Genomic DNA, 119,812 nt, shown 5'->3' with positions numbered 1-119,812 from the left:
GTCTGTGGATTATTTTTCTGATATGCAAAATGGGTTTAACAACATGAATTTGCTAAGAATGAGAAAGGTTTATATACTTTTCGTAGCACTGTAAGTGGAAACATCCATCCATCTATTATCTATACCGCTTATCCATTAAGGGTCGTGGGGAGCTGGAATCTATCCCAGCTGTCACTGGCGAGAGGCAGGGTACATCCTGTACAGATCGCCAGTCCATCACAGGGCCAACACATACAGGCAAACAACCATTCACACCTACAGCCTTTAGAGTCATCAGTTAACCTAACATGTTATGTCTTTGGACTGTGGGAGGAAGCTGGAGTACCCAGAGAGAACCCACACAGGCACAGGGAGAACATGCAGACTCCTAAGTGGAAACAGTTTGACCAAAAAAAAAGTACATACAGAGAGGATTCAGTTTACTGTATCTGGCAGTCTCTTAGGTATGACCCTCATTCATAATGATGAGAAAGGAAAAGAGTGTGGGGGACATTAAAAAAACAACAAGTATGGGTTTCAGAGAGAGAAATGGCACACCATCAAAGCAGTCAACGTCTGTGAAGCCTCACATTTCATCAGAATCTCATTGCTGATGCATTTTGGTCAGAGGCTTTCCTCAAAGACTGAGTCCTGTTAATGTGGAAGACATGAAAGACCCAGGATCAGACTCCCCATCTAATTTGTTGATTTTATTTTGATAAAAAACCCTCAACTCTGTGCTATTCTCTCAACAGAGGTGTTGAGAATGTAACTAGGAGTCAAACTTTGGCAAATTCAATTGTTTGGACGTTGTTTAGAAAGGCACACACCTGTGTGCATATACAGTTTCAAAATTCATACTGCATGTCAGGACAAAAACCAGGCCATGAAGCCCAGGGAACTCTCTGTAGAAGAAAGAAAATTGTGGTGAGGCGTAGATCAGGGAAAAGGGTATAAAACCATTTCTAAAGCTCTGAGTGTTCCCAGGAGCACAGTGGCCTCAATAATTGTGAAATGGAACTTTCAGTTTGTTTGGAACCATCAGGACTCTTCCCTGAGTTGACTGTCTGACCAAACTGTGTAAGTCTTAAGGAGCAGTCCAAAATGCTTTATACTATGAGTCACATTCACCCATTCACACACACATTCATACACTCATACCACTGTATATACCGCACAACACTAACGCACACATACAGTGACGATACACTGGGGCAATGTGGGGTTCAATAATAATCAGAATAATTTGCTAATTAGTACTACACACAGTAGCTGAAGCTGATGGGAATATCATTAGCTTAGCAGGCATTTCATAAACCAAAGTAGAAGTAAAATCTTGAGCTAATGGTGGCACAAATAGAAAAGTCAAGGGATATTAGGTTGGGCCATTAGAATGAATCCTCTGGGGAACATGATTGTAGAAAAAATGTAATGCTACATAGAAATGAATTTTCCACTCATCACCCAAAACAGGAAACAAACCACACAAAAACATGATTTTATTCCTGAGCACAGCTAATGAAAGTAATAAAAAATATAAATGAGCATTAATAAGAAAAAGAAAACGGCAGATTAGTGATTATAGAACATGAAGTTCTATTGGATTCAATGGAGTAATGGGAACATTTTTCTCTGTAGTTGTTGTAGTAGTCCAAACTCCAAAGGCTTTTATTCAGCAAGGCAACTTAGTGACTGTTTGTAACCTGTTTTGTGTGTCCATTTGTATCTGACCACTCTACAATCTGACATGATTTTTATTCATTTCTCATTTAATTGAACTACTTGCTGTTACTTTTAGTAGAAAGTGGGATTTCTAAATAAATGTGACCTTGACCAGACTCTGCCCCACCCCACACAGTCAAACACACAAACCTCAGAATGCATGAAACCTGACTGCAGCTCTGTGCTGAGGAAGCAGAGTGTGACAGTTGAATGGATTGGTGTGGTACACTGCGTGACGAGTCCAACCAGCTGGCATGTTGTCAATGATGCTGTTGAAAAGACCACACTATGTCCTCGCTGGTTTGGGTCTCAGCACCCAGCAGGACGGCAGACTGTTGAACACACCCTGCTGCCATCTGCTACAGAGTTCTGATTCATCATGATAGGATGTAGGCTCATTACTTTACTGTACATACCGTGTGTATTTTTTGTGCAACTGCAGTGATCCCTGTGGAAATAAATGGGTCATGGCAGCAATTAGTTATTTAAAAGAAAAAAGGTCAAACATAACAAAACAGGCAAGGAATAAAAGAATTAGCTGAGATTATGTCTGTATGCAAAATATGAAGCTGATGCTAAGTATGAAGCTAACTTAATGCTAAGCTAACTAGTGGTTAGCATAAAGGCTTATTTCTGCTCTGCTATGGATGCTGAGATCAGGGTAAAGAGGTGTTGTTCATATTCTGTAGTAGCAAAGAGGATATATAATGAGCCTAAATCCCCCTATATGCCTGGAAATAGCTTTCAGTGATGGTAGCTGTGTCTTGAGTGTCTGAGGGTGTGGGGAGGTCAAAACAATCAAGTCGTCATTTAAAGTCTCCACAGTTGGCTGATTGGTCATTTTACAGGTGCTTCCAGGCGTAGTCCACTCTCTGAAGATGTTTTACAGGCTAATACCATGTAGTTAAAAATGAGACTGTGGGATTTAGTTTGGCTCTGTGTCACATTTTCAGTCATATTGTCCTGTGTTTGTCCTCTGAAGTGGGTAAATATTGTTGAAATGGATTTACCCACTGGGATTTCAGTCCTTTGTCCAAAAACAACAACAGCAGCAGTTATAGAGGTCCAACTTAGTTGTAAGAGCTTTAGACCATGAAGCAAAAAACACAATAAATACAACTGTTCATCCTTCAAACAGGTTTATTCTTTTTCTGGGTCAAAGGGGCTGAAGTCTCTGTTGAATGTTCAGCCCAAGTGTCAGCCAGAATGTTCTTCTAGTGGGCTCAACCATACCTCTGCATGCCAGGGTTAACACAATTAACTGCATGGGTCAGGCGCTAAAAGGTGTGTAACTGAGTTGATGTTTAAATTTAAAATGTTAGGTGTGATTTTTTTACTTTCATACACTTCACTTACACTATGTATGACAATGGAAAACAGAAGCAATAAGAAGGTGCAGAAATGAAATAATATTATACAGAAGAATTGACAGGCATCAAATGAATAGTCAAACAATTTAATCCAGTCTTAAGCATCAGAAACATGTGACACAGACAAAACATGAGTTTTGCTCACTTGTTTTCACACACATTGAATACTTAAGTGTCTTCATCAAACTTGTGTTTTTGTGCAGGAGCCTCACGGATCCTCATTATTTCAGAAGACATGTTCAAGCTGCCACCAACACTTACTACCATACTGACGGTGGGTAATACATATGCAGTGCAATGGCTCCCTCTAGTGTATTTGAGATGGTAAGTACTCTATAGTGCTCTCCTAGTATTTTGGTTTTAGTAACTGTAAATCCATCCATCCATCATCTATACCGCTTATCCGTTAAGGTCATCAGGGGGCTGGAGCCGATCCCAGCTGACATTGGGTGAGAAGTGGGGTACACCCTGTACGCATCACCAGTCCATCACAGGGCCAACACATACAGACAAACAACCATTCACACCTACGGGCAATTTAGAGTTATCAATTAACCTAACATGTCATGTCTTTGTACTGCGGGATGAAGCCGGAGTACCCGGAGAGAACCCACACAGAACATGCAAACTCCACATACAAAGGCCCGGGCGCAAACCGGCGGTTGAACCCAGAACCTTCTTGCTGTGAGGCGACAGTGTTAACCACTGCACCACCGTAAATGTGTTTGCAAATTTGTATATACAAATACAAATGGTTGACAATTTCTCTGCTGAAAAAGTCTGACTCCAGTATTTCAGACTCACTGTATTTAAATTCTAGGTCAACAAAAATAGATAGAAGAAGCACAATTTGAAACACAATTTAGACCTCTTTATATAAATGCTTCACAAAATACTGTCATATAATATATAATATTATATAATAATATAAAATAACAATAGCAATATAGTAGTTATATTGTATTATTATATAGTGATAGAAGTAATGTAATACAACATAATACATGTTACTTCTTATATTACCACTCTCTTAGTGATAATACTGGCCAACAGACCCCAGACTCTGAGACTTGGCGCCCACCTTTCCTCCACCCGCACACTGAGCATCGGTTCACCACAGGGCTGCGTGCTGAGCCCCCTCCTGTACTGTCTCTGCACCTGCGATTACAGTCCAGCCCACAGAAACAACATCATCATGAAATACGCTGATGACACCACAGTGGTAGGAATGATCTCAAAGGGAGACGAGACAGCCTACAGAGAGGAGGTCCAGAAACTAACGACCTGGTGTACAGACAACAACCTGGCACTGAACACCACAAAAACAAAGGAGATCATCATAGACTTCAGGAGGAACAGAACTGACCTGCCCCCCCCCCCCCTCTACATCAACAGCATGTGTGGAGAGGGTCCACACATTCAGGTTCCTGGGAGTCTAGATCTCTGATGACCTCTCCTGGACGCACAACATCTCAGCGGTCATAAAGAAGGCAGAGCAGCATCTACACTTCCTGAGAGTCCTCAGGAAGAACAACCTAGACAGGAAGCTGCTGCTGGCCTTCTACCGCTCATCCGTCGAGAGCCTGCTGACGTACTGTGTTTCCATCTGGTACGATAGTTGCACTGAGGCAGACAGAGCAAGGCTTCAGAGGACGGTCAAAGCAGCACAGAGGATCGTTGGCTGCCCACTCCCCTTCCTGACGGACATCTACACCACCCGGTGCCTCAGCAGAGCTCAGAGCATCGTCAAAGACAGCACACATCCCGGCTCCCAGCTATTTGACCTGTTGCCCTCTGGCAGGCGCTATAGGTGCATCAAAGCCAAGACAAACAGAGTGAAAAACAGTTTCTTCCCGAGAGCCATCACCACCCTGAACTCTCACACACAGCGACCCCCACCATCAACATAACATAGACTGCGCAATATACGTCACTCTGTGCACTTTAATATTTAACAATTTAACTGTACAGCCGTCCTGTGCAATTCAACACCCCTGTGCAATACATTCACATTCACACCTATACCTCATTGTATATAGAGTTGTAATGTTGTTTATATCTTTTCTATAGATATTTTTTGTTTCTGTATATTTTGTATGTTTGCTCTGTAAAGGAGAAGCTCTCCAATCTCGTTGTACTTTTAGTATAATGACTATTCTATTCTAATATTCTAATTCTAACCAGGGACAAATAAATGTGCCAAATACTGTGTCTAGGTAGGTGTGTGTGTGTGTGTGTGTGATTATGGTTGATGCTTGATTCTTAATGAGAACAGTGTTGTTGTCAATTACACATCACAAAAGGCAAAAATATTTATATATTTTTTTTAATTTAATATTTTTTTTATGGGTTGGTTTGTTTGTTGTTGTTGTTATTGTTGTTGTTTGTGTTCCCAGACCTTCATCCATGGTTTCCTTTGTGCATTGTGCTGTGGCCCAATAGTGTTCTGTTCATCTCTAGCACACTCAGAAATCAAGCATTTCTCAGTCTGTTTGCTGAGGTTTTGGGGTAAACTTTATTTTGGCACTTTTGCTGTCTGAACAGGGTGCACATCTGAAGTCCTGCTAACATTAATATGTAATGTGGAACTGGGACACAGGAAAAGAGCACACAGCTAGGAGTGTGTTTGGATATTCTTTGGATTTACCTGCCTCAGTCCAACCACATAGCAAACACAGATGAAATCCTACAAACACTTCAAACACTGAACAGATGTGCGGGGGGGGGGGTTCTATAAACCATTTAAAATCCAGTAGCACGCAGCAGATGCAGATTAGCAGCACTGAGGAAATGTATTTAAAGCCTTCTGTAGATGGGTTTAAATGGCGTTCCTGCAATATGCACAAACCATCAAACAGATGTGCAGTCCTCAGCATACAAACCCTCGGTTCATCTGTCATTAAAATACATTTTCATTGAATCTGTGCATTCATCAGATTTACAGCATAAGAGTTGAAACATGCTGATCCAGATGGGAAAAAGTAGTAGAAATGTCATGTCAGTGAGCTCTCTGAATATTTTCCTTGTGTATAATCTGAAGTATACCTCACTTGCCTGGCTGCACCAAATAACAATAGCCTGTGCAAATATACTTTAGAAGGATTACATGGAAAGGAATGATAGGTTCACCAATGACGCAACAGTGTGAAAATGTCACCTGGAAACTGGGTCCAGCTGACTGTGATACTGCAGCCCAGTGAAAGCAGGTTAAAGATAAGGCTCCCCCCTCCAGGGCTGAGCGTGTCAACAGGGAGACAGCAGGTCTTGTAACAAGTGAGATAAGCTGATAAGGGCCCGTTTAAAATGATGACCTGACTCTGGCTAAGGTTACACAAAGGTTGAATTACAGCCTACAAAGTTTTCTGATGCAGATCCATTGTGTGAAGTGCTACTGAAAAGAGAATGACCAGGTTTGGGTGCTGGCTTAAAAGGGAAACTGTTGAGAGGAAGACGTGACTATGTAACAGAGCTCTGAGGTGATCAAAAATAATCGACCACCTAAAAATGGTCAAAGTGGAAATATGGGCTGAATCAATGGGTTATTTTATATCACTTGAAAAACAAAATTTTGCTGAGCATACGCACTCTTTTGGTCCAAGATGCATTTTGGAGCTGTTCAGCACAACCACACTTTCTATTTGTGGCTGGTGCTGAGTGTTCAGGCGAGAGCCAGGGAGTGAAGACCACCCCCCTCCCCAGAACTGATATTTCTGTTACAGTCTAGAGACTTGAACTGGCCACCCTCTGCCTACTTTATCACAGGTATGGGTTTATTCACAGATATGAATTACATGTAGTCTTTCTGGTAAAAGGCAGTGACACACAGGCCAGCTTTTGGGAAACCTGGCAGCAGTGCTAAAGCAGTGGTTTCTGTGTTGCTGCTTCAGAGTGTGGTGTTGTTTCCAGGAGAGTGTCCAGGCAACCTGACCTGCATGTCTTTGGCCTGAAAGAGGAAACCGGAGCATCCAGAGGGAACACTGGATATTCACCACCTTTCCCTTTCATTCAGACAGATGTAAGTGTGAGAGCATGCCAGTCTGGTTGGCACATCACTGACGCAGTACATGTCTTTTTGATTTAGACTAGCCACATCTGCTCTTTTTTCCCTTTATACTCAACATCAATATTTTAACCCTGTACCTGGCAATTTCTCTTTCAGTATGTTTTTATCCAGTACACTGTGTGTTATACGTTATGGGAATGAAGACTGAAACCTAATTCAGTATTTGCAGATCAGACACAAATACTGAAATTACTGGACAGAGCTTTCAACCTTAAGTTACAGTGGATTAGAAAATACTGAAGTGCTTTCTTTGGAAAATACATAGTTAATATCTGCTCAAAATGCTGTGTATTAAGGTATTTAATCACACCATATGTGGCTATATAAAACAACACTATATTTGGAGAGCATCCAATGATAGAATGGCAGTCGTAGCCAAATCCTCTGCAGATTGATTGTTGTGTTTCTTGGCTGTTTGTCCATCAGGGATGGCCAAGTCTTATTTTGTGGAGTTCCCCAAGAAATCCAGCGCTGTGTCTCCTGTCAGCGTGAAGCCCAGTCTGGAGATGACATCACAGAAGCTTCAACTTGTTTTTTTCCTACAGTCTGCTGTAGCTAGCTACCATTTACATAATTTCACCCAATGACCACAGCCCACTTCCTCATGGCCAGCTAAACAAGGTTATCCAACAGGCTGTTTGTCCAAATACACTGTGCCACAGAGACTGGGAGTACTATCAAAATCCACAACAGTATATTTATCACTCTATATCTGATACATGTCATAAATTTAGACTCTGGTTCAGGGGGTACTCAAATATGAGTCTTAAATTCCCACTTGCCAAATGTCTCTACTCTTCCAGGTCCAGGAAGGATGGAAAACACAGTGGGAGAAGTGCCTCCTACATTGTGTTACAGACAGGCCTCGTTTGCATCAGCTTGTTTTGAACAAGTCTTTTTTAATTTAAGCTTTGAACTCTTATTAACTCTGGCTACCGGCAGCAATAAGATGTGTGTGTGTGTGTGTGTGTGTGAGAGAGAGATGACATGATAGCAGTCTGTCACTTGTAAGTGATCTGAGACCAAATGCACTGAAATTTTGCTTCAGGTCCAAATTAAATTGTATTTCAGTCATGATTTGGACCAGAGCTCGCCCCTCGAGTCCGTGGGCTTGTTAAAAGTCAGACACAAGTATTGTGTTTCAGCTTTTCAGACCGATGAGGGAAACGATTATGAGAAAGAGGATGGCGCGGAAAGAACACTGGCTTCGTAAAAGCTTTAGCCCCGGTGAGACCAGGCTTCATCTGCATCTGCTCCACAGTCATTAATGATATAATGCAATTTTAATTAGATACAGACACCTTTAAACCCCCTCATGCACCATGAAAACACATCATGTCAGTAGCATATACTGTATAACATAATAAATCCATACCAGTGCACTTCAACAAAGAAGTTTCTCTGAGTGTCTGAGGAAGCAGCAGCTCCTGCTGACAGTGTACAGAAGAGGCATTTTGCTCTGCTGTGAGAGAACGGAGTGAAAGGAGCATTCATGTCACAGAGACTGATCTCAGTGCTGCCATCACAAAAGCAAAAGTATGGATTTTGTTTTTATTTGCAACAATCTTTATTATCTCTTCCAGTTTTGGATGTGAAAAGAGGCATTAATTTTCTTTAATTAAATATCTTTTTAATAAAGAAAAGCAAAAAAGTATTTACAAATTTTCAATTAAATGGTAATCAATGACTTGGGGTGGATAATTACAAGCACCTTCTGCCAGCTGAGGAGAGAAAATATAAATACAGGGGAAAACTGCCACTTTGTTTCAGAGGTGGGGAAAATTACATTAGCATTTTTTTCTTTGAAAAACAAAACAAAACAAAACAAAAAAACTAAAGAAAAAAACAAAAAAAATCCATCATATATTTACAGAACTCTCCTGAAATGCATTTCCACTCATGGAAGCAGAAAAGGCCTTAGGATTCGTACTGTTAAACTCTACTTTTTTAAAGTCCTTTTTCATTAAAGTGGATTTTTGATGTATACTTTTTCAAGTTTCAATAATGATATTTTGTCTTTTTAAAATCCAACAACAGGCTTTGTTAGAGGGTGCAGCCGTGAGCCCTCGCTCTTGCGCTCCCTTTCAGTCCACAGTTTATTTTTTGAAGCGAGGGAAACAAGTAAAACAGACACATGGGAGGGAGGGAGGACAGGTAGGGGTTTGGGGGGGATTGGGTTGAGGGGCGTCAGGGAAGCATCGTCGCCCCCCAGCAGCAAAACGGTTAATGTTCATTGCCCCTCTCCTCAGTGACACCATCCTGTGTGTGAAATTCTTAAGAGTCCACAACCGTTACTTTAATTCCTGTCTGAAATGTCCATTAGACAGCTCTCGCCACTTTTCTTTGTAGTTTTCTATTTTATTATAAAACACACACTCCAATCATCCAACACCGGAAAAAAGGAACAAAATGCTAGCCGTCTACATAAGCGCGTCATGTAGATCAAACACCGTACATGTGATATGACAATGTTTCTGTGTCATGTCCACATGATAAAGGATGAAGTCATCAAAAATATAGATGTGAACAGCCTTTTAAAGTTTTTTTTTTATATCTGTCTTAAGCAAAGTGTCTTGAATAGTGTTGCCGTGGCGAGGAAAAGCCATTTGAAAACAGGAGATAAACCTCAAAAAAAAGGAAAAAAAAAAAAAATACTGAAGGAAACAGCATCATCTCCCACGGCTTGTAACTTCTCAGCATTCTCTCTCATAACTATTCTCTCTATTTAATCTTGTATTCTCAATTATTTCAAAAAAAGACATTCGGTTGCGCAAAGAAAAACAAAAAAACCTAAAACAAAACAAAAAAAAAATAACATGATCGAATGTTCGATCCATAATACAATCTCTCCCAGTTGAAGAATTTTTTTCTTGCTTTTTTCTGTTTATGCAGAAGGATTTTGCTGATTCAGATTCTTCTGAATCATCCACAGAACATTCACTCTCCTCAAGGATCCTCTCTCAACTCCCACCAGTTCTCCCAGTGGGGGTGGGGCGGGGGTGGGGCCTAGCTGTTGTCGGACTCGTCCTCAGCCTCGCGGAGCCAAGTAAAGAAGGCAGTGACAGACTTGAGGGCCACACCCTTGCCCTGCTGCTCGGCAGGGTCTTTGCTAGACTCCCACTTGTAGAAGGCCTCCTCTTTGATCACGTCCTCATCGTACAGAGTGTCAAAGAACATCCGCAGCAGATCTGATGGAAGGAAGAGGGAGTCAGGAAATGTTCAGTTGTTCAACAGTTATACATCAAAAAGCTTCATGAGAACCTATTTATCAAGATTTACATCTGTTGTTATAACTTTTGTGGTGGTAAAATACAGACATTCAGCAGAGAAACAGATATTTAGGACATCTGAAAATGGTAGCAAACATCAGATATCACTGGTGACAAAGTATTTGAATGAGCCACTCACTGGCAGGTTGCTCCATCTGCACCATCAGGGCCTGCAGGGCGTAGAGAGCCTGCAGCTCCTTCTGCTCATCCTTCAGGTATTTCTGCAGCAGTTTGGCCCTCTGCTTGATCTGCTCACCATCCACCTTGTATGGGTTCTCACCTGCACCAGTACAAATTAGGGAAACTCCATTTTACAGGACTGTTGTACTGTCTGTGAGTTATAACTGACTTGACATTTCCAAAGTGTTAAACTGGTCTATATCTGCTACCTCACTGGAATACTCTCGTACACCTTTTTGTCTTATCTTCAGCTACTGATAGTCTTTAATGAGGAATGTGAAGAATGTGAAGAGGGTAAGCTGACTCACAGATGATTGCTGACTGGCAGACGCAGGTCATCAGAGCTCTGACAAACATGTTGGAAGAGGTCTGCTGCTCATCTAGGTTGGCCTACACAGAGACATATCTATTACCACACATGCACAAAACTGGAGGCAATGTGAACAGCTTCCCACACAGAAAAAAAGAAAATCGGCAACAACAACATCCTATTGGAATCTGCAACTTCAAAAGACGGAGGAAGAGGATAACATAGCAGCAGGAATACAAACCTCAACCCAGTCAAAGATCCTCTGGTTGTCGGCCTTGTCCTGGATCAGTCGGTCTAGCTGTTTGATCAGCTCGGCGGAGCTCAGCTCCTTCTTTTTGCTCTTCTCTGACTCGTCACCCAGTGTGAACTCCACATTCTGCAGACAGACAGAGGCATCGTGATTATCTTTTCAACTTTACTGTTACCTCTACCCACTCAAGCTCTCACTGAGTACATGAAGCAAAAACTCACATTACATGACCTTTATCTGACCTCAAGAAAATGGCACAGTCTACAATCCTGCACTTTAAGATGCACTCCTACTATAAAAAAAGTGCTATATATAAGCACTACAAAATGTAAAACTAGATGATAAGAATTTTTCAGACCATCATCTTGATGTTAAAGATGGTGAGTGACCTCTCACCTTTTCTGTCACAAACTTGTTGACATCTACATCCTCAGGTAGGAAGTCTTTCCACCGGAGGCCGGCCTCTCTCCACATTGTGCCTGCCTTTTTATGGCTCTGATGGGAAGACACAAATAGTTGCAGACTGATGGACACACACATGACTACTGATCACTTGTGTAAAAACTGGGTGAGCATCTGGTGTTTACATAAAAATGTCAGTTTTCAAAAACCTTTACAGGCCTTTAGCAGCTGGAGGAATGCACTATTACATGTGAAACAATATAGATGATGGAGTGTTTAGTGGTGTCTCACCATTCCTTTGCAGAGTAAAGTGAGGATATGGACCAGCAGGTCTCCAGCTTTTTCCAGAGGGATCAAAGGCTTTGAAATCTCCCTGGAAACCAAACAAATTAACAAATTAAAAGTAACCCCAAACTTATTTTCTCTGACAGATTTCCCTCCCTAACACACAGAGGGCTGAAGAGGTTCCAGGCACCAACCTGAAAAGTTCTCCCATGGGGATACCTCCCTCGTGGAGCATCGGCGTGATCAGCTCTGCCAGGTACAGCCAGATGTGGGGGATGTCTATTGCCATATCTTCAGCCACCTCTAGGATTTCCTGAAGCCTGAAGAAACAGTGCACAAGTTTCAATATTTATTCAAAGATTCAGGAGTATAGAACAAGTTCAACATTATCAAACAGATGGGGATTTTCTGGACTAACTACACTGGTTTAAAGATTTCTCAGTTCCTGTAGCTGCTTAAAAAGTATTACTTATCAGAGACTAGTTCATAAGCTATAGCCATCGTTTCTCCTGAGGTTTCCTTAATTTTAAATCCTGCTGTTATAAACACTGTAACACTTAAAGCTCTGAAAAAAATGTATCTCACAGAAGAATTTAGGTCTTACTGAATTTCCTCTTAGCTTTATTTGTATTTTGTGAAACCACCGTCTCTGAGGCAGCATACTGACCCTTTATAGTACTGCTGTGTTGGCAGGATGCCGTTCTTAATAAGCTGGTGCAGCAGCAGGCCCATGTGCTCCCTGGCGATGGTGCTGCGCTCCAGCGTCGACTCCAGCCCATTTCGTACAAACACAAAGAGCAGCTGAGTGCTGTTCATCTCCTGCACACACTGCAGCGCCTCCTGTTGGGACAGAGCCCGACATATAGGCAATAGTAAGTGTAAGGTGCTACATGACTCTCATCTCCTTCTGCTGCAGCTTCACATTAAAAGCTGCTCAACTGACAAACCAAGGGGTGACTTTTATTGTGAAGCAGCCAGAGGAAAAGAAGAAAGAAATTATCACAGCTATCAGTGCGTTTCAGGTTTCATTTCATTTTTAAACAATTCTGTGTCAGTGCGAACCTTCATGTCATTAATATGGAGGTACTCCTCAATGATGGCTGTGGACTTCTTGTCCAACTCCTCCTCGGTCAAGGCAGGCTTGGTGGGGGTCTGGGATGGTGGAGGGGTGGCAGTTGTCTCCCGCTTCACTGTTCACACACAAAACACAGAGGAAATAAAAATAATTATTAACTAATGAACTAATTTGGAAATCTGATTTTATGCTAAATTTTCCCAGGAAAAGTTTTGATTTCCAGTTTTCCTTTTGTAAAGCCTTTTTCTGGGGGGTATAGTATGTAGTTGAGAGTTAATAGATACAGTACCTGAAGAAATTACATCAAGATTGTTTAGAGAGAGATTTCTAGAGAGAAATATTAGATATATATCCAGGTATATTAGAGATTTCTATCCCCAATATGGAAGACATTTTCAGATTTCAAGTTTCTACATCTACATCATGCCATGTACCATTCTCTTTGCTCCTGGTCCTCTCTCTGCTGCCTCGGTCTCGGTCGTCTGTCATACTTGCTACTCGGCGGACAGGATCGGCAGAACCGCGCTGCTCTCTCTCGCGGCTCCGCTCCTCGTTCTCCCGACTGAAGCTGCGTTTGGTGACCTGCAGCCGGTTGCGATCACGGTCGTCTCGTCTGTCATCTCGACGGTCAAAGCGGTCGCTGCCACGATCAGAGCGGTCGAAGCGGTCACTGCGCTCTCGACTCGAGCTGTTTCTATAGAGGGACAGACGGAGAGCAGAGTCAAGGAAAGATGACACGGATACTGAGTGCTTGTTGTAATACATACACCACAGGAAACATTTTGAATGATATCTGTGTTTTGTCAGGTGTAGAAGCTGCCTGTTGCATGTCCCGTCCCTCACCTCTGAGGAACTCGTCTGTCTGAGTCCAGTGAAGAGCCTGAAGAGGATGGAGGCTGCTGCAGGGCTGAGAACCTGTTCAGAGTACTGGTGGTTGGACGGCTGCCTGACTCTGAGCCTGGGGATGAAGATACACACATAGCACATGTTGAGTTTCAGCTTTAAAGTGTCCAACTAGATACTTTTAATGTATAACCACATCAGTCTGGGAAACCTACCAGAATCTGCAGGTTTGGCACTGGTGCCACCGCTGCTGCCCTTACCCCAGCTCCCCCATGTGCCTTTACCTCCTGGGGCAAGCAACTGATTGTTGAAGTCAAGAACAGGAGTCTGAAAGAAAAGACTGATGGTTAGAAACAAGCTATCTGCTGAAGTTACAGACAGGAAATACCAATAATGGAATTTTAACAGATGTCTCATGTCCTATTTGAAATATCCTGATGACAGTGTGTTTGTGTGCAGTGATTACTTGTGATGCGCTTTTTGGCCATGTGAAAAGCAGCACTCTCCTCCTACCTTAGTGATTTTGCTAAGGCGAGAGGTGTCAATAGGTCGGTTCTTGGAGATGGGCACTGTGTTCCAGCCCTCGTCCTGGGGAGGAGCTCCACGGCCCGGAGTGTGAGGGCCCCCACGTCCGCTAGGACCTCCTCCACCCATCCTGCCTCCTGGGCCTCCACCCAACTCCTTCTTGGAGATGAGGGCTTGCTGCACCTTCATCTGCTCCCTGTGCTCCTCCAGCTCAGCCTCCTTGTGGATCTGGTCGATGGTCTTGGGACCCTGGTCGCCTCGCCGGGGCACCCAGTTGTTCTGGGATGGGGTAGGGAGAGAGATGGAGAGACATGATTTGCCTTCAAAAAATGTTGGATGTTGAAAAATACATATTTTTTGAAAATAAAAGAAATAAACAAATCCATCCATCCATCCATTATCTATAACGCTTATCCTTTAAGGGTCGCAGGGGGCTGGAGCCTATCCCAGCTGACACTGGGTGAGAGGCGGGGTACACCCTGGACAGACTGCCAGTCCATTGCAGGGCAAAATAAACCAATACAATATACAAAATGTAAAATAAAATAAAATAAAACAAAGGCTAATTAGATTATTTGTCTCTTTAAACTGATGACACCAGCTTCCCTTTATGACCGTGATGTTCCTGAGAGTGACCGGATATAAGGGATCAAGATAATGACATCCTAGTGACTCTTAACTCTTCTCTTCAGTTTCTGCCATGAAAGGAAATAACACAGGGTACAGTGTGTGTTTCACAGTTAAACTGGGCCAATGTGCTGACTTGGAGCAGCTGATTTTGGCTTGTAAAAACACTGAAGGCAGCAGGTTTTGTAAAATTGAGTGGGCAGTACTGGAAGCCTAACTACAGGACTGCAGCATTCCTTCAGAGAAATAAACTGATGCAACTAGACCCAACTGGCTGTACTGACTGAAATAAGGAAACTACCACAAGACACAAACAAGTGACAGTACTACATACTCTTTTTAATGAATTAGTGAAAAACACATAGAAGTAAGAGTAGGCTAATTAACATGCTACTAGAGGAGATGGTTTTGTTTTGGCTGAAAAGCCTGTTGTCTCAGCCTATGGCACAGAGAAGCTCTGTATTTAGGAGCTGCCCTGCATTAAAGAGCTGAGGAAGACATTTCTTTCTTAGCCCATTTATGAGACTCACACAGGCCAGGGCTGAAGGACCAGTGTGGACATCTCTGGGGCTGTAAGTAGGAAACCTGCACAGTCTCAGACAATAAGGAGTGTGACATGTCCAACCAGAAATGCCAAAACAAAAGTGAAAGGCAGTAGTTGAGAGGAAAAGACGAATCCTAAAATTTAGCCGCCTTAGTGTAGATGTCATCTTAAACACAAGACTCACAGTCACAAAACCAGAAACTATCACATTTATCCTAGAATTCAAACATAAAAAGCAAGAATGAGTACTATGAGACATGACAAATATTGTGATGAACATGCCCATGCAATAAAAAAAGACTCAATTACACCCTGGGAGAAACTGATCCTTCAGTAAAAAGGAAAGTGTTAAGCAAACTGTGACATCATATTTCCAAGTAATACGGTGCAACGCCTTGTTGAATTCTGTTCTGAACTAGTACGTTTATTGTCACATTCTGCAGATATTTGTCTACCTTGGATATGGAGTTAAATAGTAATAATGTTTTGATAATTTCTATATTGAATGTATTGTGACAGAAAGGATTAGCAGTGACAGACCATCACCAGTCATTCCATGTGGTCTGGTTGGTTCTGCTTCCAACCAAGTAGCTCATTGTGTGTGTTTGTGTGGCACCTATAACTTACCCGTCGAAGGTCCAAAACATCCTGCAACATGAAGCGGATCCTAGAGGTGGTCTTTCTCTCCTTTATTATTTTCTCCATCTGATTGAAGTACTGGTCCATACGGGGCTGAACACAACCACAACAGTTTGGTGAGTGTATCTTCTACATTTTAATTACAACTTCAAATTAAAACCTGATCAAACTACACATGGATATGTACATTATGTGCAAGCTTATGAATGCTATTTCCACCATATTGTACCTTGGCCTTCTCAAAGTCTAGGTCCTTGCCGATGGTGGATAATAGTCTACACAGGCACTCTAGGGACTCCTCGTCATGGTTTTTGAGCAGCTTTACAATGCAGTCGTGCATGATGACCTCTGTGAGCATTTTAAGCTTGAACAGCTCACCGATGAACTTAATGTTACCCAGTGAGCGCCTCCTGGCCTTGTCTTTAGCATCTTCTAGCTCCTCAATGAGCCGCTGCTTCTCCTCCTCCTGCCAGGGAAAGATGTTGCATGTATTAAGGATGAAAAAATGGAAACTGCAGAGGGAGGGTGGATTCTTTATATCAAAAACTTTTCAGATATTTAACACAAAACAACACAATTCAGAATATAAATATGAAGTTGTCGAATTTTAGCTTTAGTTTAACTATCAAATTAACTTCCTTAGTGCATAAATTAAGAACCCAACCCATATTTCATAAGGCATTAGTATACCCCTGACGCAGCCTCCAGCTCCTTCTGTTTCCTCTCAAAGATTTCATCGTCATCTTTATCCTTTTCGAACTCCTTCTGGCATCGATTTAGTAGCAGCTTGCGGAAATTCACAGTGACTCCCGGCTTATCTGTGGTTTGGACTTTAAGCTGCAAAGACCAGAGCAGGGATATTAGCAAAGAGCGAGAAAAGACAGGGTGTAGGGTTATGTAGCACAAGTGGCTCCTCAGTTCCTCAATCCCATCACTTAGATCAGTGGCCCAGACACGTGGCACTAAGTTTAGGTCATCACTGGAGCCTGGCAGAGGTATGTGTAAACTAGGACTGCCATGGTGAACATCACTGCAAGAGCACAGTTCTGTTTGTTACCCACAGTACCAAGGAACAAAAACACCACCAGCTATGGTTATCATACTATCATTGCCCAGTTATTTCCGAGGAGTTATTGTTATTAAGTGTAGGCTTTATAAATGAATTGAAAGGAAGGAACACTTCAACTTTGTATTCTTTAACTGAGCCATTTTCCCCCATTTAAGAGGTTTCTGGTCAACATCTAAGCTCAAATGCTGATGCTGGAAGCATATCTGTAATAGGTCTATATGCAGTAAATTGATTCTTTTATCACAAACCTAGCTTTTATTAGCCTGTGTTAAAGAACCCTGGGGGTGATAAGATGCAGTGCCCCAGTACTGATTATCCATCAGCCTCACAGCAATACGACAGAGAGCAGGCTGATCAATCCAGTCATTATTTTGAGTGGTTGTCTTTTTTTCAATTTTGTTATTTTTTAATATCAGCCATAGGATTTACAGAAAGACAGTTACAAATGCTCTTCATATTTTAGCCCCATTTCGACAATTATGTGTTCAACAAAAATAAAAACATGAATTCATTTTAAAAGGAGAACAAGAAAAAGAAGAAAAGCAAAACTAATCTAAAAAATGTCTCCAATATATATTCTCTCGACTCAAAACATCCCCATGTAGGCATATGCCTTTTGTGTGAGAAATGCAAATTACTCAGTTTATCATTTACCACATCATGGCTTTGATCACTGTGTACACCTGCACCACAGGTAAACACCTTAACCACAAAAAGTCTTAAAGTAAACATTGAAGCTTATTCAATACATAGTTTCATTTCGTGTGTGGCAGCACTTACCCCCATAAGGCAGCGGCACATGTTGGCATAGGCCACCGAAAAGTCTGGCTCAGAGATGGCCTTTTCGAAGGTGAGATCTATGACTCCTTTCAACCTCTCCTCAGTGTCAATGGTCAGTTCTGTCACCTGTTTCATTAGCTGTTGAAACTTTTGGGGAGTCAGTTTGTTGAGGATGCTGCGGACCCGTTTAAACAGCTCCTGGGTCTTGATCTGCTCTGAATCGTTCTCCTCTGTCTCCTCTCCTCCTCGGCTGCGAACAGTTTTCTTCATTGAGGGTTTCCAAGCCTTCTCTGCCTTGTTCAGCTGCACGTCGTCACTGAGTGACATGCTAGTGATGATTTTCCTCGGCTCCTTCCTCTGGATCTGCTGAGAGCGTCGTGGACCACCGACTCCGATTCCCATACCTGGAGGCTGGAAAGAGAGAGGGGAGAGGGGAGAGGGGAGGGGAAGACGTCATTTCATCTCTGGTCTATGATCTTCATGACCATCACAGGCCTGGAATGTGATGTGAAGATTAAATTTAAAAAATGTTAACTTACTGGTCCTCTGCTTCCTCCTCCCATGCCAGGCCTGCCAAGATTGGCAAAGGAGGGTGTGAAGTCAGGACCGCAGTTCATTCCTGGTAGACGGCTTGGGTCAAGTTGACGCAGAGGGGTCTTATTAGCCTGAACAGAGAAAACAAATAGATAACAAAACGTGAGTGAAACAAGGTGAAACTCAAAATAAATATTCTCCAAGATCCTTAATCACATCCTATCAATGTTTCTTTCATGTTCAAAAATATAACAAAAATAAAATACCTCATGACTCATAAGATGCCATTTTCTTTACATACAAGGGGTCAATTGTCAAAAGCAAGGCAAACCAAACAAACAGAATTATTAAGATAAATCATTGAAGTGTGAGTGGTTGCACCTTGTCTAGGACAACATCACTGATGGCTGGTAGACCCTCTGGTTTGTTCATGCTGGCTGAGATGAACTGGAAGCCCAGAAGGAACTCCCTGTCATATTTCTTTTTCTCCTCTGGGTTAATTGGCTTCCATTGTTCTGAAACAGGGACATAAAACAGAACATAACCACAATATTCTTCAATTGAAGACACTTGAGAACCTCTTTCAAGTTGGTTTTCCCCTCAGCATCAAACCAGAATCAAACAGGCGCACTGTGTCATAGATTATAATCTCCCCACAGAGCCAAGTAGCACTGCAGAGGGGGGGAGAGTAAAAGATCCTGGGTCAGTAAACTGTAGAAGCTGTCATCCCCCATGATGTCCACAAGGGGGCAGACAGACTAGCAAATGAATGAATGAATGACTGAATGAATGAATGAATAGGCATAGGACAATACATTTGTATTTTGAGTAATACAAAGTACATCTACAGATACATTTAAATATTTTGTGAGTGATAAACTTACTCTCTTAAGCTTTGGCTGTGAATACACATGTACCATTTACTGATTTTTGTGGCAGGTATATGAAAAAAAAAGTTTCATGACCTACAAATCATCTGAGCGGTCAAAAATCACAGCTTTTCGCGGCTTATTGTTCAAATATACAATTTAATCATATAACTATCGTTTTCCACTGAACTCTTGTATCAGCAGGAGCACAAGCAGGTAAAATGCCACTCCCTCATTTTCAATGAAGCAAACATGAATGTAGTAAACTGACACACAGCAAACTCATGAATATAAGTGAGATAAGATCAATGTTCAAACTGAATGGCCAGTGTGGGGCATTGAAAGGAATGAAGGTTCAGAGACCCACCCTCTTTGTATTGGTACTTCTTGTCAGTGGCGGTTGGCTTGGGAGCATCTGGCTGAATATTCTCAGCATCCAGCTTGTCCTCCTTATCCTCCCAGGTCAGGTCCGCCTCCTCTGGAACAGGAGGGGAGGCAGCAGGGGGCTGAGGCTCTGGTGTTGGGGCAGGCTCAGGCTCTGGTGGGGTTACTACCTGCTCCTGGGTCATAGAGGGGAGAGGGATTAGGACAGTCAGACTGCAGGCTGGTAAAAATGTGTAAAATAAATCAACCCTGGGAGGTTTCTTTAAAATCCAGCAATAGTGACATTTAGGGGTTGATCTGAATTATACGCTGAGTCAGGAGTTTAAATCACTGTCTTCAAATGAGCAACTGTAGACTCTTTAAAAACAGGTAGTAGAAGCACGGAAATGAATGAAAAGAATAAATGCATTATTGCACACACACCTCTTTAAAGGCATCCAGGAGGTCTCCCACTGCCTCCTTTTTATTCAGATCCTTCATCTTTCTCTTTTTCTTTGGCACAGACACAGCAGCTACAGGGAGGAAGACAAACACCATCAGCCTCAGATCAGTGTAAACATATCTGACAGTCTTGCAGAAGTAGAATATTCTCTATAGATGATGGAAAACGGAGACTATCATATTTGATAAAGTATTTGTGACAACTTGCAGAAAACAGAGAGGGAACAGAAATCAAATACACAAATATGGGGAAGTGACTGACCTTGCATAGTAGTTTCTACAAGGGCAGGGGTAACTGTCTGGGGAGGAGGGATTTCCTCCCTCTCCTCTGCTGTGGAAGGGGGAGGAGTGGGCACTGTTTCTGGTGTGCTGTCAGCTATGGAAACCGTCTCTGCAGGAGATGGCGTCTCTTCCTTGGCAGTGGACTGGGGCACTGCGGTATCTTCCTTAACATCCAGGGCAACCGCAGGGGCTGTGTCTTCTTCCTCAGCCTGTACGGGTGCTGCCTGGATGACTGGTTCAGCTGGAATCTCCTGGACAGCGGGTGCAGGTGCAGGCTTGTCAACAGGTGGAGTTGTGGCTTGGACAGTGGTTGTAGGCGCTGCCTGACTTATGGCTGTGGAGGTCTGTATGACTGGCTGCTGAATAACATCAGGCTCAGCGATGGGGCTGTCGTCACGCTCGGCCGCACTGATGGCAGGGGCCTCGGGGTCTTGAGGGGCTGGCAGCGGCAGGCCGTTAGGAAGGCACAGCTCCTCAGGTTGTGCAATGGGAGACTCCAGAGGAGTCTCCAGGTGAGTGGGTGGCAACATGACCGACAGTCTTTCTGGCTCGACCAAGGCAACACCGTTAGTTGTGGAGGGAGGGGCAGGAGGTGTGTCCAAAGAGGCAGCTGCCTCTTCTGCTTTATTCTCTAACTCTTTCTCCACCTCCTCCTCCTCCTCCGCTGCTGCTTTCTTGTCCATTTTGTCCTGTGCAGTAGAGATGGACACAGGGTCAGGAAGGGGTGCAGGATAGGCCGGCACCTCAGGTGCTGATTGAGGAGTTGGAGTGGGTTCCCTTGGAGGTTGGGGAGCGTCCATCATATCTGCAGCGGGAGCACTGGGTGCAAGTGTGGAAATAGTGTTGAGAGGGGCGTCCTCTGATTCTGATAGTAGAGGGGGCGCAGGGGGCTTAGTGTTCGTGTCAGAGGACGTAGCCTCTGTGGGGATGGGGTCACCCTTAGAAAGTTCAGGGGTCTTTGACAGAGGAGGAGGCGTAGGTTTACCTCTGTCATCTGAAGGTTCAAAAGTCAGATAAGCAATGTTAATAAGACTGCTGACAATATGTTACATATAATACTCCATTTTATGAGTTCATTTATATTTTCATAATCTACACATATTGGGACAATGACAGTAAATTATTTCTTTTCACTTTACAGACTTAGAATCATATTGATAAAAAACCAAAAGAGAAAAAAGGAGAAATGAAATATTAGGTCTGTGTCAATCCTAATTGTTAAGGTGCTAGTATACTCATCAAATGCTTGTTGAACAGTTAAAACACTTCAGAAACCCATCTTACATTACTTAGACTACTACTTATTGCCACATTTAAACACCGATTGCATTCTGCCTGTCTTTATGAAAACTTGCTTCCCACCCGTTCAGAACAGCTCTAAACACTTCTAATGTGTCTGGACAAGAAGTTGTACAAACCAGTCTTTTTCTAGCATGACCAGCTCCTTCTACATTCCCTGGCTTATTGTCTGTGGGTAAAATAAAATGCTACTATACTACACATTTTCTTTAGTCGTCTGACAATTCAATGAGATTTTCATCAAGACACTAAGAAAACAAGCTGCCTTCATGGACATCATTTGATTACCTGGTTTGTTGTTCCTACAAATGAGAAACAAACATGCACAATATACTTGATATTGTCCAGGTTCAACTCACAAGTCCTTACTGTCCAGCTGCTGTGCGATATTGTTTGGTGCCAGTGTCTGTCCCTGCAGGCTTTGATTCATAATGCCCTGATATCCAAAGATATAACCATTCCAACAAGGAAGCTCACAAAATGTCGACTTGTTTTCGTAATTGGGTATATTCCCCTATAAACCAGTTGCTGTAGTAAGCTCATTCGTGAAACATGAGGTCATACATAGCAACAAGGTCAAACCCTCACTCCCTCTTAGCTTAAAGGTCTATTTCTCAGTAAAACATGCTCTCAACAGTAAATCCATCTAAAGAGGAAACGATTAGGTCGGAACCTTAAAGTGTCATTTTTAACCAGTGAGATAATTCATGTTGAGGATTCTCGTGCTTAAGTTTAATTTAAGACCTGTTAAACAGCTGAATGGAAGCTGATGACAGTTTTGACAATGAGAAAGTAAGAACATGTATTATTTTTTTATCTATTTTGAAGTATTTATGCAGCACAAAATAAACTGCAAAAATAAGATCCCAGATACTTATACAAATAAAACAAAAGGAAAAATAAAACAACATGTTATAAGCAGTATTAGCAGCTGAGGTAAAATATGAATAACACTGAAACGATCATTAGGAGATTATATTTATATCTCTGTGTAACTGTGTTCAGGGTTCTGTGTATGTGGCACTCACCTGGTCTAACCAGTGCTGGTGTAGCGGCAGCTGTGACGCTCTCACCGTTGGCCTGTGCCACTGCTGTACTTTCTGATCCAGATATGGCTGTCTGTTGGAAGACACACACACACACACACAGCAAATAATGAGTTATGGCAACACCAATTTTCCCACTTGAGTGGGAAAAACATGGTCTATATTTTTTGTTAGTGTTGTTACTTAACTTACATTTTTCCCCACATTTGAAAAAATTAATATGATGGATTCTGAAAGAGTAGGGAGTGTCTATGTAGCTGCAGTGATAACTGTGGGATAATGGTGCTGTAGCTCACCTGTGGTGGGGTTGGGGTAGAGCCACTGCGGCCCCCTGACATAATCTCCTCTGTAATGTCTCGACCTCCTTGGTTAGGGTCTCTTATTCTGATCTATGGAAGAAAGGGAGGAGACCAGCTGTCAAGGAGTGAACAGAACTAGGTAAAACAAGAGATGACCGAAAGTAGAGAAGTAATAAATCTGCAAGGTAGGAAGAGCTCTTAAGTAATTTCTCTTCAAATGAAGATGAGTAAGCAGAAGAAGGAGGAAAGGGTGAGAAGTAACATGTAAAATAAAAGTGGCCCTCCCATGATACGCCTATAATCGTCAGCCTTTTCTGCGTCCTCCCTTTCACTATGACTCTCTAGCTGCCTCTCATTCAATGAAAGCTACGTTTCTCACATTCTGAATACTGAGGCACACCAAATCCAAACACCAGCCGCCATGCAAATTCCTCTGCTGCACAACTGAACGTGCTTCAGCCTCTTAGTCACCAGTAAAACTGTCCGACTGAGCAAGAATCGAGAGTTCACCACCTTCAAGCCAAATTGTCAAACAAATTCCTCCACTCGTTTAAGTTGTTGTGAAAATGCCTGACTAATGAAGGCAAAACACAATCAGGCTTGACAACAGACAGCTTTCCTGTGTACACACACAGCACTCAGGCAAAGGGGGAAAAAAATAGAGTGAAAATCTGATCACTCACTCATAAGGAGTGCCCATACATTGCAAACACGTGTTTTCTAGTCAGCACTCTTTTTCTCCCACCCACACTCTACGTACTTACTTTTGGAAGTCAGAGCTGTCATGAAACTGGTACAAGCCAGAAAGCCACTAAATCAAACAACGCACACAGTCTCTGTTCAAGTTAACAGTGAGCTGGTTCAACGCTTCTCGCTCTCGGGCCTATGTTTGATTTAAAGAACAACAATAATTGCTTGTTGCTACTGACCTTTACCTGGTTCAGTTTGTCAGCAACTCCTCTCCCAGAGCATTACAAACTCTAGTAGGCCTCTCTCATCCTGGGGCTGGAGTAGCTGCTCCAGTAGGCTCAGGGTTGGAGTTTAAACCCCACAAAGCAGGATGGCGGGTGGATGTAACCAGCGTAGTTTTATCTCGGCTTACAGCTCACACACATCCAGGGTGAGCTACACGCCAGCAGAACAGGACAGAGCTGGACCTGACTGTCAGCAAACTAGCTAGCAACTTGACTCACTCCCTCCCTCTCTCATACGCTGAACAGAACAGGGAGGGGGAAAAAAAAGGATAAAGCGACTGGCCTTGTAAAGCTATGGTATTGGAATGCGCACCCCCCGCCCACAGAGACTAACAGACAGTTAAAGGGGCCGAGTGAAGGAGGGGCCGGCTATGGGGGAATGGGAGGGTTTCCAGGAAAAAAAGTTGTTGTTATCAAATGAGCTGCAGTTAGCACCAGAAACTCCCCCTGTTCCTCATTCTCTTTCTCTGCTCTGTCATCCTGTACACTCAAGTTTCTCCACAGATTTTTTCTGGCTCACCCCTTCTGAGAGAAGAGGAAACCAGTACAGAAGGAGAGGGAGGAGGAGGAGGAGGAGGAGGAGGGGGAGGGGGGTGCCACAGCAGCAGAGGAAGACTGGTTGGTTAGCTCTTCCGGCTCAGGAGGGGGAGGAGACCCATGGCCACGTGGAGCTGAGCTATGTGCTGACATGTCCTTCACCCCCCTCCCCTCTGGATTTTCTCTTTGACACAAAGTAAGAGGGAGAGGAGAGAGTAGAAAAGTAGGAAAAAAGGCAATTTGCAACGTTACAGCTTTTGCATGTCACCAGGTTTTAAAGAGAGCAAAAACTGCACAGATAGTGGCAGTTAAAAACATGGCTGCCATGGACTAGACTAGACTTAGAAACTTACTTTAAAATCCAGAAAGTTCAAACACATACTTCCTCTTCTTCTCTGACTTATATGCAACAATGTAAAGGTTGTGTAACTCTGAGCAGGAAAATAGCCATAACGCACTGCTACAACAGAGCCCTGTGTCCTGTTGATGTGTCTTTACAAGACAAGACTGCTCTCTCCAAGTGCATCACCCTCAAAAACAAGTATGCAAAGCTTGTGGTGTATACTTCTACACACCTTTATGGCTGAAGTATGAATATCACTCACTCAAGCAGATTTCTGCTACAGTTCTTCCGACAACACTTCTTGAAATCACTGTGGGAGTTTTACATTTTGTGTGGATGTATGTAACAGAGACTGGGAGTGTGCATAGAACCTTGAGACCAGTGTTGTAGCACAGCCTGGGCCCATGGGAATGGGCCAAAGTCCACCCCAGGCGACCACAGTCGCTGATAAGCAGCCAAGTTCCCCGGCGAGAAGAACCCAGACATCATGCAAGTCTTGCAACAAAAGACCCTTTTCCAGCTAAAACTCGTAACAGATTACAGGATTCACACTGTACCAAGCCTTAATATATGAAGGATTCTACATAGAAATAAAGACTACAGATAAGGTCATTGTATTTCTTTCAACGATTTGAGAAATTTTATCAGATGAAGACAAATAAAGATTTAAGTTCCAGCCTCCATAAGGTAAAACAAACTTCAGTCAGTCAGGCTAAAAATCAAACACAAACCCACACAAAATGTGGCAAAAGCTCAGAACTAGCCAAAACCAGTTTCAAGACACAGCTGATGAGCAAAGCAATGAAGGAAAAGCCATGCAAATACAGACACAGACTGTTTGCATAGCACAGGTTTGTGCATCCTGTAATTTTACAAAGACTCTCTCATATGTATGTATTTAATGTATGAATAAAAAAAGTGCTACACGTAGTGATCAAGGAGATATGTCACTGTGCCCAAACAAAATAAGCTGCATCTTGTGAAACAGACAAATATCAGTGTAGAAAACAGAATATTTGTCATTCTGACTGGATAGAACTGGATTTCTCTGAATCAGGAAATGTCTCTGGGAAAACCAGTGGCTTTTATTTGTGACTTGCCTGTAACCATCAGCGCAGAAGCCTCAAATGTAAAAACGATGATTACATGAGAGGCACAAACTGGGGCTTCAGTTCACAGAGAGCTACCACATACCAGGCGAGGGCCATCTTAGAGAGCAGAGGAAACACTAGACATACTGTAGAACTGGGGAATATGTCGTACAGCAGCTTAGTCTTACAGAGCACCAAGTTAAGGTCGACTTCACCACTATCTATTTCAAACGGTGAACTGAACCCTATGTCCAAACTCAAGAATGATTCTAGAATTATCTTCAGAGAGATTGCAACACAACAGTTTATCTCAATACCATCAGGTCACTAGGTTATTGTGGGGAAACAGTATTACTTCTTAATATTACTGCAAAGGACTTATTAAATTAAAGTCTTTTACACTCATAAGGTACATTCAAAACATTAATTTGCCATATTCCTCATTCACATTCCTACAGTGACTCTAATGTAAAGTTAGCATTCAGAAAAATAACATTGTATACTGACTGGTAACTTGGACATAACTTTTATAATATCTGCTTCTTAAATTAAGTTCTATAATGCAGAAAAACTACTCCACTGATTTCACATTGCCTCACCAGACTCACCATGAACAGTTGAAAAAATAAAGTAGACACCACCTTCCTTGTCAAAAATGTGATGCCTACATTACCCATAATGCCACATAAAAATGTCTTAAACTATCTGCAGTGGAGCCAGAGGACGGATAGTGGATAGGATGTTTGCTCCAAAAGCTCTAAAAGTGCTAAATCTGAACCGGAGATATTTTCGGTTTAGCATATGGTTACTTAACTAGATAAGCAAAGTGCCAAACTAAACTAGAACAATAGAAGTAGGCAGATGTGAATTGTTTAAAGCTCTAATTAAGATGTTAAAATGTCAAATTTAAATTTAAATGCCAAACCATTTAAATTCACTCAAAACAGCTTGCAAAGTAATATATACAGGACCTGAAGCCAAACTATTATACTGAGCCCTTGTGAGTCCAATTATTTACTTTTTGAGACTATTTCCACATGCAAAACTATGGTTGTTTTAAAATGACCTTCCTACCTCTCAGATGGAAACTTATACATGTGTCCCATATTTCAGTATATTTTTTGTTTTGAAATTGATATTGGCTGTTCTACATTATTCAACAGACATTATTTACAGCATGATCACATGATCACGCATGCTGTAGCAAACAGAGAAAGCCATTACATTATCACAACATACAGTATAAAATGGTGATCAAACTTTTTTCTATTATCCAAGATCCAAAAATATTGTTTGGCTTTTAGGCTGCAAAAACTCTAGGATATGCTGCACATGTAGATGTCTGTACAGACTGATCAAAATTATCAGAAGAACTTTGAGTTTATCTCACAGTAGGTGTTTGGGGCTGGGATTTTCTCATGGCTGGAAAATACAGATATGATGTATTCACGTGGAATTAATATAAAAGACTAGTTTGGGTATCTGACTCCGATAAACAGTTGCTGACCAAACAGAGCTGATAACATTTTCCATTTTAGGGGAACTGTTCTTTAAAGTCTGAGTTCCTATTAACACTTCCACCATGTTTAACAATATAAAAGCCTATTCTATTCTAGGTTCACTAATGGTTCATTCTGCTAACAAAATATCTAATTACTTGATATATAAGGAAACTATAAGTCGATAGCATGGAAATGTGAACTGCATTTGTGTTCTCAAAGTTAAAATATTATGGTACAAGGGGTGTAACATGTTTTGTGTTGTGGAATAGTGACTGTACCTGTTTGCGTTCCCGTTTGGTGGGGATGTGTTGGGGAGGCTGAGGTGGTGGTTGCTGCTGCTGAGGGGCAGGGTTCATGATGACGGGTGCCGCCTGCACAGAGGGGGTGAACTGAGGCTGGGCGGGGTAGTAGGCCCCTGTTGTGGATCAGATAGAGAGAAGAATGTAAACCAACATATACTGGCTTAATCCTATACCCATAACTTGAAACAAATACTAAGACAACACATAAGCTGTGTTAACACAATGAAAGCCCACATCACTAATGTTCTGAAAGTCATGTTAGGCTAATTTGAGGCAGTTAGACAAGCTGCATCTAAAATGTGAAGGTTTGATTTCTTGGGGATTTGCAGCCCAACAGCTGCAGTTTTATATCCACTGCAAAGTTATAATGTCATTACAGTGAGGTAACTGCACTTTTTTAAGTACAAAAGTCTTTTCACAGCCAACTGAAAATGTGTTGGGCTTAGATTTACATTTTAGGCATCTATCTAATGCTCCAGTAAAGAACAGCTTACAATCTGTGTAAACACACTTCAATTAAACTTCTATTCCTAGACTACAAAAACAAACAATATTTCAGTTTGTGCTTAGATTCAAGATAATATTCCTGTGAACACTGTAGAGAAAAGTGAGAGAAGGCTTGGAAAATATTTAAAAACCCTATCACAGCAGCATTTCATGGTTACTGTCACAACAAAATTGGGCAGAGTAATCTCAAAGTATGAAGTTATGGTTAATTAGTGGATAAACACGTGAATAAATAAATAAATGAATGAATAAAGGTTTGGAGACTTAAAGGGACAAATACAGTCAAACCCTGTAATGACATTCTGACCAACTCATCAAGAAGACTGTGGAACAATGTGATTAAATGTCAGGTCCAAAAGGTTTATGTAAACCATGCTAGTATGTTCTTTACCTGTATATTGTTAACAGTTTGAAATATGTGGTTTTTCATGTTCTGTCATATAGCCAGACTGTTCCAGCAAAACAAGGCCATGCACTGGGAACCCACAACTGAAAAGCTGCTTTCTTGACAGTACCTGCTGTTTCTCTTGTCATCTTGCTTAATTTGAGCAAATTAGACCACTAATGAAGGGCTCCAGCTAACAGTCATGTCCACTATTTTCCCATTTAATCTATAAATGTGAAAAATAGTAAAAAAAAAAATAATAATAATAATAATAAAAAAAAGGTTAAGAAAAAAACTGTTTTATCCAACCAACAGCCCCAAAAACCAAGAATATTCAGTTTACTATCATTCATGACAAAAAAAAAAGGTAATAAAAATCATCAAAGTTTCACATTTGGGGCTCTGTAAGCAGCAAGTTCTTGCCATATTTGCCTAAAAAATGAAACAATTTACTCATTATCAAAACAGCTGCTGATTAATTTTGAAGCAATCTTGTCATCTCAGCTCTGCACTTGTGCAATTTTGCAGGCAATGTTTTCATGCAGCCCAAGTAACAAGTGACTGAAATCAAGTATCAGGTGATTATAATTAAACATTTTCTAAAAATACGTCAAACTGCAATTGCCTCATTTCTGCCGAGCCCTTTTCTTATTGCTGCTCTAAATATTGCTGAGGTGAAGTAATGAGTTTTAAGATTCCTGTAACTATTTGCTTATCCTCAATTACTGTAGCACCAATTAGAAATCAACTTGAACTGACAGCATTACCTCAGAGTAAAATCAGTTTCTAATAGTGTTTTTTCACTGACTTTGTATGCTCTTGTTCCATCTCAAAATCTCCCTTCGTCTTGTATCTGAATACAGAAGTTAACCACAGCAGACATGGCACCTGGAAAGCACCACAGGTAGGCCATCAGACCATGACACAGCAGTCTCTCCCTCTGCCCAGCCATGAATTGGTTTCTCTTATTTTCAAAGGCTATAGATATTTATCACCCTCACATTTATCAGTACAGCTGCTGCCAACAAGACTGAGAAAGAAAAGGAGGAAAAAAAAGTCACAAGTTCAAAGAACTCCTATTCGCCTACCCAGTCAATAATGTCAACAAGACATCCAACCATTCAGTGATATTACCTGGCCTTGTAACTGGCCTCAGCTATAGTTCAGAACCAGTTGTAGCCCAATTTCAAAGAACTGGGGTATTAAGGTCGTCGGATTGAAGAGGCCTCTCTCTCAGCCTGGCAGTAGCTAGCTCCTGCTCTGCCTCTCTCCCTCTCTGCATGCATTTCTGTCTAACTCACATTACTGAGTCTGCATTGTTGACCAGGAGCAGCACAGCCTAAATATAGTCAAAAACCCACACCGTCTGGGGGGAAGAGAGCACGCAAGAGGGAAAGGGAGGGAAGACTGACAGAGAGAGGTAGAAGGGGAGCATGCTCAAAACCAGTAAGCCAAAAAGCAGAATGAGACTTTTCTTGGACAGCGTCCCGACACTGTAAATCAGAGGTTTGAGATATGACTCACAAAGTGCAGGAGATTGAGAGAGCAATGGGAGAAGGGGGCTGCAAAAAGACACACTGTCTAGACGACACCTACCCTCAGGGTCCTGCTGCTCTTGAGACCCACGATTCCCCATGCTGAATGCCTGCTGAAGGCAAAACTGCGCACAGACAGAAAAAGGAGAGGGGGTTTCTGTTCAAACCCCCTCTCTGACTTCTTCCTGTCCTCTCTACAGGTGCCCTCTCAGAATGACTTCTTTTAATGCTCAGCCCTCCCTCTTCCAGCGTGTCTCTAGTTTGCTCCTCCCTCTGACCTTCCTGATTCCTCCCTGCCTTTCACTTTTTTTTTTTTTTTTTTACCTTCCTCTCTCCCTCCCTTTCCCCCTCCAGAGTGTACTGGCAGGCAAGTTAAACTGTTCAGTTGTGTCATTTAGACTGGCTTTGATTTGGCTTGAGACTTCTCTATCTCTCCACCCTGGGTAAGTGATCTGATCCATGCTGGTAAAGACTTGATAGTTTACTACTAAGGAGGTGGACTGTGTGTATATACATGGGATAAGTTCAGCAAATCACTCAGCATAGGGGGAGGGAGTCTTAAAAATAGTCTTCAAATTCCGTCAGCACTATGTATGTGTGTGTTTACCTGACTGCTAGAAAAGGACTCAGTGGTCAAAGAGACTGTAAAACTTAAAGGACTGGAGGGTCTGGGGAGGATTAAATATTGATATTGTGGGATTCTTACTATCCCGTTACAAAAACATACTAATGAGCATTGTTAGTGCTAAGGGCAAAAAGCTTCATCATGTCCAGATATATAGCATATCTGTACCACTTTCTTGCCTCTGCAACATATCATGTGCCTCTGCACAAAGCAAATATTGGCAAAGCCTGTCAGAGACCAGAATTTGAGAGCCAAGTCTCATTGTCACATGACCACTTGTTTAGGGTCATATGCCATCCTGATGTCATGACACATGACTCACAGAATGACCAATGTGATACACAACTTCCTACACAAACACATGGGACGTTATGTCCCGTACAGTCACAGAAATAAGCAGCATAAATAGCCACACGGCTCTCGCATACCTCCGACAGCCTGTTGTTGTGAGAATAACCTATGTGGGCAACAAATAGAAAGCCACTAAATTAACATTAAATCTGGCAGAACCACACCAATACACATAACAGACATATGAGACATTCTCTGCAAAAAGAAAAGGGCAGGAAGTATTTCAGGGGTGATCAATTTTTGTTTACGTGAGGCATATCTGATTTCAGCAGACAGGCTTAGTACAGGAACAAAAAGTACAAAGAAGTGTTTCCATGAGGGTTAAATTGATGGGGGTTTTCAATAGTAGCTCTTTACAATTAAATAAAATATAATAAATAAATATAACAAGATCATAAACTGACACTAAGGATGTTGCGACTTCGTACTTCCACTTTAGTTGAAGGCTATAGTGGTTGTTAATTTCCACTTGTTTGGGCAAATAAGAATGACACTTTTCAAACTGACCAACTGCTTTGGGAACATGGAACCCTGAGGTGCATGATTGGTGAGAAGAGAATATAGATCAACAACAGAAAAAGGTTTGGGATCCCACCTGTTATCTAAAATCTATTAATCAGTCTTACTAACATAATACAACATCAGTGTAATATTTAAAAAACAGGAGTGACAAGATCAATAAAAAGTGAGAATGCAGAAAAAGATAGTTGTCCTTTTGATATTTCTAAAGTTACTGACTGCTGGGGGGGATCTAATGTGATTCCAATGTGAAAACACCTGTGAGAGATGTTTACTTCATACAACAGATGAAATGGATGTAATGTCAGCTCAGACTAAAAAATCTGGTCAGACACAAACTGCCATTAAATGGAGATAGGGTGAAATTTAACTCAAAATATCCTGTTACACAGACTGTGACTGCTAGCCACACATAACACAACCCCATTCAAGACAACAGCTTATGAGTTTTGTTTTTCATTTCTGGTAACAGTTTTGGAAAACATGCACACACAGGTGCAGACTGTGCAGAGGTATTGTTCAAGTACCATGCAGATGATACAGTGCACACACTGTACAGTGCAAAGAGCATGACATGGACAGCCTAATAGGAAGAATTGTGTTTTTACAGTCGGGCATTCGGGCCTGTGCATTCTATTGCTGATGAGCTACAGTTTAAACAAAGACAACACATAGTTCAGATGCCTGCTGGTGGGGGGTCAGCAAGTTTGTTTTCAGGGCATCATCAGTTCTTGTGTTGTATTGACACTCGGCCACCTCTAGAGGGTGTGACAACCCATGGGATCAACAGCAAACATGTCTATAGTTTTACTGTGTTTAGTAGATGTGAAGTAATGCAAGTTTATGTCAACAGAATATGAAAGAATGAATAAAAACAAAGTAAAAAGGAGAAATCCCCATATGTATTAATTACGAATGACAGCCTCATTTTGTGTGTGTATTATGGAGACATTAAAATGAAATGCTAAATAAGAATGATATTTACACTGACATGCTTCAGTTCGTTTTTCTGGTGAACCCTTTTCACTCACTGTGCTTTGACTATGACAGTCAGCAACCTCTAACATTTTCCAGAATACAGTCACACCCATCACTAAGAAAACAATATGTCTTGTAGCTGCATTTCATTATGGCCATATGGTCTATGTTGGCTGAGAGAAGTCATCTCTGCTGATTTCTCCCTGTGTGATGTCATTACACAACTGACAATCTAGAAGGATGTTGCTACTCTTTAGTTCTGAGGAACTTAACCCCAACCTTGTTCAAAAAAGACAAAAAACAAAGAAAAACGTTCTGCCACGTCATCCTCTTAAAAACAGAACAGCTTTGTGTTTGCATGTTGCATGCAGAGTGTCAGTGGGTACAGTGAGTTAAATTCCTGCCTCTAAACTTGCTGGTCTATTAATGCTTATTTCATATTAACCAAAAGTGTCCTAAGTAACAAGATGAGTCAGAAGCACTGACAAGGCTTTTGAGGTTGACTTAAGATAAAGACACCATTAATTCATAGCAACATCATAAGCCTGTGATTTATTAAAGGTTTTCTGTAAACACTGATATGAAAAGACAAACAGAAGCTTAGGTGTATGCCAGAATAGGGTGGCAGATGGACAAAGCCCAGATTTTTTCCAAAGCAACTGAGACTGTCGCAAACAACCTGAAAAACACAAAGACTACAGAGACTACAGAAAATGCAGCCAAGAACTGAAATGATAATGGAAATCTACCTGTTGAAATCAGTAACTGACTTGGTTGGGGTAATATGCAAGACATCAGTAACCACTACTGATAACCATGGTCGATTTTTTTTTACATTTGGCTATCTTTGTTAGCTTGCCATTATACCTTCCTTTTGTCAAAAACATTGTCCTTATATTCCATTAAGGAGTATTACACCATGTATTTTATGTTGTGTACATAGTAAATTATAGTTTGCTTGGCTCTCTAACTGATTAAATTAAGTGTAAAAGCCCTGTGTAAAAGTGTCTTTTGGTGTGTGAGTGGCTCAGGTGAGGCCCCAGGTAGAGCCTCTTACCGTAAGTACCATATTCAGCGGGACTGGTGCCTGGGTAGAAGCCTGGGGTGCCTGTTGGGACTGGATATTGCTGGGGTGTGGCCACGTAGGTAGCTGACCGGTACTAAGGAAACAAACAGAAGGGAATGTGGAGGATGAGACAGAGAAGACAGGAACAAGGAGAGGGAGGAGAGAAAAAGAAAAATAGAAAAATAGAATCATGAGACAGAGTGATAAAAGCTGTATAAAAAGAAGTGTAAAATAGACATGCACAACTAGATACTTTCCCCTCTTTTCACAATAAAGGGCTTGGTCATCATATTTTGTGGATACAATGTATAAAGAATTTATTCCAACAGAGAATAAGAAATAAATCTCAATATTCAAAAAGGCATAAGAAATAAAACAGAGCATGGAAATTTGTGTATGTAGTGGTGGTGTGCCATGTCAGCTCAATTATTTGTACCATCTGGTTTGTGTATAAAGAAAATCTGCCAGTGCCACAAGATGAAAACATCCCAGTTTGTGCCCCCTACCTGTCCCTGTATGAAGTAGGCAGGTCCCTGTGGTGAGCTGGGGAAGGGCAACTGTTGCCCAGGGATCATCATCATTTGGGAGCCCGGCTGGTAGACATGGGTGGGTGTCACAGGGCGAGGGGCACTGCTGGGAGGGACACCTCGAGGCCCACTGCCAGGAGGCAGGCTGGCCCTGTTGGTATAGTAGGGCTACACAGCAGGCAGGTGAGCAAACCAAGGAGGGAGACGACAGAGAAGTGCGGAAGGTGAGAAAGGGCAGAAGGAGAAAGGTGAGGATGAACAGAGATTGATGACGGAACAAATGTGGATGATAGAGGGAAAGAAAAAAGAAAAGGGAAAATATGGGAAGAAGAATTGGATGGAAATGGGGGGAGAGACACAGACAAACGACGGATTTATTAGTTACCTTTCTGAAACTTCTGACCTAAAAAATATCCCCCATGCCCATTCATGATTTTATCTCTTGGACCAAGTGGAGCTAGCTTGTCCAGCCTAATAGCAAGGCTCATAGTTTGTCCATGAATCTGTGGCTAGACTCCAACTGGAAACATATTGTCCCTGCCTGCCAGAAGAGATAAAGCAGCTAATGCTGGTTCATTCAGAGCCTCCTCATTGACATTCTGTTGCTGGCCTGGGAGCTAACCACCATAGCCAGCAAAATGACACCAAGCCAACAGAGCACAACACTGCCAAATATTAGTCACACACATATGTGCTCCTCAAGAGGATGAGGGAAAAAAAGGAGGGAAAAACTGGAAGAAAGAGGAAATTGAGTTACCTGGAGCGACCTGAAGCTTCCCTTCAGCAGTGCAAACACAGATCACACACAGAGACACATCAAATGGAGGCAACAAGAGGGTGGGAAGAGAAGGATTGAGAAAAAGAGAGCACCACAATCAGTTAGAGAAGGCCCAGGAACCATCCGTTCTGAGCCAGGCAAGTGAATTAACATGCAGCATGCAGAGAACAGGCAGAACAGTGAATCCCAATATCCAGACTAAAAGTCAACAACTTTAACTGGAAGATGGACATTAATCACCTAGAAATTTTCTTGCCTCAACAAAGAGAGAGTCTGGCATTGACTTCTTTTTTAAATCAAACTAATCACTTTCTCCTCAAACTTTTGTTGTAAAACACGTGTTTTTGGGTAAACCTTTACATAGGATTTTTCTATGCTCACATTTACATTATGCTTACAGCTATAATTCACTTAACTACAATTTAATACTTAAATACATTCCCACATGTGCAGTAGGTGAAATATTAAATGACAGCATGACATATTGTTAAATATCAATTGTTGGTCATTAATATTCTCTGCCATCAAGCTAATTTTATACTCTTGGGGACTACCATAATTTTTGGTACATTGTTTACTTAACTAATTTTCCTTTTTAATTTTTTTTGTATTGAGCTGCACTAAGAATCTTGCATGTTTGAGGTAGCTGCCATTACTCCTACTCTTGTAAGTTTCCAAAAATTTCATGTATAAATATACAAGGTTATCAACATCAAGGTATTAGGTCAAACCACCCACCCAACCCCTCTGATGTTAGTCAGTTGTGCTGTTAGTACCTGTTGGTGTATAGGTCGGGGCCCTGGGGCAAACTGGAGGAGGAGAGGCAGACAGGACAGAGGTTAAAGATAAAAGCACAAAATCCATGCTTCACTCTCCACTGACAGGCGCCTTCCAGTTCTGCATCTTTAAAACTACAGTTAAAGGCCATGACAAAACTCATTTGGACAGTCATACAGTAAGGTTCTGACCACTTTCCATAGTGACTACTTTTTCTTGATTTGTTTGGCCTGGCATTTTCTAATTTATAATTCTTCAAAATAATCAATAACTATAAATAAGACTGTTAACAAGTCTAAAACAAAATATATTGCTGTTTGAGCTCTGAGGCATTCAGCAGCATTAATGAGTAAAAGAGAGAAAGGGGTTTAAATCATGTAGATCAGGCCACTATGAGCATGTAGCACACTAAGCTGTTATACTTTGTGAGGCAGAGCACAAAGGACAGGCTGACACTGATGGCTAAAATGGTGCAGAACTGGTGAGAAGTAGGCAAACAGACATGTAGGCATTCTAAGAAATTCACACATAGATTCAGTAGACTATACACTATGTTCTCCACTGGGAGGATTTCAGATAGCAACAGTGAGCAGCAGTTATGCCAAACTCGCACACAAGGACATTTGCAGCATGAAGAGAAGACCTTGACACTCTCTATCCCAGCTTTTTATCCAGATTGGTTTGTCTGTCACTCCTCTGACAAAAGTGAGGGTCAGGAATTAAAATAAACAAAACTTAAGATTTACAATGCACCAGACTTGTGTGGAGGGGGATGAAACAGGGATGAATTGGAAAGGTGCAGTTTAGCTGACTGATTTAATAATTTGAGAATTACTGTCTCTGATATGTGATATAAGTACTCTTTTTTTTGGTTGGGGGGGGTGAAAGTCCACCACTGTGCTGCAGTGCGTAGTGGGCAGGCCTACCTGTCGGGGCTGTGGTGTTGGGTTCATTTGTGGAGGCGGTGGGGTGGCAAACACAACAGAAGGGGGCTGCCCAGAGGAGAATGAGGGCTGCAAGAGACAGGAAGTGATATCAACAGCAGAAGAGTGGAACACAGGAGGAACAGGGAGTGGTCAACAGGTGAACATATACTGAGGCCAATATTTGTGTTCAGGTTATTTACTTTTTCCCTATTACCAGCATCTTTTCATATTTAAGTTACTTGAGAGAAGACAAAGGGCATAAAAGTAAGTTCTTTGGAATATACACTGTATCTTAAGTAGGAGGGGTGGCTTTCTTAATTGATTATAAAGAATACAACAACTATGTCGTGGCACCTTCTGAGACATGGTTGAAAGTCTCCACCAAAGAAAGCACATTGTTGTGTGATCTGCTTTTCATTATGTGCACAAAAATGCTGCTACAACAGCCCATTTTCTATGAGGAACAAAGCAGGATAGAGCAACATGCCCTTAAGGAGCCAATACAGACAGTGAAGTATCAGGGATCATTACCTGTGACAGGCCAGGGGAGGGGGCAGGGTGGGGGGTGGAGGGGGGTCCCGTTATAGGCTGCGGTGCTTTATTCATTTCATGGAGTTCTGCATGGGGAGGCAGATGTGGACCTGTGTACAAATCTGTACAAAGAGAGAATAAGAGGTTTAATAATAGGAAAATCCAAACCATTTCAGAAATTATTGTCACGGCCTACACCACTGTGATGAGGCCTGATGGGTGACAGTGGGTGACAATGTAACACTATGTGCAGCAGAGGGATAGAGTGGGATGTGGTACATTTTATTATTAGAGAATGAGGTTTACTTGCATACCTCTTCAAGAATAAAATCAACATAACTCAGCCTCCTCCTCCTTAAACAGGAGGGTAAACCCAAACTTAATATTTCCTGTTAACAGTCTCAGCTCATCAGAATACTTACATTTATGAATCCTTTTAGGTCCTAAGTCTGGTTACACTGAGGAACGGTTTGTCCTACAAGACAGGCAGAGGGAGAAGCCTTGTTACCAAGGAGCATGTGTTGGCCAATAGCACATTTCAGGTTACTTTTTACAGTGTTTACAGCAACTGCAACAACCTGATGTTTTTATTTTATTTTTTTAACTTAAGAGGATCCTAAGTGGCATACCGAAACAGGTGTTTCTGAGAACAGGTGTTTCTGATTACACAAGTACCAAATTTTACAGTCCAACATGTTATGATGACATTAAGATTATCCTAAGAGCAGAAAATTTATCATATACTCATTTCTGATGAATACCAGTTTGAGATGGCCCACTAACCAGAGCATTATCACAGTACAGAACAAAACTAGTGACGCCTGGTTAATATTGCTAAAATGTTACAAATCCTCTCCATTTAATACAATTTTGTTTTTAACCAAAGAAATATTTCACAATAATGAAAGGTCCAGAACTAATAAACAACTGCACACTTTTCATTAGTGAGATTTTTTTATTTTTTAAATATTTTTAATATTTAATTTATATTCTATATGTCTGTCTTTATTTTTGATGACAGGTTCAAACCAGTCTTGCACAGATCTGTGGTGAGATATTCATCATCTTCATTTGCTTGAGGGGGCTTGTTGCTCTACCATGTACTCCAAATTTGCTCTGTTGGGTTCAAGTAAGGGACATACTTGTTGTCCAGGTCATGATTTTCACTTTTTACTTCTTTAAAACCCCTTGTGTAGTTTCTGCATTATGTTTGGGATCAAACACAATACACTGTCACATTGGAAAATTCCTCTCCTGCCAAGCTCCTCGAGACTGGAGTTGTCTTTTCATTCAGTATTTGGGTATAAAACTTGCATTCATAGTGCCATAAATAGATGTTATCTCCCCTATGCCTCTTGCGCTCATGCAGCCCTGTACCAGCACACTTCCACCTCTATGTTTCACAGGGAGTACCATGCAGTGACTGTGATAGTCCTGGCCAGGTCTACACCAAACACACTGGACCCGATCTGACCCAAACCAATTTATTTTGATCTGACCAAAGAGTGTGCTTCCAATATTCATAATTCATGCTTTTTGGCAAAGTTTAATCTTGCAGTTTTGTGAGCAATTGATTTCTTCTTCGATGCCATACGTAGAAGTAATGTCCTTCGCACTGTCAGCAGATGCTGAGACACCACTGTCTGCAGATAATCCTTGTGTCAAGTCAAACACACCTACCCATCTGTTTTTCAATGCCAGCTTGTATAAGTACTGTACTGTGCGTGGCATCAGTCTCTGAGGCGGACACTGTGCCTTCTGTTATTGGTAGTATGACTCTCCCTATACCTACCTAACCCCTGTTGCAACTGTGTTTCAGCTCATGTCCATAAGTCTACTGATGCCCTTGTACCCTGTGATGTCTTTATGAGGTCTCACAGTCTGGTTTCTTCAGTCAATTCCTTACCATGTAGAGCCATGGTGCATTAGACACAACCCGGACCGGAGGTGTTCACAGGTTATTTTATTACCTTTTTAATGCAATTAACCCTAACTGAGCAGCACAGGTGTACAGGTTCCATCTATATGGTGAGCCAAAAAGCTTTTCAGTTCTACTCTTATACCCAGAAAGCATCATGTTAAAATACAGTCTGCTCAGAATAGATCTTGATTATTGGTGAACCAGTCAGACATTATTTGTGCCTATAATAAATATCTACAAAGAGAGGGTAAACTTAAACATCATCTCCGAACAGAACTGAAATGAACAAAGAGAATGCGTGTGTTAAAATCATCTTGGTCTTTGCGGCAAATTTAATTCCTTAATTATAAACTGTAGTATACAGTATACTTACCATAATGCTTGATAAAGTATTGTTAATTACCAGAACAAATCTTCAGAGCAAGTTACTGATAATCTGAATTTTTTTGCATGTTCACTTATTCACAAAATACTTGAAATTACCTGCTATGACTTTGTCACAGAACTTTCATTCTTACAGTTCTGCAAAATGTATTTGAAACCAGAGGCCAAACTGAAGTGAGTTTTGTTAACTGTCTGCAAAAGAAACTGCAGCATCATAACTGGATGCTGGATATATGGAGAAGGAAATTTAATGTTTAACTTTGTTGAGTGGTGAAAAGGGCACAACTGGTACATTTCCTTAACTGAAAAAGAGAAAGGAAATACTAGCTTGTCAGGAAAATAAAGGAAATTGGCAAAGAAGTGCATTTACGTCAAAATGTCTCCTTTAACACTTAAATGACCTCCACCAGTGCACCCAGAGGACTGGTGATTGACAAAGTGACATGCATGAAAGTTTTCTCATTTAATCCAATCACATTATCACATTTACATTATAATCAATGACCAAAATCAACTGTATGACAATGTCTGTGACATTAAAAAAGGTTCTGTGTCACATATAGGGTCACACTTGGTGTTAAACCTGTCAGCTCTGCATTATTTATTGCAGTTACCATTTTGACCATCTTCATATAAGTGGAAGATTCCACACTGTGAAAACAGAGTATCTGTTTTCTAAGTCAAGAGATGTGATCAGCAACATACAGACTGATACCAATGCTCTTTAATCTATCTCTAGTTAAAAATGTGTTTACCTCATTGATTTAAACTGACTTTATTCATTAATTCATTTGAATTATATTGTGGGTTTGTCACAGATTTACAGACTTGCACTGTTAAAATTTTATGATAACACTGACAAACAAACAGTGTTTAATGTGGGGCATGCCTGGCCAATTCACAATCCATTTACAGTAATTAGGCCACTATTGCCGACACCAATCTAACGTATCACATCAGTTTGTCTAACCAAACCTGACTTGATTTCAACTGCACCTCCAAGAATATTTTTTTGTTTTCCCACTGGCATACTTCCTTTGAATGTTTTTGCTACTGTACCACCTCTATATAATGCAGTTTTTCTCAGAATAGCTAAAACTATTTAGACCATTTTTACATAAAAACCGCCACCCCACTGATTCAAGGGTCATTTCCTGATTCCAGTGTGGTAATCCTCCTTAGGTTATGGTCTTTGCAATAGTGACACATTTGGTATTTATAGCAGAAGCTTACATTATCTCTGCCACTGACACACACATACTCCCCCATTCCCTGACACACACACACACACACACACACAGAAGCAGCAGTGTAAAAAGCCTGAGTCATGATGAATCAGGGTGTTTTTTCTTTTTTCAGAGAAGAGGAAATCACGCTGCAGTAATGGTTGTAATCACCACTGTTACCATGACTTTCAACACACAAACAAAAGAGGACGAAAAGATAATGGATTTTAACTAAGTGAGGGTTCCCATGCTGCCAGATGAAATCTCTGGCTTAGAAAAACACTGAGTTACATCGACGATAGACTCATCCCCAGCGTGCTGGAACCTTAGGGCTTGGAGAACAGCAGCAATATAAGAGAGGATGTAGATTTAAGTATGTGTAATGTAAATTCCATCACTGTATGTGTAACTTTATCATTCAAATCTTACTTGTGAAAAACTAATTTAAGATGGGTTTAAAAAAAGAGGGGTGACAAACAGCACTTCAAAGGCTCATCCACAGACAGAAAGACTGTCAGACTGAGCGGGGCTAGCTGGGCGATGAAATGCTGAGTAAACACTCTCAGGGCTAAAATAGGGTCTCAGACTAACAACCTACACTGCCTTAGAGGCTTTACTCCTCTCACTGGTGAACACACTACTTTAAAACCTTTAGGTATTTGGGGAAATGCTTTGCCCTGAAGTACTGAGATGTGGTCGGAATCTTTAAACAACCATTGTGCCAGCGACGCACACCATCAACACCACACACGTTAGTCTGCAGAACTTATGAAAATGAGTAATGAGCACAAATCCTGGGTACAGTCTGCAGCATTGCAGAACTAACAAAGAGGGGTACTGCATAGGCCCTCATTTTTGCAGGAATCTGTATTTTAGGGGAGTTATGTGAGCTAATGCAAGACACCCCCACCCCACAACTAAATCATACACAGTCCAGTCATTCGAGCTGGTCTGACATGCAGCACCGTGGAGATCCAGCCACCAGCAACACCGCTGGTGAAACATGCTCATTCAACTGTTGCATAAGCCTCTGCATGCACTCGCATGACCTACTAAGGAGTAGAGGGGAGGAAAAGTTTGTTGAAGAAGTTGGCTGTCATGTCACCTACAGTATAGAGGGTGTAACCACTGTGAGTTTGTCACTGTGCAGCCATGATTTAGCCTAACTGTACCCAGTGCAACTTTGTTGTTAAATAAAGTGTTTACTGCTTTCCCAAATATTACCTATGCTGAAAGTTAAGCAAACTTTACTTCCTGGTGACATCAGTAAAAAAATACATGAGTCACTGGCTTTGGGAGTTCATGGCCTACTGTAGATTTCAAGATACTTTATAATGTCATAATACACAATGCACAAACTGTTTCCTCTGCCATTGCTAAAAGCTTATTGCGTCTCACTTATACTTTCAGTAACTCCTCTGTTATACATGGCTCACTGGCCTGCAGGCTGAAATAGCAATCTGTACCTGCCACAGAGCCACAGTGTTGGCTGTGGTAGTAACACAGTGACACAAAACACTCCAGTGGTGGCAGGCTTTACTTCACTCAGCTGGATCAATTTAACTGTAAATCTATAGCTGGAATTTAGGCTGCAGAAAAGGGGAAGTAGCATGTCTGTTAGGTAAAACAGAACAGTGTTTTGGTGAACCCTTTATAGGTGGAACCAATACATTTAGAGCAAATTAGGCCTATACAGAGTTTGATGACCTAAAGAGAGTTATGAACACTAGCTGATGGATTTCCACGGTGCCATAGTCTGGGTTAAATTCCAAAGACACTGAATAATACACTCCCATGATGCAAACACATAGCACCTGACATTAGACAATCCCTGTCTGGTAAATACCCACATCTTTTAAACTCAACACTCCCGCTTTATAATGGAAGATTTCGGCTACAAATTTAAAGTCTCAAACCTAACCTGAGAGAACCCTGACAACATCATCAGGGTTTTTATCTGTCTTTAAAATGATCCCTCCAGAGCCACAGAGGACATGGCACCACTGTTTTCACAGGTTGTCTACTACTCCTCATGACAAGTAATCTTCATATTTAAAACAAACAAACAAACACTAACACAAAGTCATAGCAGCTTAAAAACTAAACAACACTGAGTGACACAGATTTAACAGAACAAATAGTCAATACAATACTGCTCTTTACCACTGCAAATTGGTCTATACTTAAAACAAAACTGCTTTGCCATTATCATATTTCCAACCATTAAGTGTCAGTGACAAGCACTTAAACACAAATGTGGCTTCGGTCAGACATTTCAAGCTGAGAAGGATGCAAAGACAGTGAAAGTTTAGCTCCAGTGACACAGCATCACACCAGCACAGACTGTTCTTCCCCCATTCCTCTGGTTAAATAACATTCTGCCAAAACCCACACATGCCCAGACTCTAGCCTTTCGATTTTCACAACAGGAAGCTCAGTAGTGTCCTTATGTCAGGCAAACTGTGACAGCCTGGTTCTGACACATCATGCATTTATCCTGTGAGTGCTCTTACTGCTACTAGCTTCATTCATTCCCCGTGGCTAAAGCTTGTCTAAGACCACTGCATAGTATTGGACTGATGAGTGGTATACAAAGATTTTGTAGATAGACAAAGACATCGGACAAACATCTGTCCACATCAGCTCTGTTATCCAAGTGTCATGCATAAGACACAAGATCCATTTTGGACCCACAATCTCAGCTAAGGTCACATGTCTGCACTCCTCAACACCTGCCTCGTGCCAGCCGGAGCACACAGGGTGAAGTGATCATCAAAACGGTTTAAATGTGAACATACCAGGGATGCCGCCCCTAAATAAGCAGCCAGACACAATGTTAGCGTCGGAAGACAACTGCGACGTTCATTCCAGGCTTGGTATCCAGTGGTAACAGACCGGTATAGGTATAGTAAATCTGTAGGACACTTCTGCTGTGACACAGGGGCGTGTCTGCCAGTCTACTCAGGCACACAACGCACGACAAACACAGCTATTTGCATGGGATCATAGTACACACGCAAGTCTTGCCAAAAGACCTATAAATATGTGTGCAATACGTGATGCTGTATGTTGTGCTGTTAGCCATGTTGCTAACTTTCATAGGCCCAATCTGGATTTACCACGTGGTTTCTCCTGCTATTGGCGCGATGCACATCACAGCTGCCGGCTTCATGCCAGCCACACCTCAGCCGACATCAGCCTTGACAACCGTCTATTTCATGAAAGACACAAACCGTACCTAACAAACGATGTTTCAGGGAGTCAGCGACGAGGACAGACGTGTCGGCAGCCGTGACAATGAATGGGAATACTAACCTAGATAACTGTCAAGCTAAGGAGGTCGCTACTGGTTGTTAGCTCGTACGATCGTATTCAATATCTCAACATGCTACAGACATTCAGTCGCTAACTATGCTGGAAAGCTTTAGCTAACTAGTTATGAACACAGTAATAGCGCTGTCAACGGTGTCGTGACAAAGATGAGTACTGTAACTAGCCAGACTGAGTCAGCCACCTCCGTTTCACTTCGCAGCCAAACATCGCCCAGTTTAACAGCAACATCACCACTGCGACAGAATACGTTTACACTGCATTAAGATGCATTAAAAAGGGATGCTGGTTGTTGGGAGATGCTGATAGGAAATCTCATATTTGCCAACTTCTCGTGTGGCACAACTCCCATGGCGGCTAATGTGAGGGCACAGCTACCTGTCACCTCACTCAGCAAGGCCCTAATAAAGGTGCCACAGGCTTCAAGGTTCAAAACAACTGTTCTGTCAAATCAGTCTCCAATCACCCTGCGTATCCTCCACCAGCAGTCTCGTACTTCTTGCATGCATGTTACAGCTGCCACTAAATATTTGACAACATTTAGTGTCAGGTATTTTTGGTTGTCTGGATAACTGGAGGAATTGTGATCTTTTAACCACCTTTCCATACTTTACCGCCTAACGCAAATGGTTTCAGATTGCTGGCATCTAAATCTACATCATCATCACATGGTTTCAGGTATCAAGTTATCAGTATGCATGATATTCACAATCACAACTGTCAACAGACATATCTTTATATGAAGCCATGCTGGCACATGAGTACACAAGCTCCAAAACCTAATGTTAGGAGGCGGACAACAACCAAAAACACGACATCAACACAACCAGAGTGATTTAACCTACTGTTACCTATAAAGCCTTCTGTGTAGCTAGCTAGCAAGTAGTTGGGTAGCTAATAGCATACATTGCGCTAACCGGCAAAAGCATCAACACTGCGATGCGACAGTCTATTTGTCGCGTGTCATATACAACATATACAGAAATGATATAACGTGTTTCTAAACACAGAAGTAAGGACTCAACTTGGCTGTCTATACCAATGTTAACTTGCTAGCTGAACTAGCTAAAGTGAAGAAAGAACACCCACGTCGTCTTCGCATGGAATGCTAGCAACGAGCTAGCTAGCTAATCCCTGAAAACACAGCAGGAACACCAGTCAGCAGAAACCACCTAAGAAAGTCACCACAGATAAGTGCATCTCCACATTAAAGGTGAAACGTACAGCCGAATGCCCTTAGAGTGTCTCTATGTGGCAGCGACTTGACATTCATCTGAAAAAATAGGCGTTTTAATGAAGAATACAGCTTAGGACCGTAGCGTTACCTTTCTCTCCTTGAGTCCGCAGAGCCGGACGGACGGAAAATCTTCCCGGAAGCCGGTAGCAAGGTAATTCCGGCAAAATCCCATCACGTGAAACTTTCCCAGTAATCGTGTTCTCGGCTGGGAAATACTCTATTGTCGTATCTTTATTGTATTTGCTTGTGACTAATATGTTTGGACACGTTTTCATATTAACATATTATTTAAGACATGTAATCATTGTTCCTAAAATAAACCCAAGTTCCCATTTCCCATCATAGAAAACATCAGCATCAACTAGGTTCCAATCATTTATAACAATGACTCTTGTAATGAAATTATTATAGTACAGTTTCTGTTAGTGTATATTTAAAAATGGTCTGCATAGAGCAATTAGACAAGCATTGTCTTGTATTTTGGATTGGAGGTCCTCTATAGGCTGAAGCAATAACTAATCAGCCACTGTTTAGGAAACATGCATATAATGATCAAAGCAAAAATGATCAAGGCATTTGTTTCTTCCAGGGGATTATTTCTTCAGACAATTAACAGGCTCACTTACATAATCTACTATCTGGGAAACCTTAGTTTTAAATGTGGTTCATAGATATTCACAAAAAAACATTTAATGGACTGATTTCAAAAGCTAACATTTTGTGTCTAACAGCCACAAGCATAATTGCAGTTATGAGTATTAAATATCCACTGCAGGTTACAGCGCTGGTATATTCTATTAATTCACTTCTGCTAACAAGTATATTATGATCTCAAACACGCACAAAAATAAACCCCCTTCATTAGAAAAAAGCAAATAAAACATCACATTTAACTGTGAAACATAATGCACCACTGTTAAAATGATGCATCAATCTATTCTATTAATGGCATTCTCCAGGTCAAGAGTTACATACAGTTGATATAAATAAGCAATTCAAAACTACTGCTGCCATTACTCTCCTCTATAAATATATACATAAGTGTATATATTTGTATGTGTATTCTGTATCCAAGACTTTGCTTCTTCTTGTAGAAAACCTGCAACAAGCTGAAATTGAATGACCACTTCTGAGTTTGAGTAAATAATAACCAAGTTTCATGACATACTTTGAACCTAAATCAAAACAACACACAGCCATCACATTTCCACTATGTGGATGAGTTTTTATTTTTGATTCAACCTTGTACAGTACTCTAACAAACCCCGCCCAACCCCCAAACAAAAAAACATGGTGAAGAATACATACTTTTAAATGTTGTAATTACAAAAAAATGACTTAAGATGCAAGTAGTGGGGAAAAAAACTTATCTTTAGCACTGATATGGACTGAGCAGTTGTTATTTGTTTACTGATGGCTGAAACATACGGTAGGGTGGTGAACAGTCCCCACTTTTGAGGAGGCCCCCGATCAGTCAAACAGCTGATTCAGTACATGTGGGAGAGGTGGATCAGACTTAGAGTAATGAGGTAACCATCTATGAAGAGTGGATAAGGTCCCAGTTTAACCCTCTCTGTGTCATACCAGTCCAATTAACCAGACCCCAACCATCAATTTCTACTGAGTGCTGGAGCTGGGCCACAGATGACTAGAAGACAAAGCAAGGAAGAAGGACTGGCCTGCCTCACTGTTTTCAACTATTCAGTAAACAACAAAATATAGCAACTGCCAAGATCCATGGAGGGCTACCTTACAAACAGAGGGAGAAACCAGCCAGAATGTTTTTTTGGGTGCTGTCTAGGTTTCGTAGTTGGGGTTCTTGCGGAGGATAACAAAGCCCTCTAGGATAGGGGTAACAGGGAGGTACTCCTCTGTAGCCAGCTCAGCCCTCTCTCCATGGGCCAGCAACACTGGTGTGGTGTGAGTCTGGAAACCTGTGATGGCCTTTGGCTTGCCTGCCTGGCCCACGACATCCACAGCCTGGACACAGATCATACAAACAAATTCATTAGATGAAGAGATCTTTTCCTTTTTGAAAGTCTGTAAACTTCATTTTCATAAATGTTTACATTTTTTAGTCTTAACATTTCTCAGAGTAATTATCCTTGACTTTACCTGTCCAACTCTGACAGACACAGGCAGTGGTCGGAGCTCCTCATCAAACGTGACCAGCATACGTGGCTGCATGGCTGCTACCAGGCCGTACAGAATATAGTGAGATTTTCCCAGGATTACTGTAATGCACACAATGAACACCAGGGGGAATATTAACACAGGAAAATCACTAACGAATACTACCTTCAAATTGTATAACCATAATGGACAATGTTAAGTGTGCGGAAACAGAGAGCTGAGGCAAGCAGGAGGAAAATAAACTGACTGTTCTTGACATCGAGGAAGGAAACGAGCACGGTGAGCAGTCCAGCGACGGCAACCTGGCTCATCAGCTGCCTGTCGCTATGGTAGGGACAGAGTGTCAGTGTGCCTTTGCCCAAATGAGTCAGACCCTGTGGAGGCACAAACAGCAGAGAGTCAATAGTCACTCAAACACACTGTCTGGTACAGAGTGCCTTTTGTGTAGCCACCCACCTGAGCCAGCCGGACCATGAAGAGATTGTTAGGGTCTTTGGCGTGATACTGTGCCAGCTGCCGCAGCATGGCGGCCAGACGGGCGTTATTTGTGCCTGAGGAAATGGAAAAAATGAGGAGCCTGTTAAACGTGTTAAGGAAGTTGACACTTGAGGCTCTCCCAGAGGAGGCGGCACTGTGCATCACTGAAAATGGCAAGTATGTAAAATACACCTTCAATATTCAGTGCTCAGTGGGGTCAGCTGTTAATGTAAGGAATAAATACATTTTTATGAGGACAGATACTTTTTGTAAAGTTTTCAATTTGTTGAGTTTCAAAGCTTGAGCATAATAAGCCACTATGTAAAATAAGTAACAATAGTGAACTGGAAACACTCACAGTAACTGTAACATAATCAAACCCACTTTAAGCGCATTTTATATATGTTATTTCATTACTGAATGGTATAGGTTTTACATGTTCCATTATTGTAACACATAACAAAAATTAGCAATTTATTTGTATTAAAAAATAGGCTATGGCTTATGAAAGCCCTCAGGTTAAACATTTCGAGACATGAATTCATACAGGGTTTGATATTGTGGCAGCCATTACAACACAGTTAACATTATTCCATGTAATAGCCAGAATCCTACGTACCACTGCCCACCATGCCCATGGCAAAGATGGAGTTGTGAGAGACCTCGGGGTCAGCGTCATGGGAAAACTTGCTGAGGGTGTCCAAGATATTGAGACGAGGGTTAGACACGGATATGAGAGCCAGGGCGAGGGGCACTGCTCGCCTCAGGGTGGGCTCACCATAGCGCAGCTGATGGAATAAATACAGAGAAAATAAAGAGTGTTAACTCATCGCTGAGATGCAAATGTGGCTTTAATTATTTTTTATTACCCACTTATGCTGTCACACCCCAGTATACATAGCTGACAGATGACAGAAAGGAATTCTCAAGCTATGTTCCTAGTCTGATTTCATTAAGAACTTTAGGTTGAGTAAAAACAGAGCAATAAATGACAGATCACAACAGAGAAAACTGTAGGGAGAGGATCAAACGAGGGATGATGCAATGAGGATCAAAAGACAAAAAGGGTGCGATAGGGTGTGAAAATATGAAAGCACAGTTTTGTCGAGATAGCCAGGCAAAAAGGCCTCTCCTCCTCAAACAGAAATAGTAGAAGGAACAACATGAAGTAGATCAAAGCAATAGGAAAGGTTTAGAGGATATGATATGGGGGAACAATAATGCATTTAGTTAAGGTAAATAATAATAATAATAATAAAAAAATAATAATAGAAAACTGACAGTAAGCAGTGATACTGACCAGATGTCCAAATGTTCGCAGTGCCATTTCAGAGCCGATCTCCTCCCCCATGGCAATCAAGGCAATACCAAGGACGGCTACACCCTGATAGGAAATCATAAATAAACTGTTATCTCCTTTTTACAAATAGGAAACATCCACACATCTAAAATATAGCTGATAAAGGAACAACTAAATGCCATGTAATGTAGGTAAATAAGTGATCCGTGTGGATAATTGTGGTAATAAATTAGTCCTTACCTGGTGGGAGCCCATGTCAGCAGCGGTATCCTTTTTGTCTTTGTCTTTCTTGTCCTTCTTGTCCTTGTCCTCCTCTTTTTCTTTCTCCTTGGCTTCATAGTGCTCACTGCAGATATGGAGAAGCTGCTGCACCTTCAGCACATTACCAGAACCTGAGATGGAGGGGAAAACAAATTATTAGAGTGAGTTATGGCAGCCCTGGAAAATCAGTAGATATAGGTCTGTATATGGTTGACCTATAAGGAAGTGAATCTGCATGTGTGCAAATAACTAAATCACTATAAAGTACTGAGAGACTGACCTGCATATGCACAGATATCGACTAGTGTGTTGGCAAAGCTGCGGAAAGGTTCAGGCACAACCTGTAGGGCTGCCAGGGTTGTCTCAATTGCTTCTCCTTTACCTAGGGACAGTGCATGACACAAATACAACAGATAGAGAAACATTAAGGTAAAGGGGAAAAGATGCAGTAGTAGTGGGACTAACCTCTACAACAGATTTTAACCTACACAAACTGATTCAGAAAAAGCAGTCACATCATCTATTAGTGTATTTTTTCTTCTGTGGCCCCTAAGCCAATACAGCTCACAGTTCTGAACAATCTGAAGGTATTTAATACAGTTATGTTGAAGCCTGTGGCTCCCTTTACCTACCCAGGTGGTTGAGACCCAGGCCTAGAGGCAGCCAGCGGGCATATGTGTCCTTCAGCTCCTGTTCGTTCTTCTCCATGATGGTCTGGACAATGGTGGAGGTCACGTCGCCATTACATGACCCTACTGCGATCATACCGCATGCCAGTGCTGTCACTCCAACCACCTGGATATTAAACAAACACACCTGAATGTTGCTAAACTGAACATATACAGAATGAGAAGAGTCCTTAACACAAAACACATATTCATACCTCCATGCTGGATTTGGAGTCTCCCATGACTGGGAGAAGCAGTGAAAGGACATCCTCCCTGTTGGAGCCAGCATAGGCCAGGCCCAGTCTGAAAAACACACACAAGTCACAATCTGCCATCATAAGATAATACTCTACTGATGCCCAGAGAAGAGACTCAAGTTTTAACAACAGGACAACAAACGGACTAGAGAGATACATACAGATAAGTAGCGAAAACTTAACAAAAAATAGAATTTAAAAGCTATATGCAGCACTAAAATGGCCTTGTATAATTTAGAAGAGAAGAAGAAAATTGTACTGACCCAAAGATGGCTCCTATCCTCATGACATTGCTGTTGTGGAGGACATAGTCAGAAAGCAAGGCAAGAGCTGGGTCACATTCGTTCCTTACACCCGAGTTTACAATGCCACAGGCTAGGAGGGCACCAGACTGCACAGAGGGAGACACCATGAGTGCTTCATTTTTATTGGTAATAAGCCTGAGAATAACTTTTGTTGTTCAGAAAGTGAAATTCACAGGTAAATAAAGACACAGTTGTAATCCAGTCAATTCAATGAATTCGGCTGACTGAAGGCATATAGAGTAGCTCATTAAAAACTGACAACATATTAAAATCAGAGGTGCAGAACAATTAATAGAGTTGAAATGGGACACTGATTATTTTAACAGCTCAGCGTAAAAAGATTGTGCTGTTCCCACCATATCATTATCTGAATTCTGAAAGTTTCCTGTACTTCCTGGCCTAATGTTTACCTTGATGTAGTCCTCAGAAGAGTAGAGGTATTTGTCAATCTGGGTCAGACCACCATCCACATCCCACAGGAGGATCATACCCAGAGAGGCTGCAGCGCTCAACATGCCTGAAGACATTTATATTATTGTTGGTCACGGACAACAAAAATCACCATGAATATTCACGTGTCAGTATAGCAGATAATTCAAGAAAGTGAAGTCCAGTTTAGTTATATGGCTAGAAGGCCTTCTACTACAACTGCTACTGTATTTGTGTGCGTTTTCTTTTACCATGGTCCTTGTTCTTGTATAGCCACTTGTTGCCATCATCTGTGAGCAGCTTGTCCTGTCCAAAAGCTGCATTGACAAAGCCGTTCACAAAGGAGGACGCCAGGTTCATACGAGCAGAGTCCACCTGGGAGCCACTGCCTCCAAACCCTGTCACATACAGCATAAGGGTCATTCAAGATGGCTAAATTGTACATTTTCACCATTAATGTTCAAAAATAACTTTCAGTTCACTTCACAGTGGTTACTAAACCACATAACGTTCACACGTAGCATTCTATCTAACCACATGGACTCACTGTTGTTTTCCAGGTGTGTTTTGTAGATATCATCTGGGACTTTGGGTTCCATGATGTCCAACTGGGGAAGACAAGATGAGTGTGCCATTAATAAGAAGGTGAAATGTGTTGAGTCATATTGAGAAACTAAAAGCTATTAGAAAGTAATGAGCTGATATTCTAATCCCAAACTTGCTGCTGTGAATCGTGCATTATCATCCTTTCAGTTATCCCTCTAAAATTTCCTTTCCCCATTTCAAGTTGCGATCAACCTTTCATTCATTATACCGCTTATCTCCCCCACATACTATTTATCTAAATCTTCCTTCCTGAAAATATCCCCAAAACTCTTTTTTCACAACTATCCAACACACAATGCACTCTTGCTTTTCAGCTCATTCTAATTTTAATCCTTGGCACCTGTAAATCCCTTATGCTCTGTCTTCTTTTTTTTTTTTAACAAAAGAACACTATGCCAGTTTTCCTTGACCATATGGATATAACACTGATATGTTGGATTGTATGATTGCCAATACTGACCTTAATAACACACACACAGGTGTTTTGTCAGTGTTATTAAAGAAGTCAGTGTTTCTACTGTTTGTTAGAGTCATTTGGTCACAAAGGGAATCTGATGAAGTCTTCTTTGCCAGCCCTCTGACTTCATGTTACCTTACATCATAATGACTCCAAGGAGCTCCACAAAGTGATATTTACAGATTTTTAATTTGGGAAAAGGAAAGCACTGAGCACAGTACTCAATATCAGAGGATATCCTGACGTAAGGCACAGGAATCAGTACTGGGAGAGAAAAAGTTAAATCGATGCATCCCTTTATCACATACAGTGCAATTATTATGACAACCACATCTGCTTTTCTATGTAAAAATTAAGTATAAGTTCCCTCTTACTTTCAATTACAATACTGCTGATCAATAACAACGATACTTTGTATATCTTATATAAGTTAGCATTCTATGGCATTCTATGCCTGCAGTTGTTTCACTGTACAGGCGTTCCAGGACCATTCACTTGACTTATGCCATATTTGCTAAGTTGCCCACTGAATGTCAACTCCTTGCTCAGTGTCTAAATTTAGATGTTCATTTTTCCTCTATGCTTTTAGTGACAGCTTTTCTTTTTGTTAACAGTCTGATATTTCAGACCCGTGATATGCAGCCCTAGATGTGACTCATCAGCACAAACATGTATCCAGCTTCAAGTGTCTATAAATAAATATCCGGCGCATTTTGAAAACTCTGTAAGAGTATTTTTAAGGGCCTGATAAAGAACTTTCAATTCTAGAAAATTCATCATATTTACTATGACTGTGGAATTAATGTCTTTACAAGTGCACAATTAAAAGCTTAGTGAGTGAAACTTAAAATACACAAACAAACACAGCACAGGTGAAATGTAACATAGTACAATGTTTTTTTTTTTTTGTTTGTTTTTTTTTCAACCAAACCTCAGTGCATTTCTTCCCCTCCTCTGTCCTACCTCTCTGGCCAGGGCCAAGAAGTTGCTGTTGAGCTGCACATTAGACATGATCTCTGTCAGGTCCTCATAGTCCTCTACGTCCTCATTAAGCTCCAGGAACATGCCATGGCGACCCAGCATGAAGGCCATCTGCTTCTGGATGACACTGTAAGGGACAAAAAATGCAGGAGGTTTGTCTTTCATATACACCATGCACACGACACACTGAGACTCAGAATCTAAAAAACAGTTGAAGTACTGTCTAAAATTACATAAAATGTGAAATGGGATAGCACAGTGTTAATGTAAGCAATATCCATTTATAGCCTTTAATATTGCTCATCCACCTTTTATCATTATCATAACCACCATTATCCTTACATGTCTTTGCAGGATGTGAAGATGTTTTCTACCAGCTCCACATCATTGAGCATTAGGGCCAGTCGCAGGGCCTCTGGATAGCGGCTGAACTTGCGGAAGATGTTCAGGGCACATCTGAGCAGTGCTGAGTTTTCCGGCTCAGGAACATAACTCACACAACTAGAGGAATGATGAAGAAAATTAAGAGATGAAATTACTATATTTCACTGAAAAATTCAAGTTGTTTTATTCATATGCTTAAAAACTGGGTTATATTCTCAGAGCACTGTAAAACCTGGATGTACCTGGTGAGGTAAAGGCAGACTTTGCCATATGCGTTTTCATCAATATAGTCCTCCAGCATGTCCAGCCTCTCAATCTCCATTAGCAAGTCGCAGGCCTCGTGCTCAGCATTGTGGGCCATGTTGTAGGGCACAATCTCCTTGACTAGTTTCAGCAGCGTCTCCTGCTGTGTCTTATCATTCTCCTCCACCTCCTGCCACTCTTTAGCCACTTCTCCAGCCAGGTGCCTGACAGATGAAGAAAAAATATTTGTCACAGAGAAATTAAGCAAACAAAAAATGCTACAAACATTTCTTCACCACCACTCCCAGCTTTCTTATATAGTGTGTGACACACTGAACCACAGCACTGAAAAAATAAAGCATCAAAGAGTTGTATTTTCTCTAAGTTACAGCTTCTTCAATAATCAGTGGACTTCTACATATACTGTTGGTAGTTAGTTGTCTTACCTTACATATTCATGTCCCCATGAGGCCAGCTCTTCCTGTGAGCCCACCAGACGGTACTTCAGACACTCCCTCTCACCGCTCATTGTCATGGCCAGTACTGACACCACATCAGCACAGAAACGCTGCAAATACAAGCAGCCATCATTCATTTGTGGATTGCTTTCAGTGTCAGTGTTCTGAAAAGTGAGATAACTTAACCATTTATAATGATACTTTTGCCAAATCATGATGCCATTTCTGGGATTAGACATTTGCCTTAGATGCACAGTTTTAAATTAATTCTAATGTTGGGTTTTCATCAAATTCCACACAAACATGTAACAATATCATTTTTTTTTTATTCTGGAGAAAAAACTTAGCACTTCCATTTCTTGTCGGAGGAAAAAAGAGCTTGCTGTAGTTTCAATCCCATGCACTTGTGTGGAGACTGTACCATTTTTTTCCATGTGATCCTACTGAAAAGTCTTAAAGTGCTCTATTTTCTGGCAGTAGTAGAACTTTACCTTGTTCTCTCCAGGGGCCATGCCTTCATAGATCTCTTTGAGCTTGCCATAGTGTGGGCGCAGGAATTTCAGGGGTTTGGGTACTGAGGTCATGGAGGTGGTCGAAGAGCGAATTTGTCTGCGCAGTTCTTCCAATGCAGGACGGTACAGCGCTGTGTTCTTCTCCTGCCAAAGTGTAGAAAATTGTGAAGGTTTTTGCCTTTTACACCCTGACACGTGGATGGAAAAAAATCTAATTTTCTACTCACACTCAGTCTCTCCACCATCATCTCCAGGTCCTCTTGTAACTGCTTATCTTCCTCTGACTTAAGTAGTGAAAGAAGAGAATAACATTACAAAAGATCTAAACACAACACACAAAACAAAAAAATTAAAGCAATGATTCATCTGTCACTATTACGTCAGGCATCAAAAGGGAGGGGGTTTTTAGTTGATATGCTGTTGGTAGGGAAAGTGTTTCTTTTCTTGTAGTACCTTGCTGAAAGTATGCATCAGCACGTCACAGTGCCAACTACCTGAGTATTGCTGCTGTAGGACAATATGCACTGTTGTTTTGGATACCCTAAGCACCCACAGGGACAAATAATAATGAAAAAATAACTTGGGGACTTAATGACCTTGTAGTTACATGAGGTTAGGGTTAGGGGCAAGCACCTGTGCCATCTGGCGTCAGCAATTAGGAGGAGAACTTGCCATCAGCCACCACTAATGAATGCAGTTTAACTTTGACAGTAAACGATTTCTGTGGTACAATTACACTTTTAATGTGGCTGTCCAACTGAACACCGAATGCCTGGCTGGTACAGTTAGAGCCAACGAAGCCTATGACTGATAATATTAATTTCAATCCAATGTAATGACAACAATTCTACGTTTCCATGTTTGCATCAAGGTCTACATGACGCTTACCGTTAGCTAAGTCCTGAAGACGGCTACATGTTAAAGTGTCAAATCAGTCTGTTGTTACAATTAACGATAAGTTAATTGTTATTGTGTGGTCTAGACGTTTATTTTACTCCACGTTAGCTGCTGTGTCATACAGTGCGTCGGCAGTTGCTAATCCTAGCTAGCACGATACGCTTGCACTTCACGGTGCAAAGCTAACACGGATGACAGCAAAGACAGCGGCGATAACAGGCAAGCTAACGTTAGCTTACCGGCTGAGTTAGGCTAGGCTAAAGTGAGCTAACGGGGTGAGTTTATCTGCAGGTTTTAAAGGACCATAATACATAAATAAGTGGGAGCGGCGACATTTCATAGGAGAAACAATCACAAAGTAAATGAAAGTTCATTTGTAGCCTATCTTAAAACGTACTGACTTCGGCCTGTTCAACCATGTTGTCAAAGCGGCAGTGACTAAGGCAAAATAACACTGCTGGCTCCAGTGACGTTACTTAGCACAGATTTGAATGAGAAAAATGCCCCCACTTACCAGTTCTTGCTCCTCTTTTTTGTCCTTATCTTTATCCTTGGGCTGCTGGCCCTTTTCCTTGTCCTTAGCCTTCTCATCAGTCTTTTCGGGATGCTTATTCTCTTTCTGTTTTGCCTCCTCCATAGTTGCGGTTCTATGAACGATAAGCTAACAAACGGAACTGAGGAGGACTGGTAAGGGACCACTTCTTCTTCTCGAGTACGGAAAATGTGTTGTATATTTTCTTTACCGCCCCTGCTGTTGGTAAAATGCTATGATTGTTTGTGTGTACTTCAAGAGCTTCAGCGGGGACAGTTAGTTGACCGACCCCAGGTGACCTGTGATTTCCTACAGTTTGGCACATTACCAGTTTTCACATAGTCGATACATTTAACACGAATCACTTGTTTTAGTCATTTAGTCTATTTTAACAACATAGAGTAGTGTCACATTTAACAAAACATTCAACGAAAGTTGTGTCTTTGAGTAGATTTCTAAGTATTTTGAGGTAATACACAGCTATAATAAAAAAATACATACTATTTTTTGCTTTACTTAAAGACTATATGTGAATTTTCTGCAAGTGAACTTCACATAACTGTATTTGAAGTAGGAAACTCGTATCTCCCACGCTTGGCGAGTCATTTAAAGTACCAGAAGAACTTGTCATATGACCATATGAAACTGAGTCACATGCTCTTAACTGTTTCCCTCTTTATACGAACATGGCTTTTCAAACGTGTGGGTTACCTATGTGCAAGGTAACCATATATTTCCTGTTGTCTCTCTTTGCTGTTGGAGAGGGACAGTATAAGGGGTTCAGGAGGTTTCATCAAGTGCAGGATACCCAGCAGAGAGCTGTGTTTGAGGAGCAATGGTTCACTCAGAAACTGGATCACTTCAATGGTGCAGACAGCAGAGAGTGGAAGCAAGTAAGTCTGTCAATGTTTATCCTTTCAAGGGTTGAAACAGATTTTGAAAAATTATCAAAGGGATCAGATTAAGCCAGTATTTAGTATAGTGGAAGATAAAGAAGGAATGTAGTGAATTGAAGATTTCATCAAGGACAGTTAAGTGTTTCAGTGTCTGTTTGCACACACCTACTTCACCATAAAGACTACAGTCTATAAGTATTATATAGTATTGCCAAATCTGAACAACCCTCTCTCCCTTTTTTGCCCCAGAGATACTTTGTAAATGAGGCCTTCTACAGGCCAGGTGGTCCAGTGTTTCTGATGATAGGTGGAGAGGGTCCAGCCAATCCAGCATGGATGGAGAGTGGAACCTGGCTCACCTACGCCGAGAAACTGGGAGCACTTTGCTTGATGCTGGAACATCGCTTCTATGGAAGGAGTCACCCAACAGTGTACAGTTCACTTTGCTGGTGTTCTTGATCTTCTTTAAGGGTGTTTTTCTGTTTTGGTTAGAGCAGTTTATTCTGTCACTACAGCTTTTACTCCTTCTGTGCTTTTGGGCAGATTGCAACAATGTACTGTGTGTGTGAACACCAAAAAAGGCCAGTTATGGCAGTACAGACAAAGAAATTAATCTTTCTTGCAAGAACTCCAGTCAGATTTTAAAAGATTTTCCAAAATCTTTAACACATCAGTTTTGTGTTAAACTTTGAGATTTGCACAGTAATTGTGAGTTTATAGGTTCCCTTCAATTTTGGTTCATGAGGGGTTAGTTTGAGCTAAAATAAGCAAAATACAGATATGCAACGACCAAAGAAAACAAGCTATTTGTGTGAAACTGAAACTTGCCTTTAAATAGCAAGTTTCCTGTTTGGTGTCATATTATCTACATGTGATGTCTGTCAACCAGCTAACGTGGGTCTAAGCACTTTACAAGCTTTAAAAAAAGAACCATTTGTTGAGTCAGATAAATCCAGTCTGTTACCATGGAAGAAGATAAAAGTGGATCTTAATGAATCTTGGTTTTGAATTCTGCTCCTCCAACACTGTCAGCAGGTTGGTGCAGATTTCAGCTTTTTTGCTCTGTGGTGTCGTGTTGCGTACTGTGGAATGAACAAAGAGTTTCCCTGTGGAGATTGGGGGAGTATCTTTTTATAGAATGATGAAAGGTAGCTATTACATCACCCTCATTGTGTTTTTACAATAGTTTGAAAAAGTTTTAGTGACTCTGGTTGAGCAATACTCAACAAACGGACAAAATGCATCAGACCACCAGATTCACAAGCTAAGTAAATTCAGTAACTGATGCAGGTGAAGCTGTTGTACCACCAGATGGCAGTCCTGCATTCGGATCAGGACAGTCCTGCTCACTGCCCATGTAGTACTGTATAGGCAGAAAGATGGATACACAGTCTAGATGGTCACTCACTACTATTTAAACTTAGCTTCCTTCTTCTCTCCATCCAGTGACCTCAGCACAGACAACCTGCGTTTCCTCAGCAGTCGTCAGGCTTTAGCCGACCTGGCTCACTTCCGCACCGTGATCGCAGAGGCCCGAGGGCTGACCAACAGAAAGTGGGTGGCGTTCGGGGGGTCGTACCCAGGTTCCCTCGCCGCTTGGTTCAGGCTGAAGTACCCTCACCTGGTGCACGCCTCCGTGGCCACGAGTGCACCTGTTCATGCTACTGTCAACTTCCCAGGTATGAAGAGACACTGACACGTGACCAGACATGCACACACATGCACATTTTTCTCACCCCATAATGTAAAACCCTGATTCATGCCATTCATGTTTCACATAATCAGTGTTTTATTAAAAAAAAAAAAAAAATAGGGAATTTAAGTACAACTTACTATCAGAAAATAAACTAAGACCACATCATAGAATACTCCTTCAAATTGTTAGAAGAGAATGTTTCACTATTACATTATGCATTAAACCAGGCTCAGATGAACATTGGATATTGAATGAGTCATGCTCCAGCACCAACATCTGTCAAGACCAACAACAATTTTCTAGTTTTGTTCAGTGTCTTGGAAGTAAGAGCCCCAGACAGATCAAAAATGAGGAAGGGTTTATTCTCTATCTCTGTCTGTGTTGTGTTTGGCTTAGCCCATTGTTTTCCTCCGGAAGGCTCCAGGCTGGAATCAAGGTCAGAGAAGCTTTGAACACGAGGCTGAGCTGTTCCACCCACACACACATGCTATCTTAAAGACACTATCACCCACTTTCAACCCACATTCTCTCAGACTTGAGGAAAAGATCCAAAACACAAAGACAAAACACTCAGAGAATAGTGTGCATGGTGTACTGATGTCAGGTATATTTCCACTCTTAGTCCTAAATTTACTATTTCCCAAAACAACGCTGCAGTTAGTCAGCATTACTACCAGTAAGAGATTGGCTTTCGTTCCAGATTTTGTAATGTGGAGTTTCTCCTCTGAGAGCCTGCTTTTAGAGTTTCATTAACCGTGAAATCCACTCATCATTTCACTTTCAACCTCACTGAAACCTGTTCAAACAAATACATTCTCTAGCACTTGAATAGAACTTGATTCACATGCTGTTTTGAAGATGAATTGGTGATTTTGCAGTGCCTCAAAATAGTTATTTTTTTAAGTGTTTGATTGAGGTTTTTGTGTATTATTGTGGTCCTTTTTATAGCAGCCCAGGTTTAAGTCTACTTCTCCCTCTGTCTTTATGTTTTGCCAGAGTACTTGGAGGTTGTGTGGCGTTCACTGGCCTCAGAGAATGCAGACTGTCCCCTACAGGTGAAACAGGCCTCAGATACCCTTGTGGAACGCCTGAAAGATCCTGAGAGCTATGACAACATCACTAAAGACTTCAAGTATGTTCATTTACTTTCTGTTACCACTCCTTCTCTATCCTGTTGTGTACTGCAAAATTTAACCTGACCAAGGCTAGAGATGATGCATTCATTCAGTATTTGATTCAATTTGTTGCTCTTTTAATTAGAGTTTGATTTACAGAGGGAGATTATATGAAGTAACCTGAAGGTTTTTTACTAGACTTGCCAGTGCCTGGGATGATTAAACCCCACTCACCACACTGCACAGGTGTTTCCACTTTACCTGATCAGAGCTCCTCTCAGGGCTGTGTGGACATGTACATTCCCTCACTCTCTTGTTTGCTTTAAAGTAGTTCTTGGCACAAGGCAAATTAGTCCTCTATTACTATCCTTAGTCAAGGAAATTTGGTGACCTCGAGCAAACTCCCAGCACAGCTTGATTCAGTGGAGTGAGCAGAGGTCTAATCAGATAGGATGCTGAAAATGCCTGTGTGGTGTGTAGGGTGTGGAGAGCAGTTATGGACTCTTTTTCCCTCAGAAAACGTTGACTTTGACAATGTAGGAAAAACACAGATTTAGTTTATAACATTAATAATGGTTGTGATGTTCCATGGAGGTGTACTGGTAAACCATACATTCATCACAATACCAGGGATCTGGAACTGGTGTCCAAAAAAATGCAGCACGATTAATGTTACTCATTACATTGTTATTGTTATGACATAGCCAAAATGTCTGCTGTGAAAATAACACATAGCATGTTCAACAGAATGTTTAACAGTTCAACAGGATTGCTAAAAGTCAAAGCTGTCCACAATCACAAGAATATGTACATAAGGTATAATCCTTATATTACAGGATTTACAGTAGTATGCCTGTTCACTTTCTTGCCAAGAGTAAGATGAGAAGATGAATTCCACTTATTTCTGTCTGTTAAATAGAAGGCTACAGCCAGCAGCTTACTATTTTACATTAGCAAAAAGACTGGAGACACAGGAAACAGCTACTCTGGCTACTTTCAAATGACTAGTACCTCTAAAGCTCACTGTGGCTCATTTGTTTAAGTATTCGCACCCATGCGAAAACCAGACTATTTCTTGGCTAGCCACAGTGGCTCCCTGGACTCTCCGACAGTTGCAAAGCAACCTCACAGTGATAACAGGATGCAAAACCGCAATTTGAGATTTTACACTTTGGTTTTGGTACAGAGCCAGATTAGCTGTTTTCCCATTAGTCTTTATGCCAAGCTAAGCTAACCAATGTCTGTCTCTAGGGAGGAAGAAGATGTCCTTATTAAGACTTGGTGATAGAAACAGATAACTGTTGGATGATAGCTAACTTACTTTTCTGGCCAGTGAACTTCACCACCCATTTATCTTGGTTCTAACTGCAAGTGTTATCAGCAAAAAAACAAACGAAAAAAAACCCCTGATAAACCCACTGTCCACCCAACACCAAACTTCAGACAGACAAAGCCTGCAGCCATTAGCCTGGTAGACATACAGTAGTGGAGCATTTACCAGCTCAAGAGCCAGATATTTCCTTCAGGAGTTCCAGCTGAACCATGGCTGCCAATGAAGGTTTACGCTGTTCATGTGTAAATGGGAAACTGTTAACTGCTAACATGCTAGCTGTAGCAATTTTGTGATGTGAAAAGCCTGTCAAAGCATTGTGTGACAGATTGTTGCAGGAGCTTTTCTCCTACTGGCTAAAAAATCAATGTAGGCATCTTAATAGTTGATGATGATGAATTTTCTTCTATTCCTCTTTTAGCTCTTGCTCCTAATTTGGGTGGAACCAACCCTTTAAAAGGGCTGCTGGCCTCTGCTTCAACAGAAGTGACTCTACCTTGCATCTATTTTTTTAAAAACATTTTCTCACTCCCTTGTGACATTATTTTCTTTTTCAGTGTCTTTTGTTATTTGCTGTCCCTGGTGTTATTCTAAATGTGTGTATCTTAGGTTGTTATAGTGACAGTAAGGTCAGTCAGCATGATGAATAAGTAGACTTAAATTACTTTTATATTGGTGTGGTTAGTCTCACAGAACTAATACTGTGATGGAGCCTCATCTCTGTGTCTGCACTGGCCTGACCACATTGGATGTCTTTTATTTTAGCTTGTTGCAGATGATGCAGGCTGTAGACGCAGACATGTCCTCATACAGGCACAAACACACAGAGGTCACACAAAGATGGTTTGGAGGCTTGTCCAGCTTCCAAACCACAATGCCCCAGAGAATACAGTACTTGCGTCATGATTTCATCAGCATGTTACTGAAATTTACCATAGCAAAGGACATTTGACAGACACTTGAGGAAGCTGTAATTTTATTACCTCAGACTTTTTCGCAGACGTGTGTCTATGTATGTCCAAGTCTATACACAACTACACTTCTGCAAAGGATAACAAACATGGTCATTTCCACCTTGACTCTGCACCTTATTACTGTCAACTTGACTGATGACTTTAATCAACATACGTGTATTGACTTTGAATGAATCACTGTTCCGCTAAGAAATGGTGAAATCAGCTATTCACACAAAAAAAAAATGGTTTTCACATTTTATTGAGAGACAATTTGAAACTTTCTTTTTGTTTTGGATCACAGATTGCTCCACCACTCATCCATGGTGGTCACTGCTCTTTAGTTCTTTTTTTCTAGATGTTATCATGATGTTAGAGACATTTCTAAACACTTGCTGGTGGCTAGTTATGTACTTTAGGGAAATGGCCTGAGGTTATCCCTGAGAGCACAGGAAAAGAGAAAATGTGCCAAGATGCTCTGTGCAGATGCCAAAACATGCAAAACATGGTCTAATTTTCCTCCTATTTCTCTCTCTGTCTCCCCCACGTTCCCCATTTTTTCCCTTTTCCTTTGTCTCCCAATTTCTTCTTCTTCTGCTCCTCCTTCTCCACCACTTCTTCATCTCCCTCCATATTCCCTTGCCTCCTCTCTTCTCTCTTCCTCCTTCCTCTCTCTCTCCCTCCAGCTTGTGTTCAAAACTGCAGATCCAGACAATGAACGACTTTTCCTACTTCCTGGAAATGCTGGCTGGCAACTTCATGGATGTGGTCCAGTACAATGAAGACAACAGGGGGTTTGAGGTCAGAGAGACACATGCTAAACAACATCACTAAAACATCATAAATATGGATTTTTGGAGCAGATGGTAATTATTTGGATTAAGGCAACTGTTAGCTACCGTATTGTGCCAAAAGTTGGTGTCTCACAAGTGTTACAAACAAAATTTAGAAATTTATGAGATGCTGAAAAAAATACTTATTATTGATTAATTATTAGTTGCCTGAAGGACAATATGCCATATTTGCCATTGTGCTGATTTTTCCTAAACAAAACAAACAAATGGCTCATAGTACAGGTTACACACATACAGTCCTATTGTCCTATTATCAAAAAATGAATCTCTAAAACCACCAAAACATATGGTTTTAAAATCATTTGATGTGATTTGAAATTACTGGACAATTCCAGGAGACACAGACAAACACCTGATATAGAAACCAAGTATTAGATCCGACATGTTTCATGCATGTTGACTTTGTGGAGAGGCTTTGTAGGTCGGGGGTTGACCTAGTATCTAGTCTTGGTTGAGTGGAAAACAGCTATGAGGTGTAGGAGGGTTAGAGATAGCCCAAGCAGTTTACTGAAACATAATAAACCCTGCATTGTACCACAGTGAGAGGCCCAGCAATGCCGCCTTGTAAGAGGGTCTCCAGGGTTGGTCCTGGGGCTGCTTGCTTGCTCACTTTATCTATATCTCAATATGAGCAGTGGACCTGCATAACATTATAGGTGGCCTGTGACTTAGAAAAGAAGGGACTGGCTGAGAAAGATAACACTGGAAGATGGGAATCAGGTTTTTACTTTTAGATAAACCCAATCTAGTTGGGTTTATGCTGCTCCTCTTGTATTCTATTGGAGCAGTTCCTGAAAGACAGTATGAAAAAGTAAACCCCCCCCCCCAATGAAGCCCAGGGTCATGAATACAGATTGTAATGATAATATGTGATATGCAAAAATGTTGCATAATGGTGTCTTCATAGACAACCATTGTAGTGAGAATCATTTCTGCTGTACATCAACCTGCATTACACCATTCAGTACTGAGCGTGGACACAGACTGTCTGATGTCTCATTATTTACAGTGCAGATGTTGTATGGACAATCAGATATATCTGTGGTAAGCTCGTGAGAAGGAAGGAGTCCAGAATAAGACTGGGTGATGGAAACAGATAACTGTTGGATGGTTCAGTCTGTCGTGTGCTCAGTTGTAGTTTAAGTGTATTTTTGTGACATGTCTATTTCTGTGCAGCTGTTCCTTTAATACAAGACACTTGTATTAAATTTTTCAAGAGAGAAAAAAGCAACTCTGAGTTGTGAAAACTGACTATCACAGTTCACATTGGAAAAAAATCCTCTAATGCAGTTATATATACAATAAATGATATTGCTTAGCTTTTGTGGAGTACATATAATATTTATTTCTTTTTTCTTTTCTTATTACCTGTTACTGTACATCCGTCCCCGTTCTCTTTCCCTCTAGATGTCCTTTTTTTTTTTTTTTTTTTACCAGTTACCCCTCTTTTCCCCTCCCCTTTTTTCATCCTATCCCCTCTCTGTCCCCCTGGTGCCTTGAGGAGACGTGAGTCCGGTTACCAATAAGCTAATGTGAAAAAGTAACAAAAGACTCTTTGGTCTCTCTGGTTTCCTGTCGCCCCAAGCTAAAGAGACGCTTATAAAAGACCCGAGAAGAGCGGTGGGCCACAGAGTCCACAGCACTAGCGGACAAACCCAGCCAACAGCTGCCTCTCTGACAGGAAGGGCTGGGTGTAGAGCAAACTACCAGGTTTTAGGTACCATTGAGGAATTTGGGTAAGAACTAGGAGTGAGATGTAACTTAATCAGAGGAGTCAGAGCAGTGGCTTCACAGTCGAGGGGTTATCAATGGGGTGCTTTATAAAATACGGAAGGACATTATGTAAGACTACAGCTTGAAGAACAAGTACTAACAGTTCTTCTTTTTACACAGAAGATGCAGATAGGATAGTAGTCACAGGTCATTTATAGTTAACAAGGCTTTCCTTTCACATGTAAGACCTGTAACCACTGCCAAATGTTTACTCATCCAGCAGTCATTCCAGAAACACATACACTCACTAATGGGAAAACCTGTACACCTTCTTATGTGCCCAATAATCAAATCAGCCAATCGTGGCAGCAGTGCAGTGCATAAAATCCTGTAGATACAGGCCAGAAACTTCAGTTAATGTTCATATGAAACATTAGAAGTGACTTTGACCGTGGCATGATTGTTGGTGCCAGACAGGCTGGTTTAAGTATTTACTGCTGCTGATATCCTGGGATTTTCACGCCTAAGAGTTTACTCAGAATGCTGCGAAATCTAGAATTACCACCTCACAGTTGTATGTCTCCGCCAGCCAGTCCAGTTGAAGTTAATTAGCGTGTAAATTCTTGAGTTATGGTGTTTTGTGAGATCACAGTGACCTTGACCTTTGACCAGAATCTAATCAGTTCATCTTTGAGTCCAAGTGAATGTTTGTGTCAGTGTTCACAAGAATAGGACAGAAAAGATGAAAACTTGCTTTGATTATCACCCCATGCAGTCTTAAGTCTCTAAGACTTAAAGTACTGCATGGGGAGATGCCATCATTAAGTAATTTTAATTTTTATCATATTATGTGGCAGTACATCGTTACACTTGGTTTTTGTTAGAGCCCATCCTCTCTTATTTTGTCAATGCATCACTTGTTATCAATGGAGATCATCAGAATTCTGGGACAAATCTGCTTCAATCTACAAGTAATGAAAGAAGTTCAGTATTTGCTTTTCTATCAATGCAGGGCGTGACAGGTGGTAACATCACCATCAAGGTGCTGTGTGGTATAATGGGCGACACCTCACTAGGGGAGCCATATGCCCGCTATGCTGCTGTGGCCCGCCTCATGATGGAAACCTTCTCTATGAAATGCCTGGATGTCAGCTTCAACACCTACCTCAGAGACATGACTAACACATCCTGGGAGGGGCCAGCTGCAGGGGGAGGTGGGTATGAGCATAATTGTGGAAGGTGGCTTTCTGTTTGTGTAATTAAGGTTTTTGTCCAGTTTGTTTTCAGGTTGTCAGATGGAATGTTTTTTTTCCAACGTGATGTCTCATTGAAATTTTCCACTGTTTCTCACTAATAATACAAGAGCAATCAGGTCCAGTGGAGGGAAAAACACCAATGTCTCCTCCATCAGTAGCATCAGGAGACCAGAATATAACACACCCACAAGACAGGTTATCTTCTGAGTAAGGGATGTGGCTATTGTCATAATGTAGAAAACACATTTTTGGGTGTTGCTGAAAGGCATTTTTGGGAAAAGTAGGTTGTTACTTACTTAAATAACAGCAGACTGGGCTGGCTCTGGCAGACAAAGTACACCAAAAATGTAATTACATCACTTCACTCTTAAAAAGAAAAACTCCTGGAATGATGCAAGCATCCTAAAAATAATGTTTTTTTTCTTTTGGGGTGAAGTTATATGAAGAACAATAAAACCAACACTGTTTTTACATCAATGTTTAAAAATACAGGGTATACTTATTTTGAAATTATCCACTGGAAAGTAGCTATTCTAAGACAGTGTATGCTATTTTGTCTCTGTTGTCTCTTATTGGGGCACAGAGTGTTGAATAACAACTTTGCATGTTTAATCAAAAACGGTTTCTCTATATTCCTTGTTGCACTCTTGCCCCAGGCTGTGGTTCATTTTCCCAGATTTGGTTTCATGAGTGGGAGGACTGGAGTGGGATCACTGGAACAGGAAGTGGTCTTTTAAAAAGCCACCGGGATGCGTTTGCGTAAACTTTCCCAACTACCCTCCTTGTTTTGTGGGTTTCACTTAAACTCTTTCCTCTCTTAAAGGACCTTATTTTCCCGTGTTTTTAGATGATAGTGTACCCAGCTACTGCAAACAGTGGGCAATCTAATCTAATGGACAATTATCCACCTCTGTGGAAGTGCTTAGTTTTGCTACTGACAAGCTCAGATTGTTATAATAAGTGTGACAACATTATGGATATTATTTCTACAGAGATTTAAATGTTTTATTCAAGAGTAAGATCCTTTTTGTTTAACTAGAAGCATGACTATATATCACTACCAGACTCCATTAACAAAAACAGTGATTTTATGGGAGTGGGAGTTGCTGGATGACTGCTGCCTGGATCTGTTAGTTTGTTTGTGTTATTGTCTGGTACTTTTACTGAATACTTTTCCCACCACTGAAAGTCACACAATAACACAAACACACTAACTGATTAAGGCAGCAGTATTCCAGCAACTCCCAGTTGGGATTAAATTGCAGCATCTGTTCATTGTTGCTGGGTACGCCGTTATTGCTCAATAATGGACTGATTCCAAAGATTTTTGTGTGTTTCGTCTTACCTGCCCTGTGTTGAAAGCTTGATTTACTTTCTATTAAGCAAATGAATATTTTGGCCATGAGTAAAATGTGTGTGTGTGTGTGTGTGTGTTGTCAGGGAGACAGTGGGTCTACCAGACCTGCACTGAATTTGGATTCTACCAGAGCACCAGTTCACCCAATCAACCATTCACTGGCCTCCCTCTTCTGTGAGTACACCAAACACTGCCTCTCCACCTTATACTCATGATTATGCTTTTACCTCTGCACCTGCTCCCCCTTTCTCCAACTATTATTTCAACATTAAACACTGGCCAATTTTGAACCTTTGCTTCCAGTTTTATCACATGTTGCAGAGTTAATATGTGTTTTCTCATCTAGGTATTATGTGAAACAGTGTGCAGACTTCTATAATGTCAGTGCTGAGCAGCTGGCGGAGGCCGTGGCCCAGACCAATGAGTATTACGGCGGCTATGACATCCGCTCCAGCAGAATAGTTTTCCCCAACGGGTCCATTGACCCCTGGCACGCCTTGGGAATCACACAGGACATCACATCTAGCCTCCCTGCTGTTTTCATCAAAGGTGAGAAAAAATGTGCACAGTAGGGTGATGCTCTATGTCCTTGTGTTTGGGCTTCAAGTATTTGATGCTATAACCTTCACAGTAATGGTATACATGTACCATTTCCACTGTAACATTTTTGCAACATCCTGCAATTGTGGTTTCTGTAAAGTATGATTTAGAACATAACTGAAGACAAAGCCCAAGTAAAAAATACACATTACATGAGTTATGTGTGCTCTTGCTTATGTATTGCAGGTGCCTTGTGCATGATAGGTACATGTCTTCATTATCCAGTTCATCATTATGCTTTTTAACAGCTCTTTGAATTTGTCTGTGTTCAGGTCTAAAATCTGTTGCAGGTTCACTGAACACTGCCTTTCTTTTTTGGTTGCTTTACATTATAAGTACCAAGCAACTCTTTCAGTAGAACAATGGCTTGCTTGTTCAACTTTAATTTTACTAGGTGGATAATTGTTCTTGTAACTCTCAGTTTTACCACTTTTCCCTGCCATATCCTTCATACATAAATATCTTTCTGATCCAGGAACAGCCCACTGTGCCAACATGTACCCTGCCAGGAGCGAGGATCTCCCCCAGCTGGCTCTGGCCCGTGACCACATCTTCTTACTCCTCCAGCAGTGGTTGAAGCAATGACTGACAGCTGAGTAGGCCAATCAGTGGCTTTCCAAAGCAAACTAATTATTCTTTTGTGCAGATCATTGACATTGGAAGTGAATTGTTTATTATACTGCCACATTTATGACTGCTTGAGAACGCACTTTACACAAGCATCAGTAAAAGTTCATGTATTTTAAATGAGTGAGACAATTTTGAGCAGATGAATAAAGTTTTTTTTTATATGATTCTCTGCATTTTCTGAGTTAACATTGCAACATTATGCATAGGTAGAACCACATAAGTAGCTGGTTTCCAGGGCAGGGTATGAATGTACATTAAACTAGGAGGAGGCCTATGTTTAGTTAATCCTGGCCTTTTAAATCAGATAAGCATGTATGCTGTCTCAGAGATAGTTTAGAATAGTCCTAGATAGTCTTAGTTAATCCTTCTGTGGGGTGACTATTTCATTGAAGACCAACAAGAACATTTTCTTGTGTATGAAAAAAATGTGTGCAAGCATGTGAAACTGAAAATTTCCCAGTATATTTACTTTTGAATTGACCAATCCTATCTGCATACAGGACACTTTGTGTGGCCAGCTCTTGACAAATACATTTAATATTGAGAAACTGCATCTTTCACAGCAGCTTTTAGAAAATTCAGAAGCTTTCAAAACAAAGGTTATCAGTAAGTTCATTAACACCATGACTGCACGAATGAGCCTTTCTCTGTATTTGGTAGTTCCACAGCACACTGAAGATGGTATTTAAACTGACAACAATGAAACTAAAACAAAACTTTTCAACATAGAATTTATCTAGAGATGACTTTAGCTCGTTTTCAAGGGTTGTTGCACAAACATACACACATCTGGTCTTGTTCAGCACAAGTTGAGTCTTGTTTGATGATAAACTCAGAACACACACACACACACACAATGACCCTCCCCACTCTGCTTAACAATGTTTATTTTCACAACAAGTCCCATCTCTGCATCCCAGCTGGACATGCAAGACCCCCATCCCAGCACAAACCACACATCCACAAAGACCACAGACCAAAATCTGACCTGAATCTAGCCCCACTATGTATGTCCCATGCTGTGGCATTAAATCTAAAGCCTCCACCTGGGTATTTAGTTAGATACTGTGTGAAACCAATCTATTAAAGCAGAGGTTCAGCACATAGAATACTCAGGTGAAATATATATCATCATGACAGCCCACACAGCCTGTCTTTGTTAAAGAAAACATTTATGATCGATTCTGTCATAATTTGCCTGTAGACTCTCATTTAATCCCCTGTAATTCTAACCCTCAAGCATTTACTCATAATCCTCTCTTTGGCAGCAGCAGGGATGTAACTGAGCCTCAGCCTCTTTACAGGTGTGTATGTGTGTGTTTGTGTTGCCACCCAACCGAATCATCTCATAGAGAAGCATCAGGTGGTCCTTTGAGAACGGGCGAGGTAAACCCATTTTCTACTGAATATCACCCAAAGTGACCAAGATGACCGCTCCTGCACAGTGTAAATGTTCCCCTTGATTGCATCTTCCTGTTATAAACAACTTCCAAGTTGTTAGTTGCGTCAAGTTAGCCAGAGTTGGCTAAAAGTTTACCGGAAGTAGTTACATGAACTTAAACGTGACACTAAGCTTTTTGTTCGTTTAGAAAAATATAAGCGACAATTCAGTTAAGTACAGCAACAAAATTATACCAGAATATTCTGTGAAATTATGTGTATTATATCATAAAAGGCAGGGAAATGGACAACAATGTTTTATTTTGAAAGTTTACCGGAAAATAGTGTTCTGTAAGTGTATCGTTGATACTAACGGAGTTACTCCCTTGTTGCTCGGCTGTTTGGTTGGAAGGCGGAGTTCACTCCAATAAAGTCCTCTCTTAAAGCTCGGTGGAGTCAGTGGTGGCCTTCGCTTTCACTGGAATAAAGAGTTTAAATTCTTTCTCAATTACCTCGCGGACGAACCTTCGCTTCTGATTTGGACGGCAGAGGAAAGTGGACTGATACAATTTCACCTGCGGTATAAGTCGAAATAACGTCACGTCCTGATCGGTAGGACCGTCGTTTTTTAACGTTAATTGTTAGTGCAGACTCAATAAATGTCGCTATCAGCAGGTTCAGAAGTTATATCTAGCTTAGCAATATGTAGCTTCACTTTGTAGCCTGTCTGCATTCTAGCGCAAACAGTTGCTCTAACCATTTAAATATTTTTATATAGCTAACATTAACATTAAAGAATGTATTGTATTTCAGCCAGATGGGGCTTTTGACTAATTAAATTAGCTAAAAATAATTAACGTAAATCTACCACGTAAAAACTTATTTTTGTAAGTTTAAATTTGTTAACGTGACAGAAATCCAGAAGTGCGCTTCACTTGCAGTGCTAAGCTTCCCCCTCGGTTCCCCTGTAGAGTGCTGTCTTTATGTATGAGCAGCATGCTGCTCAGGGATGACTTTTTATGTGAGTATTCCATTCCTGCAAGTTTGTCGGACAGACATGACAAATTGGGGGAAAAAAAGCAAAGTTTTAAGGCATGTTTTTAACTTTTCGACCAAAAGGGATATAATGAGCTAAATGCAAATCTAATCAGCAAATGAACAATGACGTTAATAACCAGTAACCTAAACTTATGCATAGTCAACACTGTAATTGTGGATATGTGTAGCATGATTACCAGTGAGTCCATGTACAATAAAACCACACAATTCACATAGATGCTCTGCGTCCTCCAAGCCAGCCAGCTGGCACTCTGACTGGCTTTTGTAGCCAGTCATTCTGCTTCAGTGAGTAGGGTGCAGACTGAATCATTGTCCTAAAATGGTCTGAAAGATTTAATTTAGTCTAAAAGTAAACTGAAAGAGGAGAGCAGTTTCAGTAGGTTGGTAATGGTTAGACTGTAATATTTAGACAGTGTGAGTAAGAGTTAGTCAGACCCTGCAGCACTGGATAAAAGGTTTTGTTGCCCAAGGACAAGCGAAGGTGCATGTGATGATTGTGGTAAACCATCATGAGTCATATGAAAGGGACATCCAGCTTGGAAGTGACTTTAAAGAATCCTATTGGTTGTAGATTGATGTTTTCATAAATCTATAGTTGGTGATGGCAGGTTTCTTAATGATGAAATTTTCAGGACACTTGAAACCAGTGCAAGCATGTGTCACCTGGAGAACAAATAAACAATTGAGACTGCCATGGGTCTTATGAAATGACGGCCTCTACTCTGTTTTCCTTCCAGGTGCTGTATAAACCATAATGAAGCACCTCTCTGTATTTTGCTTGTATGCGCTGGTGATTCTGCATTGTCTTGATGGCGTGCTGCCCCAGGCCCCCTCATATGGTGAACGGGGCTCAGATCTCGGCATACAGGTGTTTCAGCAAGTAGTCCGCTCCAAGCCCCTGGAAAATGTGGTGTTTTCACCCCATGGAGTGGCTTCCATTCTAGGCATGCTGCTACCTGGAGCCCATGGAGAAACCCGGAAGCAGATCATTAGTGCTCTCCGTTACAAGAAAAATGGTATGGACTGTCTCTGACTGTAGAAGTTAAGGTGGAGCTGTTCTGATTAACCTTGTATGTAAGCTTGGTCTCAGCATTAACATTTGGCTGATAAGCGCTCCACATTAAGCAGTGATTGGGAAATAATTTATTGTTTATTTGGTCTGCCAGGTCCTTACAAGATGTTGAGGAAGCTGCACAAGACCTTGACAACCAAGTCCAACCAGGATGCCGTGCTGATTGCCAATGGCATTTTCAGCCAGGAGGGCTTCCCCATGGAGGCGTCCTTTGTAAGCACCAACAAAGAGAACTTCCAAAGTGAGGCTAGGAGCTTGGACTTCAACAACCCTGAGGTGGCAGCCAATGAAATCAACGAATGGGTCAACAATAAGACCAAAGGTAGGAGTCAGTGATGTACATAGCAGCTGTATACAACAGTATATACAACATGTTTATGTCTATATGTGAGCTTGTATTTTTAATGGGTTTTTTAAATGAATTTTCATTAAATTTGTCACACAAACCCTAAAATTCCAGTCAGTCATGTATGTAAAGAATCCATATATGTATGTTTGGAGAGAATAGAACTAAAACTAAGAGACACTTCATCACATTTTGTGCAAAATAATTTATTGGAAATGGTTTAGATAAAGAGTAGGGGTGACTCTCCAAATCCATGGTTGTGTTCAGATCTTGATTTTTGAGCCATGATTCAATTCATACCTGTTCCCACACTGCTGCCTTGGATGTGTGCGGGAGGTCTACAGTCTCTGGGTATTGCGGTTCCATCTGTATCGCAATATGAAATATAGACATTCATATTGCTGCTTTGGTCTCTGTTTCATAATTGTTACACTCCTAATAAAGACACAGATTTGACAGTTCACGTGGTCCACCTGTGTAAGCCTTATTCATCTTTCTGATCACCCTAGGACTGTGAGAGGTCCACACTGTGTAGGTTGCTTGGACCCCTGTATATTTACCTGCAACAAAGACAAACACATGTTCAAACCATTGAACTATTTTGCCTTTTTAACAGTATAAACCCCTAACTCTGTAATGTGGACAGTCCTCTGTTGCGTAGATTGGTGTGTTTATATGATGCTACATTTTTACTTCCTCATCTGTACTAAAGAGAATGTGAAAGGGATGGTGGTTTTCATCAAGCCTTGCTGATTGGATGTCGCCCTCATGTTGCTTATTCATCCAGGTCACATCTCCAGCTTGATCAAACCAGACATGTTGGACCCAGCTATGACCCGTCTAGTCACTGTCAACTCAATCTACTTCAAAGGCTTATGGAAGTCTCGCTTCCAGCCAACAAACACCAAGATGAGGCCCTTCAAAGGTGGTGATGGGAATGAATATTCAGTCCCAATGATGTCCCAGCTATCTGTCTTCAATATAGGTGAGTACTGATGTATGAGGTTTCCACTGATGGCCCTCTGTCTGAGACTAACCATTGGGATATATCTAATTAGAGCCATTATTCAGTTTTGATTATTTTTCTTTGACATCACTGACTTCTTTACATACAGCCAATATTTTAGATGCATATTGATGCTGAATACAACATGATCTTTATTACATTACACCACCAAATGACATTTTAAAGATATTTTGTTCCATGATTAGAAAGCTGTCCTGCAGCTTGTTGCAGTAATGCATTTAGAGTAGCTGAAATGAAGTTGCCAGATCATTTCTATCAGTGATAAGAGGAAATGAGACAAGTCAAATAAAATTTCACCTCAGTAATATGATAAATAAAATTTTTTGATTATCTCTGTACGTAAATCTAGAGGGGCTTCATTCTATATTAGGGCCTTCCATTTCTTTCACCGTGAATTGTCAGGAATCTGTTGAAGTATGATTAGTCACACAGTGTCACAGATTTGTTTGATCAAGGACTAATGGCTTTTCCATATACTAGCATAGAACGAGTGGCAGGCAGTAACCTACTGTGCACTATCACCAGACCCTGAAATGACCCTTAAATTAAAATTATACCAGTGTCCACATCTAAAGAAAAATCAGCATGCACTATACTTTCAGTGGCAACAGGATCCAATTTGAATGTGTGTCAAGAATGGTTCTTTCTTGTTTGCCACACTTGGAACTATTTTGAAGGAAAATGTCAGCCCTTAAGTTACTAAAAACAGAGCTAATTGTAATGAGTTCGTGGCAGGAGACAGAGAACAACTGGACATCTTGTAGGGGATGGAAGGTGTTGAAAAAGCCATTTATGGTAGGCATGCTGCTCAGTATGATCCTCAGGAGGGCATGAGACACAGACGGGTAGTGTGCTTTGGGTATGGTGGATGATGTGACCTGAATTCTACATACAACATTTTTAGAATACTGGATGGTACAGTAAAATTAAAGGTGGGGTTTTCTTGGGAACAAATTCATGTTATGTTGACATTCAGTGTATCCCACCAAAACACATTGTGTTTATTCTTGAGGTCTAAGAAATATGTTGAATGCATTTCTGTCCTCAGAATTTGCATAGCCATTGCAAGCTATTGCTTTGCTTACATCCATGTCTGCTAGCTTGTAGTTGGTCAGAAACTCCACAGTGCACCTTTAACTCAACAATAAGTTTCTATGAGGAACTGCTGCTTGTCTGAACTGTCTTTACATGGCTGAACCTTCACAAATACAAGTTTGGACAAATGGCAGGAAACAGGCCTATCAGCAGGTGCTTAAGCACTCAGGTCTTTCAAACTGATCTACTGACACAGATTTCATGATTACATAGTTTCATTTAGTTTATTTAAAGAATCGCAGGCATTGCCAGTTTATGATTCATAGGTCAGCCTGTGTTGAGTTGCAATGACATCCGTAGCATATTATTTAGCCTTGTGTGAAATGAAATGATATACCAGTCAGTTATCTATATTTAGATGAGTTGTCAGAGTTGTGTTAGCATGGTGAGTGCTGTGGGTAGCTCTCATACAGTGCTAGAGGTAAACTAAGGCCATGTTCAGCTGTGAGGCACAGATGTTTCTCCACTATCCTGCAGTGTGTTGACTGTAGTGTCGAAAGTCTGTGACTTGTTGCTTTGATTCTTGTTACCAAATTACTGTGCTAACATCATAAAGAGATATAAAGTTAAAGTTGGTGACAGCCCTAAGTCACTTGGGTATGGCTTGATACATCATTGTAGTGGGATTCACATATACATGGCTTTAATGTGCTGTGATTTAATTTAATGGCCATATAAAGCATGGAAAACTGTGTAAGCATTGTTGAATTGATGCTTGTGGTGTGAGACTGGTACTGCTGTGACTCTGTGTGCTCTCTTTGGCCAACAGTTACGTTGTACATATGTTACTTTTTGTTATGTTAAAGCTAAGTGCAGCACTAGGTGAAAATGTGCTGTTATTTCAAAAGGACCCATACAGTCCAGCACACTGAATGCCATCTCAAGCTCTAAGCAGTATTAATAAAGTATCTGAATAAAGAGAAAAGCTCTCTAGTGCATCTTGGAAGGCTCAGTAGGTCTAAAAATAGTATCACTGTAAAAATAAAAAGTCATAATCTGTGATATTTGAATATAACTGTCTGTTTTGCTACTCCCCTTTACCAACTGATACAACACAGTTGCTATATTACAGTGTTGTACCAGAGAGGCTTTTGCATTTGGTATAATGAACATCTGCTGTCTGGTAGGTCCTTACCCTCAGGAAATGATGCATTTTCCGCTTCTAGTTTGTTTAGATTAAATAAAAATATTGAGCTGCGATAACCACTGTGGCCAGAGAGACAAAGAAAAACTGTTACCCACAGAAACACAAAGACCTGCTACAGCCTACACAAGGAACAACTGTATTAAAAATACTGTAAAAACTTACAGATGTATAACAGGGGAAGAAAAGCGCTGATTTCATAGCATTTTTCTTACATCACAAGAAAGAAGAAAAATGGATTATGTAGACTCAATAACCAATAAGAGGACAAGATAAGATACTTTATCTAAATCACTTGTCAAGTAAAAACAGGAAGTCTGTTAAGAATTTTATTCTTTAATTAGATGCATCAGAAAGATAACTTGGTTACCAATCAGTCATGCATGTCCTTCCAAAAGGAAATACAAGAAATGTATAGGAATAAAAAGGGTGGTTATTTCTGTATCAAGTTTCATTCTTGTTAACCTCTCCTCTGCTGCCAGGCATGGCCACCACACCTCAGGGGCTGAAATACAAGGTGATTGAGCTGCCCTACCATGGCAACACCATCAGCATGCTGATTGTTCTCCCCTCTGATGAGGACACACCCCTGTCCCGTGTTGTCCCACACATCAGCACAGCCACAGTTCAGAGCTGGACCAAACTGATGCGCATGAGGAAAGTCCACCTGGTTATCCCCAGGTAAGACACACACACAAACCAGTTCTTAAAACATAGTTGACTGAATGTGACAAACATTAGCAGTGTGTGTGTTTGTATGTGTTTGTGTCTGTAGGTTTACTGCGGATGCGGAGGTAGATTTGGAAGCCCCACTTTCAGCACTGGGAATAACAGACATGTTCAGTCAGGTCAAAGCCGACTTCAGACACATCAGTGAGTGAAAACACAATCAATCCAAACCCAAAAGTGACGCAGTGCTTCCACAGTGCCTCAAAGTGTTCACAGCAGTTTGAAAAAATAGCAAGGCATAAAAATATGGAAGGATTGTTTCTGTTTACTGCTAAGATCCAGTAAGCAGCATGAAGCACAGCTCACTGTTCAGTGTGAAAAACTGAATCACTCATCATCTCCCTGAGCAATGAACAGAAAGGAGCTCTGAATTTAAGTGCTCTAGTGCCATCATGTGGTGTTTGAATAGAACTGCATTAGCTCTGTATTGCATATCTTTGAAAAGAGAAAGAAATAGCCACACTGCAACTATCCCCTGGTAATAATGTGGTAAAAGATGGCTCTTTTTTCCCCTTCTTTTCTGTTTTATCACTCTTTACAAGGTTCAGTTGCAGTCTCAACTAAAAACGCTCAGTTATGTCTTTTGACAAGGTTCAGTAAAGTGCACTAACACAGGCAGAGAAAGATGTCAGTTAAGCACAGTCTGTTTGTAAGTAGATAGCAAGGTTTTCTTCACTGATGCTGTTGATCACTAGTAAATAATTACACTAATAATGTACCCACCATCAGCATTGGCTGATCAATATCAAATTGTTAATAAAAAGGTATTGATGGCACAGAATATTCATACACTGTATTGTCTACATCTAGAATTAACAGTAAGTGTTTTCCCAGGTGTTGAGCCTGTGCATGTATCCAGGGCACTCCAGAAAGCCAAAATTGTGGTGAATGAAGATGGAACAAAAGCAGCAGCTGCCACAAGTAAGTATTTGTTCAGAGTGCCTTGTCTTGGACTTAAATGTTGAGCCTAACGCAAACCTGTATGCTTAGTTGATAAGAATGTTCTACATAGCAGTTGTACTCAGTATTATAGTATACTATTCTAATAGTATAGCATTACTACATTCTTAACAATATCCTACACTGTTACAGTTTCTGACCTGTTTTTACAATGTGTTTGCTTTTCTGTTTAGCTGCCATTTTGCTGGCTCGGTCCTCTCCACCTTGGGTTACAGTGGACAGACCTTTCCTCTTCCTCATCAGACATAACCCAACAGGTAGAACCTTCTATTTCCTTCTGGATTTACTCACCTTAATAGATTTATATGAATAACATTTGCACAGCTACAGGAGAAATATATCAGACATAGTATACACACACATGGCAGTTTATCACCAATGTCAGGCTTAATAAAACCAGACAACCCCAGAGAGAGCACTACTCGCTATATGATGCAAATCCCTTGGGCAAATATTTTATGGAAATAACTTGCATAAAATCTTTTTTGTCTTGTTCATATTCTTGTTAAAATATAGTTGACACTTTACCTTGGAACTGATTGCTTTTACCTGTAGAGAGCAGTATTTGACTGTAATGAGCTCTCTGTCTCTGTCCTCAGGTACCATTCTCTTCATGGGCCAGATCAACAAGCCTTGAGCCATCACCAGCATCATAGGCCAACACAGGAAATGCTTATACACTGCCACGCATGAACACAAACATACACATGAGCACACACTCACATAGACACATACACTTTGCTGTAGACTTATGTACAATGTGGACATATGATGTTATTTGTTATAAATATTGCTTTTTATGTTACCCATTTTCTGTAATGCTTAGCATGCTTTATAAAATGTTTTGCAGACTAAATTTTCCAGCTGTTTTAATTTTTTGTACACTTTTTTGAATTTATTACATTTTTAAGAAAAACTTTGAATGTCAATTGTGTATTTTCTGAACTCTGGAATAGGGTGATTTTATTTTGTGATTTATCATGTTGTTTTCAGTAAAAAGTTCTCCATCTCAAGTCACATCACTTCAGTTGATTCTAAGTTTCACTCCAAAGTTACACCAATGTACATCCCATCTTGAAAGCCTTGCATTCAGCTACTTTAAACTGATTGTTTCCCTCACTGAGGAAGTCTTCTGTTACCGTACTTGCGGAATAAATACACATATTTATAACACCAATGATTTTTGCCTTACGTATATTCTATAATAGTATTTCTGAGGAGAGAATGTTTGTGTACATGTGACATTCTTTAGTACTGTGATTGTGTATTCATTTTTAACATGTTCATCATAATTACAATAGAAATTTATGATTCTTTATCATTATTATTATTATTATTATCACTATTAAAACACATCTCTGTATTTCTGTATAACTGTATAACTACTTACCCTGTTAAGACTTGTGGGTGGCTTGGAGTGTAAGTATGAAGCAAGAGGTAGGATGGTTGGGTCACCACTCTGTCACAACACTGAACCACATGCAGATTTCCAATTGTTATAGTATACTGAAGGTATGTTCAGTACAATAAAGTATTTGAACAGATGAACATTCAAAATCTAGACTTGAGATTTTAATTCTAAAATGTCAAGTTACAGTTCTAGAACTGGAATCTCCAAATCTAAAAATCAACTTCAACATTTTTTTTTTTTTTTTACATTAGGATGTAAGTTACAGTTCTGAAAGTTGCCAGTCTTGTTTTTCCCAAGTTGCACCATGGACTCCAATTGTAGTGTTTCAAGTCCTAGCACTGGAATTTCCAAATGTAAAACATCTAGAATGTTGAATTAATGAATTGGTACTGTTCAGAACTTGACATTTGTAGATTTGGAAATTCTGATTTTACAACTGCAGTTTAACATTCTAGAAGTTGACCCCTGTCAAGATCTAGAAATTCCAAATTAACTTTAATTTATAATTTTGTAGCTTTAAAACTATGGTTTAAATTCCAATGCTAGTTTTGGACTTTGAACTAGAACCTCAAAATCTACAAATCGAGATCTAGAACTGTAATATCTGGCTCAAGAAGTTGAATATACCATCAGGACTGACACACACACACACACACACACACACACACACTTTTTCAAATCCCTCTGGTTTAATATTTTAAGAAAGACATACATTTTTTTCTTTCCGGTCATGTTCGATTTCATTTGTGTCCTGAATTTGTTGGGCGCATTCTTTCAGGTCATTACGGTAATCCTGACAGCGGCTTGTCAGCTGATCCCCTTCACTGGCGAGTGAGGAGGAAAATCAGCTGAAAGAAAACACTGCTGGCTAGTTAAAGTCATGGCTGCGGAGATTCATTCGAGGCCTCAGACCGCCAGACCGGTTCTTTTGAACAAGATCGAAGGACACTCAGACGCTGTCAATGCAGCCGTTTTAATACCAAAAGAAGATGGAGTGATCACGGTCAGCGAGGACAGGTGAGTTTGCCAAGCAGGCTAACGGTAGCCTACAGCAGTAGCTAGCGGGCTCCGTGTATTTGCTGGTCATTACACACATAATTCTTGGTGCACTTGTTTTAGAAGGACGAAGCATAAGAGAAGAACATTTTCCCTCTCAGAATGATATTTTTTGGCCGTAATATTCCATGGAACCAAGGTTAGTGCAGGAGGGTGTGGGAAATTAATCTAAAATGAATCCTTTCCATTAAATATCCACTAACAAACAACCAACCGGTGTAGTAAACGGGAAAATAACATTTGCTTTTCATCCCATAATGTTTGGTTTTATGGCTCATGGTTTGCTTTACGTAACAGAATTAAAACATGTTAGGCTATGCGCTTGCTAGCAGGTTAGCTACCAAGCACTGCTCAAAGTAAACACGACTCTCCAAACTAACGACTTGATGCCTTCAAGTGCTCATCGTAATCTACATACAAGTATTATTATTACCTATCGAAAGTCCCTGTCCCGTGTGAAACTGTTTTAGCTGGTCCTTATGGTACAAGTATCATTTTATGAACACATTAATAACCATGGGTACCTATAGAGATGTTAATTCATTTTATGTACAAGTTAATATATTGTGTGGTATTGTTAGCTACGCGTGATTTAATGTTTGATGAAATGACTATGCTCCCCATCAAATTCACATCTAGACAATTTGGGTACACTGGAATATCCACAGAGTACGTGAGTGATAAAAATCAGTACCATGTTTTCAGCAAAATCTGGAGGCAGCAGGACAGCTGTAACCTGACTTGCTCTCACATAACCTCAGCTGTGAAGGGTTGAGCATTGTTATTATCAGTCCTTCACACTCACTGGGTATTATTAGGGCTGTCTTGCTTGGTTGCAATTGTGAAGAGGCTACATCCCCATTCAAAGATAAAGGAACTTAGATGCTGTGAAGAAATGAGATGCAGTTTCCATCACACATCTAAACCACATATTCAAAGGGGAAGTCGGGGGCGACGGTACAGCAGTCTAACGTTCAGGTTCCTTGATGAAACAGGTCAGGACAGTTGCTTTGATATTGTATATGTTGTGAGTTGGATGACATTTTATAGGAATTTTAAATTCAGTTTGAACTGAAAACACAGCTTGACATTACATATAATGTTTGTGGTCTTGTTTTCTGTTATTTTTACGGTGGGTGCTAAAATTTGTATCATTACATATTAAAATGTATTAAAGCACAACACATATTGAAAAAATAGTATCAAAAAACTATCAAAAGTTCTTTATGGGATATACAGCAAAGTACAGAAGTTGGTAAAGGCCACAGCATACAGTTTCAGATGCAGTTCAGTACTGAACTATCACTTCTGTAATGCGGTTTCATGTTTACAAAGCTTGTGTGCATGGTGGGGGTGTCAGTTAGATAATACTAAAAAAAGTTACCCGCTAAATTATTGAAACCACTAAATATGTAACACTACTCCTTTCAGTGCTGTTTGTGAACAGAATCCAGCTTTGCACATAAAGAGAATTAGGGCTGGTTTCCCAGATGAGGATTAAGTCCTAGTACTGGATGAGGGCTCTCTTCAATGGGTCTTTCCATTGTAAAGTGCCAAGTCTTATTTTTACATTAAGAATGTATTAGTCTGACACCAGGTTGGTGCACACAATTAGTAGAAGATTAGAAATGCATTTAAAGTTCTGTATATAAAAAAAAATCTTCATACTATACTACAGAATGACACTTCTTAATAACATAAGACATAGAGAGTGCTTTGAATGTGATGATTTGACATTTTCCTTCAGAACAATCCGGGTATGGCTGAAGAGAGACAGCGGTCAGTACTGGCCAAGTATCTTCCACACAGTCTCCTGTAAGTAAGACTGCATTGTTTCTGTTGGAAAATGAATTATGAATATGCTTGTCTGTGTTAGTTTGATATAGCCACATAATACAAACCTGTCTGCAACATGTCATGTGTATAGAGATGTCCATACTCATGGAGAGTGTCTTCTGTCACCCTTAGCTCCGTGCTCTTGCATGTCGTACCACCATGACAGCAGACGCATCTTCATAGGCCAGGACAATGGAGCTGTTGTGGTGAGTGAAGCTAACTCAAGCAGATGGCCTCACAATCTTGCTGCAGGCTCAATCTTTTGGTTGTTCAAAGAGACTAGTTTAAATAAAAAACTGTATATCTGGTTTACAGTTTCAATATTTGGACTCCTCCAAATGCCTGTAGGGGCAGGAAGGTTATTTAAATTGAAACTTATGTGTGTGTGTGTGTGTGTGTTTGCTTGCCTTCCAGGAGTTTCTCATCTCTGAAGATTTCAACAAGATGAACCATGTCAAAACATATCCAGGTGAGAACATGAAGATGAACTAACATCATCTTATGGTATATTGTCAGCGTCTTCATCATACTCAAAATGACACAAAACTCTGCTTCACTGACAAGTCAAATGTGTTGCTTGTGTGCTGCTCATTCCTTTCATTATTGCCTTCCGTAAGAAAAATATAAGGATGTTTATGAGGCGTAAACATTTTTTATCATAAACACAGGAATAAGAGAAATAAATCTGGCCATCAGGAAATATACACTCAGTCTGATTCACTGAGTGAGTTTGATCTCTGCATCTGGGGTGTGTGTAGTGTCAAAGTTATGGCCACTCCCTACCCCAGGAGACAGTGAACGCATCATTACACGACATTTCAGTACTTGAACTGTAAAACTTGTGCTATAAAAAATGACGGAGAATAGGAGAAGAAGGAAACAATAAAATATAGAAAAGAAAAACAAAATGTAAATTTTCTTTTTACAGCAAAGGGGACAACCGTATGTACTCTGTAAATAAGTTAGATTAGTAGTAAAAGCAGATAACTGAGGCCTCTTGCCTCGTGTGATCATTTTCAGTTATCAACAGCCAGGAAGTGCATTCTGCTTTGTTAATAGTCACATTTTCTTTGCTCAGGTAGAGTCTTATATTAACCTATATGCTGGCCCTCCTCCAGTGCCCTGTGGAGTTCTTTATGTTTGCATGCAGTGTTTCTCACCATAACTCACTGTGTGTATCCTCCACCTTTGTATTATATATCTTTGCTTAGTAATATTGAAAATGAAAAAGCCACAGCCCAAACATATTGTTATAATTGGATAGTGATGAACAGAGCACAGTTGCTGTGACTGTATCAGCAGCCATTTAGCCTCCTCAGTGGAAAATCAAGCTTCAGGGGAAAATGGCCAGCCTGTTGCTTTAGAGGACGAAACACCACATGTCACCACTGGAATGCTCCGTCTGGTTTCCACCACTTAATGCAAAATCAAGCAGCAGAGCCCGAACAGCTAAAAACATGACTCAGTATCAGATCAAACAGGCATTAAGATGTTTTTGTGCACTTCAAAGACAGGCAGGGCTTAACAGTGCCATTTGCTTTTTGGCAGTTACTTCCCTCAGGGCTGCTGACAAGAAAAGTGGCCAGTGATCAAAAACAGCTTCCATATGTTCAGTCATGTTATAAATTGATATGACAGAATGATGGAAATGATTTTGGAAAAAGCTTTTCTCTCAGCAGTTCAGATTAATTATGTGTGTTGCCTTATTATCCAAACATGTTCACGGTGGCAGTGTCTTCACATGCCGCACAAAAGACAAAAAAATGTCTCCATCTGATATTATGGACAGCAACAGGTTACAGAAAACACTGACGTCATGTAGATGGTTGTATGTGATATAAATGTTTCTCAAGCCTGTTTTTCACTGGAGGAAAAAAAAAACTTAAAAGAAAAAGGGGCAGTAGCACGAAAAAGGCAAGAGAGGATCAAAGTTTCAACGTCAGAAGCTGGATCCATGGCCATATCTTGGCCATGAGGTAGTAAGATGCAAGAGGACAAAAATACAAAGAATTAGAATAAGTACAGGGTAAAATATAGAATACAGTGTTATGTAGCATAAAATTGAACATGACTTTAGTTTTATTTTTCCCCCAATTCTAACAGTTCATGTCTTATGCACTTAAAGGGAACAAAGATGTCTCTTTTACTTATCTGTGGTGTTTAGCATTAGCTTGAGCCATTAATTTATTTAACCAATGTAGCACTTCTCGGGAAGTGTAATAGAGTCATGAAGCCTGTCCAGTGCCTGGCTTTACTTTAAATTCTCATTTAAATAGCTTTAAAGTTGGTAAAAATTTAATGTTTTCAAGAAAATTGAATTTCCCCAATAATTCTTAAAATGTATATCATGTTTAAATTGAGTTAAATATTCAAACCCAGCATACTATGGTTTTTGTGCTGAATTGTTGAATCAAATGGAACCATTTTAGGTGTCCATCTCATCAGTTGTCGCATGTTTACTCCTATAGTAGTTCAGTTTATGCTCTTTTGGTCTGAGCATCACTGCAATGGCTGCATAAACATGCACTTGTGATTCTAGACCCATCAGTTGTTGATCTGATTAAAGCTGCTAACATAAATATTTTTATATTATCGGGGAATGGAATGTGTAACGTGAAAGGGGTCAGTAGTGTAGAGGTTCCTAACAGTTATGTTGAGCATTTCCGTGTCTTTCAGCTCACAGCTTTACTGTTGTTGGTTTATGTTCACCACTCTTTGAGAGGTCTAAGCCACCTTACACTACCTGCTCATCACTCAACAGCAGTCAGTGCAAAGTTAAAGACTAACTGGTGAAGCACACAGCAAAGCATGTAGCAGCTAAAGAGGACAAATTTGGTGGTTAGTTCTAAACAACGCAGTGCTTCAAACTGGATTAAAACCTTGTTGTCTTTGAAACAAGAATCATTCAATACAGAAATTTGACAAGAAGAGTGTGCACCTTAGGGGTGAATCCCAGATGGACCGTTAAGACTGATGGGAGTACAAATCGTTTGAAGGGATTCGTCTGTCTTAGTTTGGATTACTGCAACACTAAGCAGAGCCTCTGATGGGATCAGCACATGGAAAGGGCAAATTAGTCTTAGATGGTGCTCATCCATGTCGGCTCGGATATAAAGCTCAATGGAATAGATGTGATCTTGTTTGATGTTTGTCCAACATGACTTCTATGTGTTTAACACACTGTATATTTGTGTGTGTGTGTGTGTGTGTGTGTGTGTGTGTGTGTGTGTCTGTTTTACAGCCCACCAGAACCGTGTGTCAGATATGGTGTTCTCCTTGGAGAGTGAGTGGGTGGTGAGTACTGGCCATGACAAGAGTGTGAGCTGGATGTGCACCCAGAGTGGAAGCATGCTGGGGAGACACTACTTCACCGCCTGGGCCTCCTGCCTACAGTATCCTTTCCATTCACTTCACTGTATGTACTAGTCCATAGACGTATGTCTCAGTTGAGTGGTTTTAACGTGTCGAGCCTGTTGAAGCCCTGACTCTACACCCAGATACGATCACGAGACACAGCACGCCTTCGTTGGCGACTACTCAGGACAGATCACGTTGCTAAAACTGGAAAAGCAGACATATTCCACCATCACTACACTAAAGGGTCATGAAGGTAAAGACACGCCCTGCATACACACCTGTCTACACATAAACAGCCACATTTATCATCAGCACAGAGCTGCTGTTTCTGATAGCATAGGTGAGTTATCAGCTCAGCTTGTCTTGCATTCTCCTTAACATTAGCAGGCCTTTGATGCCAGATATGCAGATTTGGCTGCAATAAATAATAGATGACCCAGATTCCTCCTATAACTTCATTATATTGGGAGGAAAAAAGACCAATTGAATCCAGTATGACCACAAATGCTCTGTCATTTTACTAAAAGTTAAACTTTTTTCAAACTTTCAAAAATCATTTTGCATGATAAAAAGCTTATGTTCTGAACAGGATTCTTCCTGTTGAAGTTTTTCAGTGTAAATATGGATCAGGGTTAAAGGACCATACCAGTGATTTTCATCAGCCTAGTAAATCATTTCCCCATCAGTGCAGGTGGCACTGTTATTTTTAAATGTGCTTTTCCTAACTTCCAGGGACCCACTGGTTTCATCCAGAGGTAAAGGATTGTTTTATGAGCAGAATCATAATTATAGTTGATTGTAAATGTAGATTGTTTTTTTTTTGGCAGGTGAAGCGCTGAGGTAGATGTATCACCAGAACATTTCATTTTGAAAACTGAAACGATTTTGCCGAATATTGCAGGGGCTGAAATATGGCTGCGTGCTTTTGGAAATGACTAACATAGGACGTAAACAAATGATAGTTACTTGGCTTAATAGCACTTTCCACTAAGTGCCAAAACAAAGGCAGAGCCTGCATGCATTATGTTAAATAGAGCATTGAGCCACCACACACTGCCACAAAAGCTTTGTTAAAAGCCTGACATTTTCTTTCTAAGTGATCATTGAGTTTCTAGGCAGGATGTGACACCTCTGCTCCACAAACAATTTCATTCTAATTCCATTTTGGATTATGCTGTCTCACTTGCCACTTTATGAGGTCCCATAACCGCTTGGTTGAGATCTGGCAGCTGTGCTGATTTTATACTCATCAAGCTGCTCAGTGACCAGTGAGCCTGTTAGAAGGGTGAGGGAGTGTTGTTGCTGTGGAAAACTCTGTCTCATCAGGAGAGAAATACATCATCAAAGGATGAATACATTACTCAGATGGAATCTGTATTCAGGGGTTCTGTGGACTTGTAGCTGTGCCAAGAAAATGAATCCCACAACAAAAATGAGTTGCCAGGACACTAATCTGTGTGAAACAAACACTTCCCTGTGTTCCTCTCTGGGCATTTATGACACATGAGCTTGTTGAGAACAGGACTCATCTGACCAGCTGACGATCTACACCACTCAAAATGTCTATTTTTACCACAGTGATATTGCTTATAGGTTATCCAGTTGAGATGGACATGTATGTGTGCTGCACATGTAGAAAATGTTCAAAAAATACAAATCCTTACACCATAACAGTTTCCTGCTTCTGTCTTTGATCTGTAAATGTGCCCGGGTGCTCATTATAATACATGTTAATTGGACTGATAATACATATTAATGGGTAAGGTGCTGGGTGCAAGCTGGGGGCAAGGAGTTCTATCAAAATATTTAATGAAAATTCTGATTGATCAAATTTGGAAAACATAAAGGAAAGGTCAGACTACACATCAGAGTGACAGAAACACTTGCTTTTGTTATGTTTTTTTTTTTTTATCATGTAAATAATTTAGCATGGAAGTGTAATATAAATATACTGTACATTAAGAATTTTCCTGACTGGAGGAAATTAGATTTTTATTTTTAGGCTTGTTTTTCCTGACACAGTTTCTTGTGTTGATTAAGCATCTTTTTCCTTCATGTCAGCTGATGGCAACATAGTCACAGCAGAGGTATATGAGGTGAGAACTACTGTTTCTCCACGAATGGTGCTCCCACAGTTTCCCCTGTGGTTCACACAGCTACAGTTATTGCCAGCCTAATCAGTCCTCCACCACCTGCCACAGGCAGTCATCTTATGACTGATCTGACTTCAAGAGCTGTTATTGTCTGTCCCACAGTTCATTTTCTTTGAATGCTGAATATTTTATGGAAAACAAGGAAAAATGAATTGCTTTGCAAGTTGACTTGTCTGGAAAATATCTGATTCAAACAAATAGAAATACAGGTCAAGCATTTTAAGTTATCACAACTGTGGTTTAGAAAGCTTGTGAACTGTAGTGTAACAGCATAGCAGTGTGTGGTTTTTGGCCACAGCAAGAGAAGGACAGTGAGTGTTTAGCTCGTGTTATATGCTCTACTCTCTGAGAAGAATGGACAGATGGTCCGTGTCATGTGGTTGATCAGCTGAATACAACCGAGTTCCCTGCTGATTTAAGACCAAGGGCCAAGAACAGGACAATCTTCTTTTGCTCACTAATGGCAGCAACTTTTTGGTCTCAGTATTCACTCACTCAGTACTTTTTTTTTTCTTGTTGTTGCCCAACCACCACTTCACTTGCACAACTGAGATGAGATGTAGCAGATATTTAAAGTTAAACAAAATAGAAATACGCTAGCTTTAAAAGCTAGCCTCTACTGGTAATGCTAAATAATATACTGTACTAAAAGGCAGTCATTAATTTCAGAATCAGGAGTTTTTTCAATGTGGATTTAGTTAGATTTAAAAAAAAAACTTATATTACCTACCTACCTAGCTGCTTCAGTAAGTATTCACACCCATTCATTTTTTGCAGATTTTATTGTGTTATAGGTTTTAAGTTAAATCGCTAAAATTAGCAATTTTGCCCATCAAACCACATTCAATAATCCATAATAACAAAGTGAAAGCATGTTTGTAGAAATGTTTGCAAATTTATTTAAAAACAAAAACTTAATTCTCTCATTTACAGAAGTATTCAGAGCATTTGCTGTGTCCAAATTGTGCTTCAGTACATCCTCTTTGCTTTAATTATCTTCACGATGTGTCCGGAACTTGACTGGAGTCCACCTGTGGTAAACTGAATTGATTGGACATAGGTTAGAGAGGTACACACCTGTGAATATAAGGTTCCACAATTCATACTGTATCTCAGGACAACATGAAGTTCAAGGGACTCTCTGTAGACCTCCACAATAAAAACTGTGGTGACAGATCAGGTCAAAGGTGTAAAACCATTTTAATGCTTTGAGTGTTCCCAGGAGCACAGTGGCCTCAGTAATTGTAAAATGGAAGGAGTTTGGAACCACCAGCACTCTCCTAGACCTGATCTTCCAGCCAAATTAAGTAACTGGGCAAGAAGGGCGTTGGTCAGAGGTGATCAGGAACCCAAATCACTCTAACAGAGCTTCAGATTTCCTTTGCAGAGATGGGAGAACCTGTCAGAAGGATGACTTTCTCAGCAGAAGATTCTCTGGTCTGATGAGACAAAAAATGTTACCCTATGGGCAGAGCCTCGCACACCATATACTGCTCATGTCCAGGCTAATATCAACCTTCAGGTGAAGCATCGTGATGGCAGTATCATGCTATAGGGATGCTTATCAGTAACAGTGTTCTTGAAGATAACCTGCTCCACAGTCCATGCTCCATGAGACTGGGGCAAATTTGACCTGAAGCATTCAGCCAAGACAACAGTCTCTGACTGTCCCTGAGTTCCAGCCAAAGCCCAGACTTAAACCCCATAGAACATCTGTTCAGAGACATGAAGATGGCAGTTTAAATGTGCTTCCCATCCAATCTAATGACGCTTCAGAGGTTCTGCCAGGGAGAATGGGAAAACTGCCTAAATCCAGGTGTGCAAAGCTTGTAGAGACTTAGCCCAGAAGACTCAAAGCTGTAATTGCAGCTGCAGGAGCTTCTATAAAGTAGAGTCTGAATACTTGAGTGTTTCTAATTCATTTGCAAATATTTCTAAAAACATTTTCATTGTGTCACTGTGGATTATTGAGTGTAGCAAAAATGAATACGGAATGCTGATACAGAACAGGTTTTTAAGATGTCCTCTAAGCTAATAACATTCTTAAAGGTTTGTTGTGGCCTACAGGAGTGCCTCACTCTTTGGAAAGCAAGAATAAGCTCAGAGTTACTTACCTTAACATGTAGTACAACACTGGAAAAACAGGGCACATTTACAAAAAGGGCAGACAATGCCTTCAAAAGAGGAGATCCAACTGTAGCCAAGTGTTGCCAAGTTGTTTGGTTGGAGCTGCCTGTAGTTCTTCCAGCGTACACTAGGTGGAGCCAATAGGTCAGACCAAAGTACTGTCTCTTAAGCTCTTGCAGCACGAAGTAGCACATGTAACAAGTGTGTATTGTTTTGTCTTCTGACCCCTACAGGAAGTATAGGAGCTCTGTGGTGGGACCCTGTCCAGAGGCTGCTGTTCTCAGGGGCCTCTGACCACAGCGTCATCATGTGGGACATTGGGGGCCGCAAGGGACGGACACTATTGTTGCAGGGCCACCAGTAAGTCCTTCAATGTCTCATATATGCATGCAGGCTGAATAAGCTTTCCTTCCTCTGTTTTCATCAGGGAGTGGGAGGCTGAAAAATAAATTTGTGAAATTAGGTTCTGATGAAGGGCATGCCACAGATTTCCTAGAAAACATCCACATGCTTAGTTTCTTCATTTCCTTTCACAACATTGTCCATCTATCTCTCTGCAACACTCATCTCCACTCTCTCTTGTCAAAGGCAGGTCTCAGTGGTGTCAGTAACAGCTGTCCCCAGGCACTGACTCTGTTTTTATCTCCACTTCTCAGTCTTCATACATATTTCACCACCTCCAAGTCCCCCATCCCCCCATCACAGGAGCCATCAACAGAGCCCATGTACACTGATGCGTTTCAGAGCAAGCCTCCGTAGATCCTGTTGCGCCCTAGCAGGATTTACAGAGGTTTGTCTTTCAGACACCCATAAAAATAAGAGCTGTCACTCTCTTGTAGTTCTGACAGGCTCTAAATCTGGTTTTGAGCCAGTCTTGTCAGGGTTTTTTGGTGCTTTTCTCACTCTTTAATTCTCCTCCTAAATTTTACTCCTATATTAAAATGTATCTAAGAGACTTCCTATTATGGGATTTCACAGTGACAGTTGAAGAAGTGATATAGTCAGTGCAGTCATTGTAGTGAGCAAAAATGTCAACAATACAAGTGCTGGAATTTCCCTTTTAGCTTTTGGCTGTTTTAATTTTAAAGCTCACTCAGTTTATTTGTATTAATGTGTTGTTTTACCTCTTATTCTAATCTTTATAGCTGTGCTGCTTTTTGTATGAAAGCAGCATCAATCCATGGTTGGCCACTAGAAAGCATCAAAACAAGCTGACAGATACGCAGCTATCAAAGATCTCAAATGTGCTAGCACTCGGTTTTCTATTAATCAAGAAGACACGACAAGATTAGAATTTATTTGGGGTTGTCTTTCATATGCATGTTTACCAGCTAGCACTGTGTCTGACTGCTGATTGGGGGAGGGGAGGTAGTGTATGGCCTGATGCCTGTCGCTGCTAGACATGGGGCTTGTGAGAGCAGTGAGAGTGAACCACAACAGTAAAGTTGCTAAAACGCTGTGTAGAGGCTGCAGAGTCGAGGGATAATTCGCTGTTGATCAACACAAGCGACCATTTTCACATTACATATAGTCATAGACATATAGTCATTTCAGCCATTTTTGATGTAAAAGTATTAATTATAGCAGATATAAATTATAACCATTTTATATCCCTTCTTTTGGTCTTCACCAGTGCCTGAGGAAAAATCTGTTTCCTCAGCTTGTAAATATCTCAATAGGTTGAGCTGCCAAGTTGGATGTTTGTTATAATTTGATACAGGTGTGAATCAGGTGTTTGTTTTGATTATAATCATTTAAGCTCCTCTCCCGCTTCATTTCTTCTCTCTTTTCTTTGACTCCCTCAGCGAACGTGTTCAGGCCCTGCGTTACCTCCAGCTGACGAGGCAGTTGGTGTCGTGCTCAGCTGACGGAGGCATTGCAGTGTGGAACATGGACACGCAGAGAGAAGAGGTTTGCATCACTATTATAACTGCTGCACAATTACAGACTGTAAGAATACAATCAGATATAAACTGTACAGCGCTCGGTGCTCACTCATTATAATGGTTCAACATGTAGTATTTTAGTATTAGAAGTTGGTTATGATAGGTAGATAGTTCTGTTTGTCCTCAGTTCTGGTTTAAAAGCTGCTTTCGTGGGTCAAGATAATTTTTGCAGCACTTGTCTATTTGGAAAGTTAATTTCATTTAGCGGGTTACATGGTAGTGTTTCTGCATGATTAACAGTAGCCTTAAACTGTGTGTGTGTGTCTCTGCAGGCACCTCAATGGTTAGACAGCGACTCGTGTCAGAAGTGTGAGCAGCCTTTCTTCTGGAACATCAAGCAGATGTGGGACACTAAGACTCTGGGACTCAGACAGGTACGAGAGTCTGATCAGTGTTGCAGCTGTCAACTCCCTCTCTCATGAGTCATACTAATGTTTGGGTGTGTCTCCTGTGTACAGCACCACTGCAGGAAGTGCGGCAAAGCTGTGTGTGGGAAATGTAGTTCGAAACGCTCCACATTTCCAATCATGGGCTTCGAGTTCCCTGTGCGGGTGTGTGATGCCTGTTTTGACACCATTAAAGAGGAAGAGTGAGTAAAGGGCTTCTCTAAATATTTGTGTTATGTCATTTAGTCACACTGTACTCGTGTTTTGAGAGTACTGAGGGCAACTCTGATTTAAGGCTGTCGTTGTGTGTGTGTGTGTGTGTGTGTGTGTGTGTGTGTGTGTGTGTGTGTGTGTGTGTGTGTGTGTGTGTGTGTGCTGCAGCCGAACACCGTTGGCCACGTTCCACGAGGGAAAACACAACATCGCCCACATGGACATGGACCCATCCAGAGGCCTGATGGTCACTTGTGGAAGCGATCGCATTGTTAAGGTCAACAACAGTTCTTTGATACCAGATAATTCATGCATGTGTTCACTATACAAACACCACACAACCTAGACCAAAACAAATCAATATCATTTCTTTCAGGCTATTGTTATTTTAGATTCCTTAGTTTAGAGTGGATTAAATTAGATTTCACATTTACCATATATTTAATTACATTGCATAATCTTGTGTTAATTACCTGTAAAAATGTCTTAGTTTAGCAGGTTACAGACCTGAGAGTAGAGTAACAAACAGAAACAGTTGCATTCAGTTCACACAGTAATACTAATGCAGAGTCCTTATATGCAGCTTTGCACCAGGCCTCCTCTGTCATGGTTATTGGCTGTTTGTCTCCACAGATCTGGGATATGACGCAGGTGGTTGGCTGTAGCTTAGCAACAGGCTTCTCTTCGCGCTGATTGGCCAAGCCCACTTCGTCCTCCTCCATGTGCTCCGCCCACTCTTCCAATTTCATGGAAACCCTTCTGTACTGTACGTCTCTCCATCACGCCTGGGATCTTCTGCTGCAACCAGGCCTGTTCTGGGTGAATGTGTGAGTGTGTGTGAATGTGTGTGTGTTGATAGTGTTGCCCTCCACATTCCTTTTGCTTCTCACAAAAAATAAAAAAAAATCTAAGTTCACTAACTGTCAGTCCTACACAAAAGTGTGTGTGACTGATTTTTGACTTTTTGTGCTGATCCGAAACAGAACCCTAAGCACAAAGATGTGTGTATGTGTGTGTGTGTGTGTGTGGAAGTGTGCATGTATTGTAATGATTTCTCCTATAGGAGGAATGGTAATGGTATTAGTGTTTACATTCAATATTTCTGATGCTTCTTTTGACAAAGGTCATTTTTTTATTGCCTTTGCACTGTAAAATTTGATTTCATCATATTGCTGACCTGCCATTCCTGTAAAAACACACTAGCTTCTCTCCCTTATTACTGTGGCCCACTAACTGCATATTACTCAGTCACTGTAACATGTACAAAAAACCTTAATCACCTGTATATAGCTCTGCATCATGTGTATAGTAGATATTTGAGTCTCACTGATCAGAGTGATCAGCTTTTTCTGTCTTTTATCCCTCTCTTATTCAGTTTTTTTCTCTTTCACTAGTTGGCCTTAAATCACTCTCAGGAGGTTTTACATCACTAGGTTGTCATTGGGCGGGGGCTCTTCATTTCAGTCGTCACTGTTCGTAATGTGAGATTACACAAGCGGGTTAAGAGAATCAGTAGACCGGCCTCTCTCTCGATAGATGAAATCTCTTGGTAGATGCTGCCAGTCGTCAGGTGTTTGTATGACAGCACTGACCCAGCCTCCATCATATAGGCATGGGAAATTAGAACATGTTGCCTATAGTAACATTTGCTGACAGCAACATCGTCAGACATCCTGTTGCAGCCATGCTGAGATGTAACCAGTGGAATTACCATTCAAGATTTGATTGGTGTGACTTGTGATCATTTCAGTTTTCTGGGTTTAAGTCTTCAGCTTTATTTAGAAACACTTTTTTTTTTTAATAGCACAGCGTCACCCTCTCCTAGGTATGTATCACACTCTTTAGAAAACTTTTGTAGGTGGATACCACATGTGGCACTGATGGTGTAAACCCAAGACTCTAATGCCTCATAAGAATTACTTTTCACCTGTAATTAAAACAATATATAAATATCACAAGGGGTTTTTTGTTTGTTTGGTGAGGGGCCAAAATTGGATTTCTTCCCACTAGAAAGGCACGTAGGTACTGGGCAGGTACTCTAAACCAAATGCAGCAATAAATGCTGGCATGTTGAGTCGTTTCCAACTGGATTGCAGGTCAGATCAGAGCTGACTCTCTCCCCTCAAAAGCCTTAAAGAGAGGAGGACACACTCACAAAGCCTTTTTAGTGGTTTGTCAGTACTTACAACTGTTCACTAATGCTCATTCATTCTCATGCACTCACCTCATTACAAAGCTCTGGATGTCTCGTCGGCATTTCATTTCTCCCTGTCAGTTTCCAATCCTGTTCTGTGCTCTCCTCCTTCCCCCACAGATCCAGGATGTCTCACAACGCTCTTACCATTGCACTGAATTGCACAACTCAGTGGTTTTTGTCTTTGAATTAAACAGAACAGAAAGTAAGGTCAGATTTGGGAGAGATAATAGCTGGATTCAATGTAGCGTCCTTGTAAATAGCAGCTAATATCTTCTAATTTTAGACTAATGCTTGCCTTATTGTAAGTGGAAAAATGAGCATTATAATGGTGGAGTTCCTGATTTAAAAATGTAGTCACATTCCAGTTTTTGATCATGTAGTGTATATTTATATTTGTAGTAAAGTATTTATCTATTATCATTGTAAATGGTTGTTTACTTTTCTTTGTGCCCATCCAATAGACTTAATTTCCTTGTAGTAACAAACTAGAACATGTTGAACATTCTAATGAAGCACATGCAAACTCAGTAATGTTGAGATGAACTGTGGTGTCAGATCATGCAGTATTTTACATCTCAACATGGACAGAGATTGACTGGTCAGTCATGTGACAGCAGTGGTTACAGCCTCGATTGTTCCCATCATCAAGACCTTACTCCATGATATTTAGATGTCACACAGTATCATACTTGGGGTTAGACTGACACCTGATACTGATTCATTTTGTCAGTAGCCAATATCTCACGGTAATGTTATTTTCACTAACAATCATTTACCTTCACATTTGGGTTTTTGTAAGTGTGGAAAAAACAGGATTTTTTTGACAGTGGTCACATCTTAAATTTCTTGAATTTCCACAATAAAAAAATATTAAAGCTGCAATTTTTTTAATTTCTTTTTGGCCACTTGGGGGCAGCCAAACAAGCTGTTGACACAACATTCACATAACTTGTGAGTGTGAATATATGAACACAATATTTACATAACAATACCTGAAAGTTATTGTGCTAGCAAACTGTTTCCTATTTACATGTCCAGCAGGCAAGAAGCAACATTAGCATTCATTTGAAGCTTTGTTTCTGGCCATCTGAGTAATCTGAGTCCGATACTCAGTCTCACTTAAGCTCAGTTTTGGTGTTCACCCACTCCAGAGAAAAATATCTGTCTGTTTAACTGCTTAATGCTGCAGTACATTCACCAGCTAGCCGCTAACTTTATCTGCCATTTGGTCCTGGACAGGTAGGGTACAGACCTTTTTTGCTGGAACCTGCCTGCTGCAGCTTGCTGTAAAATAGAGTGAGGATAGTAGAGTTTGAAGGGTTGAAAACCAAAACAATGAGCTAAAAGAAGCCAGAACCTTTGGAGAGCTGTATAGAGCTCCAGAGTTGGGTAAAAGTTCTGTGGGCGTTCTTTCACATTATCCATAGACATTTACTCAATTTTTAATAAAAAAACAAAGTAGTGCAGCTTTAAATAACTCAAGAAAAAATAAGATGTTAAAGCTGCATTAACTAATTTTATTTGGCAACTAAGGGGCAGCAGAACAAGACATGAACATCACTGATGCATCATCATTATAAAAATCTGCCTCTTTAAGCTGCTAAATGCTTGAACATGTTCGCTAACTAGTCATTTACCTGTTCACTATGTCCACAGGTAGTGTACAATGTGTTTATCAAAGCTGTTTCATTGCTATGGCTGCCAGACACATAGTTAATAAAAGGATTAAAAAAAAACTGTGGGTCATAAAACCAAAACAAGCAGCTTTAAGACAAACTGCTCCGTAAAGCTGAGGAACTGCAGTAATGGGTGATGATTCTCTGTGGGGTCATCACTACTACTGACATACTATATTTCACACATTTGATCCATTGTTAATATAAAAATATTGATTAGAGCAGCTTTAAAGTTTTAAAGACTCAGATTGTAGCTGAACTTCTGCCATCTTAGAAACAGACTTCACTTGGCTGAACTATTTTCAGACAGTCGACAGTACTGGAAAACTGATCTCAGTCCAACCCTAAGTGTGATTGAAAGCGTCATCAGGGTTATTGACGATGCTACCGTACAATCAGGAGTCAAATCTCTCCTTTCCTTTTTTGGTTAACTGGACACCGAAGCTTCTTCCAGTCATTACTTCTTATCATGTCCTTGTAACAGATTGTGTTCAGTGATAAGAGAGTGTCCGGCTCTGGAGGATTAACTCCACAGCAGATGGAGAAGATGTTCAAGGTATGATGGATGGCAGGATTTGTTGTTTGCAGAATCAGCTAATGAAATCGAGCCTCAGATTGCCAGGCTGTCACAGGAAGGAAGGGATAGATTTTCTCATGTTGTAAATTGGTTTATTTTCCTTTCTTTCACCAGATGGAGCAGTCATAGGAGTCATTTTGTTTTTGTCATCTTTAGTTCGTCAAACACTAGAATGGATGGCCTTCATGTTGATGGGAGGCCATCAACACTTTACACATGACTCATTTTCCACAACACCATGACCCATAAGCTCAAACTCTGTAAATTGATTTCTGCTTGGTTTGACTTTTTCCTCTTCAAACTGCTTGTAAAAGACACTTGCTGTTCCAACATGATGTTAATGTATATCTCAAAATACCTGTATTTTTCAATACGTTTGTTGACAATACAGAACTGACTTTAGGCTCTCAGTGCCCTCAGACCAGGGCACCTGAGAATCGATGCTTAATAAAGATATTCTAATATGTTTATTTGACTGTATTTTGTATATATATATTTTTTTTAGAATTTTAGCTGCACAATGACACAGAAAAATTAGTAAATTTCTTTATTCAAGCATGCATTTACAGGACGAGCTCACATCAACGTCACAGACGGTTAAAGCCTTTTTTAAACGTGCTGCGCAAATAAATACATAGGTTTTATTGCACACGTCAAGTGATGCTGCTGTGTGGTGTATTTAAGGCACACTGCTCATAGAGAACACTTGATGTCCAGCCTGAGCTCAACCTGCACAATACAGTAGCTGCACTACAACATAACAAAAGAGTTACTTACATTGCTCTTAAAGACACAACAGCAACTTTGCACTATTGTAAATTATACAGACAATAGCATCAGACTGAGCCCATAGCTGTTATCATGAATTAATAAAGGAGGATGCGTGAGTGACTTGGGTCATATCAGATTCCCATCTGATTGACAACTTTCATAAAGTCACAGTAACAGACTGGGTGTCTGTGTGTGTGTGTGTGTGTGTGTGTGTGTGTGTGTGGTTTATGACAGTGTTCTCTCTATCAGCGAGATAACCTCCTCAGAAATCTCACTGAAGGCAGCATCACTATCAAACACTCATAATAAAGGTTTAAGCCACAGAGGTGGTAGTCCGTATAAAGTTGAGCTAACAAGTAAGAAAACCATTACAAATCTTGCTAATCCCTCAGTTAAAGGTGAGTTTAGTCTGCTTGGTTGGGTTTCCATCTGTCCCAATTTAAGCCAGTGACCAAAACTGCATCTAACACTCCAAATGCTTTTGGAAAAACAGAAGCAGATCCATTCTGGAGTCCAGTTGTGGTCAGTATGAGCTTATATTGTTAGTGCAGGTGGTTTACTGGTTCCCAGTTTCCTGCTGTCTCAGTGTGGCTGGAATGTCTTGGCCAAGTCCTCGAGCAGAGACATTAACTTCTGCTCCTCCAGGGGGGAGCTGTGGGTCCAGGCCAGCGGCAGGTGGGTGGACACCATCTTGCGGTCTGAGCACAAACACACATAGATGTTAACATGAAGGTGTGTACATGAAAAAGCCTGTCTATTGGTTCTCTGGTTTTACTGTTAAAGAATGTGGGTGTCAGGGAACATACAGTGCAGTGACAGAGAGTCAGCTCTGATACTGCCTGTGTTTAAAAGGCTATAAAGGCCATACACATGTACAAACCAAATGCAAACACATGCAAAAACTCAACTCTCATCCCTGGTGGCAACAGATTGAGCCAGGCGTGCCTCCTGACACTGAAACATAACTCAAACAGCAGGGTTTCTGCAGTTTTCGCCAAGTTAAATTTAAGACTTTCTAAGACCTTTTTAACGCAGAGAGCAATTTAATACCCGTTTCAAAATTAATACCTGTTTCAAAATGTAACAGCCAACCAAAGTATGATGGAAACCAAATGGAGAAGATTTATTTATTATTCTATCAATTTTTCCAGTGATCCTCTGCAGTATATAACAGTAACTTCTGATGATATTGTCGAAATTAATTAAAATATTATTAAATTATTGTGACCTGGGTTTGGATTAACCAATGAAAAACTTTTTTTATTCACCACTTACACAACTATCTATCACTTTTCATTTATAGATGTCTAACATCTCATGACAGCCAGCAATTGGATACAAAAACATTTTATTACATGTATATAAACATATCTCTGACATTTGCAAATTAAATTTAAGACTTTAATGCCCTCAAAGTTTTTTTTCTTATGAAACTGAATTTAATGCTTTTTCAAGACCTGTAGATAGCCTGAAACAGTGAAATAAGATGTGCAGGTAGGTCTGTTTGTGTGAAACATCTGACCCATAACCATTAACATTTTACTGTAACCAGAGAAACTATACCAATGAAATATATCATCAAGGCTATCTCTACTCTCTACCTCTGAGATTTTCAACAAGAATTAACACAAGCAAGAAACGTCAGTTGACTGAAATGCTACTGCTCAACTAATACAGTACAACAGCATTTCCAGAAATGTCTCCATAGAATAATATTTAGTGTGTATTTATATGATTCCATAAGGTCAGGCACTGTCATCACAAAAACACAGAACCTGCCTGAACTAAAAGTATCCAAACTGTTGTGACTGTATTATACACTGTATTTCTCTAACAGTTTCTGTCGTCGGGTTACATTTTCACTGGGGCTGTGATCACACTGCAGCTGAATTCCAGCTTTGTTGTGGGATAAATGTGATGTGTAAGCACTTACATATAGAAATACAAATACAGAAAAACACTTTCAGTTTAGATCTCAATATGTGCAGTATTAGAATCTTTCATGGGAATGACAAAATCTAAATTTGTCAGTGTTGCTACCATATTAGTAAATATTGCCTTTGTTGACAGCTGATATGATTTTGGCACTTGTAGCTGTTTGGCTGAGTGAGTGTTGACATGAGATAAAGCAGTGGAAAAAAGCCAGGCTGACAGCTTGGCTGGTGTTTAGGGGGACACGTCAGATGTGTCAGAATTTGGGCTTTTCCTGTAACCAAAACCCAAAGAGACATGATGTCTTCAATTTGACGTGATGTCATCTAAAGCGTGTTGTTACCACATCACTGTCTGTACTGGTATGAAATAAATATCAGCAGCAAGGTCCATCAACCTGCTTAGAATGAAAAATGTGGACACCAGACAAAACTGCCTCATTTTACATCACATGAATGAAAAGATGAATGCAGTATGTTTGTGTCTCTGTTGAAGTGTGTTTTTCCTACAAGGCTACAGCCTCCCTCCTCAAGGCCATTAGGGTCATTGTGTATGTGTGCATGTACGCCATTTGTGTGTGTGTGTGTGCGCTCGTGGAGGCACTGTACTCTGGCAGTATCTGGCACCAAAAGCAGCCCACTCCAGCTGCAATGGACACAGGCCAAACCCTCACACACAAACACACACACACACACACCATGCCCTACCATCCCACCCACAACTGACAAACACATAATTCAACCAGCAGTCCTCTATTCTGTCCTCTCTTGCCATTCTTACTGTTTTTTGCAGTCTTGGGTGATTCAAATTTTACTTTGTAACCCTTTTTGTAACGCATAAATCCCTAATGGATAAATGCGCACAACATACATATTAAAGATTGTGAAATTTCTGTATCATACCCTGATAGAAGCATCCACTTGGGTTTGTGGTTGCAGCCTCAGAGACAGCCAGCCACACCACGGTGTCAGCCCCCTGCTCTGGGGTTCGCAGACTGTCCTTCATGGAGCGATGGAAGTCTGGCATGGCATTGGCCACCGCTGGGACAGACAGAGACAGTGAGGGAGAAGAACAAACTTGGATAAGTGTTAGGAAACAATATTGGAATATTGAATAGAAAATGATTTTGTTAAATTTGTCCAAAAAGTGATAACAATTAATTCCTCATGTCAGTACCTGGAGTGTCCACCCAGCCAGGATGCATGACGGAGAAGTGGATGTTTGTATGAGTCTTTGCCAGCTGCTCTGTCATCACCACCTGCTGCCTCTGGAACACACACACACACACACAGAAAGAGAGAGAGAGAGAAAATGAGAGAAAACTTACAGGATGTCTGAAGGGTTGGACCTTAAGTAGATTTAAGGTAACAAGACTCAGGTGTCATTTGATGTTCTCTGTGACATAACAAGACAAAACAAGATTTAACTGTCACGGGCTTGTGAAGGCAGATACTCCTAGTGATGTTTCCAGAATTCTGCTTCATATGCAACATGTTTACATTCATTTTTATATTTCAACCTAAAAGTTCTAGCAGCACTTTCATGCATATCTCTATAAAATATGAAAATGCAACACCACCATTAGTAGTACATTAATAGTACAGTCATTTATATTAAGTTTCCGATTCATGAATTATCTCAATGACTAACAACAGGACCAAATCAGCTGCAATATCTACTGCTATGATGTTAATAGTCTAGGTTTTTCTTTCTACTGTAAATTTTAAATGTGTTGTCTGTTTCCTAACAAACTCAAATCACTAAAGTACTGTAAAGTCTCACAGTCCCTCAGTCACAATCTTGGTGACTGAGCCTCAACACACTGATCGGCAGGACCAGGCTCAGGTCTTACTTTGTGCTGGGCGTAGACCATAGTGCCATCGTAGCGGCCTCTGTCAGACTGCAGGTTTCCCGTCCTGAGCTTCTGCACCAACATTCCTCCTGATGACACGGTGATCTGAACATGGAGGAATGGAAACAGTGGTCAGGGGATGGAAAAGGGAGCTGGGGTTTTATTGGTCATGATATCAAATCCAACTCCATATTATGTGTATATCCTGTATTTTAATCTTCACTGTATACAGTGGTGCAGTGTAACTACTGTAAGTATGTTAATCACATACTTTACGTTAGAGTAAGTACATCTTTGAAATATTTAAGTACTTTGATGCATCGTCTACTTCAGCTTCACTGTACTTCACTTCATTTATCTGAAGTTTTTCATTTCCTTGCAGGTTCAAATTCTACATACAAAACCTATGATCAGCTTTGAGCTATGATCCATTGTTGTATATTACATTACTGCTTTCATGTTATACATCAATAATAATATTGTATTATAATATAAAACAACACTGAAAGGAGTAATACTGCTTACAGTGTGTACAGTGAGTGTTTTTACTTTACTGAGTACAGTTTTTAATAATCTTTGTGTTTAAAACCAAAGAAGTGATCACTGACTTTAGGAATAGGATCTACACTGCACTTAGCACTGACAGTTAATCTGTCAATGTCACAGACGGGTTTATGTTCCTCTGTATACAGATTCCTAACACTCTTAATTACATTGATTATTTCTGGTAACATCCACTACACAGAAGGAGGCACAACAAAAGCTGTTGTAGATGCCTGAAGAAATGTGCTATGTGTATAAAAACTTTGATCAGTTTCTGTTGGTTCTATTGAAAGTGTTCATACAGGAGGTTTAATTGTAAAGCTTGGTATCCTGTCTGTATTTGACCTGAGGCAACCAAACTAACAGTGAGCAATTAGCCATACCTGGAGATATGATACTAGGAGGAAAAGAGCACATGCCATTAACAGAGATAACGCTCAGCTTTTATCCTCAGGCAGAAAGACTTTTCAACAGTCAGCAGGGGACAAATAGCTACTAACCCCTGTAAAAGTCTGAAAATAAGTTTGAAGCCTGAGAACAATAAGAGTCTAAAATTTTTGTGAGGTCAGACAAACTTACAGCAGAGCAGATACTAGGAGATTGTGACTGTGTAAAACAAACAGGTTGTGTCTCTCAGACTCACCACTCTGGGATCTGCACTCTTCTCCAGCAAAGGAATGAGACTCTTGGTGAGGATGTAAACCCCTGGCAGACAAACAAGGATGGAACAACACTTTTCATATCTATCCCAGTCTTCCCTTCTTATTGTTTTCTTCACACCTCACCCCTGACCTTTGACTCACCAAGGACATTGGTAGCAAAGCTCTTCTCAAGGCCCTCAGCATTCATATCCCTCTGACTCATGATGGAGCCTGCATTATTGATCTAGGCAGATTACACACCACACAATATTTTTCCTAATTTATATTGTCACAAAATGTATCAGGTAAAATAAGCTGTGACATGGTGAATGACAGTAAGATATGACAGATCTGTACACAAAGCCATATATTTTCATATATGAGAATAAGTAACTCATGTCACTCACCAGCACATTTAGGGCCTTGTACTTTCTCTTGAAAGCCTCAGCAAACTCCCAGACCTTCTTGGTCTCAGACAGGTCCAGGATGTGGACATAGACCTCCTGCAATTACACCAGCAATTTAGAATAATAAATAATGTCATGTCTGGGAAATCAGAGTCAATTTGAAGGTCATCTGTCCCCACTGAAAAAAATTGTTGAGAAGTGAGTCATACTGTACTTTGTTTCCCGTCTCCTTTACAATATCAGCCCTCGCCTCCTCAGCCTTGTCCTTGTTCCTACACACCATGTGGATCGTCCCACCTGTGACAGACACAGAAAAAGCAATATTATATATTCTTTAAGAGGAGGAGACTGGATTTATCTTCACCTACCTGTGATGCATCCAACTTTACATAATCACACTATGAGCTACAGTGTTCTATAAATATTTCTAACACATTTTGTTCTGGTTTATGAGGGCAGAATACATACAGCAGGCAGGCGATACAAAATATTGGATCTTATTTCTCATAATAAGTAGGTATCACCACCTTTAAAATCACTCTGCCTCTTGTTATGCACAGATTTAGTAAGACAGAACAGAACTAATCTTCCCAGAAAGGTTTATGGAGTAAAGCTACAACATTGCTACAAAATCTCCAGTCGATGTTTTCCCTTTTTTCTACAACTGTTTTTGTCTTCTTGCAGACTCTACCTAATACATTATTGGGATGTGCATATGCTATTCTGTAGCTTTGATTTACATTTTAAATAAAGCAAATCATCACTACATGGTGCAGGGTTATTTTTTTTAGAATGATTTACTTTTTATTCTATGGTATGAACAATATGTACAATTACAGTTTTCTCCATTTTGGCAATTTAGATGGGTGGACTTGCACTGCTTAATGTACAATATACAACAACGCATTGAACAATACACTCTGTTTAGTATAGTAGAGGCATTGTGTGCAAGTATATACTGTATACCTGCTTCACATACACCATTAGATGCAGTGCCAGTTGTAGTATAAAGTTTGACAAAAATGACTTGCAGGTTTACCACTGTAACTCCTGGTAATGACACTAGAAACTTTCAAAGTACATGAGTATCAGTTAAACCATATGTTCAGCTTGTGTTGACATATGAGTTGTGTTTCTGAGAAACAACAGTAAGAGTGGTACCTTTCTTAGCGATGGCCATTGCGGTGGCTTTCCCAATGCCACTGTTGGCTCCAGTTATCATGAAGGAGCGTCCAGCCACGGACACTTCCAGGTCCTTCTCTACAAACCGCTTGGAGGTTGACAGGAAGGCATTCCTGCAAGATATTACCATTTACCATATCAGCAGCCTGCTCATCTGCACATCTGTACTGCTTCCATGCATCTGTATCTCTGCCTCAGTGCTGAGTTTAGTGTTGTATGTGTGCGTTTGTGTATGTTCAGGTCATAACGGGTCAGTGTTTGAGGTCAGCCTGCTTACTGTATTTCACTTCACAGCTTTACTGTACAGATACAATGAAGAAGAGAGGGTGCCTGGCATTGTCTCTGAGGAGACATGGTTTGGGATGGGACTACTGACAGTGACAACAGCATTGGAGTGTGTGTGTGTGGACCTCAATTCCCCTCATTGTCCTGGATGCCATTGTTGAGGGCGGCTGAAGGGGGGGGGGGATAAAGGGGACAGGGAGGGGGTAATACTGAGGCTAAATGCCTGCTCTGTTCACTGGTGTCATGCAGAGAGCTATTAGTGCAGGGTCAGAGCGGGTTGCCGGGCAGCTCTCTGGGGTAAAAGATAACACAGAACAAAGGGGAGAAGGGAAACAATCACAAAAGCACCTCTTCAGACAATTTGGCTTGCTGTATACTGGTGAGGAATGGCGCCTTAGGGCTGCAACAGATCAGACAGGACCGATAAAGCATTTAGAACCTTGAACAGCTGAACAGCTGTCTTACATGGCTCCTGCTGAGTCATTATCAACTTTGCTGGAGTCATTTATCACTGATATTCAAGGATGTGCACCATGTTCATTCTGGTCAGTGATGCAATGGCAATTAAAGGTTGGTAAACAGCAGGAACAAAACTCAGCTGTATTTTCTTCCCTCTCACAGCCTCACCCCTCATAAAACTTTTGACTTAACCCGACCTCATATGACCTATACCTACCCTGTATATAATTTTAATATTGCTTAACATTACAGTTGAAAATAATAATACTGTCATTATAGATTAATATGGCAATTATTTATTTTTTATTTATTTTACAGATTCATTGTTTGTGACATTTCCCATTCCACTTTCCTAGAGCTCAAGGTGAGGTCTTCTTGTCTGACAAACAGTCCAAAATCCAAAGATATGTGATTTACGACATAAAACACAGCATATCCTCTCATTTCACAATTTGAAATAATTAAATATTTGGCATTTCTGGTTTAAAATGTTTTAAATTATTGATCAGTTATCAAAATTATTCATTTCCTGTCGACCAACTAATTGATTACTACTTTTTTCAGCTCTACTCCTCATGGTTTTAACTTTCATCAGATGTGTCTTCAAAATTTTGATCAGAGTCTTTAAATGAAAAGACCTGAGAGTAGTGAGTTGGGGTTCTCTGTTTCTATTCTATCGTATACAACGAGCCAGGTAAACTCTGTAATTCGGTGGTCCAAACCCATCCCATCTCTTAGAGTCGATTTTCTTCCTAGACACCCATACAGTACATACATTTAAAATGACCAGAAGCTCAGTGTAGGGTAAAAAATATCTTTACCTATATACCTACATAAACCAAAAATAAAGAAAAGCACTTTTTAAGAAAAATGAAATCTCTTCTATTTTAAAATTATTAGATTGTTAGAATGGTGCCTGTAAAAGTTCAATTAAAAATGCTCTGTGATTTGTACTCACATACAATTATACAATTCAATTAAATCTCAATGAAATCATGTGGCAAAGAGCAGTTTAATATGGCGCAATATTATTAGCAGTCACACCTGTTCAATCTTAACATCCTTTCTGATGAATTTAAGATGCATAACTAGATCAGTATTACTATATACTAACATGAAATAACTTTTCCTAAACATATACACACACAAGTGAGGATAGACACAGGACATCAGGTCACAGACTCGCTCCAGCTCCTAAAACGCTGACAATGATGTGCAGGACAGACAGAAGCATCTTACCTGGTGAACTCGGTCATTCCCTTCAGGAACCAGGCGGAGTTGCGGTACAGAGACATGGTGTCGCTCTGGAAGCCTCTCGCTGAGCTGAGCTCTCTCCTCTGCTTTTACTCTGGACTCAGACCACGTGTAGCTCCGGTGAGAGAAAACTCCACCGACCAGACCGCCCAGCGGCGGGAAGGAAGGATGCATTTGTTCAGTTCAGTGTTATTTCACCTACAAACAGACAGACATATACAGGATATACCCCCTTTGTATTCCTGTGATTTCTGTTGAGAAAACTGAATTCACCGTGGGATTAGCCTGCGTTATGAGGTAACGTAATTTTACAGTTTGATATTCCTGTTGAAACTTTCTTCAGTTGGTGATTTACATGATATCTTCCATGTAAATAAAATGGCAGCTCATATCTCAGAGAGTAGTAGGAAGGGACTCACAAAATATTCGACATAAAATATTTGTCATACACAATAAAATACAGACTCCCTGACAGAGACAGTTAACGAAGCCGAACCTCCGTAAATAAATCTGCTATCTCCGTCTGCTGCACAAATTAAACTAGCTAACTTAGTTTAACGGAGCTGTAAGCTAGCAGTTTTTAGCTAAAAATAATTCCAATGTTCCAATGTCACAATGTAAGTGTTAATACACTGGTATATATACTATATATTGACAGGTGACCTTACACCCATCTTTCCCACACAGAGACAAGCCTAGTCTACAAAGGGGAGAAATGTTAGCCATTTTAAGTGTTATCTCCTAATTTTGATTTAGGTCTAAAATAAAATGTTGCTTTTGTTCTTCATAAAGATACATTCAGATAAATACATGACCCATTAATGGGGTGAGTTTTCTCATGCGCTCATCACGGAGATTCACGTGGCTTATGCCCAAAGAAGCTCTAACTGAATGAAACTCATATATTCCCGTAGCCTTACTGGCCGTCCACCTGCTCCTCGCTGCACTGACGCACCTGTCTGCGTGTAGCTCTGCCCCGGAAGTTCCCCGGAAACCAATCAGCAGCTGGATCTGAGAAGGGCGCGGCTCTGACTGGAGGAGGTGTGGGCGCGCTGAAAAGCAACAATGTCGCCTCTTCTCGAAACGCACACAGCACAGTAGGGTCCGAGGATAAAAGTGCAGAAACCTGCAGGATTTGAACTTGAGTGACGTCTGTCCCACGGCTTGTGACAAGATGGTGAGTATCCGGGCTTGTTGCTATCACTGGATGTACTGATTTGTCCATGCACGTGAAGGCAGGAAAATATGTCCTGCGGTTTAACAAACGTTTTTGTTTGCTCTAGTTTATTTGAAGTGCTACTTTCTAAAAACTGAAAACTCATCCGACTGGAAGGGTATTATTTACTTTACTTTCTATTGTGTTGCTGCAGATCAGTTTAGGGGAAGGACTTCCTTGATCAAAGGTCATGAAATTGATAATGGAGTTGAATTGTTTTATCTTCAGTCAGAGTGGAAAGCTTAAAGAAGGATAGACAGTCTAACGACGTCTGAGAGGCAAATGAATGCAAATCTTATTTGTAACATGGATTTTTTTTGAGCCTTAAAGAAAACATTGCATATGAAAATACTTTTTCACGTCATGCTTTATTAAAATGAAGTATTTCAGCCAGTAGCTGATATATTGTTGTGCTCCTAACCTCTTTACACACGCCACATGTCCTGGTTTATCTTGTTGCAAGCAGAGGTAGTGCTGCTTGCAGCTGCACCTCAGGGCAAAGAGCTCTCATTAATTGCCCTTTCACAACACACAGACTGTATTTAGTGTGTTATGACACATCTCTATCACTTAAAGGTGCTAGAGCTGTGGTCTGTTTCCCTGGTGATCTTCATTCACGTTTCCAGTTGTGAAATCTAATTGCTGACTTAAGGTGGTTTCATTTTAGTTATGGCTTGAGGACTGTAGGAGGGGTTAGTCTCATTGTATGCATGTGTGTGTGTGTTTGCACATGCATCTGTGTGTGGTTGCTTCATTGTGTGTTTATATTTACTTTCCTCTGTTGACAAGCCACACATTTGTGTTTTAAAACCTCACAGCACAAGATGTTATCCTGTCTGGTCCTTTTATACCATCTTCTGCTGTTTTCCTTTACGCTGCACAACAAAAAATTCCATAAGTCAGCGTCTCCCTCCTCCTGTCCTCCTCAGATCCGCTTCCTGTTGCTGTTCAGTCGGCAGGGGAAGCTGCGACTTCAGAAATGGTACACGCCGTTAACAGACCGGGAGAAGAAGAAAGTGATCCGGGACATGATGATGTTAGTGTTGGCCCGTCCGCCGCGCTCCTGCAGCTTCCTCCAATGGAAGGACCTCAAGATTGTTTCCAGGAGGTGCCTACAAGAGACTCTGTGTTATGCTGAGTGGTTTATCTCTGTGTCCTCTTTCCTCAATGCTCCAAAATACACACAGAGCACAGTCACATCCGTTCTCAACAAGTTAATAAGACCTAGAAAGTCAAGTAAAACACATAGTGCACGACCCTAGATTACTGGCAGGACCGTGTTAGTGATGGTGCAACACATCAGTGCTTATCTTCTAATGGCTTTTTATCTTCTCTTTTCACAGAAACAGCCTTGTAATTAGTAGGTTACAGGGAATGGATGAAATAACACAATAAAATACGGCCAATACATAATATCTTTGTGAAAGTATTTAATGTTGCACATGATTCATTCCTTTACAGTAGAATGTATGTGCTTGTTATTCAGAAAAACCCTTCTATTCTTACACTATTTTTTTTTATTATTATTTATTTCTAATTCATGGATATCCACACAGGCAGCCATATGAAGACATGATCTCCCCAGAGTGCTTCCAAATAAGCTTGTATTGTTTCCTGCTTTCTCAACAACGCTCTTTAACCTTTGTCCTCCTCAATTTCAGGTACGCAAGCCTTTATTTCTGTGCTGGTCTGGAGGAGCAGGATAATGAGCTGCTGGCCCTCGAAGTGCTGCACAGATATGTTGAACTGTTGGATAAATACTTTGGTAATGTAAGTAGAGCCAAGTGTCTTGGTCCAAGCAGAATTTGTCGGTCATTAACAGTCTGTTTTCATACACACAGTTGTTTTAAATTGTTGTTGCTAATTAGACTTGTGTTCAGGCTGACCTGACTTTTTGTGCACCATAACAAGGTCTACTTTATCTTGTCCAAACAGGGGCACAAACACTCAGAGCAGAGTGAGGGAGATGTCAGTCAGTTACAGTCTGCTCATTCTCGCAACAGTCCTGAAAAATGGTCTAATCAAGCAAAGTGAGAACACCTGTGCGGGAGCACTGTGGCTGTGTAGGAGCTTAATTTTATGAAGACGACCTCCTCAGCCAAACACTACTGTTGTCTAACAGTAGTGTTTGGCTAACAGAGTCTAACAGAGTATTTTACACTGTCTAATACTTTGGTATAATTTCTGAATTCTGGATGAGAGCTAGTCTATGGAGGGTAATTTAAAATTAAAGCTAAATTAAAGCTTCAATATGCAAGCTCTGGCAATCGGGCAAGTGCCATGAGACTCTGAAGCAAACCAGTCCAGCTTGCTTTCTCTCACCCCTGACTCTGTTAACAGTTGTATAACACAACACAATTGTTCAATAATGTTTCTGTATCTAATGTTAGTGACTGTAACAGTAGTAATTGAGGATCACAAGTGCCCACAACTCTGGTATTACTTTTTGTTTTAGTATTGCTATTTTTTATCCTCAAATCATACAGCCACACAGTTGCAACAGATATATTAATACACTCTACATGGCGGTACATAAATACAAATATGATTTTTGAATGGCTCTGACTCTAAAGCTGTGGCAATTAATCTGCTGCTGTAACAGACAGCCTCCACTCCTCTGAGAAAGCTTCCCACAGGATTTTACAATTTGGCTGAAGGGATTTGCTCCCATTCAACCACAAGAGCATTCGTGAGGTCCAACGCTGATGCTGGCTGATAAGACCTGGCTCACACACAAGGTGCTGGATGGGGCTGAGGTCAGGGCTCTGTGCAGGCCAGCCAAGTTCTGCAGCAATCTCAGAAATGAATTTCTTTAAGAACATGGCTTTGTGTACAGAGGTACTGCCATGTTGTAACAGGAGAGGGTTTTCCCCAGACTGTTACCGAAGAGCTAGAAAGCACCTTAATGTCAAAATATCATGTATGTATGCTGCTAGCAATAAGAATTCCCTTCACTGGAGTTAAGGGGCCTAGCCCAAAACATAAAAATACCAAATCGTAATGTCATACATTTGGCCATGTAGTGACTGTCTGTGCACAACACCTGTGCTGCATCACACACTACAATGAGAACACACACAGAGCCACTGAAAACAGGAGACTGGATTCTTATTCTAGTAGATTCTATGGATTTTATGCCAGCTGTGAAAAGACACTTTAAAAGGAAAGGCACTGACAACAGTGATTAGTTTTTATTTGTGGTTGTGGTTTTTATCACACCTATATACATGTGGATATATGTGTGTGCATATATACATACATAATAAACATAATATACCTATACACACGTCAAACACTTTGAACTACAGTGACTCTTGTGTTGTGTTGTGTCACTGTGCTCTTTACTAATCAGACTCCCCCTGGTGTCCATAAGATGCCTCTGTTTCGAAACCACCTCAACGTGCCCCCCCAGTTTTGAATGACAAAACAAGAGAGAGAGGCAGGCTTTGTAATGAACAAAAACAGTTAAATCAAGAGAGCAGGTGGAAAACAACAAATTAAAAAGGAGTCTGTTTATAATTGTGTATACTTTTTTCTCTTTTTTTTCATAATTATATAATAACTTTCATTATCATCACCCTTATTATATTCAGTTAGGGCCTGGTCATCCATAGTATTCGAACAAAAAATGTTGTTTATAATATTTTCTCATGGTTCGAATTAGCTTCCATACCACTGAGCAAGGAAGTGCAACCTATCTTTAGTTTAATACATGGTCTGTTCTGTCGTCTTCTGTCAGGTGTGTGAGTTGGACATCATTTTCAACTTCGAGAAGGCTTACTTCATCCTAGATGAATTTCTGATGGGAGGAGAAATCTTAGAAACCTCCAAAGTAGCTGTGGGTGTAGCTATGGAGGAGGCTGACACACTCCAAGAGGTACAGTCATAGACCCCTCGGTTTTGTTATTACTCATATGAAACGTCTTCACATACATACCTCTTCTCCACACAGACGATGGAGGAATACATGAGCAAACCTGCCTACTGAGCCGAGAGAAGATGAGGAGTTCAAGACTTGAACCAAAAGGTTTATTATTAGTGACTAATGCTGTGGACATACAATAACCACATTCCTGCTGATCTTTCATGTCATACTATAGTTTTAAGATTTGCTATTAAGTTTGCATTTGTAAGTGCCTTTTAAATCTTATATTCATTAATCTCAGGGTATATGACAGGAGATGTGACTGAAAACAGTTTTGTTTCCAATTTATCCAAATATATTTTTTTAATATTTACATATGTTCTTGCAACTCCAGTAAGACATGGGAGGCAAAATGGCACATTTCTGTTTAAAGCAATGCATTGTATGATGGTGAGTAAATGAAGAAACACTACACAGTAAGGAAAAAATAAAGTCAATGCTTTATTAACATCAGGTATGTCACATATGACCACATTTAAGAAAGAATTACCAAAAAACACAAGTGAATCTAAGGGATCCAACACTGATTTTGGTTGTGTGTGTGTGTGTGTGTGTGTGTGTGTGTGTGTGTGTGTGTGTGCATGTTGAAATGTAAGGCTGGTGAGTCACATGTACTGGTTGTTAAGTGCTGTTGAGCAACACATTTAAAAAAAAGCATCAAATGAATGTCTGAGCATTCATATTTCTGCTAATAAATAACTTTTGTAAATCTACAGAATAACTAAAGTTGACAGCATGTTTTATTCTTTAAAATACTTTATTTTTAACCCTCTCCCTCCACCAAACATACACACACACACATATATATATGTATGTATGTATATATATTTGCAACCTTATTTATATTCCTTGGGCAGTTTTGCTATCAGTATCACTTTCTTCAGTTTCTGGGTTCAGGTAACTCAGCAGTTTCATCACTGCCTCATTTTCAAAGCCTTGCATTTGTGTGCCGCCGCTCCTCTCACCGTCCTCAGACTGTCTCTTTTCATTTGGGCTTTTATCTGAGTCCAGCTGATCAAAATAGTCCTGTATGGCCTGTTCAAAAGAGCTTGTTATGCTCTGCCCAGCTTCGTCTCGCTTTTGGCTTGCCTTGTTGTTGTTGCTGCTGTACACGGGGTTCAGATACTGTGCCGGCATCTGAGCCGCTAAATACGCTGTCAGTTCATCTTCATCCATGGTGTTATCATAGTCGTCCTTTAATGTGCTGGGAAGGCGGCGTTGAGTGGGAGAGGATTCCCCTGAACGCCCCAGAGGCTGAGTGTGAAGTCGTGACAGCAAGCTTTTGTACTGCTTCTGCTTCCTGACGGGAGCTCGATCCTCCGTTCCCCCTAACCCCAGGATGTTTAGGATTTCTTCTGTCCTCAGTTCCTCTGGGGATTTTTGACTGTCAGGCAGGCGTCTGTTGTAGAATTTAGCCTCGGGAATCTTGTGTATCTTCTTTGAGGATATCTGAGAGAGCTTGTTTTGTGCTGAGGCTAATTTGTTGCCCTTTCGTGACTTGTCTTGAATTGTCAGTTCTCCGGTTTTGAGCATGTCCATCAGGTCCTCAGGTGGAATCTGGTATTTTTGGGAGATCTGAATGAACTCGTAGATGGTTTGTGGAAGTATATTGTCTCTGTACTGCGTCTGAGCCACTCTCCTCTCAGCCCTCTTCTCCTCCTCCTCCTCCTCTTCCTCTATCTCTCGTTTCTGCTCTTCCTCCTCAGTTTTCTCCAGCACTTTCAGGAGATAATAGTCCACTAGGTTGGCAACATCATCTGGATCTTTTGACCTCTTGACTGGGTAACTTTCATCGTCTTCCTCTTCATCTTCCTCATCGTCCTCTTCATCATTGTCATTGAGATAATCAAGCCCCCGGTCAACCTCATGTTTGTTGTCCCTCTCCTCTTCCCCCTGTTCTTGGAGCGGGCCCCAGTCGAGTGCGAGATCCCCGCCTACATCATCGTATGCCACATTCCTGACATCAAACATATCATCGTCTTCTTCCTCATCGTCGTCTTCCATGTCATCGTCCTCATCTTGCCGTTTATGCGTGGTCTTCCCACTTGTCAGCTTGTCCAGTTCGTCGAACACAGATTGCAGCGTTGCCAGATTCTGAGGTGTATACTTCTCCTCCACGTTCTCATTGGTGCGTTTGAAGTGGCTCTCGCGCTCCATATCTGGCCCCTCGTGCTCCTCTTCCTCACCTCCCTCGCCCTCTTCCTCATCCTCAAACATGAGAGGCAGTTTCTTGTGGAGCATGACGTTGTGTTGCTTCTGCTGCACCCTGGGATACACGCTGTCCTTCATGCCTTCTCCCTGTGCGCTGGGGCGAAGTGACTCTGGCTTGGAGGCCTTTTCCGTCTGCTGGAGGGTGCTGAGCACGGCCTGGAGCAGCTCTTCACTCTTATCCTCCCTTCCCTCCTCCTCATCCTCATCTTTACTCTGCACGGGATTAGATGCCAGTCTCAGCATCGCACGCAGCTTCTCAGCGTCATCCATGTGGCTGGCATCGTACCCTGCAGAGAGAGGATTGTGCTGCTGGGAGTCTGTGCCGGTTCTCTGACGGAGGTTCTCAATGTACTCCAAGGCTTTGAGCATGTCAACATTAGGAGTCTGGTGGACATTTCCTCTCTGGGAGTCTGATTCACTTCCCCGCAGTCTGTGCTCTCTGAGTGGCACCCCGTGAACACCAGAGGAACTGAGGAAGAGGAGGATTAAGGGGAGGTTGGTAAAACAGATGAGGAAGTGTTTGGTTGTTGTGGAGGTCTCAGAGAGTGACGGCATGGTGACACCTGCAGAGGAAAGACACAGTAAACAAGTCAGCACTGACCTTTATACATTAAGCTAACGGGTTCGCAGCAGTTCCGGCTGTGGCAACTCTCTCACGTCTTTTGCTCTTATCATCACTTTAAATGTCTGGTCTGATGATGACATCACAGATCGATAGATTTAAAGCCTGGAGATCAGGTTGGAGATCAAGTCTGATCTATGACTTGTGCTTTACTTTGAAACACCTAAATTTATCTTTACAATATTGATTTGAAATGATCAAATCTGAAAATCTGCTTGACGAAATCCAATCAATAAACCTACTATCTTATTATGATGATGGTGATGATGACGATTAAAACAGCATCAACAACAACTACTACTACTAATAATAATAATGGAATCCCGCCGCCTGTGCGCCAGCAGCAGTAACAGCAGCGGCATTCAGCTCCCGTGCAAATCTCATTAGTCGTCAAATTACTGCTCACCGTGAGTCACGGCTCCGTTGTCAAGGCAACCCGGTAAGGCTGATGTTCTCATGGAACCGCTTCTTTTAACTCCAAGTATTTATTTATTTATTTATTATTATTAAACTCATAATAATAATTGAATAATATTGTCTTTAAACGAACTGCTCTGGGCTGCTCTACTGTTTTTATTAACATGCGAAAAAAATACACATGTAAATATATATATATATATATATATATATATGTGTGTGTGTGTGTGTGTGTGTGTGTGTGTGTGTGTGTGCGTACATAATAAACATAATATATACATATAATAAACAGAATATTGATATTTTGACATTTTGACAGGAACTTCTTCCAACATTTGAGAGCAATGTAAACAGACCAGAAGCGACGACTTCATAAGCCGTTGTTGTCATTTTGCCATGTTTACTTTTTGGTTCGTTTTTCAAGCCTGAATTTAAATTGGAGAAGTTCACGTACTAATTTGTTTTTACAAGTAAGATCGTGTGAAAGAAAATTATAAGCTACAAAGCGCAAACATTTCAAAATGATACGATGCGAATGAGAACAAAGAAACACTGCGGGCAGCACAGCGCAACCTCTTCTCCTCAACATCTGTGGCGGTGCATCAGGTTGGCAAACAGCTACTGTAACAGAAGCTAGCTTAAGTAATAAAAAAAAAAACTCTGTATTCATATGAAGTGTGATAGAAACATATTTAAAGTGTTATAATGTGGGTCAAGCCATTAATAACAACCAAGTCTTACCTTTGTAATTAGTTTCTACGGAGGGTCGTGAGTGAGCTGAGCATCTCTCTGCCTCGCTGTGAGTCTGGTTTCAGCACCGCGGACAGCTCCTCATGCTATTAGAGGAAGCACCTGACTCGTGCGTCAGAGAGAGAAGAGCTACGCAACACACGCACGCACGCGCGCGCGCACACACACACACAAATACATATACACACACGCATACGCGCACGCGCAGGTAATTTGAGTCGGCCAAACAACACTGCTTCGCTTTTTGAATGTGAACTGAAATAGTTTGGACCCAGTACATCATGTGCATAATGGCTTTTGTCGCAGCTCACGGTGAGATGAATGAATTCATAATGAGGCTATATTTAGGACCAGTAACTGAATGACTGATGTAACTGTCCTGTCTGTGCGCTATAATGTGAAATAGTATCTGACGGAGTTCATAAACCTGTTAAGCATAACGACATGTTGTGAGCATAAGACCATAAGTCTTCACATGTGGTGGTGAGTGATACAAGCAAAGCTCCTTAAACTCGGTTAGTTCTCCTTTAGTTTTTCCTCCTTTTTTTTCTCACTAAATCGCTGAGTAAATTGCTGATAAACGCTTAATATATGATGGTAATGATTCATTTTGCCTCCGTGTTGTTTTAGTTTCTACATTGACAGTATCATAGGTTAATGGCCGTGTAACATTTAACACTGAAGCACTGACTGTTGAGCGGCTTTTGTCATTGACTGCTGTTGTGTCTCTGCTGCGGCACTGGGGGACAGCGACAGTTAAAGTCCACCGATGACTCACATATGGACTCCGCCAAAGCCTGAGACGGGCGGGGTGACAGAGGGACTGCAGAGGAGTGTGTGTATGTGTGTGTGTGAGAGAGAGAGAGAGAGAGAGAAAGGGGGAGAGAGAGCACTTCCGTCGTCAGCCAGGCGCGCTGTGGTCTCTATTTTTGGCTGCCTGTCAAATCTTGTGTAGTATGGATCAGAGTGTGTGTATGTGTTTTCTCGCAGTTCCATTCATAAACCCTTGCCGCTGTATTTGACGTGAGCTCAGACTATCCTCCACTGACCTGCTTGTCTGATATTCGGCACAGCTTTGTTATTTTCAGCTTTGTCACAGTGGCACTACATAAATACTTCTCTGTATGCAGGAAAAGGAAGACTCTTCAGCAGATTTAGGATTGTGATTCTTCCCACAGTGACTCAGAAAACATCCAATTGTTAAAATACAATGAAAACACCTTAATGGAAAAATTCGTTTTTAAAAAATCTGTCAATATGGAGGACTTAGAAACACACAGAACCTTTCATAAAACGTTTTCAGGTGTTTCAAAAAAAATTGGAATTATTGTGGAGGAAAAAAAAACACAGGAAGAAAGGAACTTCATGTTTAAGGCTCAGGTCTGTCACATTCACAACTTCTAGATATGGATTCATGTTGATTTCTGCAGTGAGAGTAACCTTCCTTAGAATAACATCTACCTTTCTAATGTTATCATCCCACATGTTTTAGGACCAGGAGACCAAAGGAAACCAGGACAAAAGAGCTGATTTTAATCTCATGTCTCCCTCAGCCTAATTACACTCTCCCTCATGACTAACACACACATACATGCATACACACACAGTGCCAGCTTTGTACTGATAAAACCTGAGCTGTCTGGCTAATTGCTTGTGGTTGTGTCTGTGGGAGGATTACTGGTAAACAGAAACCAATTACAGCTCAGTTCCACCCCCATTTCCACTGCCTGTCCACTAAAAAAACACAAGGTTTCTCTCAGGTCATATGAGAAATTTGTTACTGGCAATTACTAATTTCCCCTTCTTTCCCCCCTACTGTTTGGGGTCATATTTTTTTTTTTTTTTTTTTTTTTTTTTTGTCAGATGTTGAATCTGAAACCTTGGCCAGCACAGTTAATGGTACATCTGCTGTCACTTTCAGCTTACAGTTTCATCACAAGTGATGTAAAAGGGCTGGTGTGACTCTTGTTGGAGTTTAAACACCAACGCCAATGCTAAATAATAAAACTTTAGAAGTTACCCTCTTTCTCTGACCTTCAGTAAAAATGGAGGTTATTTGTCATGATCTCTGATGTCACTAAACAAAAGTTTATTTAAGTTTCTCAGCTCAACTCCATTAAGTTCATTGTCTTTGCTTTGTGCAAACTGTGACAGTGCATGCTGTGATTTTCTGCTGTTACAGCGATACATCCTGCAATATAATTCATACTAGTAATTTGGTGCATAATGCCATGAAGGACTAGCAGCATGAAATTTGACTTACAAGTCAGGTAAAAAAGTAGATCATATTTCTGTCTTAAAACACCTGGAAACTTGGTTTCAATCTTAAAGCGGCTGGTTTTACACATGACAACGAGTTTACTCATTAAGAGGAGTTATACTAGTAACCATGAAAAGAGTTGTATAAAGTATCTGTGGCTCTGGAGGGATCTTTCTAAAGCCTCACCAAACAACTGATGATGATCATCAGGTTTATCTTTGATAAGCAGTAATTAAAGACACTCAACTACTCTGCCTCATCAGGGCCAGGTGTGGTTTGATCAGAATTGATTGACAGCAAATAAAACAACCCAACAACTGTCAATCAGATTCTGATTAAATGTTGCTAAATCCTGATTGGTGATGTCACCTTTTTTTCATTTGAGCCCTGCCCACTTCAAAGCAGTGAGAAGAGCAGGTCTTAAAGGTAGAATATCTATCATGTCAAAAAACAAAAAGTGGCAAAAATATGTTCATGTTGGACCCCATTGTGAGTAGTAAGAAGGTGACTGAGTAAATATGTTTTTAGGGACTTTAAAACACGAAAGATGCTGTATGTTTCATTTTCAAATGAATAAATCACAGTGTGTGTTCTCAGCCCCACCAGAGCACACGAGGATCTGTACCTACATAAGTGTTCTTTACAGACAACCACTCACCTCTCCTGGTCATAGGCATCACCTTCTCTCCACTCTTTACCTTTTCTCTCTGTGTGTTTGTACCCTGCTGACTGACCGGCTGCTCTCCATTCATTACCGCCAGGCTTGACAGCCAATAATTCTGCTCCTTAACTCAGGTTGTCAGAGACTTGGCAGGCACAATGTAGAGAGGGGGGATGGAGGGGAGAGGGAGAGGGAAAGGTTGTGAATGGGTTTCAGCGTTTGACGTCAGCCTCATTTCTCTCCCCTCTGGTCGATTATGTGTGTGTGTGTGTGTGTGTGTGTGTCTGGGAATAGTGTGATGCATCAGTTTTTTTTTTTTCCTCTTTTGTGAAATGTGAGATGTGGCACCAGATCAGGTCACAGTCAGACGCATTTATCGCACACCAAGGCAGATACACAAAATTTTCTCCACCATATTTGTCACCTTTCCCTGAAATGATGAAAACAATGAAGTCATTCATTTCTGAAAACTGCATGTTTACAGCCGTGGCACCAGTCTGGGAGCTTTACACATGGCCACAGAGAGTGAATGCTTGCTGCTGAGAGAGAGAAAGGGATGAAAGGAAGAACACAAAAACCCTGATATTTCTAAAATATTTTTTGTGAGACAGCCATTAAAAGACTCCGGGGTGCTAATTTTGATATTTGACCATTTATATAACAGTGCTCAAATCCATTTTCATGTTGTGTTTTCCTGTTTTTTTGATTTGTGTATCCATAGCAGGATGAGTCATCCGTATTTACTGATGCTCTGTGAGGAGAATACAACAGAAACAATAAGACTACTTTGGCTGTTTAGTAAAATCTAAATGAAATTGGCAGAACCTTTAGCACATATGGAAATTCAAAACAGGTAGCAAACAATACAGGAGGGGCTTCGAACAGAGGGTTTTAGAGGTATGGCTGAGATCTGTCGCATTACACAGATAACAGCGCTGTTTATGAAATGTGCCAAATTACACAGAAACTGTTCATTATCAAACAAAAAGATAAAAAGAAAACATACATTATGAAATCATAACCATATGAACAAATTGTGTAATCACAATCATAATGAAATCTTACCTGTATTTCTTAAATTAACAGTTTTCTTTTTATTCTCATCTCTAGAAGTCTATTTTGATGACAGATGGCACCATTCACTGCCCCTTCACCTTACAATCCCTTGGCTAAATTTATTTGCAGTTGTTAGACTAGCCAGCGTAAGAAAGACTGTGATTGGTTGGAAGGTGAGGGGGCTGTCATGCTGTCATGAAAAATGGTTCTGTGAAATAAAAAGTTACACGAAATGTGTCATTTTGAAAACTGCCATTAGTAAAATGAATAAATCAGATAAATGCGGTTATGAAATATGAATGGTGAAATATGATTTTATAATAATGACTTGAGCTCTGATAATTGTTATATTTTATACAACTTATTAATATAATTATTCCATAATATCATTGAACATTCTGGGTCTTCATACTTTACTGGATTAGTGTTACTGTTCTATCATATTGCAGTGAGATGACCATATGTGATTTAACCTCTTTAAACCTTTATATAACAAAATGTCTCATGGTTTCTAAAAGACGGTGATCTCTTTTGTTCACCACCTACAGTATTCTCTTATCAGCTGTCTTACTAATGTAACAATACATACAGCAACATAGCCTTATCAGAGTAATGGCACAATGGTGTATAATATTCTCTCTCTGATGTTTTCCACATATCTCTTTTCTTTCTTGCTTCTCTTGCCTAGGGCAGCTGATGAGACCCAGAAAAAGACAGAAGTTTAAGAACAGATAAAGAGCACTTGTCTGAAGAGATTAGAAAAAAGGGAGCACCATCGTCTTTCTTTCCTCTGTTAGCTTCCTAGAACATTAGCATCTATTCTCATATTATTGCTGCCAAGTTACACTATTAGGTTCACTGACTTTTGTTTGAGGAATACAAG

The 119,812-nt window shown here is 40.7% G+C and overlaps 8 protein-coding genes, 1 long non-coding RNA gene and 1 other non-coding gene across 19 annotated transcripts; 5 read left to right on the top strand and 5 right to left on the bottom strand.

Annotated features, from left to right (window-relative positions):
* Nucleotides 1–5,590: 5,590 nt before the first annotated feature.
* LOC127143748 (uncharacterized) lies at nucleotides 5,591–9,242 on the top strand. The gene is made up of 2 exons (XR_007815358.1): nucleotides 5,591–7,086; nucleotides 7,561–9,242. It is a non-coding gene; the product is annotated as an uncharacterized LOC127143748 (long non-coding RNA).
* Nucleotides 8,678–45,574, bottom strand: LOC108888194 (eukaryotic translation initiation factor 4 gamma 1). Of its 9 annotated transcripts, none has more exons than XM_018684070.2 (33): nucleotides 45,527–45,574; nucleotides 37,763–37,815; nucleotides 37,341–37,462; nucleotides 36,810–36,896; nucleotides 35,883–35,915; nucleotides 35,086–35,106; nucleotides 34,308–34,496; nucleotides 33,793–33,895; nucleotides 27,812–27,948; nucleotides 23,084–23,176; nucleotides 22,770–22,860; nucleotides 20,423–21,436; nucleotides 20,143–20,231; nucleotides 19,703–19,895; nucleotides 18,848–18,981; nucleotides 18,472–18,597; nucleotides 17,933–18,343; nucleotides 16,774–16,920; nucleotides 16,313–16,549; nucleotides 16,072–16,176; nucleotides 14,262–14,552; nucleotides 13,964–14,075; nucleotides 13,749–13,863; nucleotides 13,340–13,599; nucleotides 12,893–13,020; nucleotides 12,498–12,670; nucleotides 12,025–12,150; nucleotides 11,837–11,918; nucleotides 11,540–11,638; nucleotides 11,135–11,269; nucleotides 10,892–10,973; nucleotides 10,543–10,683; nucleotides 8,678–10,322 (listed from the first exon to the last, which is right to left on the bottom strand). In XM_018684070.2, exons 3-33 carry the CDS (start codon nucleotides 37,413–37,415, stop codon nucleotides 10,141–10,143), a joined length of 5,211 nt encoding a protein of 1,736 aa, XP_018539586.1. In that variant the 5' UTR covers nucleotides 37,416–37,462; nucleotides 37,763–37,815; nucleotides 45,527–45,574; the 3' UTR covers nucleotides 8,678–10,140. The 9 variants fall into 9 exon arrangements, with proteins under 9 accessions (XP_018539586.1, XP_018539587.1, XP_018539588.1 ...); XM_018684071.2 differs by having other exon boundaries at nucleotides 33,802–33,895; XM_018684072.2 differs by lacking the exon at nucleotides 35,086–35,106.
* On the bottom strand, nucleotides 16,994–17,068 carry LOC127139094 (small nucleolar RNA SNORD66). The gene has a single exon (XR_007808982.1). It is a non-coding gene; the product is annotated as a small nucleolar RNA SNORD66 (small nucleolar RNA).
* Nucleotides 45,575–46,637: 1,063 nt separating the features above from the next.
* On the bottom strand, nucleotides 46,638–56,512 carry psmd2 (proteasome 26S subunit ubiquitin receptor, non-ATPase 2). Its single transcript, XM_018684078.2, has 21 exons — nucleotides 56,321–56,512; nucleotides 55,137–55,193; nucleotides 54,889–55,053; nucleotides 54,386–54,507; nucleotides 53,939–54,163; nucleotides 53,655–53,813; nucleotides 53,295–53,439; nucleotides 51,816–51,876; nucleotides 51,520–51,666; nucleotides 51,250–51,356; nucleotides 50,798–50,925; nucleotides 50,493–50,580; nucleotides 50,242–50,404; nucleotides 49,890–49,991; nucleotides 49,589–49,740; nucleotides 49,349–49,432; nucleotides 48,668–48,836; nucleotides 48,028–48,122; nucleotides 47,819–47,945; nucleotides 47,554–47,672; nucleotides 46,638–47,418 (listed from the first exon to the last, which is right to left on the bottom strand). Exons 1-21 carry the CDS (start codon nucleotides 56,441–56,443, stop codon nucleotides 47,236–47,238), a joined length of 2,721 nt encoding a protein of 906 aa, XP_018539594.1. The 5' UTR covers nucleotides 56,444–56,512; the 3' UTR covers nucleotides 46,638–47,235.
* Nucleotides 56,513–56,977: 465 nt separating this feature from the next.
* Nucleotides 56,978–68,902, top strand: prss16 (serine protease 16). Its single transcript, XM_018684079.2, has 9 exons — nucleotides 56,978–57,231; nucleotides 57,484–57,665; nucleotides 58,681–58,913; nucleotides 59,927–60,062; nucleotides 63,015–63,129; nucleotides 65,908–66,109; nucleotides 67,592–67,682; nucleotides 67,855–68,057; nucleotides 68,584–68,902. Exons 1-9 carry the CDS (start codon nucleotides 57,025–57,027, stop codon nucleotides 68,691–68,693), a joined length of 1,479 nt encoding a protein of 492 aa, XP_018539595.1. The 5' UTR covers nucleotides 56,978–57,024; the 3' UTR covers nucleotides 68,694–68,902.
* Nucleotides 68,903–70,501: 1,599 nt separating this feature from the next.
* Nucleotides 70,502–78,727, top strand: serpine2 (serpin peptidase inhibitor, clade E (nexin, plasminogen activator inhibitor type 1), member 2). Its single transcript, XM_018684081.2, has 9 exons — nucleotides 70,502–70,730; nucleotides 71,915–72,193; nucleotides 72,344–72,571; nucleotides 73,383–73,580; nucleotides 76,344–76,542; nucleotides 76,637–76,734; nucleotides 77,425–77,511; nucleotides 77,724–77,807; nucleotides 78,150–78,727. Exons 2-9 carry the CDS (start codon nucleotides 71,932–71,934, stop codon nucleotides 78,185–78,187), a joined length of 1,194 nt encoding a protein of 397 aa, XP_018539597.1. The 5' UTR covers nucleotides 70,502–70,730; nucleotides 71,915–71,931; the 3' UTR covers nucleotides 78,188–78,727.
* Nucleotides 78,728–79,751: 1,024 nt separating this feature from the next.
* On the top strand, nucleotides 79,752–96,955 carry wdfy1 (WD repeat and FYVE domain containing 1). 2 transcript variants are annotated; one of them, XM_018684083.2, is made up of 12 exons: nucleotides 79,752–79,978; nucleotides 81,765–81,832; nucleotides 81,986–82,059; nucleotides 82,268–82,322; nucleotides 85,095–85,245; nucleotides 85,351–85,463; nucleotides 89,724–89,850; nucleotides 91,296–91,401; nucleotides 91,709–91,810; nucleotides 91,895–92,025; nucleotides 92,204–92,312; nucleotides 92,669–96,955. In XM_018684083.2, the coding sequence occupies exons 1-12, from the start codon at nucleotides 79,842–79,844 to the stop codon at nucleotides 92,726–92,728; spliced, it is 1,233 nt and encodes a 410-aa protein (XP_018539599.1). In that variant the 5' UTR covers nucleotides 79,752–79,841; the 3' UTR covers nucleotides 92,729–96,955. The 2 variants fall into 2 exon arrangements, with proteins under 2 accessions (XP_018539599.1, XP_018539600.1); XM_018684084.2 differs by lacking the exon at nucleotides 79,752–79,978 and adding an exon at nucleotides 80,938–81,012.
* A 62-nt stretch (nucleotides 96,956–97,017) lies between these two features.
* Nucleotides 97,018–105,936, bottom strand: dhrs12la (dehydrogenase/reductase 12-like a). The gene is made up of 10 exons (XM_018684085.2): nucleotides 105,797–105,936; nucleotides 103,793–103,926; nucleotides 102,846–102,928; nucleotides 102,632–102,727; nucleotides 102,387–102,468; nucleotides 102,227–102,288; nucleotides 101,041–101,145; nucleotides 100,365–100,455; nucleotides 100,091–100,228; nucleotides 97,018–97,954 (listed from the first exon to the last, which is right to left on the bottom strand). Exons 1-10 carry the CDS (start codon nucleotides 105,850–105,852, stop codon nucleotides 97,839–97,841), a joined length of 963 nt encoding a protein of 320 aa, XP_018539601.1. The 5' UTR covers nucleotides 105,853–105,936; the 3' UTR covers nucleotides 97,018–97,838.
* A 31-nt stretch (nucleotides 105,937–105,967) lies between these two features.
* On the top strand, nucleotides 105,968–111,221 carry ap1s3a (adaptor related protein complex 1 subunit sigma 3a). The gene is made up of 6 exons (XM_018684086.2): nucleotides 105,968–106,108; nucleotides 106,726–106,988; nucleotides 107,957–108,135; nucleotides 108,689–108,797; nucleotides 110,767–110,904; nucleotides 110,980–111,221. The coding sequence occupies exons 2-6, from the start codon at nucleotides 106,986–106,988 to the stop codon at nucleotides 111,013–111,015; spliced, it is 465 nt and encodes a 154-aa protein (XP_018539602.1). The 5' UTR covers nucleotides 105,968–106,108; nucleotides 106,726–106,985; the 3' UTR covers nucleotides 111,016–111,221.
* A 152-nt stretch (nucleotides 111,222–111,373) lies between these two features.
* scg2a (secretogranin II a) lies at nucleotides 111,374–115,029 on the bottom strand. The gene is made up of 2 exons (XM_018684082.2): nucleotides 114,944–115,029; nucleotides 111,374–113,726 (listed from the first exon to the last, which is right to left on the bottom strand). Exon 2 carries the CDS (start codon nucleotides 113,716–113,718, stop codon nucleotides 111,793–111,795), a length of 1,926 nt encoding a protein of 641 aa, XP_018539598.1. The 5' UTR covers nucleotides 113,719–113,726; nucleotides 114,944–115,029; the 3' UTR covers nucleotides 111,374–111,792.
* Nucleotides 115,030–119,812: the final 4,783 nt, after the last annotated feature.

The sequence above is a fragment of the Lates calcarifer genome, linkage group LG21, assembly GCF_001640805.2.
Source record: "Lates calcarifer isolate ASB-BC8 linkage group LG21, TLL_Latcal_v3, whole genome shotgun sequence".
Taxonomy (NCBI): Eukaryota; Metazoa; Chordata; class Actinopteri; family Centropomidae; genus Lates; species Lates calcarifer.
The sequence above is the reverse complement of the archived record's forward strand: the minus strand, read 5'-3'. Positions and strand labels throughout refer to the sequence as shown.

What these genes read in the sequence shown, in the direction of transcription:
- serpine2 (XM_018684081.2), top strand. Translation starts at nt 71,932, where the DNA reads ATGAAGCACCTCTCTGTATTTTGCTTGTATGCGCTGGTGATTCTGCAT. An exon ending in GCTATCTGTCTTCAATATAG is followed by an intron (nt 73,581 to 76,343) that starts GTGAGTACTGAT and finishes CTCTGCTGCCAG; the next exon opens with GCATGGCCACCACACCTCAG. An exon ending in GTCCACCTGGTTATCCCCAG is followed by an intron (nt 76,543 to 76,636) that starts GTAAGACACACA and finishes TTGTGTCTGTAG; the next exon opens with GTTTACTGCGGATGCGGAGG.
- dhrs12la (XM_018684085.2), bottom strand. Translation starts at nt 105,852, where the DNA reads ATGTCTCTGTACCGCAACTCCGCCTGGTTCCTGAAGGGAATGACCGAG. An exon ending in AATGGCCATCGCTAAGAAAG is followed by an intron (nt 102,929 to 103,792) that starts GTACCACTCTTA and finishes TGTCTGTCACAG; the next exon opens with GTGGGACGATCCACATGGTG. An exon ending in ACAAGGCCCTAAATGTGCTG is followed by an intron (nt 102,469 to 102,631) that starts GTGAGTGACATG and finishes TAATCTGCCTAG; the next exon opens with ATCAATAATGCAGGCTCCAT.
- prss16 (XM_018684079.2), top strand. Translation starts at nt 57,025, where the DNA reads ATGGCTTTTCAAACGTGTGGGTTACCTATGTGCAAGGTAACCATATAT. An exon ending in GGGGCCAGCTGCAGGGGGAG is followed by an intron (nt 66,110 to 67,591) that starts GTGGGTATGAGC and finishes GTGTGTTGTCAG; the next exon opens with GGAGACAGTGGGTCTACCAG. An exon ending in TTCACTGGCCTCCCTCTTCT is followed by an intron (nt 67,683 to 67,854) that starts GTGAGTACACCA and finishes TTTCTCATCTAG; the next exon opens with GTATTATGTGAAACAGTGTG.
- LOC108888194 (XM_018684070.2), bottom strand. Translation starts at nt 37,415, where the DNA reads ATGAATAAAGCACCGCAGCCTATAACGGGACCCCCCTCCACCCCCCAC. An exon ending in CCTCCCCTGGCCTGTCACAG is followed by an intron (nt 36,897 to 37,340) that starts GTAATGATCCCT and finishes TGTCTCTTGCAG; the next exon opens with CCCTCATTCTCCTCTGGGCA. An exon ending in ACCAGCACTGGTTAGACCAG is followed by an intron (nt 21,437 to 22,769) that starts GTGAGTGCCACA and finishes TTGAACCTTCAG; the next exon opens with ATGACAGAGGTAAACCTACG.
- ap1s3a (XM_018684086.2), top strand. An exon ending in CTCAAGATTGTTTCCAGGAG is followed by an intron (nt 108,136 to 108,688) that starts GTGCCTACAAGA and finishes CCTCAATTTCAG; the next exon opens with GTACGCAAGCCTTTATTTCT. An exon ending in AGGCTGACACACTCCAAGAG is followed by an intron (nt 110,905 to 110,979) that starts GTACAGTCATAG and finishes TTCTCCACACAG; the next exon opens with ACGATGGAGGAATACATGAG.
- wdfy1 (XM_018684083.2), top strand. Translation starts at nt 79,842, where the DNA reads ATGGCTGCGGAGATTCATTCGAGGCCTCAGACCGCCAGACCGGTTCTT. An exon ending in TATCTTCCACACAGTCTCCT is followed by an intron (nt 81,833 to 81,985) that starts GTAAGTAAGACT and finishes TGTCACCCTTAG; the next exon opens with CTCCGTGCTCTTGCATGTCG. An exon ending in GCCTGGGCCTCCTGCCTACA is followed by an intron (nt 85,246 to 85,350) that starts GTATCCTTTCCA and finishes CTCTACACCCAG; the next exon opens with ATACGATCACGAGACACAGC.
- scg2a (XM_018684082.2), bottom strand. Translation starts at nt 113,718, where the DNA reads ATGCCGTCACTCTCTGAGACCTCCACAACAACCAAACACTTCCTCATC.
- psmd2 (XM_018684078.2), bottom strand. Translation starts at nt 56,443, where the DNA reads ATGGAGGAGGCAAAACAGAAAGAGAATAAGCATCCCGAAAAGACTGAT. An exon ending in TGGCCCCTGGAGAGAACAAG is followed by an intron (nt 54,508 to 54,888) that starts GTAAAGTTCTAC and finishes TTGTATTTGCAG; the next exon opens with CGTTTCTGTGCTGATGTGGT. An exon ending in AGGATAGGAGCCATCTTTGG is followed by an intron (nt 50,581 to 50,797) that starts GTCAGTACAATT and finishes TGTGTTTTTCAG; the next exon opens with ACTGGGCCTGGCCTATGCTG.